The sequence below is a fragment of the Zootoca vivipara genome, chromosome 7, assembly GCF_963506605.1.
Source record: "Zootoca vivipara chromosome 7, rZooViv1.1, whole genome shotgun sequence".
Lineage (NCBI taxonomy): Eukaryota > Metazoa > Chordata > Lepidosauria > Squamata > Lacertidae > Zootoca > Zootoca vivipara.
Window position 1 is genome coordinate 89206377 of NC_083282.1, and position 141101 is coordinate 89347477.

A 141101-nucleotide genomic window follows, 5' to 3' on the forward strand; every position below is an offset into this window, starting at 1 on the left:
GTTTCCTTCCCAATCGTGTGCCTCCGCCTGGAGTTGCGCGTAAACGGCGTTTCTCCTATTGTTCGCTCGGAAAAGGCGAGGAGGGCAGACGCCGCAGCCCAGCCCAGCCCAGCTCGTGTGTTTCACCCCGATTAGCTCATCCGACCCTCCTCTCCGCCCCGTTTTGGGGATGGAGGCGTCACCTGAGCTGACGTAGCCAGGCTGGCTGACCCTATATAAGGCACCGCAGCGGCAGTTCCAGCCTTTAAATCCATATACGCCTCTGTGTTTTTTTGTGGACGTGGAGTGTGCTCCCAATATCTCCTTTTCAAATGGGCTCCGTCGCCTAGCGTTTACCCCCCTGAGCCAGGTCACTTGTGGTCTGAAGCCGCTGGGAGTTTGCTGAGCGCAGCGTTAAGTCTTAAAGGTAAAAACCATTTTCCCTCTCTCTTCCTTTCTTTCTCTGGCCGCCATGTAGCAATGCTCTTCTCGCTGGAAGATCTGTGAGCTTCCGCTGTTTTAATTTTTTTTAAAGCATATTCATCTTGGGGCATGAACGTTGCGCGTGATTGCGTGGATTTAAATTGCTTGCATGCTGTTTTTATTTATCCCCACCCCCGACAATTCAGTCTGCTGAAGCTTGGGGGGGTGGGCGGGAGACTTCAGAGGGAAGCTTCGCTGGCTTACCTTTGGGGTTTTTATAAATTTATTTTTATTTGAAAGCTAGTAACGCTCCTGCTTAAGGGCCATCTGATTTTAAATCCTCTGACAAGTGAAAGTTGGGGTAGGAGGGGGAAGCTAAGGTTTGTAATTTGGGTAAGCACGCTTGCTAGAGAGGCTCGCTTCGAAATACACAGCGACTCAGAAAATCCCAGTGAGGTCAATGCGACTTGCTCGCGTGCAAGCGGCGCTTAATTAGGTTTGCAACAGAAGCTCTTATTGGAGGCGGCGGCGAGACGTAGTTCCGAGCAGGACACAGCTGTAAAAGTGCTGGAGAAGTTGTGAAATTCGAAAACGCCGATCTGTGTTGGCTAAAGCCAGCGCCTCGGGTTATGGCGGCTTGCTCGCCTGCTGCGGGGGGGGGGGGGCGGAGGGGGAGACCTTTGCTCTATAGCTCCTGCCAACTTTTAAAATGTGTTGATGTACTGAAAAGTGGGAGGAATGTGCATATTTCGATCGTTCAAATCGCAGGATTGTTTTGGTAAACCGTAAGGGCGTGATTGTTTACTTCGTTGTTTACAAAAAGAGTGAACGTTCTACCCTCCTTTTGATGAACGTTCTCTCTTGATAAACGTTCCATTCCCGGGTCTCAACGTTCCATTCGGGTCTCCGCCCTTTCTCGCGGCCTGCCGACCACCGCCTTATCCAGAGGTGAGGGGGGGGGGCAGCGTTGACTGGAAACCTTTTCATTTTATTACCTGTAACCCACTTGCCACCACTCGGGCGGTAGTTTTCTTTTCTTTGCGTTTTCTCTTCCGCTGGTGGAACTTAATATTTATTCCTCCGCTCCTTTCCAATCCGCTGCCTTTCGCTGGCTGACCATATTGGCTGAGAGCAAACACTCGGGGCACCCACGCCAAAGTTCGGCTCATTGTTCGAGCTTTTGCATAATTTCTTTCTACATCTGCCCCGTTCCCCCAGCTTCCCCCTCCAACCCCCGAAGTGCTGTTTCAGCACGCAAAAGCGGCACGCGACCTGCTTGTGTCTTTCCGACTGCAAAGGCTGGGGGTTGAGGAAGGAGGTTTCTGTATGTGTAGGTTGCAGAGGCAGCAGCAAGCCAGTTTAGTCCGGATTTTGGCTGCATGGCTGTGGAAGACTTCCCCCACCCGCTAAACGCGCGCGCACACACGATATGAGAACATTCTGTAGAAAGGCACAAAGGGAGGGGGGGATCTGTCCACCCACACTCCTGAGACAATTGAATTTGGTGTTCAGGTCCCTCTCCCCCGCAACAAAAACTCAGTTACAGTGAGATGGGGGAAAGAGTTTAGCGTGTGATTGTGTCTCAGGTTCATTTTGTAGCCCAGAATCTATCTTTCCACTTGAAAGGAACTGGGAATGCGCGAGTCTATTTCGACAAAAGAGAAGGGGGGGGGGGAGAGAGAGAGAGTCTCTGTGTGTGTGTGTGTGTGTGTGAGAGAGAGAGAGAGAGAGAGAGAGAGAGAGAGAGAGAACTGGTATAAACCAGATCTCTGATTTCCTGTTGGTGGTTTTGACTCATTTAATGCCATGTGTCCTCTGCTCTTTACCAAAACAAAAGACTAATAATGTTCCATGTTAGTCTCTTGCTTTGAAGTCTCTTGGCTGGTTGATGGTGTGGTAACATGCAAAAAAAAACCTTTAAAAGTGGGGTGTGTGTGTGTGTGTTTTTTCAAAGTAAAGGAGATTTCTACTCTTGCAGAGAATGGCTTTTGTTGGTGCATGTAAGGGCTCGAGAAGTTTTGCTTATTCAAATCAAAGTTTGGGACCACAGAACTCAGTGGGGCTTCTTAATGGCGAAGGTCAAAGGGACAGACTTGACCCCTTGCCCAAACGGTGCACCCCCTTTTTAACTTTTTCAGTTTGTTGGTGTGTTCTACATATTTTTTTTTACTCTGCTTTCAAGTTTGACTGTTTACAAAACAATAGAAACCTCATATCTATTTAATTGATAAAATCCGCAATGCAGAGAAACATTGCTCTCTACAAGTGAGGGAATAATGCTGTTTTAGTCATAGGGAAAAAGTAAAGCCCTGCATTTGGAAGGGGGGGACTAAACGGGTACCAAAGCAACCCAAAATAAAAATTTTAATCTTACTATCTGCCTGTCCACAGGGAACATCTTAGTCTGTTTTGTGTGAGTCCTCCATGTAGAAAAAAACTTTGGCTAGGGCTGTTGAAAATTGTAGTCCAGGCTAACTGGACCAGTGGTCAGGGATGATGGGAGTTGTAGTCCCAAAACATCTGGAGGGCTGAGTTTGCCTATGCCTGTTGTAGTCCAACAAGGTTGGGAAAGGGGTTCTAATGAGTGAAATTATATAGAAACTAGTTGACCCTCCCACACGTTGCTGTGCTTGACTCAGGGTCCTTGTTTCCCAGGAAAGGGGGAGGATGTGTCCATTTTCCCTGGACTATGTGTTTTTTCCTCCCCCCCCCACCCGTGGTTGTGTCTCATCCCTGTGATTACTCCCATCCTGTAGTGACCCATGAGGTATCCCGTCCCCCCCACCCAGGGCTCCACTCGGGATAGTATTTAAAGGGCTGTAGAGTTGAGGCCTACTCTGTAAAGTGGAGCCAAGGCCTAGTCTGTGGGCTGTAAAGTAGAGCCAAGGCCTAGTGTGTAGGCTGTAAATTAGAGCTGAGGCCTAGTCTGTGGGCTGTAAAGTAGATGCGAGGCCTAGTCTGTCGGCCTTGGCTTGGGCTAGTATTTAAATGTGAGCCGAAGCCTCCGCCCTGTATCTCCATTATTTGGCCCCGGCCTGACTCTGGGTTGTCTGGTAATGGCCGCCTTGGTGGTTTCAGTTACTCAGTTGATGACATCATTATTTGGCGCTGCCCTCCAGAGCTTTTGCTGGTGACAGTGTGCGATCTGCCTTTCTATTGGATGCTGCTGGAGTCTTAAGAGTTTCTGCTGGTGATGTCTAATTTGCGTGCCACTTTTTTGTATTTAATCATTATTTTAGGTATGAAAGGTGTGCTTTTCTGGAAAAAAATTTATGCCAGATCCCTCCCTGATGGGCAAGGTACACTTTGTCCTAATTTGTTGCATTTCGGTTCAGCAGTTATGGAGGAAGGGTGTTACATCTGCACGCGCAGTGGGAACATTTATATATAGAGAGATATATTACATTCTAGCACTAGCACATTTTCTTTTGTCATATTTACATTATAGGCTTCCAGAAGAATAATGTCACATCAACACTAGAAAGCACATGGCTTCTCCCCAAAGATTGCTGGGAACTGTAGTTCTCCCCACAGAGCTACTGTACAATTTTCCGCACTCCCAGGATTCTTTGGGGGGAGCCATGTGGTTTAAATGTGTAGTGTGGCTGAGCCCCCACTTTCTTCACTAAATGCAAACTGGTACATCAAGAGGCGGCATGGGGTATTACTACAAAAACCCTACCATGACCACATCCTTGAGTTAGGTTCAGGGCCTGAGCTTGAACCCAAGCTTGAAATGTTGAAATGTTTTTTATTTGTACCAGATTTCACTTCAACGTCTCAATGTTTGAGAGAGAACTACGATGCAAGCCAGCCAAGATTACCAAACTGGAGTGCCGTTTTCTCTTTTGTTCACAGCAAGCTAATTTTTCTCCTGAGTTGCCCAATGCGTTTTGACCATTCCTGTTAGATAGTCCAGACCTGATGAAATACTGGTAGCTCCTGCCTCTTGTATTTAGCCAAATACTAAATAAAGACAAAAGTGTCAGATTAATTCTAAACCCAAAATATTGGTTGGCAGATTCAAATTGTCATGTAAAATTCATCCCTACTGCTTCTTGGTCTTGTTCCATCTTCCGCCATGTTATTTGCACTTTGTGGCTGATCTTTCCTTCTGCTTGCTTCTCGACGCAGGCAAGAAACGTGGACAAATTATTATTATTTATTGAATATGTATACTGCCATGTACCCGGGGGTCTCGGGGTGGTTCACAGAATAGAATCAAGATAGAAAACCACAAGATACCGAATAGCAATAAAACAACAGACCCAATAGAGGAGGGTTTGGTAACAGGCACAGATGCAGAACCAGGCCGAACTGACAACTGTTTCTTCCCTCACAGAAGCTGCATTACAGGCAACTTGCTTCTTCCCCCAGCAGTTGGCTGTTGTGAGCCTGCCTGCTTTGGGAGGCTTGGCTGTGCCAAGTGTTCTGGAGTTTTGCTTAGGTCTCTCCCACGTGCCATCTCCAACAATGCTTGCAGATTTGTGGTGGAATGTGCTGCCGCAGCATGAAACCTCTGGCAAGCACTCCTGAAAAGGCTGCTCAAAGAGGTTCTTGTGTAACAAACCAACTTCGAGAAAACTGCCACGCAGAACTGGAGGCAGGGACTTTCTCATGCACTATCTCTTCTCTCTCTCTCTCTCTCTCTCTGGTGGTTGCTCATAGTAGAGTAAGATTGTCTTCCATAAACACGGTTTTAACAATGAGTCCGTAAGTGACTGTGGAGGCCAATTCTGGATCCACACATCCTTCCACAGTGGGGACATTGGTTTCTGGGAGGGAGTTGACCACGGTGTGGGTTTGCCAAGCGTGCCTTCCTTTTAGCATGTTTCTTCCTTGCGTCCTGAGATCAAGTTTCTTCAAAGCCCATGACACCTTTGGTAAAGACTGTCCTCCAACTGGAGCGCTCGCAGGCCAGTGTTTCCCAGTTGTCAGTGTTTCTACTACATTTTTTTAGATTTGCCTTGAGACAGTCTTTAAGCCTCTTTTGTTGACCACCAGCATTACGCTTTCCATTTTTAAGTTCAGAATAGAGCAGTAGCTTTGGAAGACGATAATCAGGCATCCGCACAACATGACCAGTCCAACAAAGTTGATGTTGAAGAATCATTGCTTCAATACTGGTGATCTTTACTTCTTCCAGTACACTGGAATTAGTTCGCCTGTCTTCCCAAGTGATGTGTAAATTTTTTTGGAGACACCGTTGATGGAATCTTTCGAGGAGTTGGAGATGCCGTTTATAAGTGGTCCATGTTTCACAAGCATATAGTAAGCTTGGTAGTACAATACGTTTGTAAACAAGCATTTTGGTTTCCCTGCAAATGTCCCAGTCCTCAAACACTCTGCACTTCAATCGGGAGAAAGCCACACTCGCAGAGCTCGGGCGATGCTGGATTTCGGCAGCAGTGTTGACCCTTGTGGAAAGGTAACTGCCTATGTAGGAGAAGTGATCAATCACTCCCTGAGCAGCCTGAAACGAATATTGTCATGCCCTCCTCTGTGCCGTGTTTCTGATTCAGGTGCAAACTTAACCCACACTCCTCCAGCCACTTAGCAATGCTGGGATGTGAAATCTGTGAACGCTCCAGATTTTGTTGAGCGCCCACTCTCCCATCAGTCCAAGCCAGCGTGGTTAGGGATGATGGGAGTTGTAGTCTAGCTGCAAGCAGACAACCACAGGTGCTTGGTCCCCACCTGGCTCACATGGTTTGGGCAGACATCTTCTTTCATCTTGAGGAGAACTCACACAGGTGGTCTTTGCATGGTGTGTGTTTGTGTGGCTATAGCCACGGATGCCTTTTGAAAAGCATGGAAGTGAACCTTGCCCTTTAAAGCGGCCTGTACTGGCCTGGGACTGAGGGGACTTGTAACCCCAAAAACGCAGAGGGCACCAGGTTGGGTGGCATCTGTCTGTCTCGGGAGGCAACAGAGGAGTATGCCTTTGGGGTTGAGCGCAAGCTGTTGGACGGTTGCAGTGCCTGCTGTTGCTGTAGAGACTGATAGGGGAGAGACATGTTTTGTTGCAGCTGGGGCAGAGGAAGGCGTCCGGTTGTGCTGCTGCAGATGCACCGTGGCCTTTTTCTTCCCTGCGCTCTTCTTTCTGCACTAGGTTAGGGTCTTGCTTTATTATGGCTGCTTCCCGCACCCTGACAACAGGCTCTTGTTTTGTCTCCCAGGGTTTACAACTTGCACAAGAACGAAGACAAAGAAACATGGCAGCAATCCCGTCAAGCGGCTCGCTTGTGGCAACCCATGACTACTACCGAAGTAAGAACGGGGAAGGGGTGCGAGTTGCGCAAAGAAGGGTCCAGAGTGAATCTCCAGGACCTTTGGTTGTGGGGCTGGGAAATACTTGTGCTTCATGCCTCGTAAGAGTCAGTGCTGTAGGTCTAGATCAGGGTTTCCCAAACTCGAGTCTCCAGCTGTTATTTTTTTTGCTACAACTCACATCCCTAGCTAGCAGGACCAGTGGTCAGGGATGATGGGAATTGTAGTCCAAAAGCAGCCGGACTACTCAAATGCAAGGTTCAGCAAACCTTTTCAGCAGGGGGCCGCTCCACTGTCCCTCAGACCTTGTAGGGGGCCGGACTATATTTTTTTGTGTGGGGTGAATGAATTTCTGTGCCCCACAAATAGCTCAGAGATGCATTTTAAATAAAAGGACACATTCTACTCATGTAAAAACACAACACGCTGATTCCCGGACCGTCTGTGGGCTGGATTTAGAAGGTGATTGGGCCAGATCTGGCCCCCGGGCTTTAGTTTGCCCACCAATGCTGTAATGGTTGGAGTGTTGAACTATGACCAGGGAGACCAGAGTTCGAATCCCCACTCAGCCATGAAGCTCCCTAGCAGACCTTGGACTAGTCACTGCTACTTAGCCTAACCTACCTCACAGGGTCGTTGTGAGGATGAAATGAGGAGGAGAACCATGTATGCCAGCCACTTTGAGCTCCTTAGGTGAAAAAAGTGATATATAAATGTAATTGGTGGTGGTGGTGGTGGTAATAATAATAATAATAATAAAGGTGGGGAATGAAGTAAAATTAAAGAAGACTAAAAAGAGGGGGAAATAATATGCACAAATAACACTTAATGATAACAGTAAATCACCATCAGTTCTTGCTTTTTGTAAATGACCTTTTTATCATGTTGGAATAATAATAATAATAATAATAATAATAATAATAATAATAATAATAATAGACCCCTGTTGGTAGGCTATTTCATTGCAAGACCATGATGCTGGCTCCTGGGTCTTTCTTAATAGCCCCACAGCATGTTCGGAGCCCAGCACCCAGAAATGTATAGGGGGTAGCTAGAAAATACTTTTCTTGCATTCACTACAATCATGCACAGATTGTAGGAGGGGGCAGACGTTCCTATGGCTGGAGCAGGGAAAAATCAGTGGTGGCCAAACTTGGCCCTCCAGCTGTTTGGGGACTACAATTCCCATCATCCCTGACCATTGGTCCTGTTAGCTAGGGATGATGGGAGTTGTAGTCCCAAAACAGCTGGAGGGCCAAGTTTGGCCATCACTGGAATAAATGGAGGGAGAAGAAGACATCTGCTTGCTGGCTTCTCCAAACCTCTCTGGCTGTCTTTTATTATGCTCGGCATCCACCTAGCCAGGGGCCTCGAGCTCACGGGTGCCGCTTCTCAATCCCAATACCCTCCTGGCATTTTATTACCTTCAAGGGAACCTTCCTAAACGTTAGTGCAGAGGAAAGGCGCTGCATTGAAGCCGAGCCCCCATCAAAGGTCAGCTCCAACGGTTCTGCTAAACAAAGCCTGTGTTTGTTGGGGCAGAAGGCTGAATGTCTTCCTTTGTCTCTCTCTGGGCTCCGAGCCCAGCGTGCTCATCTAAAAGTGTAGCAGGGCTGGTGCTGCAGGAGAAACCAGTAAGGGAAAGTGGGCTCCTTGGAGAGGTGGGGTCCCGTCTCTGCTCCACTTCTGAGAACCGCAGTTCTTTAGCCAGCTAGCGTTTTGAGAGCAGCCGCTGTTTGGTTGTGCAAGCCAAATGCTCCGCAAGGCTCTGGACTTGCTATTTGTCGGCAGGAAGTGCTCCAAAAAGAGTTTCCCGTTGCTTTGACCATTGCTTCCAGTGGAAGTCCGCTCCATATTTTCAATGCAGATTAAAAGCTCACAGCTCCTCTCAAAGAATCCTGGGAGCTGCAGTTTAAACCTCGCAGAACTACAATTCCCAGCACCCTCATGAAGCAGCTGTGACGTGGATATTCACGCCGTGCAGGTTAGGAGGAGGACTGGGCAATATACCATCCCAAAACAAGTCCATATTGTGATATCTGTTTCGTAATTTTTGACCTGGCGATATATTGCAATGCGTGTGTCTGTGCTACGCAAAAATCGCAAGTGTGGGAAAAGCTGTGAAGCCAGACAATCCTTCTACAGTATGTAGCTCCGTCCTTATTTCGGACACCGTGGTATATTGGTATGTCACGAAGTTCAGTTGGCAATATATCACGATGTTGGAAACCCAGATATGGCCCGGCCCTAGTTGGAAGCATGGGGAGAGCTCCCCTGCGGTTTGCGTTATTCCTGCACTGCAGCAGGAACTGTGGTGCATGGTGATCTAATGGGGCAAAACATGTCTTGTCTTGCAGGGCGTCTGGGTTCCACTTCCAGCAACAGCTCCTGTGGAAGTGCAGAGTATGGGGAAGTCATCCCTCACCATCCAGGTCAGTATCTTTGCTTCTAACGGTGACACCTTTGCTGGGGACAGATTCGTTTTAGGATCCATATTTCGTTTCTCTGGAGTGCTGGCTCGGACCGCAATGCCTTGCTCTTTGGCCTCTGCTCTTGACAGGTGTGGGAGCAAAGGCAGTTTTAGGGCAGTGCCCTCAATTCCCCCGGGTGCCCAGGTACCACTTGCCCAGCTTTGGGGAAAGGGGGTGGCAAGGTCCTAGAGTCCTTCCCCCCTCCTTCCTAAAGCCGGGCAAGCACTTGCTGGGCTTTGGGGGGACGAAGGTGGGCTCTAGGACCTTGCCAGAGCCCCGTACCTCCTTCCCAGCTTTGGGAAGGACTGGAGAGGGCAGCAATTTTTGGTCTCGCGCAGCAGGGCATCGTATCATCAGGGTCTGCCTTTGGTGGGAGTCCTGTGGCCAGGGGTGATGGAAGTTTTAATTCAGCAACATCTGAATGCATGGCTTCCTCATCCTTGCAGTAAGTTCAGGGCTCTTGTTAAGAGGATACCTTAAGGACCGCCTGAGCTCTTGTATCTCAGATCAGTCTCTGAGATCATCCGAAGCCCAGCTGGCTTCCACTACAAGCCAGGCATTTTGTGTCTCTATTCCCATTCCTGTGGAACACTCTTCCAGCAGAGATTCATAAGGCATCCTTGCTTTTGCTCCTGCTGAAGACTTTTTCATGCCCGTGGGCAAATGCTGCCATTTAAAACCTTTTGAGTAGCCAGCAATTTTAACGATTGCTTTCTTTCTGGTTTTATATTTATGCTTTTATAAAATATTATTTTAACTTTTATTAAATTTGTATGCTGCCCTTTATCCAAAGATTACGGGGTGGTTCACAACATAAAAATACAAAATGAAAACACAAAATGCATAATAAAACAATCCAATAGCCACCCTCCTACAGACACATTTAAAAGACCATAGAATATTAACTGTGCCTAATGCCTGGTTGAAGAGAAACAGTTTTTGCCCGTTGCCTAAAGATATGTAACAAAGGCACCAGGCAAGCCTCCCTGGGGAGAGCGTTCCACAAAAGTGGAGCCACCACTGAAAAGGCCCTGTTCTCGTGTCGCCACCCTCTGGGCTTTTTGCGGAGGAGGCACACAGAGAAGGGCCTCAGGTGATGATCACGGGGTCCAGGTTTGTTCATATGGAGAGAGGCGGTCCTTGAGGTATTACAGTCCTGAGCTGTTTAAGACTTATCGGTCATAACCAGTACTTTGAGTTGGGCCCAGAAATTAATTGGCAGCCAGTGCAGTCAGGCCAGGATTGATGAAATGTGCTCAAACCGTCTTGTTTCGGTGAGCAATCTGCCTGCCAAATTCTCCACCAGCTGGAGTTTCTGAACATCAAAGAGGAGCCGCCCCCATTTTCTGACTGCAACACTTGTATCCATTCTCATAGGTCTCCCCAAGTCTGACCCTGGGCACTGGTGGGCCAGCTTCTTCTTTGGAAAGACGACCCACCCAGTCATGACAACTGTGTCGGAATCCCCAGAGAAGTAAGTGAACTGAAATTGGAAATGGAATGCCGTGTGTGTTTGGATCTGAAGTGGGAATCCTGGAAAATCTCGAGGCAGTTGTGTAACCGGGATAGGAGATCTGGGAAGTGATGTTTTCTCTGCCCCACCGCTCTTCACTGATTCTGTAACTACGGTAGCTCAATCCTTGGTCTTCCTGACTATATACTTCCTAAATGGGTAGATTAATGTTTGAGTTGACTTTGGAAAATATTTAAGTGTTGCATTGTATTTCCAACATTGGCATATGCTTCCATATGGGGATGGGTGGAGAGTGCAATGTAAAAGATTTGCATCTGTGTTAGAATCATAGAGTTGGCAGGGACCCCAGGGGTCATCTAGTCCAACCCCCTGCAATGCAGGAACCTCAACAAAAGCACTCATGAGAGATGACCATCCAAACTCTGCTTTTAATCCACACCTGCTTTTCTGCATCCAAATAGCTGGGCAAGAGGGAAGAATTGCGTGCAGCACAAGCTTCTAGTCCCCTGTGCAAGCCCATTTATTTATTTGTCTTATAAAAACTAATCCCCAAGCATAGTACTACAACAACAACAAAATGTGTAATACATACTAAAATTAAGCAAATGATAACAGTAATAAATCAAGCATAACAAAAGGCATACGCTCTTTGCACATTAAACTGACAGTAGCTAGTGGGGAGAGTTTATCCCTGGTCAGGCCAGCATAGGAATTTCTGGAGAGAGAGGATATTGGGTAAATTCAGATTTAGTGGGTTTGGGCTTCTGAGTAAGCACTGCTTAATTGGTAGAGAGTGAGACTCTTAATCTCAGGGTCGTGGGTTCGAGCCCCGCCTTGGACAAAGGATTCCTGCATTGTGGTCCCCTTCTGACTCTACAATTCTGTGATTCTCGAGTGACAGTGCTGCCGTTCTGACCCTTCAATCTCTCTCCCCTCCCTCCCCTTTGACCTTCCAGCTCAGGCACTTTCCAGGTGGCAAATGGCATGATCACATGTGGCCTGGCTCAGGACGTGATGAGGAAGCGCCACGCCAGCGAGCCCAGCAAACCGAACGCAGGCCCCACCGCATGAGGAGGCTGGATTCCCCCCTGGCCAGACGCTTCTGACTTGAACGCTAGGAGGCAGAGCCCATTTTCCATTCCCCTTCCCCGTAGAGTAGGGCAGGCTGCTTCGAGTACTCCTTAGACGTAGGTTTTTATAAAAGCAAGAAATGGCAACTAAAAAGGAAAAAAAAAGAGAAATCTTCTGTACCATCCTTTTCTACAACTTCCTTTCCTTTCTTTTTTTGGTGCTTCTTCTAACCCCTCCCTCCCCACCCAAGGAAGCCTTGTTAACACTTCATTCTTGTTTTGTACTCGTCTGATGGAAACTAATAAATCCTGAGCAGCCTTTTAAACCGCTTGCGTGTGGCTTTGTACTCTTATGAACAGGAGGCACAAGTTACTTGTTGCCCGAAGAGCTTTAATAATAATAAATAATTTATCTACTGTCCATCTTGACTGGGTTGCCCCAGTTGGGGGAATCTCCGTGCCACAGCCAGAAGCAGAGAAATGCTGCTGGCCGCTAGCTCCTTTCCCCAAGGGCGTATCCTCAGAGGTCCTGCGGGAGGAAAGAGCATCTCAGTTGCAGCCAACACAGCAGGGCAGGCTCAAGGGCTGCAGCCCTGAGCAAGTTGGGGGGAGCGCACAAGGGCCATCGGGACACTTGCACTGAGCAGCAGGAGCTGGAAGTGCCGCTTCAGTGCCTGCGGGTGGCCGTAGCTGCGCACTGCCAGCCATCGGGGGGGGGGGGGGACACTCTCCCATGCCGCTGCGGGAGAGCGATCCCCAGAGAGGCTTGGGAGGGAAGCTGCACGCTCGCCAGCCTTATGGTTGGCGGGTGTGCAGGGAAAAGGGAGGACGCCGGCAAAGCCGTGCAGCTCCTCCACTTGGTGGGGCACCCCTGAGAGGCCGGCACCCTGGCGCAACGTACCACTAAGCCCTATGGGAGAGATGGCTCCGGTGCTGATTCTGCATGTGTGTGTGAAGAAGAAAGCCGTGCAAAGGGAAGTCCCGACAAAGGACATACCTCTCTGTCCTCCTGCACCCTTAACTACTCTAGTTAACAGTCCTCCTCCTTTTGTGGGCCCCCCAAGGACAGCCTCCAGGGTCCTGTGAAGGATGGCCTTGAGCATATCGCCACTGAACTTTGGCCTCATGATGCTGCAGAGATGAAGGGGAGCGGGTTAGAGGCTGCCTCCTCCCAGTCTCCCTTGCCCCCTTTTCCCTCCTGCCTCCTCTTCCCCATCACCCGGAGCTCCCACTGGAGTTCTGCCCCCCACCCAACCCCCACAACCCTGTCCATCCCAAGGACCCCACTCACCTTAGCTGGAGGAGGGCCTCCAGGGTCGGGGGGCGATCCAAGGGCCCCAAGATGTCCTGGAAGAGAACAGGGGAGGGAAGTCAGCTCTTTCCGGGGCTTCCGGAGGACGGCTCCGACCCCCAAGGCCAGGCTTGGCTTTCCTGGGGAATGGCAACCCCATGCCCTAAGCCGGCAGGGTCCTCCTCTCCGGGGGATGCACAAGCCCTTCGCCAAAGCCCCTCCCTCCCTGTGGGGGTCCCTCACACCCCTCCTCACTCACCAGAATGGCAAGTCCTAGTAGACGGGTGGGACACTCCAGGCCTTGGGGGCCAATCCTGGCCTCCTTCCCCCAGAACGTGGCTCCCCAGGGAAGGTGCGGCTCCAGCTGACAACTGCCCTCCTGCCCAGGCCCCTGCCCTGCTTCCTCTATCGGACTCCACAAAACGGGTTGGCTGCTGGGGGAGGTGGGGTTTCCAGCCACTGGCCCAGATGGACCTTTGGGTCGGATCCAGCCATCTGGAAGGGCTGCAGTAGGAAAGGGGGCAGGGAAAGCCTCTGGCCTCGTCCTGGCCCCCAGGGACACACAGCGCATCATGTGCGTTAAAAGTCGCTGGGGGGATGGAAGCAACCAGAGAAATGAAGAGAAGAAGGCAAGGTACTTACTCTTGAGTTGGGGGAATCTCCGTGCCACAGCCAGCAGCAGAGAAATGCTGCTGACCGCTAGCTCCTGAGCTTTCCCACTTTCCCTAAGGGCGTGTCCTCGGAGGTCCTGCGGGAGGAAAGAGCATCTCAGTTGCGGCCAACGCAGCAGGGCAGGGCAGGCTCAAGTGCAAATATCCGCCCAGCACCCGCAAATTACCATGGATAGTGCTGGGGTGGCCGTAGCTACGAACTGCCAGCCATTGGGGGGGGGGAACTCTCTCCCATGCCGCTGCGGGAGAGCGATCCCCAGAGAGGCTTGGGAGGGAAGCTGCATGCTCGCCAGCCTTATGGTTGGCGGGGAGCAGCTGGTGGATGTGCAGGGAAAGGGGAGGATGCCGGCAAAGCCATGCAGTTCCTCCACTTGGTGGGGCGCCCCTGAGAGGCCCCTGAGACATCCCCAATATGTCCTGGATCCTTTTCCTTCCTACTGCAGCCCTTGCCCATCTGTCTCTTTGCATGTCAGAGCTCTGGTCAGACCTCACCTGGAGTATTGTGTCCAGTTCTGGGCACCACAGTTCAAGAAGGATACTGACAAGCTGGAACGTGTCCAGAAGAGGGCAACCAAAATGGTCAAAGGCCTGGAAACGATGCCTTATGAGGAACGGCTTGGGGAGCTGGGTATGTTTAGCCTGGAGAAGAGAAGGTTAAGGGGTGAGATGATAGCCATGTTCAAATATATAAAATGATGTCATATAGAGGAGGGAGAAAGGTTGTTTTCTGCTGCTCCAGAGAAGCGGACACGGAGCAATGGATTCAAACTACAAGAAAGAATATTCCACCTAAACATTAGGAAGAACTTCCTGACAGTAAGAGCTGTTCGACAGTGGAATTTGCTGCCAAGGAGTGTGGTGGAGTCTCCTTCTTTGGAGGTCTTTAAGCAGAGGCTTGACAGGCATATGTCAGGAATGCTTTGATGGTGTTTCCTGCTTGGCAGGGGGTTGGACTGGATGGCCCTTGTGGTCTCTTCCAACTCTATGATTCTATGTTTTGACTGGCTGCCCCCCATGCCCATTCCTGCCCTCCTCTGTCCCCAAAAGGAGGGCCACTGGTTCACCTGGCTCCACGGGCTGCTCCGGGTCTTGCTGGGGGGCTACCCTGTTGCAGCGTCTGAACAGGTGCCTTAAGCACCTGATCCTGGAAGAGATGAGCGGAGAGAGCGACTCAGAAGCCGGCTGGCCCCATTCGGGGGGGGGGGCGTTTATGTGTGAGGAGGGGCGTCTGGAGAAGACAGGGAACCACCGCCAAATCAGGGAACCACCGCCAAATCGGCAGGACGGAAATACGTAGGTTGAGCCTAATTGATCCTTGCCGGCCCATCGTGACCAATTCCTTCCGTCTCTCTGCAGTTCTGTGATCTGAAGGGGCAGCATCAGAGCCTGAAAAAGGCAGCCCAGAGCAGGAAGGGTTGGCAGAGAGAGAGTAAGGAGGCCCCAAGTGCTCTGGGTTCAAGAGCTACAGCCATGCCAGTACATGCTGTGGTGGGAAAGAACTCTGTGTTTTGGAATTAAACTCTATAGAGCAGGGGGTGGCCAACTCCGAAGAGACTGTGATCTACTCACAGAGTTAAAAACTGGCAGTGATCTAGTCAACTTTCAGGTCAAAGTTGTTGAGATTTTTTTAGGAAGAAGGAAGGCCCATTTTGGGGGGTTCAGGTCAGAATTGTTGAGCTTTTCTGAGACGGGAGGAAAGCCCTGTTTTTTTGGGGGGTGGGGTTGAAGAGCTAAAATGTTGAGCATTTTTTTAGGGGAGCCAAAGTTGTTGAGCTTCTTTGAGGGGAGCCAGTGATCTCCCAGTGATCTACTACAGACGTCCAGTGATCTACCGGTAGATCATGATCTACCTGTTGGACATGCCGGCTATAGAGGAAGCTGGGACAAGGGGAGAGAATTGCCCCCCCCCCCAACTGGAAATGGCAAAAGGAAAAAGTTCAATGCTAAAACTAACTAGCAAAGTGTGCATGCGCACGAAAGCTCATACCAAGAACCAACTTAGTTGGTCTCTAAGGTGCTACTGGGCAATTTTTTTATTTTAATATATTTCTATCTTCTTTTTTTTAACTCAATGGGCGTAAGGTGGAGGTCAAGGGAGGGACAGGGGCAAACCTGAGAGTCAGGTTTCCGCCAGAAAAAGCCTCCCAGTTTGTGACACACATGTGATGCATGTAGGACATTTTATGAAAAGGTGTTGTGGGTAAAATGGGCTTCTTCCATGTGGCAGTTGGAAGTCCTGTTGCAACAGTTCATTGAGTAGACACCAGGCCTCACCAGAGAGCCAAGACTCTGCAGGGGACCCCAGGACTCAAACCTCCCCCCCAGAAGATGAAGAGAAAGGAAGGAATGATACTTACAGCCGGCCCATTTCCTCCACGAAAAGTTCCCACCCTCCTCTCTAAACTAGTTAACTATCTAAAATGCCCACCCAAGCCTCAACTCTCACCCCAACCCCCAGCCCTAACCCTAACTACTCCTCTATAAACAAAATAAATATATACAAAATATATATTAAAAAATAGGCACAAATGTGCACTAAATAAAAACATAAAATAAATAATAAATAATATTAAAATAAAGAAGTAAAAAAAAGGAAATTGTTAAAATAAAAAAGTAAAACAATAAATCAAATCAACTGAATCAAATGAAAGTAATAAATCAAAATAAGAAACCGGAAAAATAACAACAAACCAAACTCCTCTCCTAATTGCCACCAACTGCCACCAACTGCCACTAACTCCTCTCTCTCTACTCGCCTCACTACTAACCCACAATGGCTACCTTGCAAGTGGGTGGCTTATAAAACAGAAGCAAGAGAGGTCACAAAGGAGGGTGGGTTCTGGTCACCGTGGCAACCCCCCTGGACCTGGGCCCACCTGCCCCCCCCCCGAGAGGGGAGGCTTCTCTCTCAGAACTCGGAGGCACCTGCTGTTCCGCCTGCAGCTAGACTGAGCCTGCATCTTCCTTTCACTACCTTCTTCCCAAAGGGAGACCATCCCTACATCCTTTCAGGCATGCTTGGACCATCTGCTTGGCATGCAGGTCTTCCGCCCTGCTGGGCCGCCTCTCCAGGGGGAGCTGGCAATGTCCCCCCCCCCCATCCGAACCCCTGGAGAGCTGCTGCCGGCGGTCAGTGCAGGTGATGCTGAGGTTGATGGGTCACAGGACTGACTCTGTCCACAGCAGCTTCCTAGAAATACTGGTACAGTGGAACCTCGGTTTATGAACACCTCGGTTTATGAATTTTCGGTTTATGAACGCCGCGGACCCATCTGGAACGGATTAATTCATTTTCCATTACTTTCAATGGGAAAGTTCGCTTCAGTTTATGAACGCTTCAGTTTATGAACAGACTTCCGGAACCAATTACACCCATGCTTCAGTTTATGAACGCTTCAGTTTAAGTACTCCGCGGACCCATCTGGAACGGATTAATCCACTTTCCATTACTTTCAATGGGAAAATTCGCTTCAGTTTATGAACGCTTCAGTTTAAGTACCCCGCGGACTGTCTGGAACAGATTAATCCACTTTCCATTACTTTCAGTGGGAAAGTTCGCTTCAGTTTATGAACGCTTCAGTTTATGAACAGACTTCCGGAACCAATTGTGTTCATAAACCGAGGTACCACTGTATTCCTCTGAAGTTCTTTAGCTGAAGAGGAGCAAGCTGATTTCTGCACCAGGCGGACCATCTATTCCTTTCGCTAAGAGACAATCTGGAAAAGTCCCTGTTTTATATACAACAATGCCAGTGCTGAATGTGAAAGGAAGCAGAATTCTTCCCTCTGCAAGAGAGAAAGCCATAGGCCAAGGGACCACCACCCCCTGTGGACTAGAACTAGATGACCCTCGGGGTCCCTTCCAGCTCTACCATTCTATGGTGTCAACTGCAGCAGACCCTCCAGATTTCCAAGGGGGCCGTTGGAGTATCTGAAGGCAGCAGAACCTTCTTCTGAGTTCCTGCAAAAGCCTTGGCTTGCCCATTCAGGCTGCAGCCCCTCTCCCGCCCCCGCCCCCCGGTATTCAGAGGTACAAACCCCCTGAATATGGAAGCTCTCCATTCATTTTGGTTTTTAAATTTATTTATATAAAAGGTGCTATAAGAATTCTAAGGTCTCAAATCTATAAAATACATGTTCATAAATGTACAGACTTTCAGAAGACATCTGAAGGGAGCCCTGTTTAGGGAAGCTTTTAATGTTTAATAGATTATTGTATTTTGATATTCTGTTGGAAGCCGCCCAGAGTGGCTGGGAAAACCCAGCCAGATGGGCGGGGTATATATAAATAAATAAGTAAATAAATAAACTACTATATTATTATTATTATTATTATTATTATTATTATTATTATTATTATTATTATTATTACAAGGCAAGCACACACAGTGGACCCTCGGGTTACGTTACCTTCGGAAATGTAATATTCGGGTTGTGAATACGGCAAACCCGGAAGTGAGCTCGCTGGTCGCGCATGCGCAGAAGCAGTCCTCCGGTTACGAAATTTTCAGGATACGGCGGGGCCTCCGGAATGGATCCTGTTCATCACCGGAGGTACAACTGTACAGGAGTCCATATAAACCACATGTCTGAAATAGTACAGGAGAACAATCCTGAAGCCATTCTGATTCTCCCAATGACCTCAAATATTCCTCTGCAGTAAGGGAGGCAATGTGTCCCATTTTAGATTGTTGTCAAATTATTTTCTGTTGTTTTTGTAATTGCCTTTTTTCAGTATGTTGTGCGCATTTGTTTTATTCATATTTGTTAATTTTATATACCTCCATTTGAATATCACAGGGCTGTTTGCAATATAAAAACACAAAAATATGTAACATTGCCTTGGTGCCAGGGCCGGCACACCCATGAGGCAAGGTGAGGTGACTGCCTCAGGTGGCAGAATCCACAAGGGCAGCAAATCTTGAAGTTGATCTTTTCCCCCGCCCTGTTCCTGATGTAGCCCTCAACCACCCCTTCTTCCCTGACCCGGGGGTATTTTGTGGTTCACCTCAGGTACCAAAATGTCTTGGGCCAGGCCTGTTTGGGGCACACGTAGAAGGCAATTCATACATTATTGTTATCGAATTGATCATAACGACATTGAAGACTGCACTTGTAGAATAATAATATTTCTCTGCGGTTTGATTTGGGGCTTGGATGTTTGTACTGGTAACTAGAAATGCTCCTTCAATGTGCCCCGTCCTGTGTGCATGAGCTTTTTACCCTTCACATGGTTAACTCTCGGTACGGATGGGCCGTGGGGAGATTTCACATCTTGGAAGTTGCATCAGAACAGGAAGTGACTCTCCATTGTCACTGGAGGACGACCAAAAATAACATCCATTCACTGGGCTGTAATAAGCTTCAGATGTCACTGCAACTGGGTTGTTTTTAAAAATATATATATTCCAAGCAGAAGTTTAAAAATGGCATCCTTAGTCATTTCTGAGCCAAGCAAAACTCTTGGCAGTCAAAGCAGCAACGAGTCCAGGCAGGTGGCTCGAATCATAAATAGTGATTTAGAGCGGAGAGTGTGAGTCGGGTTTTTCCTACAATCCCACATACCGGTTTTTCCTACAATCCCACATACCGGTAGGAATCGCTTCCCATTATATTTTTCAGTGTACAGTACACCGAAGATGTTTAAAAGCACGCTGTAAGTGAGTGTTGAAGGATACTTGGGGTGACTCCAGTTCCAGCTAAGGACTCCAGTTCCGATGGAGATTTGCTTACTTTACGCCTGGCTCCATTCATCTGTTAACTGGAGAGTAGTTAAGGGTGCTGGAAATTATAGCACCGGGGACGACAACGACTGCAGTTCCCTGGTTTTTCTGCGGGAAGCCATGTGTTTTAAATGTATGGAATGGGTGTGACCTAGCTTGGTGTCAAGACTAAAACAAGGGTTGTAAATATAAACTGCATACAGTTGAAATTTTATATTTCAGAAATCTTTTTTGTTTGTTTTGTTTATAGAAAAGTTTGAATAGTTTTTAAATGTCCCTTTATTGTCACTAAAATCAAACCAGAATTTGAATGTATTTCTTCTCCAAAGTAAAGTCGTCTTCTTCTTCTTTTTCTTTGGCGTTCACTCATAGCCAAGTAAGATTGTCTTCCATAAACATGGTTTTAACAATGAGTCCGTAAGTGACTGTAGAGGCCAATTCTGGATCCACATGTCTTTCCACAGTGGAGATGTACGTTTCTGGGCAGGAGTTGATCATGATGAGGGTTTGCCAAGCGTGCCTTCCTCTTAGCACCTTTCGTCCTGAGTTTGAGTGCCTTCAAAGCCCATGACACCTTTGGTAAAGGCTGTTCTCCAACTGGAGCGCTTGCAGGCCAGTGTTTCCCAGTTGTCGGTGTTTATACTACTTTTTTTTTTAAGATTTGCCTTGAGTCAGTCTTTAAACCTCTTTTGTTGACCACCAGCATTACACTTTCCAAGTTCGGAATAGAGTAGTAGCGGAACTAGGATCAGCCAGAAGACCTCTGGAAAGAAGCCACAATCAGGGCCGTCTTACACATAGAGACTAGTAGCGTGGGGCGCCGGGGCACCAAGTTCTGGAGGGTGCCAGGGAAGAGGAAGAGGCCGGACGCGGCACCTCCTGGCATCAGCTTGCTGCCCTCGTCCACCTCTGCCATGCCGCGCCGAAGCAGTGCCGTGCATTATGATACCCGCAGGATGTTTGTATCCTGCAACCTTGGTTTAAACCCTTAACACATTTTTGTAACCTCGCTCACTGATCTTCAGGACAACAGCAGTTCTGATAGGGATGGGCAGGTAAACAGCGCTTGATAAGCCCCAAGGGAATGTTCCACAAGCCCACGAGCACATAGGCAGGTCCACCTTGAAAAGCAAGGGAGATGAGCATCAATAAATGAGCCACGACTGGGCCAAGGAAGATAGTAAGACCTATCCGTAGAGTTTAGGGCTATGTTCCATGGACAAAATTGTGTGTGTGGCGGCAGATTTCTCCATGCTCAGATCCCAGGCTGAATTCCATCATCACATAATAGTTAAAACACATGGCTTTCCCCCAAAGAACCCTGGGAACTGTAGTTTGTTGCAGGAGCTTGGAATTGGAGCTTAGTTGGGTGCGCAAACTACAGTTCTCAAGATTCTTTGGGGGAGGCTATGACTGGCAAATTGATGGGGTTTTCTACCTTGCAAGGAACATAGAATTGCAGAGTTGGAAGGGGTACCAGTGGTCATCTAGCCCAACCCCCTGCAATGCAGGAATCATAGCTAAGGAGCTTGTTTTGTGTGAGGGACGTTGGATCAGGTCAGCCTGCAGGCTAATGTGGTACAGTCCAGACCTCAGTGAATACTAGTTTGCAACTCTGACAGAGATATGCCCTGGTACATTTCTTAACTACTGTGAAGGAACATCTCCACCCCCATCGTTCAGCTCGGACACTGAGGCCTTGCTCGAGGGCCTTCTGGCAGTTCCCTTGCTGCAAGAAGTGAGGTTACAGGGAACCAGGCAGAGGGCCTTCTCGGTGGTGGCATCCTCCCTGTGGAACGCCCTCCCATCAGATGTCAAGGAAATAAACAACTGTCTGATTTTTAGAAGACATCTGAAGGCAGCCCTGTTTTGGGAAGTTTTTAATGTTTGATGTTTATCCTGTGTTTGGTGTTTCAATTCGTTGGAAACTGCTCAGCATGGTTGGGGAAACCCAGGACTCAACTACATTAGTAAAGGAAAAGCGTTTTAAATGCGTTATAACACCAGGGACTCAACAATACAGCTGCAAATAAAATATTTTAAGAGTGTTTTTAAGTGCAATATACAATGGGGCACTAGATGGCGATGGTGAGAGTAATGAAAAATTAAATGTATTTTTTAAAATGCTTTTTAAAAAAAAGCATTTTCAGAATGTTTTTATATGTGTGTAGATTCCACACTGATGGCTTTGTGGAGTTCCGACTTTTGGCAACGTGATTTCTTATAATGAGGTTTACAACATGTTTTCCTGAAACTTTTTTAAAAATGTGTTTAGATCCAGCCACAGTCAAATGGGTGGAGTACAAATTATAATACTGTATTTTTATTTTTATTAATCTTAGGCAGCCACCACTTGGCAATGGAGGGTGTCTCCAGTTCTAGGAATGAGTAGAACTACAATCTGAAATGTCTTTACCTAATCATAGTGGGTTAAGCATAAAATGGAGCTGATACATCAACAGCTTCGGTGTTTGTTTTTAAAGAACAAAGCACTCCAAACTATTATTTACCAAAGCTGTAACTCCCATCAGCAGTTTCCAAGGTGGTATGTTTGATGTGTTGCATAATTGAATTTTACCCAAGCTGACATGGCTCCACACACACACACCCCGTCTACTTAGACATCTCCGAACTGTTTTAGCAAACAGGTTGCTCAAAGGGGGAACCATCTCCTGGTAGCTGCATAGCATTGGTCTTGTTTTAGCTGCAGGCCATTGGTGTGTCGCTATTTTGTGCGAGGAATTCAAGCGGGTACCAGGAAATTTTGGTTGCCATAGCTGACGTGGGTTAAAGCACTCTGTCGCCCTGCAGAACAAATCCACTTTTTTAAAAAATGACAACATTCTTCCTGGGCCAACAGGAACCATTGAATCCCTTCTGAAGTGGTACCAGCCCAGACACAATGACAGTGAGACCTGGGTGCGAGTGTGCTACCTTTAACCAGTTGCATGCTGGTTAAGATGTACTGAACGTTCTTTATTGTCTGTTTTCCCAACAACGAGCAGGGAACTCTGTGGTTCTTCTCTCTCCTGGCCTGAACCTAAACTGAAGCTATTTTTAGTACTAATGTTTTCGCAAGCAGCGTCAGGAGCCAAGAACAAGGAAACGCAGAGTTCATAAAAACAAGTGGGAGGGAAGAGGAATCTGGTTTTCGTCGCTGTCTGCCCAGACCAAGAAGTTGCTCCTGCCAAATCCATACTTTCCACCACATCTGAGGTTATGAATATGCCACAGTGGGGGGAAGCTGCACCGGATGAATATCTGCCCGGCTACCATGCCACTGTTAAAAGGCACAGGGAAGGAAAGGAGGAGTTAACTGACATGGCAGACCACAAAATAAGGGCAATAACAGGAATTTTTAGGGGGAAAGCTTTCAAGAACATCAATCTCCTTTAACAACAACAACAACATTAAAAAGCTAGTTACTGGTAGGTAGCTGTGTTGGTCTGAGTCGAAACAAAATAAAAAAATTCCTTCAGTAGCACCTTAAAGACCAACTAAGTTTTTATTTTGGTATGAGCTTTGTGCATGCCCACGAAAGCTCATACCAAAATAAAAACTTAGTTGGTCTTTAAGGTGCTACTGAAGGAATTTTTTTATTAAAAAGCTAGATTTGTGATGCAGTTTGAAAAACCGGAAAAAACCGGAAACTTTCCAAAATATGGTTGCCAACTGTCCAGTAAGTAGGCCTGGTGTGTGCCTGTGCCTCTAACTCCTTGAACTATTGTTCTGGCTGACAGTGATGGAGACTGTAGCCCAAAACATCTGGAGGGCATCAAGCTGGCGTTTAAAACCTGTTGGCAGGCACCCAGCGTGCCACTTCAGTCATTTTCAGAGACTTCCATGCCATCGATGCAAAACATTATCAGTAACTAAGATCTAGGACCAGAGCAACCCTGCCCATTGCTGCCCAAATCCCCGAGGAAACTTGAGCGAATCATCAACCTTTTAAGGTTACAGGTAGGTAGCCGTGTTGGTCTGGATCGAAGTAAAATAAAAAAATTCCTTCAGTAGCACCTTAAAGACCAACTAAGTTTTTATTTTGGTATGAGCTTTCGTGTGCATGCACACTTCTTCAGATACAGTGAAATGGAAGTTTCCAGGCACTTATGTAGAGAAGGGGTGGGGAGGGGTGGGGATGGGGAGGGGGGATCACTCAGAAGGGTGGTGGAAATGGGTGATTGACTGACTGATAGCTGTTGATGACCGCAAACGACTGCAAATGGTTTTGCATGAAAAAGCAAGGATTGAGATGGCTGAAGATCGCTTATCATGTATAATGAGATAAGAACCCGATATCTCTGTTCAAACCAGGTCCCTCCATGGTTTTGAGCTTGGTGATAAGTTGCAATTCAGCAACTTCTCTTTCCAGTCTATTTCTGAAATTCTTTTGTAGTAAGACAGCTACTTTGAGATCTTGTATAGAATGTCCTGGGAGATTGAAGTGTTCTCCTACTGGTTTTTCTGTCTTCTGGTTCCTGATGTCAGATTTATGTCCATTTATCCTTTGGCGTAGGGTTTGGCCTGTTTGTCCAATATAGAGAGCTGAAGGGCACTGTTGGCATTTGATGGCATACACAATGTTAGAGGATGAGCAATTAAATTAAATCTAACATATGAACTGTATACGTTCCACATACTGGACTAGATCTTTACGATAGGAAATAACCAGTAACATTTTCAGAGTTATTATCATTCAGCCTGTTGCGCTTTGTGTATTGTGACAACTGTATTTGCATAGCAAGGTATTGAACTTGTTTTGATTTTGATTTAGCTGAGATTCCTGCATCGCAGGGGGTTGGACTAGAGGACCCTTGGGGGTCCCTTCCAATTCTTACGATTCTTCGAACAAGTTTTGGGCACTGATAAGTGATAGAGTTTCAGGCTGTGGCTCATTCACCTTGGTTGCTAAGGCAGCAGGCGAGGCTGCCATAGCGATTGTTATGAAAACTGTCCCTCCGCATGAGCCTCCGAGGAAAGCGTTGCCTGAAATGAACTTTTGGCTTGGCTGAGAGACAATGCAATTACGCAAGCTGAAAAATGCCCTTAAAACGCCTCTTAAAAATGGATCTCCCGTTCCCCCCCCTTTTTTGCCCCTCAGCACTTAATTGCAAAGCAAAGCAGATCCCAAAAAGATTGTTGCTTCTGGATAAGCTTGTGCCACATTAAATTATTGTTGCTATTATTATTATTATTATTATTATTATTATTAAAACTCCTGTTCATTCTTTTGTAAAGCGCTTTGAGGGTGTGGTTTTTTTTTTAACACAATCAAGTGGTGCATACAAATTTTAGGAAATAAATAAATTTACAGTATTACTGCATTTTAAAATAAACATTATTGAAAACAAAATTCTCTAACTCAGGGGTCCCCAGACTTACCGGCGCGGCGGGCCGGAGGGTAGGGGAGTGCGCGCGCAGCGGGCCAGAGGGCGGGGGAGTGCGCGCCCGTGCGCATGCGCACACGCACACGGGCGGGAAAAAAATCACCGAAAATTGCTTGTGCGCATGCGTATGGGCCTCCCCCGACCCGGAAGTGCACCAGAAATGACCTCTTCCGGGTCGGGAGAGGCCCATACGCATGCGCACAAAGGATTTTCGGCAATTTTTTGCCGATTTTTTAGATTGTCGCTGCGCCGCGCGCCGTGAGAGTGGGCGGCGGCAGCGGGCGGCGGGGGGCGTCGCGGGCCGGATTGGAAGGCCGATTGGGCCGCATCCGGCCCGGGGGACGTAGTTTGGGGACCCCTGCTCTAACTGATCACCCATCCCAACACTGGATTTAGACTATTGTCTTACACCTGGCCGGACCCCCTCCCCACTTTAGATTATGACAATGAGGGTTTATTTTATTTCCTACCTGCTCTTCTTCACCCTAAGGTACCTGAAGAAGTGTGCATGCACATGAAAGCTCATACCTATGACAAACTTACTAGGTCTCTAATGTGCTACTGGAAGGAATTTTTTTAATTTTTTGTTTCGCCTACGTCAGACCAACATGGCTACCTACGGTAGTACTAAGGTTGCAACAATTTGAACACCAGTATTGAAAGCAGTGTGAAAGAAGCTACTATCACAGGAATAGGGAGAGCCCTGGAAACGTACCTCTCTTGCATTGCAAGGGAGTTGGACTAGATGACCCTGGGTATCGCTTCCAGCTCTACAATTCTATGATTCTATGTGTCATTCCAGAGGGCTGGAGTTGCGGCAACACTAAAAGCCTGGTTTTCTAAAAGCTAAGCTAAGCGCAGTCCTCTTAGCAGTGCCCCATTTGAGGAATGGAATTGTGTGGCGCTGTGGTCTAAACCACTGAGCCTAGGGCTTGCCGATTGGAAGGTGAGCAGTTCGAATCCCTGCGATGGGGTGAGCTCCCGTTGCTCGGTCTCTGCTCCTGCCAACCTACCGTAGCAGTTCAAAAGCATGTCAAAGTGCAAGTAGATAAATAGGTACTGCTCCGGAGGGAAGGTAAACGGCGTTTCCGTGGGCTGCTCTGGTTTCGCCAGAAGCGTCTTAGTCATGCTAGCCACATGACCTGGAAAAACTGTCTGCAGACAAACGCCGACTCCCTCGGCCAGTAAAGCGAGATGAGCCCCGCAACCCCAGAGTTGTTCACGACTGGACGTAACTGTCAGGGGTCCTTTACCTTTACCTTTTTATGGGGACAGTGCAGGCCCCCTCACCCATGATGAGATGTTCATTGTGGTTGCTTTCTGCTACTCCTTTCATAAAGTATGCCTTTATTTCACCATTTATGCTGTTTGGGTTTTGTTGATCTGGATTTTTAATGTTCTACCGTTTTAACAGTGATGTTGTTGGCTGCCTCACAGTATATATACACAGTATATATACGGTATACTGTATTATTTTAGGAAAGGGAGGGTATAAAACAGGCATCCCCAAACTGCGGCCCTCCAGATGTTTTGGCCTACAACTCCCATGATCCCTAGCTAACAGGACCAGTGGTCGGGGAAGATGGGAACTGTAGTCCAAAACATCTGGAGGGCCAAAGTTTGGGGATGCCTGGTATAAAATCTTTGAAACAAAATCACTGTAAATGGGTCAAAACATTAGCCGGATTTTAAATACATTTGTAATGTAACAGAACGTATAGGTAACTTAAAGGTAAAGGGACCCCTGACCATTAGGTCCAGTCGTGACCGACTCTGGGGTTGCGCGCTCATCTCGCATTATTGGCCGAGGGAGCCGGCGTACAGCTTCCAGGTCATGTGGCCAGCATGACAAAGCCGCTGCTGGCAAACCAGAGCAGCACATGGAAACGCTGTCTACCTTCCCGCTATAGCGGTTCCTATTTATCTACTTGCATTTTGATGTGCTTTCGAACTGCTAGGTTGGCAGGAGCTGGGACCAAGCAACGGGAGCTCAACCTGTCACAGGGATTCGAACCGCCGACCTTCTGATCAGCAAGCCCTAGGCTCAGTGGTTTAGCCCACAGCGCCACCTGGGTCCCACATAGATAACTTAGGAAATGAAAAATTGGAGACGTATTGATACGCAGTTGAAAATAGAAACAAAAGACCCATGGAAGGGATGGGGGGGAAGGAGATTCAGAGCAATCTCGATACTTTTAATTTGTACTGTTTTTTCATGTATGTTTATTTTCTTATGTTCTTTCTTTTTGAAAATCAAATAAATAAATAAAATCACTATCATCTATCTATCTATCTATCTATCTATCTATCTATCTATCTATCTATCTATCTATCTATCTAGGAAACTACAGCAGACCAGAATGACTTCTTTGTAAAATCCAAAACGTATATGCATCTGCTTAGGCTTAATTGCAGGATGGGAGAACTCATCCAAGTCCCTCCCCTTCTCCTCCTCCTTCCAGGGATGAAAGTGTCTTTCAGCCACTCTGTTTACCTGATGCCAGGCAGGAGAGAGGAGACATAAAACTCACAAAGCCTGCCTGGCAAGCTGCTTAAGTTTGCATTAAGAAGGGAGGGGTTCAAATCTGCCCGGCAACTGGGCCAAAGCTGCTTCAGAACACCTGGGCTTCTCTTTTTACACCTGGGCTTCTCTTTTTTGCCCTTCTCCCAGTGCCACATGAATTATGCTGGCCTGTTTACCTGCTGCTGAACTAGAGGCAGCAAAAGACGACGTCAAGCTTACAGTGCTATAAAATTTGCTAGCCTCTCTAAGGTGACGTCTTGTTGCTTTTATTGGCCAAACGGGCGGGTTTTTTGTTTTTGCTTTTGCAAGAGGGATTTAAGCACATATTGGGGAATAATAATAATAATAATAATAATAATAATAATAATAATAATACTTTTCCAGATATATACATTTCACTTTTACCATCATTTTGACATTTTAAAACTTGACTTCCTTCCCCCTCCTTCTGTGGTTCCTTAAATTTATTTTTTAATATCTTCTGCAAAGCCAAATTCACTTAACTTACTCCTTTGCTTGTCTGCTTTAAATCTATACAGTATGCTAATGTAACTGCAGGTTATTACAATAATCCTGCCAGTGTTTTTATCTGCTTACAATTTATCTGTAAATATTCAACAATCAATTTCCGCTCTTTTGTCAAAAGTTTGTGACCTTAAAGTGGATCAAAGCTCTCGGCCGCCCTAGTACAAGAAACCCCCTATTAAAAAAACAAATAAATCAACATTTTGCGGTGAGTCGGGGAAGTGCATTGGAAAGGGCAGAACGAACGAACAATGAATGAGAGAACGTGTAAATAACCTGCAAGCAAATCAGAATGATTGTTCACTGTTGTATAACCTCTCTCTGCGCCACACCTGCAAACAAAACAGAATGTATTCTCAATTAAAAGCAGGTGCAATCTAGCCTACTGGGTTTGCTGTGTGCGTGATCTGAGCTGCCACCCTTTTAGCGCCCTCTGGTGAGGAAAAGGTCTTACAACTTGGAGTCAAATTTGAGAAGCTGGTGGAGAAGCCTGACCCGAGGCACTTACAATCTGAGGAGCAGCTATTGAGGGGAGGATGCAAAACAAGGCAAAAACTCTTGCTTTTTAAAACAACAGTATTATAGTGCTCTCACTTGTCCTCCTTGCAGCAAGTCGTTCCAGGAGTGTGGCAATTGCCCAGGTTAGGTTTTAGTTGGAAGATATCCTTGGAGGCTTTCCATTCTGAAGGAAATCAGCCCTGAGTGCTCACTGGAAGGACATATCGTGAAGCTGAGGCTCCAATACTCTGGCCACCTCATGAGAAGAGAAGACTCCCTGGAAAAGACCCTGATGTTGGGAAAGATGGAGGGCACTAGGAGAAGGGGACGACAGAGGACAAGATGGTTGGTCAGTGTTCTTGAAGCTACGAACATGAGTCTGACCAAACTGCGGGAGGCAATGGAAGACAGGAGTGCCTGCTGTGCTATGGTCCATGGGGTCACGAAGTGTCGGACACAACTAAACGACTACACAACAACAATCCCTGGAGGCTTAGGGAGTTCATAATATTTTGGTCTATTTGCACTTAGACATGTTGAGCATAGATGGTGATATTGCATTAAACACCTCAAGCAGACTTCAAAAGTTCCCAGTTTCAAATCAGATCTCCAGGGAGAGGGATTGAGTCAACCTAATGGCACTGAAATGCTAGTTTCACATCTGAAATGCTAGTTTCACATGTGGAGCTCTGGTGTATAGTCCAGAGGAAGAAAAAACCCCACAACTCCAGGTGTACTCAGCAGGAATTGTAGGTGCTCATTAACTGTCTGGCTCCTTCACATTATCCCCCATTATCCAGCAATGTTTGCTCAGAGGAGAGAGGCAGGTACTCAAGCCTGAGAAGGGTTACAGCCCCACTCCTCAGTGCAAACATTTTGGATGGAGCTAGCTAGTGTCCGTATGGGGTTTATAATGTTTGCTTTAACGGTGGAATAGAGATCAACAATTCTTCCAGCTGTCTGCTAGGCTAGCATTGACAGAATCATTAACCAAATTTTCTGCAGCAGATTGCATTTATCCCCCCAGTGGGGCTTCCTGAATTTGATGGGGGGGAAGGCACCGCCATCCAGTTTACCAAGGACACTCTACTTTTAAAAAATGCACGATGATGACAATTACAGTATCTTTTTAATATCTATATGAAGCTCTTGGGCTGGGTGTTCATCAGTATGCAGATGGCACCCAGCTCTACCTCTCTTATAAAAATCAGAACCAGTGAAGGCGGTGAATGTCCTGTGTGAGTGTCTGGAGGCGGTTGGAGGATGGATGGTGGCCAACAGACTGAGGTTGAATCCTGACAAGACAGAAGTACTGTTTTGGTGGGACAGGGGGCGGGTGGGTGTGGGGGACTCCCTGGTCCTGAATGGGGTAACTGTGCCCCTGAAGGACCAGGTGCGCAGCCTGGGAGTCATTTTGGACTCACAGCTGTCCATGGAGGTACAGGTTAATTCTGTGTCTAGGGCGGCTGTCTATCAGCTCCATCTGGTATGCAGGCTGAGCGCGGACTGTCTTGCCAGAGTGGTGCATGCTCTAGTTATCTCTCACTTGGACGACTGTAATGCGCTCCACGTGGGGCTACCTTTGAAGGTGACCCGGAAACTGCAATTAATCCAGAGTGCAGCAGCTAGACTGGTGACTGGGAGTGGCTGCCGAGACCATATAACACTGTTCCTGAGAGATCTGCATTGGCTCCAAGTATGTTTCTGAGCACAATTCAAAGTGTTGGTGCTGACCTTTAAAGCCCTAAACGGCCTCGGTCCAGTATACCTGAAGGAGCGTCTCCACCCCCATCGTTCTGCCTGGACACTGAGGTCCAGCACCGAGGGCCTTCTGGCAGTTCCCTTAGGCAGAGAGCCTTCTTGGTAGTGGCGTCCACCCTGTGGAATGAGATGTCAAGGAAATAAGCAGCTATCCTATTTTTAAAAGACATCTGAAGGCAGCCCTGTTTAGGGAAGTTTTAAATATTGTTTTTAACACTCGATTAGGAGCAGCCCAGAGTGGCTGGGGAAACTCGGCCAGATGGGCGGGGTATAAATAATATATTATTATTATTATTATTATTATTATTATTATTATTATTATTATTATTATTACCAGCAGCAGCTAATGCAAAACATCTCCAGGTGACTTACCATATGCAGTTAAAAAATAAAATAAAATCCACCAAGCTTAGCAAAAACAAAACTCCCCCAACGAAAAACGATTTACACAAAAGCAGCAATAAACAGGCAGGGGCCATATCAAACAAAGTCATTGCTCTTCCTGGCCAACTCAGTAGACCCAGGACGGAACCCAGCGGCAGATGCTACAAGTGCAGGAAGAATCATAGCTCAGTGCTGCTCTGCTTCAAAAGGCACCAGGTTTAATCCCTGACATTTCCAGGCAGGGTGGGGAAAACCTCTAAAGTCCTGTAGACAGGGCTGGATTGAGGTTTGATGAGCCCCTAAGCTACTGAAGGTAATGGTGCCCTTTATATGTCCAGCTGTCCTTTGTCAACAACAAATTGTCACTGTTTTCTTTGGTGTTGAATATACAGTATGCTATATGGTAATTTATGGCCCTAAAAGGTAAAGGGGCCCCTGACCATCAGGTCCAGTCGTGTCCGACTCTGGGGTTGCGGCGCTCATCTCGCTCTATAGGCCGAGGGAGCCAGCGTTTGTCCGCAGACAGCTTCTGGGTCTTGTGGCCAGCATGACAAAGCTGCTTCTGGCGAACCGGAGCAGCGCACGGAAACACTGTTTACCTTCCCGCCGGAGCAGTCCCTATTTATCTACTTGCACTTTGATGTGCTTTCGAACTGCTAGGTAGGCAGGAGCTGGGACCAAGCAACGGGAGCTCACCCCGTTGCAGGGATTTGAACCGCCGACCTTCTGATCAGCAAGCCCTAGACCAGGGGTCCCCAAACTACGGCCCCTGGGCCGGATGCGGCCCAATCGGCCTCCCAATCCGGCCCGCGACGACCCCTGCCGCCCGCTGCCGCCGCCCGCTCTTACGGCGCGCGGCGCGGCGGCGATCTTAAAAATCGGCAAAAAATTGCCGAAAATCCTTTGTGCGCATGCGTATGGGCCTCTCCCGACCCAGAAGAGGTCATTTCCGATGCACTTCCGGGTCGGGGGAGGCCCATACGCATGCGCACAAGCGATTTTCGGCGATTTTTTCCCAACCGTGTGCGTGTGCGCATGCGCACGGGCGCGCACTCCCCCGCCCTCCGGCCCGCAGCGCGGTCGGCACGGCGGGCACCGGCCCGCTGCGCAGTAAGTCTGGGGACCCCTGCCCTAGACTCTGTGGTTTAACCCACAGCGCCACCTGGGTCCCTAATTTATGGCCCTAATAGGTATCTAAAGCCATTTGCCCATGTTGCCATGCAACCAGTCCATACAGAATGTAGGCACCCTATATATAGAAATGAGCAAACCAGGGATATTTTAGGGAGCAGGCTAGCAGGCGGGGCCCATTACTTATATCATAGGAGCCTACACAACACAAAACACTGTTGCTGTATGTAGGTTTTATTTTATTTGTTTTTTACCCTATATTTTGGAAATGTACACCCAGGTGCCTTTTCCCCTTTAATTTTCTTTGGGGGGTCCAAGAGAGTGGCGCCCTAAGCTATAGCTTGTTTAGCTTATATGTACATCCGGCACTGCCTGCAGAGCTGCTGACAGTCAGTGTAGACAGCATGAGCTAGATTGGCGAAGGTTCCTAACTCAGTAAAGGACAGTTTCCTGTGTTCCAGTTGCTAACTGCCATGGCAGGCTACATGTCAAGGAACCCAAAGCAGGCCTGTATCCAGATTTTCACTGGCACTGTATCAGATCTGCTGTACCCTATTAAAATAGAACTCTGCTGTTTATTCCCGCTGCTTCTTACAGGGGAATTTGCTCGGTGAGCCATTTCCTGGTTGCTTCTGATAAAGAGCGGCGCAAATATTTACGTAGGCATCACTCATCCCCTTCAAGTCCTCTCCCTCTTGTACAGGAATGGCGTTTACAGTAAAGTTCAAATTCCAGAAGGGCAGCAGTTTCTTGTGGCACTTTATAAAAAACAAACAACGACGTGGGCTTTGGAAGGTGAAAGTCCACATCGTCAGGCGCAGGGCATGTTACCTTCTGTGAACCCATTGTACACTTGGAAACGCAAGTTGGCGTGTGCATCATAGCTGCCAAGTTTTCCCTTTTCTCGCAAGGAAGCCTATTCAGCATAAGGGAAAATCCCTTTAAAAAAGGGATAACTTGGCAGCTATGGTGTGCATAGGGGGAGAGGAATGGGGGAATTGTCAACAATGAGACGAAGAGACTGTGAAATGGCATAGGAAGCCTGTGATAGACTGTGCAAAATGTCTGATCCTTAACGGAGCTATTTTACGTGTGCCCAAATTGCTGGACGTGCCCAGCGGGGATTTTTAGGTGGAATTTTTTTAAAAAAAACTTCAGACCCTCCTGGCAAAGGATGGTCAAATCTGTCAGTTTCTCATTCTTTCACTCTTAGCCTCAGTTTTCCACATTTCTGCAGTTCAGGGCACATTTTGGCAAAGCAATTTTCCCTATTATAATGCATCTTCGTATGCTGTTTTCACGAACGTATGCATTCTTATGCACATGTTACCCTGATATACACATTTCTGTACGCATTGGTTGGCTGGAAAAACCGCCCTGCAAAATACAGAGCAGTGCAAGTCCCCAATCGGCGGCTGTGTTTCGGTTCACCTTTTGTTTCTGAAGGTGTGAATTAGGTACGCTTGCCTTTAAGTGCATACAGTGGTGCCTTGGTTCTCGAACACCTTGATACTCAAACAAAATAGAACCCAAAAACTGCAAACCTGGACGTAAGTGTTCCGGTTTGCGAACTTTTTTCGGAAGCTGAACGTGCTCAGTTTTTTGAGTGTTACGCCTCCAATTTGAGTGCCACACTTCCCTTTTGATTGTTACACTGAGGTCTGTCTGTTTTTGCTTTTTATTTTGCGTTTTTGTTTTTGCGGCTCTTTCGTTTTGTTTTTGTGACTGTGTGGAACCCAGTTCAGCTACTGATTTGAGTGGTTGTGTGACTGCAGTACATTGCTTATTGCTTTCATTTCATGGATCAATGGTCTCTTTAGATAGTAAAATTCATGTTAAATTGCTGTTTTAGGGGTTGTTTTTAAAAGTCTGGATCGGATTAATCCGTTTTGCATTACTTTCTATGGGAAAGCGTGCCTTGGTTTTGGAACGCTTTGGTTTTGGAATGGACTTCCGGAATGGATTAAGTTTGAGAACCAAGTTACCATTGTATTGCGTGAGCAGAGGCTCTAGGATTGAGACACAAAGCAGTGAAGTTCTACTGGGATTCTAGAGAGGGAAGCCCACAAAATTGAAGTAAGGGGAGGGGATAAAAGGATTTGTAATTGCGTTTTTTTGTGTGTGTATGTGTTGTTGGTTTATTTGGAAAATTGAATAAAAATTATTTGAAAAAAAAGTAAGTTTGAGAACCAAGGTACCACTGTACTGATTGTATCGGCCGCTATCCTTACTCGGCTTATCAAAACCTGCTTTTGAAAGCCCTCTCGATTTCAAAAGCAGCTTGATAATATGAAGCGCTGTGTGTGTTTGCAAGAGACAGAAGTACAGTACTAAGACCCAGTGGGTTGAGTAGAACTAGGTGTGTTGTCCTTTAACTCCCGGACACTGTTTATTCCCTCTTATCTCACCTGGGCTCTATACACAAATATCACAGCCTACTGCTGTTAACCCATTTGACAGGCCTTTTGACTCCAGTGATTGCAATACTCCCCACTCCCCCACCCATAGGGAAACAGGAAGCATTCAGCTCAAATGCTGAGCCTTTATTTCCTTGAATTTCCCTGCAGAAATTCATAGCTGTGGCTATGGGGGAAAAACAAGACCCTTTGGGGTGTTAATGCTGTGAACCCCTCCATGACAGATTGTATATATGCGTTAAATAAACCATATATCATAAAGACACCGCAGTCTCCACTGGGGGTGGATCTTCACACGGGGATCAGGGGGATGGACGGACACTATAAATAAATCATAAATTAAATCATTTTAACAAACGAAAAATACTGTAATTAAAATCACATAGGAAAGTTTTGTGCCCTACAGCACCACCTGGTACTGCATGTTTATAACGCATTTAAAATGCTGTTTTTTGACTAATGTAGCTGAGTCCCATGTCTCATTTCCAAAAGGAAACACGACCCCTGGGTAGGACACCTGGAACCTCCTGGAATCTTGCACCACTCAGAGATTTTTGTGTGTTTTTTTTTGGGGGGGGGAGCATGCAGCAATACAATAAGTTGATGCAATGATAAATTAGGCCGTCGCTGTATTCATTTTCTTTGGCCACTTTCAGATGTGATATTTAGAGAGAGAGAGAAACTTCTTTTGTCATTAACACACTTTTAATATACAACTGATTAATGCAGCAATCAGGTGGCAATGAGTTAATAATACCAATGACAGTCCCCTGAGGTTTGGTCACTTGATCTGAATTCTGAATTCTAAACAGCTGCACTCCCAAACAAGCACATCAGCATCAATTGAAGACCATCATGTTTGCTGCCACAGAGCAGGGGTCGCCAGCGCAGCACCCGTATGTGCCAGTTTGCCCACCGCTGCAAAAGGTCTCAGTATGCTCCCTTAAAAATCCACAGTGGCTGATGTAGATGTGTGTGGTCCCCCCCCCCATAGGTTGGGGGGTCTGGTGGGGAAACACGCTGGTACAGTGGCACCTCGGGTTGCGGACCCGATCCGTTCTAGGGTGCCGTTCGCACCCCAAAAAGTCCGCAACCCGAGTGCCACTTTTGTGCATGTGCGAAAGTGCGATAGAGCGCTTCTGCGCATGCGGCAAAACCCGGAAGCCGCCGTGTTCGTAACCGGGAAAAACGCAACCCACAGCGGACGCAACATGAGGTATGACTGTACCATTTTTCGGCCCTGTCTGCTTCCCATTCCTTCAGATGTGGACACAATTTTGTGCTGTCACATTCCACATTTTGTGCCTGGCGCCCACTGCACATTTTTGAAATTCCAAATACACCCACTGCCCCCCCCCCAAATTGGCAAGCCCTTCAGATTTGAACTCGAATACTGCCGATCTGAGCCGCATCCTCAGAAAACATAAGAGTCCGCCGAGGTTTGTCCTGCGAATGAAGGCTTCATCTTCAAGAGGTTATCTGATCTTTTGCCTTCCCGACTCCTTCCAAACGGGACACCCAGAAGCATCACAAGCTGATTCTCCTTTCTTGTGCATGATAGCTTTTATAGCCTGATTAACATCCCTGGAGGTGCTTCATGGTAAAAAAGAAGAAGGGGGGGTAGAGGACCCCTGGACGGTTGAGTCCAGTCAAAGGCGACTATGTGGTTGCAGCGCTCATCTCGCTTCCAGGACGAGGGAGCCAGCGTTTGTCCACAGACAGTTTTCTGGGTCATGCGGCCAGCATGACTAAACCGCTCCTGGTGCAATGGAACACCGTGATGGAAACCAGAACACATGGAAACGCCGTTTACCTTCCCGCCGCACCGGTTCCTATTTATCTACTTGCACTGACGTGCTTTCGAACTGCTAGGTTGGCAGGAGCTGGGACCGAGCAACGGGAGCTCACCCCGTTGCAGAGATTCGACCCGTCGACCTTCCGATCGGCAAGCCCAAGAGGCTCAGTGGTTTAGACCACAGCGCCACCTGTGGTGGCCATGAGCGACAGTTAAATGGGCATGTCCCCAGATCTCACCCTTCCTCTGTTCCCATGAGATGTAGTGATGGGCACCAGCTTGAACAGCTATCGCACTCAGGTCCTGATTGCAGGCTTTCGTTGGGCATCTGGTTGGCCACTGTGAGAACAAGATGCCGGTCTCCCTCGAGAGGAGTTTGGCCTGATCCAGCTCTTCAGTCTCTTATCCTGCAATGCCAATTGAACAAGTATGGCACAGATATCACATGCCCGCAGTCGGAGTCTGTTTTTATCACAAGAAGCCCAAAGCCTGCTCCTCTGCCCTCCCAAGGTGTGCACACTTTTCGGTTCACTAGAGGTCGCTTTTTCCATACGAAATTTGCGAGGTTTAAAGGGGGGAGGAGGAGGAGGAGGAGGAGGAGGAGGAGGAGGAGGAGGAGGAGGAGGAGGAGGAGGAGGAGGAAAGAGGAAGCTGCACCTTTCATTCGGGATTCTCGTAGTTGGTGAAACTCTGGAGCTGCCCTCGGAGCTGCTTGAAGTCTGGCCTCTCTTTTGGGTTAATGTCCCAGCATGTGCACATGATGTTGTACATTGTAGCAGGGCACTTGGGAGGGCAATGCATCCGGAAACCGGTCTGGACGTGCTTGAAAACTTCACTGTTGGTCATACCTGCAAATAGTGAGGAAAACGACAATAATAATAATAATAATAATAATAATAATAATAATAATAATAACAACAACAATAATAAGGTATTAAGTGTAGCTGCACTTAAAATAAAGCAGGTGCTGCTGAATTAACATTATATATATATTAAATTATCATTAACTTATTATTATTATTGTTCAAGAATGAAAAATTACAGTTGCAAAATCAAACAGTTACAGATTAACAAATTTAAATCCTGTGCTTATCAAATAAATAGAAACTATACAGTGGTACGGGACGCGGGTGGCGCTGTGGGTTAAACCACTGAGCCTAGGGCTTGCCGATCAGAAGGCCGGTGGTTCGAATCCCCACGACGGGGTGAGCTCCTGTTGCTCGGTCCCAGCTCTTGCCAACCTAGCTGTTCGAAACCACGTCAAAGTGCAAGTAGATAAATAGGTCCTGCTCCGCTGGGAAGGTAAACGCCGTTTCCGTGTGCTGCTCTGGTTCGCCAGAAGCGGCTTTGTCATGCTGGCCACATGACCTGGAAGCTGTACGCGGGCTCCCTTGGCCAATAGAGCGAGATGAGTGCCACAACCCCAGAGTTGGTCACGACTGGACCTAATGGTCAGGGGTCCCTTTAGCTTATACAGTGGTACCTCCTCCGGTTGTGGACGGGATCTGTTCCAGAGGTCCGTTTCCGAGGTTTTCACAACCGGAGGACCACTTCTGCGCATGCACATGCGGTGGTAGAGTGCTTCTGTGCATGCGTGAGCGGCAAAAACCCAGAAAAATACTTCCGGGTTTGCCGCTTACAAATCCCAAAGTTTATCTAACCGGAGAGATACATAAGCGGAGGAACGACTGTACTATATACCCATGTGGCTTCCTCCCTCCTCAGCTCAACATCCTTTAATCTCTATTATACACTGTGTCTTTATACTAAAATTATCATTAATTTTTATTAGTTTCCCAAATTTTAACAAATTGACCCAAATTATTTAAATTTAATACAATTTTAAAAAATAATAATTAGGTTCCCTGCTTCTGTTACAAACATATGCCTGTTGCTTCCTGTTGTTTACCACATCATTCTTCTTCTTTAATCACCTTCTCATCCTTCTATTTTAACATTGTATTAATCTGCATTTTAATTGAATTGTTTTTTTATACTTGCGTTGATATTTTTGCTGTTAGCCGCCCTGAGCCCGGTCTTGACTTGGAAGGGCGGGGTATAAATATTATTATTATTATTATTATTATTATTATTATTATTATTATTAATCCATTTTCATAGCTGGCCTTCCTTACAACCAGCACCTTTGTTGTTTCCCAAGCATATAAATTCCCATTTATTTCATGTGTGCAACCCAGCTGGGAGGGCTGAATTAACACTATAAATCTTGTAGCCTAAGACTAGCACAGCTATGCATTCATCATAGAATCATAGAAGAGTTGGATGGGACCCCGAGGGTCATCTAGTCCAACCCCTTGCAACACAGGAATCTCAATTAAAGCATCCATGACAGATGGCCACCCAAAGCCTCCAGCTGGGGCAGGTCCTGTGCTGTCTCCGCTGCCAAAATGACTTGCAGAAGGGCCATAGCTCAGGGATAGAGAAGCTATCCTGGTTCAGCCTCTATAAGGCTGGGAATGTCCCGATAGCTTCCAGTCCATCGCGCTGGCGAGAAGGCGCAGAGACCTCGAGCTCAGTGCTGAGCTGGGAGGACCAGTGGTCTAACTCAGTATAAAACAGTTTCCTAGGTTCCTACGATGCCCCGAACCTCAAACGCACCTGGATATGGGTTCTGGCCAAGGGTCATGATTTCATACAGGAGGATTCCAAAGGACCAAACGTCGGATTTAACAGAGTAGCGGCCGTGGGAAAGCGCTTCTGGTGCCGTCCATTTGTAGGGAATGTTGTGGGAGTAAGATTCGTAAACATTGTCCTGCGAGAACAGAAGAAAAACATGTATGTATAACAACAACCCATTGAACACTTGATTATTAACTGCATGAGCCACAGAATTCAGCAAATCTTGGTGTCATATTGGTGCAGAATCCCCCCCCCTTTTTTTAAATGCACAGCAAACACCAGCCAGGGCACAACCTATTTTTATTTACTGTCAACACTCCCCAAGCCTCAAGAAAATACCTTTTTGTTTTTGTATATAATTTTTATTAAATTTCCTGTTTTACAATTTGAAGTACTCATTTTTACATCCTTAAGATATCAATGACTTCCCTTCTTCTCTTTCTGTGGTTCATTTTCCATATCATAAATCCCTGCATATTTTACAAAAACTATACCATTCAGCATTCCATTATGGCATCCATCAAAACTTATTTACACTGTTGAATTTATCTTAATGTTGCCAACGTTTTCAGGTATACACAGTTATTTCCCATATACTGTATTCAATAAACGTTTCCCAATCTTCTCTAAACGTATGTTTTTCTTGTTCTCTTATTCTATATATTAAGTCTGCAAGCTGCGCATATTCTGTCAATTTAAGTTGCCATTCTTTTTTAGTTGGGACCTCGCTCATTTTCCATTTTGGAGCTAACAAAACATGGGCCACAGCAGTGCATACATAAATAACCTTTTTTGACACCTGGGAATTTCAGTCTGAATTATCCCCAACAGAAAGGACTCTGGTTTGGGGGGAAAGTACTTTGAAACATTCCCCCCCCCAATTCATTATGGATCATTTCCCAGTACAGTGGTACCTCAACTTACGAAGGCGATCCGTTCCGCGGTGCTCTTCGTAAGTTGAAACCTTCGGATGTCGAGGCATCCATTTTGTGCATGCGCGAAGCACAATTTTGCGCTTTGCGCATGCGCAGACTGCACGTGCGGCGAAAATACTTCTGGGTTAGCGGACTTCGTAAGTTGAAACCTTCGTAAGTCGAGGCCTTCATAAGTCAAGGTACCACTTGTTGGATTTTTTGAATAGTCAAGTTACTTTAGAGCCGGTCTAATGTAAATACTGTCTGTTTAAGAGAAACAGGTGCCGGTGTTTCTGTTAATTGCTCACAGGCGTGGGCTCTGCTTCTTGTATATAAGGCTCTGCCAGAAAGCCTTCTGTATCTCTTAGTTAGATCTTTCAGTTTGATTAATCTCTTAGTAGATCACTCTCTCAGTTGTTCTCAGTTTAAGAGATTCCTTAGTTGAATCTTAGTATGATTGTTTAGTTATAATGTTAGTTTGCTGTTAATTCTTGGGTAGTTTAATGGGAGTTATGTGGGAGGTTTGGAAAGTGGGTAGATGACATTGCTAAGAGAGAAAGCATTTATCTTTAGTTTAAAGTCTCTTTAGAGTGAGTTTGTTTTTCAGTTAAAGAAACCCAACCGTTTGTATTTTCATCTGCATACTTTTACAAGTGTGCAGCTAGCATAGCTGCCAAGTTATCCCTTTTTTTAAGGGATTTTCCCTTATGCTGAATAGGCTTCCTCGTGAGAAAAGGGAAAACTTGGCAGCTATATGGCAGCTAGTAAGGGGTTTAATATAAGGGAGATAATACCCTACGCTCTTGGTGGTGTTTTGTTAGCCAGGTCAACTTCTGACTGCGTATACTCTGTGTGAAGTGTACTTTAAAGGGCCGCTGTAAAACTGGGATATATGATTTAGGTTAAGCAGGTTTCAATATCCAGTTTTCTCCAATATTATTCTCATCCTATATAATAATTTCCAAGTTGTCCCTGCGTCCAAGCTGTCCCGTGTGTCCCTGGGTCACTGCGCAGGGACACAGGGATTGGACAGCAGAGACTGGACACACACGCGCGCGCGCTCTCCCCCCCCCCACCTACCGTTTCCCTGCGGCCGCCAACCGCTGATCCCAGCCGGACTGAGCGTTGGCGGGGGGGGGGGAGAGAGCGCGCGTGTGTGTGTCCAGCAATGTCTCCTTCCTGTCACTTCCCGTTTCCCGGCGGCGGCGGACCAAGGGGACCCCGTTTCCCGTAGGCGACGGGGAAAGCCTGGCCGCCCTTGAGGAGCCCGGCGCCTCGCGGACAACCCTCCCTGTCTCCTTGCTGTCGGCGGCTGCGGGAGAGGTACGGAGGAGTAGAAAGCAGCGCTTTCTCCTCCTCCGTTCCTGTCCCCCTGCCGCCAACAGCAAGGACAGGTCCCAGGGTTCGGAGAAGCGCTTGCGCAAGCGCTTCTCCGAACCCTGGGATGTCTCCTTGCTGTCAGTGGCTGCGGGAGAGGTACGGAGGAGGAGAAAGCAGTGCTTTCTCCTCCTCCGTTCCTGTCCCCCTGCCGCCAACAGCAAGGACAGGTCCCAGGGTTCGGAGAAGCGCTTGCGCAAGCGCTTCTCCGAATCCTGGGATGTCTCCTTGCTGTCGGTGGCTGCGGGAGAGGTACGGAGGAGGAGAAAGCAGTGCTTTCTCCTCCTCCGTTCCTGTCCCCCTGCCGCCAACAGCAAGGACAGGTCCCAGGGTTCGGAGAAGCGCTTGCGCAAGCGCTTCTCCGAACCCTGGGATGTCTCCTTGCTGTCGGTGGCTGCGGGAGAGGTACGGAGGAGGAGAAAGCAGCGCTTTCTCCTCCTCCGTTCCTGTCCCCCTGCCGCCGACAGCAAGGACAGGTCCCAGGGTTCGGAGAAGCGCTGCGCAAGCGCTTCTCCGAACCCCAGGATGTTCTAGCGCCCGTTATTGAACGGGCTGAAATACACTAGTTATATATATTATTATCCATTACCACTGTACTCTTTTACAAGTCCACCGCCTCAAGAGAATACCTTGATCAGCCTGGCCATCCCAAAATCTCCCACTTTGCAGATGTTGTTCTCTCCGACCAGGATGTTCCTGGCAGCGAGGTCTCGGTGGATGAATTTCTGCGCCTCCAGGTAGCACATGCCATCTGCCACCTGTGACGCCATGTCCACCAGCTCAGCTACCTGCAGCTGCTCCCCTTCGGAACCTGGAAGTAAGCATAGAGGGACCTGTCTCTTGCCAAGCGCGTCTTCTGAAAGTTCTGCTCATTGTTTCCATAAGAAGAGCCTGTTGGATTGTGGAAATGGCCCCTTGCAGTCAGTGGCAGATCAAGCCGATCGGGTCCCTGGGGCTACGGTGTCCGCCCTGTGCCCAGGGGCGGGGCCAGCCGGGGCAGGACGCTCTGCGGGGCCTCCGAGGAGTCTGCCTGCCTCCTCCCACTCAGCTGCCCTACAGCTGAGGGGGAGGTGGTGGGCAGACTGTTTGGGTCAGCGCGGAGCCTGCGGGCGCCCAAGCCACCGTGTCACTCCCAGGAGAGATGCGTGGCTCAGGCGCACTGCAGGCCCTGTGGTGAGTGCCGCCTGGCATTTTGTCACCCCCCTCAGTGGTGACACCCGGGGGGCCGCCCCCACCGCCCCCCCCTTTCTCCACCCCTGCTTCCAATCTATGGCTAGTACAACCCATAGACAGAGAGAGCAGGAAGGAAGACTTTTTAAAAGAAGGATTTTTTTGGTGTGTGGGGGGGTGTTGACTTGTGGAATATTTGGAAAAATTACTGCAAGCATCTTAAAACATTAGCAGGGTTAGAATAAATGAAGCAGGAAAATGATAAGCGAAGGGAAAATTGGAAGAGACAAAATAAGGAGTATTTAGAATAAGCAGCGGCAAAGGTAAACAGAAAGGAAACGTGGAAGACACGGAAGGGAAGTCTGCATTTAATGTTGAGTGTATGATTCATTTTATGTGTGCAGATTTGTAAAATTGAAAATGATATTTAAAAAAATCTACATAGTTATTTCCCCCTTCTTCTCTGATAGGGACTCAAGACATCTTACAGATAAAATAGAGGCTTGACTGGCATTGACATTGCAATATTTTCAGTACCAGGCAAGGGCGTTTTTCTTTGTCCAGGAACTTTTATGCAGCTACTTTTGGGGTAAAGGCTTCAGCTCAGTCGAAAAGCATCGGCTTTGAGTCCCAGGTTCAATCTGCAGGTAGGGAAGGGGATACCCACTGTCTGAAACCCAGAGATCTGCCATCAGTCAGAAAGAGTACGGCGCTAAATGGACCAATGGCCTGAGTCACTACAAGGTAGCGTCCTGTGATCCTCATTGTTATTGTTTCTCGATGGTTTATATTTTGCTTTTATTAAATTGTTCTGAAGGACTGCTTAGATATTTTAAAATTAAATGCATACATGAAACAACATAATCATAATACGCATGCAATCCCGAAAATTTGCATGCTAACTTTCTCAACTTCCTTTCATCCATTAGGATCACAGGGTGGTTTACAACATATCATCTTAAGTCAACGACCAAATGATAACAGCTATAATGCAATCATAACTGGACCGGTTACTGTTGTCAAAGCAACCACTGCGACAACTGTATTTCTGCAGCAGAGAGGGAATCTCATCTGTTTGCAAACAACTCAATATTCCTCCCACCCCGCCAAGGCCAGGATGAATATTGGCCTGCTTAGGTCTGGCTTATTCAGGTAATCTCCAGTTCAACCACTGTTTACCACACCAGTGTGCTTTTTACAATCAGTGACAGCAGCCCATTGGGACTGGTCTGGAGGAAGGGAGCCGAACAGCAGGTGGCGCCAGAGAGCCAAGGACAGGAAGAGCCAACTACAGTACTGTAATTGTGGATTTGCCTCCTCCGTCATCCTCTCTGCTGAGTTCTACAAGGGCAAAATTGAGACCTAAGGAGGAGGAAGCTGATAGACAACACCACGCTTTGGATGGGTTGCAAGTAGGAAGGTGAGTGGGTAACGGGAAAACTGAAGTGGGTGTGGCAGTGCCCCATTTGTCCCTTTGGACCAGTATCAGCTGCACAGCTGGAAAAGACCACAATAGATCATCTAGCTCAAACACCAACATTCACATGTGACTCTTGTGGTCAGCACTCGTGATTTCAGGCAGAAGCAGGGCTGTGCTTCCTGTTTGTCCTCTGTGGCTGCTCTAGCTCTGCCCTCCAATGACAAAGCATTGGGCTTCTCGTGAGTAGGGTCTTCACGCAAGCAGGGCCCTCAGTTGTACTGGATTCCCAGCCCTGTGGATCCCCTGTGTGGAAACATCTGTGGGGAGTTTCGCCAGCAGACAGGTACCCTTGACACGTGAGCATCAGAAGGTGGCAACACGGTGTCAGAAGTGGAGAGAGAAGTGCTTTCAAAACTGTGAGAGCCCTACCTGCGAGCAATGCAGGAAGCGGGCTACGGTTGCGCTATCAGTGAAGGAAGCACCTTGTGTAAAGGTCTCACCTCGGAGGAATTCTAGGAGGTTCCCTTTGCTCATGATCTCCGTGATGATGTACACAGGGTCCCCACGAGTCGAGATGGCATAGAGGGAGAGGATGTGCTTGTGCCTCAGCTTCTTCATCGCCTCAACTTCATTTTTGAACATGTCCTGGTACGTCAGATCAGCTGCAGGGGGAGAGAGGGAAGCAAGCACATAGAATCATACGGTAGAGTTGGAAGGGATCTAGTCCAGCTCCCTGCAATGCAGGAATCCTGCCCACAGACATCCCTGAGTAGGCGCGAACCATCGACTTATTACACTGACCATTGTCGCACTTGTAAAGGAAAGCATAGCAAGCCTTTTCAAGGTCTGAAAAATTTGCACTGCCAAGAGGCAATTTAGGAATATTTTTCTTTCTTACTTCCCTGGCTGAAGAAGGGTGAATAGGAATTTTTCAATGTTTGTTTATTGTGTTTTTAATATTTTGTTGGGAGCCACCCAGATTGGCTGGGTGCAACACAGTTAGATGGGCGGCATATTAACAACAGCAAAGAACCCAAATCACTAATCTGGCTGCTTCTCTTTGATATTTCCAAGGCCTCTTCAACATTGACCTGGCATGATAAAGGCAGCTTCCTTGGCTCTTGTGCGAAGCCAAACTCTCACCTCTGGGAAGCACTTTGATCGCAACTCTGACTCTGTCCTTCCAGTATCCTTCATAGACTTCTCCAAAGTAACCTGCGCCCAGTTTCCGGGTAAGGCAGAACTCCTCCTTTGGCCTCTCCCAGTCGTCCCAGTGTGGCATCGCCGTGGGCTCTTGCTGGAGCCAAAAGAAAAGAAACAGCAAGCCTCCGTTACCTAAGGTTCACCCAGAGGACCAACATAACCCTAAAGACTTCCAAAACTTTTCTGCTCAAGTTCTTAGAACGATCGAATTGGAAGGTACTCCAAGAATCATCTCATCCTGCCGCCTGCCTGCAGGACTTTCAGTTAAAGCATCCATGACTGCTGGTCATCTTTCTCTGAATGTCAGTTTCGTTGTACGGTTACAGAATCGGGGTGACAGAGCTTTGGGGTGCAAGGGCGCCCACAGTCGCTAGAGCTAGTGAATGTTAGAAATTGATAAATTGTAGAATTTAGATAATATTTTGAGTATTAAAAGGTAAAGGGACCCCTGACCATTAGGTCCAGTCGTGACCGACTCTGGGGTTGCGCGCTCATCTCGCATTATTGGACGAGGGAGCCGGCGTACAGCTTCCAGGTCATGTGGCCAGCATGACTAAGCCACTTCTGGCGAACCAGAGCAACACATGGAAACACCGTTTACCTTCCCTCTGTAGTGATACCTATTTATCTACTTGCATTTTGACGTGCTTTCGAACTGCTAGGTTGGCAGGAGCTGGGACCAAGCAACGGGAGCTCACCCCGTCACAGGGATTCGAACCGCCGACCTTCTGATCAGCAAGCCCTAGGCTCAGTGGTTTAACCCACAGTTGTAGATTCCCTAATTTTAAAATTGAATTTTAACATTGTATTTAATCTGCATTTTAATTGATTTTTTTTAATGCTTGCTTTGATATTCTTGTTGTTAGCCGCCCTGAGCCCGTTCTTGACTGGGAAGGGCAGGGTATGAATAAAATTGTTATTGTTGTTGTTGTTGTTATTATTATTATTATTATTATTATTATTATTATTATTATTATTATTTCAACTTATACACTGCCCTATACCGGGAGGTCTCAGGGCGATTCACAACAAGACCACAGTATATCAAATCAAACCAAAAGCAATAACTCAATAATGCTTCCCCCCACCCCCAAAAGCCACATTCTAAAAGAGTGTTGGGTGTCAATAAGATCAGCCAAAGGCCTGGTTAAAAAGGAACGTTTTTGCCTGGTGCCTAAAGGTGTATAATGAAGGCGCCAGGCAAACTTCCCTGGGGAGAGCATTTCACAGATGGGGAGCCACTGCAGAGGAGGCCCCGTTCTTGTGTTGCTACACTCTGGGCATCTCAAGGAGGAGGCACATGAAGAAGAGCCTCAGAAGATGATCTCAGGGACCGGGTAGGTAGGAAGATGCCAGACGGCTTTAAAATACAGGTTGAATTTCTTTTCGGGAGGTGCCATTCAGAAGACATGGAGAACAAAGTGCCATGTCATTAAAGGACATTTGCTTCCCTTCCTCCCAGGCAGGCTCTTCTGATGCTCTTATGCTCACTTCCGTTTGCTAACCGGGGCCGGCCAAATGCGGCTACAGCTGCAAATTTGGACTTACCTTGTAGCACGGGGTCAAGAGCCTCAGCCCGTGGGTGAGCGCTTTCCCTTTGTAATACTCGACGAGGGAGAGCAGATCTTGGAAGGAGCGGGTGGCGTTCATGTAGTAAGCTCCCTGGCCGTTGCGCAAGATCTTGTAGTGCCTCACCACTGACTCATCTCGGACTGTGAAATTGTGGGAAGGAGAGCCAGAGAAAGAGGGAACAATGCAGAAAGGGGAGGGGGAAGCAGAGGGAACACCCAAATCATTACAGGTTGTTATCTTCCTGTTCCCGTAAGGGCCCTGGTGAAAACCGGGCAGGCTGCCATCTCCCACACGGTTCTGCTCAGCACAGGATCTGCTGTGCTTCATACCCGAGTGTGGGAGAGGCTTTGGACAAATGTTCCTCCGCAGCTGACATTTTAACGCAGCGACTCGAAGGAGGTTCCTGTGCCTTTGGAAGTCACGTCGGGATTTTGTCAAGAGCGGCACGTCAGGGAAGATCCGGGCTCTCAGAGCAGCCACGTGAAAGTCCTGTTTTCAGCACAGTTTTCCTGGCACAACTGAAAGGGTTGCTTCTAACTTATAAAACCATTCTATACAAGATCTCAAAGCAGCTGTTTTATTACAGAAAAATTTCAGAAACAGACTGGAAAGGGAAGTTGCTGAATTGGAACTCATTACCAAGCTTAAAACCATGGAGCCGCCTGGGATGAACAAAGACATAGGGTTCTTATCTCATTATGCATGATCAAGCTTTCTTTAGCGCCTCAGCCCTTGCTTCCCCCCCCCCCGCAGGACCTATTGCAGTCATCAGCAGTCGTTAACAGCCATCAACAGGTTTACCACTCCTATCAGCCCATCACCCATTCCCACCCACCCCCACCACCCTCTGAATATACATAAGGGTCTGGTTACTTCTGTTTCAGTGTATCTGAATAAGTGTGCATGCACACGAAAGCTCATACCAAAATAAAAACTTGGTTGGTCTTTAAGGTGCTACTGAAGGAATTTTTTTATTATAAAACCCTGTATTGCATGGGGTTGGACTAAATGACCCTCGGGGTCCTTTCCAACTCTACAATTCTAGGATTAAACAACCTGGGAACAAGTTGCTTAGAGGACCTTCTGCTCCAGGATAAACCTTCTAGATGTTGAGATTGCCCTCAGAGGACCCACTAGGCGTTCTGTTGGAAGTCAGGTGGGTGGTCGTAGGAAACAGGGTCTATTCCACCATGGAATCCTTGATCCTTGGAACTCCTCGCACAAGGAATCTCCCCCCCCCCGGCACCATTGTTAGTTTCTTTTGGGCAACTTTTGGATGACAACTTTTCTTTTAAAAATGACCGGGTCTTTTGTTTCATTTTTTCATTTTGCCTTTGCTTTATGCTGGATTTTCGACAGCCTACTCTGGCCTGTTTATTCTATTCCATTCTATATTAAAAACTTGTAAGCTGTCGTGGCAGAAGAATCACCCAAGAAATGGTAGTAATGAATGGTTAGCAGAAATCTTATTGCCGATGTCTCTGGTGTAAATTGGGACCCAGGTGGCGCTGTGGGTTAAACCACTGAGCCTAGGGCTTGCTGATCAGAAGGTCGGCGGTTCGAATCCCTGTGACAGGGTGAGCTCCCGTTGCTTGGTCCCAGCTCCTGCCAACCTAGCAGTTCGAAAGCACATCAAAGTGCAAGTAGATAAATAGGAACCACTACAGCGGGAAGGTAAACGGGTTTCCATGTGCTGCTCTGGTTTGCCAGAAGCGGCTTTGTCATGCTGGCCACATGACCTGGAAGCTATACGCTGGCTCCTTCGGCCAATAATGCGAGATGAGCGCGCAACCCCAGAGTCGGTCACGACTGGACCTAATGGTCAGGGGTCCCTTTACCTTTACTGGCGTAAATCACTGCAGGGCTTCTTGCAAAGGCGAGGGATATATACATTTAACAAAACGAAAACCCAGCTCTATAAGAAAACTACTAGGAGCGTCTTCTCCTTTGCAACTGGTCACTCAAGTCGGAAAGGTAGGAAGTGAAATACACTTACCTGACAAAACATACTCAGCCCCCCTTTTCTCGCTGATGCGGATTAGGAAGGCTCCGACCTTATTCTCTTCTGACATCAGCCGATGGACTGTTTCAGAACGGGAGATCTGCCCAAAAAACCACCTACAGAAGGAACAATTTTTTAAAATTTTTTTCCTTTCAGGTAAGAAGGGCTGTAGCTCAGCAGTAGAGCAACTCCCAACGAGGTCATAGAAACGAGAAACAGCAATTTTATGGCAATGCATAGAAAGGTAACTGCTTGTTAGGCTATGGCATGGCTCTGTATTTGCTCTGCGTGCACAAGGTTGCCGGTTCAATCCCTGGTGTCTCCAGGAAGGGCAGGGAGGTAATGCTGGCGAGGCGCAGTGTACTAAATTGGTTGGATCAGATTAAAAAGAGAGAGAGAGAACAGTATGATTGAGGGGCACAGACATTTTAAAAATGAGAAACCTGAACCACAGGCAGTTGCATTGGAGAGCTTTTTCCTCCTTCCCAGCTCTGTGGTTCAATGTGCAGGTGTGGTCCAAAAGGGCAAATCCAGAACTGGGGACATGCAGAAACATGAGAAGAGTCTGCTGGACAGTCTAATGGTCCCATTGAGTCCACCATCCTGTTCTCACAGCAGCTACCCGGATCGATGTCAGGTGCAGGATCCGAGCACAAATGCCCTCCTCTCTCCTCCTGAGGTTTCCAGCAACCGGTATTCAGAAATCTTACTTCCTCCAATTACGGAGAGTCATTGTGGCTAGCGGCCTTCAATAGCCCTCTCTTCTTAAGAAAGTGCGCTCCATAGTTTTCCTATCCACAGCATGCAGCAAATTCTGCAACTTCCAGCACAAAAGCAGGTGCAGCAGAATCCACATCCCTGGGAGGGGCCGCAGCTTTATTGCCATCCTGTGTTTAGAGCACACTCCCCCCCTTGCCTGAAAAGGCAGGCTTTAAAGCAGGGGTCAGCAAACCTTTTCAGCAGGGGGCCAGTCCACTGTCCCTCAGACCTTGGGAGGGTGGGGGGGCGGACTATATTTTTTTGGGGGAAATATGAACGAATTCCTATGCCCCACAAATAACCCAGAGATGCATTTTAAATAAAAGGACACATTCTACTCATGCAAAAACATGCTGATTCCTGGACCGTCCGCGGGGAGGATTTAGAAGACGATTGGGCCGCATCCGGCCCCCGGGCCTTAGTTTGGGAACCCCTGCTTTAAAGTATAGTAAGCAATCCTGCAAAGCTGGAATGAAGGCAGGAGATAATGTATGGGTGAAATTGCAGTCTCCTCCTGTGCTTCACCGTCTCCTCACAAGGCTTTGCCAAAGTAGAAGAGGGAATGCACCTGTTTTTGTTTTGCATGTGAAATCAAATGAATCCATCAAATTTGCATATCAAATCAATCCGGTTTTTGCGGGCCCAGAATCTCGGGATGTGGGTTAAGTGCCTGTCCACATCTCGGTTTAACGCAGGTTGTAAACCTCTTGTGTGTGTGTCTTTTTAATTTCTCCTCATCCATGTAGCTTTCTCCCCCAACTACACCTGCCCAACACTCTTTCCAAATGCCCTGGACCACTGATGGATCTCTCCCCAAATCAGATTTTAAGGCATGGGGAACCTCCGGGTTTAGGGAGCAGAAAGTGTTGTGCAGCACTTGCTGGAGGAGAAAGCAAGGGGGGAATTGTGGAGGAGAAAGCAAGGGGGGAATTGTAGGAGGAGAAAAAGGTTCACAATCCACATTAAGCCAAGGTATTGGGTGGGACCCTAAATACAAAGCACTCAATGCCCAGATCTCATCTCCACGCCACATTTCCCTTCCTTTTAAAACTGGCTGGGGATCTTTGCAGACATGGACTTACGGCTCTGCCTCCATGGTCTCCTGCTTGGCCAAGTAGTTGTAAGGCACGTAGCCTTCCTCGAAACCCGTCAGGGAGGGATCCAGCTTCTTGGCCCACCACCACTCTCCTTTCTTCTCGATCACTTGGAAGAGATCTCCGGCCCGGAAGCTGAGTTCTGTCTCCGTCATGGCTTTGAAGTCCCACAGGCTGGTGTAAAGGCAGCTCCTGGCTCTCCATGGTGGTGAAGGCTTGGAACTCATAGCGTCAAGGCAGGCAGTTGAAGGTTAGAGCAGATTAATGGCTTGTGTGGGTGAAAATCTTATCCCTCTGTAAAAAAAATTACCCCCACCACAAACTGCACAAATCCAGATTCGTCCTGGCCACAAATCCTTTTCAAAGGCCCATCGCCTGCTGCTACTACAAACCTCTGCGGGTGAACCTTGGGAAAGCCTTTGCAAATCTTGCGGAGTTGCCTTTTATCTGCACCAGATCAGGTGGAGGCTGCCAAGAGGAGGCTTTGCGAGAAAAACCTTCCCCACTTCCTCTTTATGAGGGAGAGAGAGAGCAATAACCTGTCCCTGCCCTGCCCTGTTGTTGTTCCTTCAACAGAAGAGGAAGGAGGCGGTGAAAGAGAAAGAGAACGCGCGGATTCCCTTCTCCGGGACTGGGGCTCTGGATGCAAATCCTGACGCCTCGTGGCTTCTCAGCATCTGAGTCAGCCTTTGGGAGATGGGACAAGCGGGGAGGCCCGTCCCGTTTCGCTGCCCGAGGCAACGCAAGACCGTTCCACCCCTGCCAAAGCCTTGCTTAGGAGGTTGTGCGAAATCTAGCAAAATCTCTGGGAATTCTTGCGAGGTCTTGCCAGAAGCCGCTGCTATACGGCCCTGATAGCGATGGCAGGGGAGAGTGGGCACCTACGAGACACACAGAGAGTTAACAGCCAAAGGCCTGGTGAAAGAGGAATGTTTTTGCCTGGTGCCTGAAGATCTACTACAACAATGGTGCCAGGGCTGGCCCACCCATGAGGCAAAGTGAGGTGACTGCCTCAGTTGGCGGGATCCACAGGGGCAGTGGATCTCGATGCAGATCTTCATTCCTGTCCCCCTTGTTTCTGATTGTAGATCTTCACTTACCCTTTCTTCCCTGGTGGGAGGAAGGACCCCGTTTTGTGGTTAGCCTCAGGTGCCAAAATGTCTCTTGAAATGTTTTCATACCATGCATCCAAATAGGCCTTTTCTGCGGTGGCTCCGCGCCAGGAAAAAAACCCAAGCATTGGTCTGATTAACATTTTGTGGTTTTCAAAAATGTGTTTGTGGTAAGGCAGGGGTTGGTTGGTTTTTGTTTGTATACTAATTTTGAATCTTTCTGTTGCGATCTGCCCTGGAATCGAAGGGTATGTATGCAAATCCTAATACTGTAGGCAATAATAATAACTTCATAAGTCTCCCTCATCACTTCTGTTGTTTTGATTTGAATCCTTTAGTCCCTAAAGTAACCCAACACGAGGTTCTCCCCGAGGCTAAAGGAAGATGCATGGGATATTCCTCTTCAAGGGCAGAGAGAGGATCTCATGTAGGCTTTCCCCTCCACGTGCTGTGGAAACTCCCATGGCCTGGTGACGTCAGAGCTCCAAGACTGAAAAGGGGGCGTGTGCCAAGGACGAGGCTGGGGAAGACCAGGAGAAAGTTGGGATCCACTGATTTTCCAATCCAACACGCCCCCGCACCGACCCAAATTTCAGCTAACCCTGGGTGCTGTGGCCGTTTATTTCCCTTCTATTACCCACTTATTTTCAGCTCTGGTTTCTGATCCCTTTGAGCTTCGGCGCAGCTGAGTGCTTCTGAGCGCGTGCAGAGAGCCTTCCTGTGGCTACTGAGCCACACAGAGGGAGGAGCAGCAAATCCTGAATAAATTGCCTGGGACGGCAGGGTGCGTGCCAGGAAGAAAGGCAGAGCACCGCCAGCCAGGGAAATGGGGGCGATGCTTTCATTCTGCCCCCCTCGTTTCCCCCGCTAAAGGGCAGAGTGCTTCTGAGCGCGTGCAGAGCGCCTTGCCGTCGATACTGAGCCACGGACGGAGGCAGCAGGAGCAGCGAATCACGAGAGAGCTGGCCGACATGAGCGGGTTCAGGCAAAGAAGGGAGGGCGGGAGGGGAAACACGAGCGACGCTCTCCGACTCGCTCCACTTTTCTTCGCAAAACACCCGAGACTAGAAGGGGACTACGGGGACGTAATACCACACTTCGTCGCCAGAGGGCGCAGCACGGGCGACGCTCCCGCCTGCGCTTGCCGGCTGCACACTCGTCACTGTCGGCCTCGCGAGGGAGGGGCTGAGACCTGGGACGAGCCGGAGATTGCTCATTTGCATTCCGCCGCGACCAGCATGCCTTGCGCCCACCACGATACGGTTCTCGCTGCTCCGCCGGTTCGGTGCCGGCTCCGGCTATGGTGGCGACGGCGCTTGCAGGGAGGGCGAAAGGCGTGTCCCGGGGCGCCGGGGCATCTCGATCTTGGACCGCAGGCGAGGGCACCGTAATCTGAGGAGCAGGCGCGCGTGCAGTGGCTGTTGCCGTGCGGGTGCAGAAAGTATACTCTGGTTTCTCTTCAGATCGTATAAATCTTTCGCCTTTTACTAAAGATTTCCGTGGAGAGGAACATTTATGAGTTTTCAACTAATTTTTTGAGGCCTTGCTTCGGCGGGGCTGTCCTTTCACGGTGCAAAAACAGAATTCGTTCTTACTCAGTGAGCTGTACATTCAAACAGCAACGAGCCAGGTTCCACTTCACTAAATACCAATTCTGAGTTAGTACCGTAGATCCGTACTATACGCAAACAATGCTCCCCCCACCAAAAAATAGAACCATATTTGAAGCTTAATAAAAAAAATTCCTTCAGTAGCACCTTAAAGACCAACTAAGTTTTTATTTTGGTATGAGCTTTCGTGTGCATGCACACTTCTTCAGATACAGTGAAATGGATACAGTGAAGCTTGTTTGCTTATATTGTTCAGCTTTGTTTTGCATCCTTCCATCAGAAAGCAACCACAGCATAAAGGTAAAAAAAACGCACTGAGCTCTTCCGATAAATACAAATTTAATAGCTAATTATAGCAATGATGGAGAAGTAGAGCTCTGTATCATCCACATATTGCCAACATCTACCGTCTCCCAGTCCTACCTGGGTATTTATTGTATTTTATTTATTAAATTGGTATACCGCCCTATAGCTGTACTTCTCAGAGGATGTTGATTGAAGGATTGAAGCTGGGACTTTGGGCATTTGAAGCAACCACTCCTTCACGGAGGTACGTCCCTTGCCTTTGCCTTGTTCAATGGAGAACTGCAAAATCAGAAGCAAGAGTATATAGTATATGCTGCAGAAGATAAGTGAAAGAGAAACAGGAGATCCCAGCAGACTCTCCGCCTCGCTCCACTTTTCTTCGCGAAAGTCCCGAGACTACCGGTAGAAGGGGGGCTACGGGGACGCAATACCGCACTTTGTCACCAGAGGGCGCAGGACGGACGGCGCTCCCGACTGCACACTAGTCACTGACGGCCTCGCGAGGGAGGGGCTGAGACCTGGGACGAGCCGGAGATTGCTCATTTGCATTCCGCTGCCACCAGCATGCATTGCGCCCACCACGATGCGCTTCTCGCGGCTCCGCCGGTTCGGTGCCGGCTCCGGCTGTGGCGGGGACGCCGCTTCCAGTGAAGGCGAAAGGCGAGTCTCCGGGCGCCCGGGCATCAAGATCTTGGACCACAGGCGAGAGCACCGTAACCTCAGGAGCAGGCGCGCGTGCAGTGGCTGGTGCCGTGCTGGTGTAGAAAGCATACTCTGGTTTCACCTCAGATCGTATAAATCTTTCGCCTTTTACTAAAGATTTCCGTGGGGAGGAACATTTATGAGTTTTCAACTAATTTTTTGAGGCCCTGCTTCGGCGGGGCTGTCCTTTCATGGTGCAAAAATAGAACTTGTTTTTATTCAATAGTTGTAATGTCTTAATATTACTCCTATTTCCTTGTTCTTTGGCAATAATTCTTAACCCAGTAAGCCCAGATCAGTTCTGGATCCACACGTCATTCCGCAAAGGGGAACCAATGCTGTGGTTGCTGTCTGATGGAAAGATGCAAAATAAAGCTGATGGAAACCCCTTTAATAATACAAGCAGCCTTGAAAGCAAAGAGTAAGGTTACAGTAACTTTGGTCATAGAGCTTCAGCATGCTGATGACAAGGTAGTGTGTGCATGCTCAGAGGATGACCTCCAAACCATCCTAAATATCTTGGTAGAAGCTTACAAAAAGCTTGGCCTGTCACTCAACATCCAAAAAAACCAAAGTGCTGCACCAACAAGTACAAAATAACCCCTCTGCAGCGCCACAAATCCAACTCAATGGTGTAACGTTGGAAAATGTCGATCACTTCTCCGTGGGCAGCTATCTTTCTACAAGGGCTGACATTGATGCCAAAATCCAGCATTGCCTGAGCTCTGCTAGTGCAGCTTTCTCCATATTGAAGTGCAGAGTGTTTGAGGACCGGGACATTCGCAGGGAAACCAAAATGCTTGTTTACAAAGCTATTGTACTACCAACCTTACTATATGCTTGTGAAACATGGACCACTTATAAACGCCATCTCCAACTCCTCGAAAGATTCCATCAACGGTGGACTAATATCAGTGTACTGGAGGAAGCAAAGATCACCGATGTCGAAGCAACGATTCTTCAACATCAACTTCATTGGACTGGTCATGTTGTGCGGATGCCTGATGATTGTCTTCTAAAGCAACTTAAAAAATGCTCCGAACTTTAAAAACTTCCGAACTTAAAAATGGAAAGCGTAATGCTGGTGGGGTCAACAAAAGAGGTTTAAAGACTGTCTCAAGGCAAATCTAAAAAAATGTAGTAGAAACACTGACAACTGGGAAACACTGGAGCGCTCCAGTTGGAGAACAGCCTTTACCAAAGGTGTCATGGGCTTTGAAGAAACTCGATCTCAGGAAGCAAGGGAGAAGCGTGCTCCCGCCAATATCCCCACTGTGGAAGGACATGTGGATCCAGAATTGCGGATCCAGAATTGGCCTCCACAGTCACTTACGGACCCATTATTAAAATCGTGTTTATGGAAGACAATCTTACTCGACTATCCGGCCCGCAGCCCGGTAAGTCTGGGGACCCCTGGCATATAGGATCTTCCAGCTCCTAAATGGTATATGGTTATGTGGAGCCTGGCTCTTTGCTGTTGAAATGAACAGCTCACTGAGTAAGAATGAATTCTGTTTTTGCACCATGAAAGGACAGCCCCGCCGAAGCAAGGCCTCAAAAAATTAGTTTAAAACTCATAAATGTTCCTCTCCACGGAAATCTTTAGTAAAAGGCGAAAGATTTATACGATCTGAAGAGAAACCAGAGTATGCTTTCTGCTCCCGCACGGCAACAGCCACTGCACGCGCGCCTGCCCCTGAGATTACGGTGCCCTCGCCTGCAGTCCAAGATCGAGATGCCCCGGCGCCTCGGGACTCGCCTTTCGCCCTCCCTGCAAGCGGCGTCGCCACCATAGCCGGAACCGGCACGAGAACCGGCGGAGCCGCGAGAACCGCATCGTGGTGGGCGCAAGGCATGCTGGTCGCGGCGGAATGCAAATGAGCAATCTCCGGCTCGTCCCAGGTCTCAGCCCCTCCCTCGCGAGGCCGACAGTGACGAGTGTGCAGCCGGCAAGCGCAGGCGGGAGCGTCGCCCGTACTGCGCCCTCTGGTGACTAAGTGCGGTATTGCGTCCCCGTAGCCCCCCTTCTAGTCTCGGGTGTTTTGCGAAGAAAAGTGGAGCGAGTCGGAGAGCGTCGCTCGTGTTTCCCCTCCCGCCCTCCCTTCTTTGCCTGAACCCGCTTATGTCGGCCAGCTCTCTCGTGATTCGCTGCTCCTGCTGCCTCCGTCGGTGGCTCAGTATCGACGGCAAGGCGCTCTGCACGCGCTCAGAAGTACTCTGCCCTTTAGCGGGGGAAGCGAGGGGGGCAGAATGAAAGCACCGCCCCCATTTTCCTGGCTGGCGGTGCTCTGCCTTTCTCCCTGGCACGCACCCTGCCGTCCCAGGCAATTTATGCAGGATTTGCTGCTCCTCCCTCTTTGTGGCTCAGTAGCCACAGGAAGGCTCTCTGCACGCGCTCAGAAGCACTCAGCTGCGCCGAAGCTCAAAGGGATCAGAATCCAGAGCTGAAAATAAGTGGGAAATAGAAGGGAAATAAAGGGCACCAGCACCCAGGGTTAGCTGAAATTCTCTTTTTTCCAGCATTCACTGACATGGTGTTCTCCAACACATTCAAACTTATGGGAACTGTAGTACAAAATTTTTGGATCCAAAACTTCACCAGATCTGTGAAGGCTCAGTTCCTTACACACTTGCATTTCACTGCTTTTTGCCTTCTTAAATCACATTTTTATTATCACTGTTCTTTTAGATACAGCAACAAACACAAGTGACAAGTACCTGTCTCATATAATCGTTACTAAAACAAGCTTTTCCGTAAAGTGTTGTAAATCTAAAGCGCTTGACTGAGAAGTCAGTCCTTATCAGTTCAGTGGGACTTGCAAGTTATGTGTGCATGGGGTTTGCAGCCTAAAGTGCTGTAAAAACACTCGTACTATGATAATCTCAAAAGGGCAGCAGTAAAGTGAAATTCCATCTGCATATCTTTCTCTTGACCTCTGTGCCTGCCTTTTTGCATTGTAATAAAAAGTCGATTTTTCCATTGCCCCACCTGTTGTAAATTGCTTTTATAGGACCTGGGAGGGTGCCGTAAAATACCATAGTAATGAAATGGACATATTGCGTTCAGGCCTAAGAGAGCTTGACAAGAAAAGCATGTTCATTGCAGGTTGATTGATCTTGTCATTACATAGGAACGAGCTCCAGGATAATATTTGACAATATGTTTCATTTAACACAGTATTAATATTTTTGCATCAGCGTAAGATGAGCCTGCTGGATCAGGCCAATGGTCTATCCCGTCCAGCACCCTGTTCTCATTGTAGCTAAACATAGTTGAGATCCCTGCATTGCAGGGGGTTGAGCTAGATGACCTTTGGGTACCTTGCAGCTCTATTATTCTATGATTCTATAGACTGTGGGAAGCCTGCAAGCAGGACCTGAGCGCAAGAGCACTCTCTCCTGCACAATTCCCAGGAAATGGTCACTGATAGCTTTGCCCATTTATTTGCTGCATGGTTTGTATATCTCCCTGATTTTCTACACACACACATAATTTCAGCAAAAGGAGTATGTAAAAGTAAAGGGACCCCTGACTGTTAGGTCCAGTCGCGGACGACTCTGGGGTTGCAGCGCTCATCTCGCTTTACTGGCCGAGGGAGCCGGCGTACAGTTTCCGGGTCATGTCGCCTTAAAACTCACCATAACTGGGAGAAGTGTATAACATGAAGTGGTTTGGTTTTTTTTAAAAAACAACAACCATGAAGTGCTTTCAACTTTCTTATTATTAGATGGAAAAGAAACATACAATGTTTCATCAAAGTTGGAACCAGTCAACCCGATTTATATGGACTGATCTGGCAGTGAAAGTGAATTCTCCAAGTGCATGGAAACTCATGTTCTTAATCCAGGAGTGGGGAGTATGCAGGCCATGGGCTGAACTTGGCCTGCCAAGCCCCCCCATTTGTCCTCCTGGGCTCTTATGGAGGAAGCCATGGCTACTTCCATTACACCTGATGTCTTGCGTGGTGTGAGGCTTCAAAGGAAGAATTGGGAGCCTAAAGTGAGCTCTCCATTGTTCCTTTGCTGGAGCAGCTGATGGGAGCTTCATGTGACCCCAAAATGATGCCAATAGCACAAAACGCAGGGATTGCAGCACAAAATGGTTCAAAACTAGCACAAAACTTTGGCCTCTTGTTTGGAGGGGATACAAAATTTCGGGGTCACACGTTAACGAAGCTTCTCGATGGGTGGTTGACGCATTCCTTGCTCAAGGAGGGAAAAGTGGCTTCCATGCAATAGAAACGTCTTCTTCCTCCCAGCGCTTAAATCCTTAATCAACAGGTTGACCTTATTTTGTAGGAGGTGGTTAGCTAATGTGTTGTGCACTGACTCCAGTTAGGCCTTACTCATTTGTAAGTTTGCCAGGCGGACTTGAGTAAGGCTCTGACCCAAATCCAAATATAATCACACCTTAGCCGTGAATGCACACATCTTACTCAAAAGACGAGGCAGTTTAAACAGCGCTCAGCTGAACGGCAGTGAATCGACAGCAGCGGTGACATTTTTGGATGGCTACGTACAGACACAATGGTGTTTTTTTGTTTACTTCGACAGGGCAACTATTTACCTACCATCATCTGTAAAATGGGTGCAACAGTGATCTGTCTCACGGCACTGCTAACAAAACAAAGGCCATTCACAGTGCATTTAACAGGCTGCGCCATGGGCGTACCCAGCGCGGGGCAGGAGGGGGCAGCTGCCCCCTAGAAGCAGGGCCGGCGCATGAGAGCGGCGCTGCCGGCAGGGCCGGTGGGCAGAGGCGGAGCACAGCCCGGCGGAGCCCGAGTTCGGCGTTCCCGCCCACCGCGCTGCGCCCTCCCTCCAGCTCCCCGTCGCGCCCTCTGGCAAGGCCAAGCACGGCGGGGAACCAGAGAACTCCTTTTTTCTTGCTCCTTTTTTCTTTTCCCCTCCTCTGAATGCAGGATCCCGCTGCCGCCGATCCTGCTGCTGAACTGCGTTCAGAGGAGGGGAAAAGAAAAAAGGAGAGTGCTTCTGGGCATGCGGGGCACCTTAAAAGACCACCACATTAGTGCCGCTTGACGGAGCGGGCACTAAGAAGCTTGCCCTCTTGTGCGCTGTTCCCTGGGAGCAAGTCCCATTGAACTCAGCAGCTCCTGCTGCTGCTGCCGGTGGCCCCCTTGCCCGGCAGCCATGGCGCTCTGGCTCCTCTCCTGCCCCGCCGTGCGCGCTTCCTCCCTTCCCTCCCATACATTGGCCCCGCCCCTGGGCCCCGCCCCTTGCCCCCCTAGTTTTGATCCTGGGTACGCCCCTGGGCTGCACCCAAAGGATGACATCACCTCCGGTTTCTTGGCACACATTTATTGAGTAATGAAAGTTAACTGGTGCACGCGGCAAGGAATCCAATCTTAGTCTGTGGTTTGGCATGGGAAGGGCGCTGAAATGACTTTGCAATGGCATCTTGGCTGTGCGGTATCTATAGTGAATTATCTTCTGGCAGGCACAGGCAGCAAATCCAAAAGGGGCTGCCACCCCTAGCCATAATCAGGGTATCTCGCGCTGTAGCTCCACGAAAATAAGGCCTTCACATAAGCCCAACCTTCTTTCTGCCCAAGGCTGACTTGAACTGGCTTCTTCTAGCAGTTCTGCCAATCCTATTGGGGGATATAGGATCTACTCTCCACTTCTAAATGCCGCCGGTGGCAATTTCCCCCCTCCTTCAAGAGAATGGGTAGTGGCCCCATTTGTAGATGCAGAAAAGCATCTCCTTCAGGCTGTGGAAAGGCGGCCTGTCCTCTGGGTGAGTCTTCCAACACTCCAACATGACGCCGTAAACCTCAGCAGGGCAGCTGTTGGGACGGGGAAGGCGGTAGCCCCGGGTGATCTGCTGGATAGTTTCTTGGTTGGTCATCCCTGGAAGCAATAGCATATATCCAGGTATTAGATAGGTATTATTTATTACATTAATATATACATAAAAAAGGGGGACGCAGGTGGCGCTGTGGGTTAAAACACAGAGCCTAGAGCTTGCTGATCAGAAGGTCGGCGGCTCGAATCCCTGCGACGGAGTGAGCTCCCGTTGCTCGGTCCCAGCTCCTGCCAACCTAGCAGTTCGAAAGCACGTCAAAGTTCAAGTAGATAAATAGGTACTGCTCCGGTGGGAAGGTAAATGGCATTTCCATGTGCTGCTCTGGTTCGCCAGAAGTGGCTTCATCATGTTGGCCACATGACCTGGAAGCTGAGCGCCACAACCCCAGAGTCGGTCACGACTGGACCTAATGGTCAGGGGTCCCTTTACCTATATATACATAAAAAGGTAAAGGTAAAGGACCCCTGGATGGTTAAGTCCAGTCAAAGGCAATAATGGAGTTGCGGTGCTCATCTCGCTTTCAGGCCGAGGGACCCGGTGTGTTTGTCCACAGACAGCTTTCTGGGTTATGTGGCCAGCATGACTAAGCCGCTTCTGGTGCAACGGGACACCATGACAGAAACCAGAGCGCATGGAAACGCCGTTTACCTTCCCGCCGCATGGTACCTATTTATCTACTTGCACTGGCATGCTTTTGAACTGCTAGGTTGGCAGGAGCTGGGACAGAGCAACGGGAGCTCACTCCGTTGCGGGAATTCAAACCACCGACCTTCTGATCGGCAAGCCCAAGAGGCTCAGTGGTTTAGACCACAGTGGCAACCGCAATATATACATTAAACACAGGCTTTGCCACAAGTAAGACTGCCGTGTTCCTCTTCATTTCTTCTCTACACCTGCCCAGAAACCTGGGGTGTTTTGTTTAAGGCAATAGTCAGGCACGGATAGCTCAGTTGGTTAGAGCGTGGTGCTGATAATGCGAAGGTTGCAGGTTCAGGCCCTGTATGGGATAGCTGCAGATTCCTGCATTACAGGGGTTGGATTGGATGATCTTCAGGGTCCCTTCCAAACTCTACGAGTCTTTGATATTCGTCTATGATAGTCTTGCATCCTCAGCAACTCTGCTTCTCACCTTCACTGGGTGCTTATCTCTGGCTGCAATGTGTTCTTGAACCCTGATAACCCCTCTTGCTGGATGGAGGACAGGTGCTGTGTGTGTGTGTGTGTGTGTACACCCTTTTGGCTTACTGTGCAAATGTAAAAATTCACCCCGCCCTCTTGTTGCTGCCCCACCCACTTTTGACTCTGGCCCCGCCTCCAAGGGTGAAGTTGCCCAGAAGCAAATCCAAGCCTTTAGGCTGAAAGTGTTTGCCGACTCTAGTTTAAGATGTGGGGCAGAACTGGGTTGTCAGCCAGGTTTTGTTTTCTCCTAGCTAGTGGGGCTAAGGAGACATTTTCCAATTCTTTGTCTTAGGGTGCTTCCAGACTCTCCCTATCACATACTGCCAAACGCAGGTTGCTCTGTTAAGATCCCTTGGCAACAAATGCCGTTTCCTTCCAAAATATTGGGCTTTCTGTGATCGGGAAAGTGATGTGAAAATGCACTAGAAACTGCGGGGTGACATTTGCTTGATGCAATCCTATATAATAAAGTCCCTGTGTCTCTGCGTCCAGATTCCCTGTGTCCCTGTGTCTGTGCTAATGCGCATGTGCCCCACGGACACAGGGACTGGATGAAGAGGCGGGACGTACACACATGCACGTTCTCTCCCCCCCTCAACCCTCTGCCTCCCGTTCCCCTGCAGCGGCGGAGCAAGATGGCGGCATTGGGCTCCGGGGCCGCGGCGGCGGGAGCCCGATCCGGTTCCCGCTGCCGCCGCCACGGAACCCGCTGCCGCCATCTTGGTCCGCCACCTCCGCCTCATGACAACCCTACCTGGCCCGTGGGAGGAGCGGCGGGGCTCTCTGCGCTCGGCCGCGGGACACGACGGGAGAGCGCTTTGTTTAATTGCGTTCCCGGTGCGCCCCGCGGCCAAGCGCAGAAAGGGAGGGAAGGCCGCGACCCCGTCGCACCTCTAGCGCCCGTTTTCTTAACGGGCTGAATGAGACTAGTGCTATATAATCCCCCCAGAAAACAATTCAGAATGAATGCTCCTTAAACAGGTTGTCTGCAAGGGAGCCCAGGATCCCGTTTTCTGATTATCTTAGCACCTGGAAGGTACGGTAATTAGTCTGCAATCTCCAGCTTAAGTAGATCCCATGGCTGTAAAATCCAGCGTAATTTCCCCCACTCCAAGCGCCTTCCTAATTTGTGTAACGTCTTGCCTGATGAAAAGTTTTGGAGAACTTGAAAGTGGGTCACATTTTCCTGAGTTATTGATTGATCCTGATAAAGGTATTGCCCAGTGGTGGACTTTGGGTTAATTGGATTTCACATACGGTAGTTTATGTCCTTTGAGTTCTGAGATAACGTGAAGCAATTTAGATATCGTTGCCCACGCCTGAAATTTCTTTTAAAGTTTCTGTTATAAGAATTAAAGGTCTCAAATATAAATTAAATGTTCATAAATGTTCAAGGCAAACACATACATAAGTATGTAAACCACCTGCCTGAAACAGTACAGGAAAGCAATCCTGAAGCCATCTTGACTCTCCCAATGACCTCAAATATTCCTCTGTAGTAAGAGAGGCAAATGGGGAAAGCCTTCCCATTGTCCTTTTGCTTGCAAATCCTCTCTTAAGTGCGTATTTGTGTATGAATAGGGTGAGCCTGTGACCTGGATTCAGGAACTAAAGTATTAACCATCACAAAAGAATGGCCAGACTGCCCAGGTAATGCAATCAGTGACCGTTATAAGGTATCCTGGCAGACAGGATTTCTGCTGTAGACCTCCTTCTGAGATGTATGTATGATGTTAAGGTGGGTGGTCTTGGGCTACAGGGTGGGCAATTTCAAAAGTCTGTATAAGGGCTTGTGTACCATTGTTCAGGGTTCTCCTCTCTCCTGCATGGGGGGAATGGGGGACCCTGTTGCAACAGTTTAATAAAGATCAGGCTTACTAGCTGCTTTGCTTCTCAATATACTCTGGTTGGCCTCTGTTATTTTCTCCTACCGATAGGGGACTTATCCGATAAGGGGACATATAGAGTCCACTTAAGGACTATATATGGGCTCTTGGATACCCCATAAGGGAGAAGGAGCAGTTTTTTTTTCTTATAACATTTCCAAGGCCTGCACAGCTCTGATTTCTAATCACTCAAAACCGAGTTCCCACCTTAGTGTGGAATGCCATTTTACACACGTTCAGGATGCAAAGCTGCTTATTACCCACTATATTTGCTGCTGAACGTGGTGGAGCTGGACCTCTGAGCAAACTTGTGTACGATTGTGAGCTGTTCCAACTGTATTATTTGGGTATGTTCACCTTCCTGCTTCCTCTGCTTCCAGGTCACTCACATGACTATAGTTTTTAGAGTCACATTCATTCAACATTAGCCACAATCCATATCACTCTGGTTAGTCTCTTGGCAAATCCTGCCATTGGATGCGTTCCATTCCTTTTTGAACCAGCTTCAATCTGACCAGAAAGCTCAATGCAGAGTAAGCAGTAATGTTAAAGTTTGAGACAGCCATCGCACATGCGCAGATGAGCATGCATGCACAGCTGGCAGCTTCATGAATAGGAGTTTCTGGAGGGTGGGGCTGCGGGGGGCCGGAAACCAAAAAGGTCACATGTGTTGGGTGAAGACATCCTTGCTCCTTCTCCAGTGTGAACAACATGGTGCAAATGTGGTTTGAAATCCAACTGGGGGAGGTCCTGACCTTTAAAGTCCTAAACGGCCTTGGCCCAGTACACCTGAAGGAGCGTCTCCACCCCCATTGTTCTGCCCAGACACCGAGGTCCAGCGCCAAGGGCCTTCTGGCGGTTCTCTCACTGTGAGAAGCGAGGTTACAGGGAACCAGGCAGAGGGCCTTCTCGGTAGTGGCGCCCGCCCTGTGGAACACCCTTCCATCGGATGTCAAGGAAATAAACAACTATCTGACTTTTAGAAGATATCTGACGGCAGCCCTGTTTAGGGACGTTTTTCATGTTGGATGTTTTATCGTCTTTTTAATATTCTGCCTGGAGCCACCCTGAATGGCTGTGGAAACCCAGCCAGATGGGCGGGGTATAAATTATTATTATTATTATTATTATTATTACTACTACTACTACTTCATTTTAAGCAACTAATCTGAACATACCTGAGACAGGCTTCCTCAAACTCGGCCCTCCATATGTTTTTGGCCCACAGCTCCCATGATCCCTAGCTAGCAGGACCAGTGGTCAGGGATGATGGGAATTGTAGTCTCAAACCATCTGGAGGGCCGAGGTTGAGGAAGCCTGCCCTAGGATTACAGCAGGGAAATGACTGTTTCTTGAATACTTTACCTTCATATGGGCATTGTCCATACGTAAACACCTCATAGAGAAAAATCCCATAGGACCAAACGTCCGATTTTGGAGAGTAGGTCTGGTAGATAGCTGCTTCTGGCGCTGTCCATTTCACAGGGATCATGGCATTGCCCGTGGTGGAATAAACATCATCCTGGAAGGAAGCCAAGATTGGGTTTTTAACAAGAGCCATCAAAATTATTCACCTGAAAGGTGCTTCTACACCTAAGGGTGTTTCCAGACTTCTGCTATTTTTGGGTGGGATTCAGTCATATAGCAGTGAATTCACAGTCGCACAGTTTTAGTCGTTTGAGAGGTCTTGCGCAACAAAGTCACTTTCCCCCAAACAACGGACTTTTTTTGCAATAAGAAAAGAGAAAGAGAAATTTGCTGGAAAGTGTGCGATAACACTTGCCAGCCGCCATATAGTCTAACCTCCCTGTAAACAAATCTGAATAAATAAACTGATGTTGTCTATCCTGCCTGCAAACTTTGCGCCGAGAAATCAGGGCAAATAAGAAGCTGGTTCTCTGGAAGTGACCTCAGAAGCTAAAGCTGTCGAATGATTAAAGGTCTGTTCTAGCAACTACTGTACATCTTATGTCCTTGGCCAAACATTTGATACCCAGGGACAGCTGTAAGCAGAATTTGAGCACGCATTTAAAGGAGCCGCTTCCACCTTCTTCCTTTCATGTTATGCCACCACAAATTTGCAAGTGTCAAAATGATTCCAGTTCCATGGCTAGAGTAGCTTCTGGGGTGAGGAAAATTGGATTGAGGCTGTGAGTTGGTGTTGGGGAATTAGGACCCCTTGCCTGTAGAAAGCAGGTTCAATCTAATTCCCCTTCCCATAGCTGATTTAGCAAAAAAGAAAAGAAAACTTAAGGCAATTCCATAATTCATCTCACACATCATAGAATCATAGAATCATAGAGTTGGAAGAGACCACAAGGGCCATCCAGTCCAACCCCCTGCCTCTCCAGAATGAGTGTGTGTGTATGCATGCAGATTCTGCAACATGCCATTGATGCAATAAAAGTTGTGGGTTTATACTGGCCCTACACTGCTGTTACAAGAATTAAAGGTCTCAAATATATAAATTAAATGTTCATAAATTTACAAGGCAAACACATACATAAGTATATAAACCACGTGTCTGAAATAGTACAGGAGAGCAATCCTGAAGCCATTTTGACTCTCCCAAATTGACCTCAAATGTTTCTCTGTAAGGAGGAAGGAAATGGGAAAGCCATTCCATTGTCTTTTGCTTACTCGTCTTAAGGGCGTATTTGTGTATGACTAGGGTGAGCCGGTGACCTGGATTCAGGAATTAAAGTATTTACCATCACACTGTTCTCGAGTGTTCTCGAGGCTCAGTGTTCTCGAGGCTACCAACATGAGTCTGACCAAACTGTGGGAGGCAGTGGAAGACAGGAGTGCCTGGCGTGCTCTGGTCCATGGGATCATGAAGAGTTGGACACAACTAAACGACTAAACAACCACAACAACAACCATCACAAAAGAATGGTCAGGCTGCCCAGGTAAAGCAATCACTGGCCATTGTCAGTGTAGACCGCCACCTTTCTGTTGTAGACCGCCTCCTTCTGTGATGTATGTATGATTTTTTTGGGGTGGTCTTGCGCTACAGGGCGGGCAATTTCAGAAGTCTATATAAGGGTTTGCGCGCCATTGTTCTGGGTTCCTTCTCTCCCCTGCCTGTGGTGAGTGAGGGTCCTGTTGTAACAGTTTAATAAAGATCAGGCTTACTAGCTGTTTTGCTTTTCAATGTTCTCTGGCCTCTGTTATTTTCTCCTACTGATAGGGAACCCACTTAAGGACTCTATACGGGCAATAAAAGTGGGACAATACCTCTTCCTGCCCCCGCCCCTGACCATTTGCGGTATGAAAAGTTGCAAAAAGCATATTGTGGGTTCTTTCATGTGTGCATGTGAAGCCCTTCAGTGAAAGGAGTTAGATAGGCGAGAGTAAGCCCAGGGCCGTCTTAAGCATATCTGGCGCCCTGGCGCCGTGGTGCGACGATCCCTCCGGCGCCCCCCCGCCCCGTTTCTCAGTGCGGCTGTCTGGCAGGAGGAGCAGCGCGGCGCCCCCCCCTGGTGGCCTGGCGCCCTGGCACCCTACGCCAGCCACCCAGACTGGCCGTAGGGCCGGCCCTGAGTAAGCCATGTCTCCAAGGCTTCCTTGAACAAACCTTGAGGAGCCTGGCAAGACCAAAGTCAGCAATTTTGCAAGCAAGATCCTCTCCCACCAGAATGTTTCTGGCTGCTAAGTCTCTATGGACAACGTGCTGTTCTTCCAAGTAGGTCATGCCATCGGCCACTTGGCAAGAGATGCTGAGAAAGTGGTGTGTGGTCAGTTCCTTCCCTGCTGCACCTACAAACAAACAAACAAACAAACAAACAAACAAACAAACAAACAAACAAACGGAGTGAGTTAACCTCCACTAATTGCCAAAACTGGTTCAAACCTCACTTGCTCTTTTATACTTCCTAGTGCAAACAGGAAACAGGTGACATCCTCTTTGTTGTCCTGTAGACCTTGTCTTCAACTCATGCATATGAGCATAAAAAGAGTTGTGCTGGATGAGGGCAAAATCTCATCTAGTTCTGCACCTTTTTTTTTGTTCTTTTAAATAAATTTATTCATATTATATTATTGCAATCTGTTGCCAAAAGGAATGTGGAGAGGGGAGAAGGGATAATAAAATAATTCTATAGTGCCCATGCAGTGTTTTTTCCTAAAAAAAATGTTTAGGGCTACTCTCACTTTGACTCAAGAAAGTCACCATTTTATAGTTCAAATCAGGGAAAATAAATACAGTTAAAGGACAAAAGGACAAAGATTCACAAAATGTTTAGGGCATAGCTGCCAAGTTTTCCCTTTTCTCGTGAGGAAGCCTATTCAGCATAAGGGAAAATCCCTTTAAAAAAGGGATAACTTGGCAGCTATGGTTTAGGGGTATGCATACTCCTCCCGCCCCAAAAGCACTGGTGCCATGAATAATAAATTTAAAGGAAAAATATATTTACATTGTCATTCCAGAAATGTAAGAATAAGGCTCACTCCTCAATAAATTTGTTTTCTTGATTTTTATGTACTCTCCTGATATGCCCCCGCGGAGGACCTTAAGGTACACAAACAACAATATTCTGGAGATCCCGAGCCATAAGGTGGCTAAATTGGCCTCAACTAGGGCCAGGGCCTTTTCAGTATTGGCCCCAACTTGGTGGAACGCTCTTTCACAGGAGACCAGGGCCCTGAGGGATTTGTCATCTTTCCGCAGGGCCTGCAAGACAGAGCTGTTCCGCCTGGCCTTTGGGCTGGACTTAGTCTGACCCCTGTGTTTTCCTCCCTCATGGCTTGGATCTATGGACTACTTAAAATCAGGCTGCATTTTAAATTTTAATACTGTATTTTAATCTGTATTTTAATTAATTGTTTTCTTTTTATGTCTTACTGTAATTTTATTGGTGTTAGCCGCCCTGAGCCTGGTTTTGACTGGGGAGGGCGGGGTATAAATAAAATATTATTATTATTATTATTATTGTTATTATTATTATTATATGTAAGTTTTATCATTAAGATAGTTTGCCAGGTTTTCTGTAACCAATGAGTTATGGGTTATTGATTTCCATTTTTCTGCAATTCACTGTTTTGCGGATGTTAGCCCCATAGCAATGAGTTGTAAATCACTGTTAATGACTTCAGAATGATGAAAAAGAGAGTTATTTTAGGGTTTCTTGGGAGATCATAACCTGTACTTGTGTGCATAATGTTCAGTTCCTCTGTCCATGAAGGCATTATTTTTCATCATGTTTTCAGTGGCCCATGAGATGCCTATGGGAAAGCCTGCAAACAGGATCTGAGCGTAAGAACCCTCCCTCTGCTAATGATCCCATGCAAATAGCAGTCAGAGACATCTTGCCTCTGGCAGTGGGGGGAGAACCATGGTTGGCGACCGCTGGGAGCCCCTTCTTCCAAAAATTCATCTAATCTGCTTGGAAGCCTCTCTAGACTTCGGGGAAGCTCAAGCTCCAATGCTTTGGAGAATCAAATCCATTCTAGATAGAGTAAACTTTCTTAAAAGAATATTCCCAGGTTTCAGCAGGTGCACAATTAAATTAGGAGTTCACATCCTGATTTGTGGCTTAGTCAGTGCTCTGCCTCAGGCCTTTGTCTTACCATGTTGTCATATTTCAGGACACCCTGAAAGCTTTTTTTTTTTATTAAAAAAACACAAAAACACCAAGAAACTGTGATTTTTCGATTGTCTATTCTGCCTTTGAAATCCTGTTAATGTCTGGGAAAGTGTCCAGACGTATGGCAGCCAGGGGCATAGCAAGGGAGGGGCGATGGGGGCGGGGCGCCACGGGCTCCACTCTGGAGGGGGCAGCACCCCTCCCCACCTCCACCAACGACGGCCGCCGCTGCCGTGGCGCAATCGCCATCGCAGAGAGGCCCTGCTACGCAGCGGAGTGGAGCCAGCGGCAAACATCCCCAGTGCCTTAGGGGGATGCATCCCCCTACGGCACTGAGGTTTGCCGCCGGCTCTGCTGCATAGCATGCATGTGCAGAGCCGCTGCATACGGCGCATGCACCACGCGCTTCCTGCGCATGCGTCATGCATGGTGATGCCGTGCATGCATGCTGCGTGGGGCGGATGCCCCGCCCCCCGAGTGGATGCCCCTGGTGCCGCCCCGGGCCACGGAAAGTCTTCATCCGCCCCTGATGGCAGCAACCCTGCAGGGTATTAGGCATAGGTGAAATTTGCATTCCATGTTGTGTAAAACCTGCGGTTTCTCAGGGTATTGGCTTCTTTGCTACGTATTGAGACGAGTGGAGAAGGCCTTGATGCTGCAACCCTCAGAGGTCTGGTGTGCAGTGGTTTGTGATGGAGACTTCTCTGCGGTGGCCCCCAAACTGTGGAACTCCCTCCCCATTAAACTCCATCTGGTGCTGAGGCTTTGTAGCTTATTTATTGATTTAGTTCAACCAAATATAGTCTGGCCCACCACATGTTCTGAGGGATGGTGGACCGGCCCAAGGCTGAAAAAGGTTGCTGACCCCTGATTTAATCTGTCAGTTGCTTTATCTTGCCCAGGGCAACCCAATGCGACTTACAAGCAACCAACCAGACAGACAGACAGACAAAAGCCCATGTGGATACATTGAAGTCAAGAGAAAAAAAAAAGAAATACATTAAAAACATCCCGCCCGCTTCTAAAAGGCCCCAGATTAAAGTGCGAATTTGCAGTTCTCCTCCCCGTGAATGGTGCTATCAAAATGCATTGGTTTTATGTTTCCATTGTGGTTGTTTTGTGGTTTGTTGATTACTCATTATTTTGCAATTTCTATTTCAGTTTACATAACCTGACTTTAGGGCGAAGGGCGGGTTAGAAAGAGCCAGGAATAAAATAAATAAAAAAGACAATTGCGTGGACTCTGCACAGCCTTGAATTCTCCTGTCCCATTTGCTTGCCATAAAACAGTTTTCTGCCCCACGTGACTTTTTTTGCAGTTGCAAGCCGATGATCAGACTGTCAGCAGTCTGGCACTATGTGGAACCCAACTAAGCTTTTATTGGGAGTAGACACATTGAAATTAATGGACCTAATTATTAATTATTAATTAATTAATTAATTATTAATTAATGGACCCACTTATTAATTTCAGTGGGTTTACTCTGAGTGGGACTAACATTGGCTAAAACCCCGCTGCGTGTAAAGCAGGGGTCAACAAACTTTTTCAGCAGGGGGCTAGTCCACTGTCCCTCAGACTTTGTGGGGGGCCGGACTAGATTTTTTGGGGGGAAATGAACGAATTCCTATGGCCCACAAATAACCCAGAGATGCATTTTGAATAAAATGACACATTCTACTCATGTAAAAACATGTTGATTCCTGGACCACTCCACGGGCCGGATTTAGAAGGTGATTGGGCCGGATCCAGCCCCCAAGCCTTAGCTTGCCTATCCATGGTGTAAAGGTTCATCCCCACTTCCACTTGCTCGACCGCTCCCCTGCTCCCCGGAGAAACCCACTCTTTACCGCTGAGTCGGATTTTCTGCGGATCGGGTGCTTCATTAAAAAACAACAGTGAAATAAGAAACGAATGCAATTTTAATTCCCAACCTCTGGATGACATCACGGTGCAATAAGGAAGTTCGTTATTAGACAAAGGTAGTGTTGGGGAGTCATTAGCAAAGAAGGGCAACTGCTCTCCCACACCAGTGGGGCTCCTAGACCTGTTCTCCTTGGGAGTTGTCCCTCCTTGGGTAACAAAGAAGAACTGAGAAGGAGGGCAAGTCGTTCACCGCAGATTGTCTTTTGTGAACGAACGCCCTGCTTGCAAGCTGTTCGACCGGCTTCCTGGGCCAAACATTTCTCAGCTGGGAGGGAAAGGTGAGAGAGAATATTTTGCACCACAGGGGTGTTCTTTTTGTTGTGGTTGCCACCTGGGTGCTGAAAGGGGAGGTACCCTTTCATAAGATCTGTACAGACAAATTGAAACATCCCGGTTGCCCAGGAGGGAGGAGATTTTGGGGGTGTTGTGCTCGTCCTAAGCATCAAGTTTCTCTAGTGAACCCGTGAGTTATAAACGTTGTGCAACAAAGCGCAGGGAGCCAGCACTGGCTGCTTTTGAAAGGTGATGCATCGTGGGCCAGGAGAGAAAATAAAGGCCTGTGAATGTAATGCTTATACACACATGCGCATGGACATTCCAGAGAGCCAAACAGGCTTCCTCATTGCTGGGACATTTTATGCCGTGTGCAATCCTTCTGCTTAGATGTAGGTGGCAGCTACAATAAGGTCTCAAAGTGTGCTCACTTCATAATGCACCCATTGATTGATGTGGAACGTGGCGTGGGTTGTTGAAGTGCTGTGACCCACAATGGTGTGCATATGTGTTTCGCACCCACAAAACTCTCTTTAAAACTTCTTTTATTTTATGCATAGACTTCAGGGTCCTGATGCACACATCTTTTAAGGTATCTATTAGACAGGCTTCACTTTGTCAGGTTTCAGAAATCCCACAGCGTGACTAAAATGTGAATGATTCTAACAGAAAAGACAATGGAAATGGAAATAATAAAGTTTTATATGTGCATATATACTGGTACATAGGCAAGAATGCAACATAAAACCAAGGGCCAGATTTAACTAACCTGCCTCCAGCAGAAGTCAATATAAGGACTCCTGCTATTGCAAAATCAAAAAGACAGAGAGAGAGAGAGAGAGAGTTTTTGAGCAATTTTAAATGAAATTCGCCAAAATCTACACTTCCAGCGATTTCTGCCTGGACACTTTTCGAGGCCCAAATACCAGTTATGTCTGGGGAATTTTAGGTGTTTGGCAACTCTAACCCTCTCCCATATTCCCCTGTACCTATCTCACGCACCTCTGTCTCCGTTCTGCTGCAGTTTGCCTTTTGCCAAACTACTGTTTGTCTTGCTGTTCGCTGCAGCAAAACTTGTGTAATTTATGCAACAAATTATGTAACTTCTGCAGGCTATGTAAGCTATGTTGTCATGCTATTGTGTCCCGTTTGTTTCAGTGCAAAAGAAACGCGTTGCAAATGGGGAAAGATGTACAGTGGAACCTCGGTTTATGAACACCTCGGTTTATGAATTTTCGGTTTATGAACGCCGCGGACCCATCTGGAACGGATTAATTCGTTTTCCATTACTTTCAATGGGAAAGTTCGCTTCAGTTTATGAACGCTTCAGTTTATGAACAGACTTCCGGAACCAATTACACCCATGCTTCAGTTTATGAACATTTCAGTTTAAGTACTCCGCGGACCCGTCTGGAACGGATTAATCCACTTTCCATTACTTTCAATGGGAAAGTTTGCTTCAGTTTATGAACGCTTCAGTTTAAGTACTCCGCGGACTGTCTGGAACGGATTAATCCACTTTCCATTACTTTCAATGGGAAAGTTCGCTTCAGTTTATGAACGCTTCAGTTTATGAACAGACTTCCGGAACCAATTGTGTTCATAAACCGAGGTACCACTGTAATTGGTTATGTACCGTTTGTGGCAACAATTGCGATATAGTTGTATTTCATAGCTGCCAAGTACCCCGTTTTTTCCGGGAAAACCCCAATTTTACTTACCTTTCCCCCCGTATCACTTCGTCTCCCGTTTTTCTCCGTTATTTTCTCCTGCCGGTGGCCATTTTCCCCCCTTCCGATTTGCCCTTCTATGGGCACCAAAAATGGCCGCCGCCGGCTTCAAAAGTCGCATCTACGCATGTCCGGAAGTGCATAGACGCGACTTCCTGACATGCGTACAAGCGACTTTCGAAGCCGGCGGCGGCCATTTTTGGTGCCCATAGAAGGGCAAAGTGACACCGGAAGTTACGTCGATGCAACCTCCGGCGTCACACGGCTGCCGGTCCCGGATTCTGCAGTCCGGGACTTGGAAGGTAAGTTGTATTTGCTGGATTAATTTTCATTCTGGACATGGGGCGAGTAAGTGAGTACCAGGAATTTCAGCTCTCGTTTCCATTTTTTTGCTGGGATTCTCTGACAACCCAACACTGTGATGGGGCACCAAGTTCAGGGCAACTGCCGGAATGATACTCACTGTTGAGGTAGTTATGTAGGTTCCCCTTCCTCATCAGCTCGGTGACGATGTAGACAGGTTCTCCAACAGAACAGATGGCCAGGAGCTTGATGAGCCTCGTGTGCTTCAGAAATTTCAAGTTCTGGATCTCTTTGGCAAAGTCATCCCTCATGTCAGCTGTGGAAGAAAGACCCAAACGCTGCAGGGATGAAAGGTTTCTCCAGGAAAGTAGCTTCAGGGCCGGTGCTAGGGTTTTTTGCGCCCTAGGTGAGATCACCTTCTGGCGCCCCCCCCGGCCAATCATATTTCAAACACAGGGCGCCGGCCCCCCAGGGGCACCCCAGCGAGCTGGGGAGCCGCACAGCCCCGACGGCAGCCTCCCCCCCTGCACACCACCAGATGGCCGGTGAGGCGCAACCAGCCACCAAGCCCCACGGCTGTGCCGCCACCCCCACCCTGCCCCGATTGGCGCACGCCCCCCTCCCCAACCCTCCTTGACGTGCCCCTACTGTGGGTGGCCGGGCACGGCAACGCTGCTGCTGCCGCCTCTGCCGCTCCCGGACGGGCCACGAGCCACCCACCTCTCCTCCCATCCCGCGCGGGGAGTCCCGAGGGGCGGCCAGCGCGGGAGATAGGCAGCCTCAGAGGCGGAGAGGTGCGAAGGCGGCTTTGCCTGACAGGTCCCTTCCCCAGCCCCGGGTGGTGTGGTGCGGGTGGTGTGGCGTGACGCTCCCGGCCTCCGCGAGCGTCTGTTGCAGCCCAGAGCTTCCGGGCGCCACGGCAGGCGCTCTCCTGCCTGCCAGGCAGCCCCGGTGGCACATTGCCGCGCTCTTGCTCGCCGTGCTGGCAGAGAGGGAAGGCGCTGCCGGAGCCCTCGCTCTCCCTTCTGGGCACGGCGGGCGGGGGGTGGGGGGCAGGCTGGCCAGTGCCCCCTCCATTTCTGCACCCTAGGCAACTGCCTAGTTCGCCTTAATGGACGTGCCGGCCCTGAGTAGCTTACCCCTCACAGAGCTACAATTCCCAGCATGCTTCACAAACTTCCGTTCTTGGGAATCTTTGGGGGGTTGTGTGCTTTACATATGGTGTGTCACAGGGCAAGATTTAGGTTTGATGAGGCCCTAAGCTACTGAAGGTAATGGGGTCCTTTATATGTCTACCTGTCCTTTGTCAACAACAAATTGTCACTGTTTTTGTGTTGAATTTATGCTATATGGTAATTTATGGACCTAATAGGTATCTAAAGCCATTTGCCCATGTTGCCACGCAACTGGTCCATGCAGAATGCAGGCACCCTATATATAGAAATGAGCAAACCAGGGATATTTTAGGGAGCAGGCTAGCAGGCGGAGCCCATGACTTATACAGTGGAACCTCGGTTTATGAACACCTCGGTTTATGAATTTTCGGTTTATGAACGCCGCGGACCCATCTGGAACGGATTAATTCACTTTCCATTACTTTTAATGGGAAAGTTCGCTTCAGTTTATGAACGCTTCAGTTTATGAACAGACTTCCGGAACCAATTACACCCATGTTTCAGTTTATGAACGCTTCAGTTTAAGTACTTCACGGACCGGTCTGGAACGGATTAATCCACTTTCCATTACTTTCAATGGAAAAGTTCGCTTCAGTTTATGAACGGTTACTCTGCGGACCGTCTGGAACGGATTAATCCACTTTCCATTACTTTCAATGGAAAAGTTCGCTTCAGTTTATGAACGCTTCAGTTTATGAACAGACTTCCGGAACCAATTGTGTTCATAAACCGAGGTACCACTGTATCATAGGAGCCTACACAACACAAAACACTGTTGCTGTATGGAGGTTTTATTTTATTTGTTTTTTTATCTTATATTTTGGAAATGTACACCCACTTTATTTCCCTTAAAAAATTTTTTGGGGCCCCCAAGAGAGTGGGGCCCTAAGCTATAGTTTATCTAGCTTATTATACGTAAATCCGGCACTGGTGTGTCCACAGCCTATGTTGGACTCCCATTCCCATGAGTCTCAGCCATCGTGAGCAATGGCCAGAGATGATGGGATGTCCCCAGCTGTACCTGACGATGCTGTGGGTTGAGCCAGGGACCTTCTGCTGTACCCCTGAGCTACAGCCCTTTCCCCGAAAGAAGGATTCCACAACCAACGGCATGTTCTGCACCCCACAAACCTTGCTTCATGATTTTGATGGCCACCGGCACTGTGTTCTTCCACGTTCCTTCCCACACCTCTCCGAAGCATCCTTCGCCCATCTTCCTCCAGAGCTGGAACTCCGACCGGGGACGTTCCCATTGGTCCGTCTCAGTAGGCCTCTGAAAAACGGCAGGAACATGGGGAAAGGGGGGGGGGATACTGACACTGTAAACCTGGTGAGCTCTCCATCAGAGTTTTTTAAAACAAAGGTAGGATGGCCATCTGTTAGGGATTCATTAGCTGTGAAGCCTCCCTACATTGAATGGGACGTGGGTGGTGCTGTGGGTTAAACCACAGAGCCTAGGGCTTGCCGATCTGAAGGTCGGTGGTTCGAATCTCCGCGACGGTGTGAGCTCCCGTTGCTCGGTCCCAGCTCCTGCTAGCCTAGCAGTTTGAAAGCACGTCAAAGTGCAAGTAGATAAATAGGTACCGCTCCGGTGGGAAGGTAAATGGCGTTTCCGTGCGCTGCTCTGGTTCGCTAGAAGTGGCTTAGTCATGCTGGCGACATGGCCCGGAAGCTGTACGCCGGCTCCCTCGGCCAGTAAAGCGAGATGAGCACCGCAACCCCAGAGTCGTCCACAACTGGACCTAATGGTCAGGGTTCCTGTTACCCTTTACCTCCCTACATTGAAGGAATGGCCTGTGGGTCCCAACTCTATGATTCTGTGGATAAGGTGATTGACCGGTCACACTCCACAGGAAATGGTTACTTCTTGAGCCACATAATAAAGAATGCAGATTTGGAACTTGGAATTGTACGTGGGGAATTGCATCCTCACTTTCTACCACGAAAATCCAAAATGCAGTCCATTCAGTAGCCATTTTGCATGCGTCCAGTTGATGCATGACCCCTGACACATGGGTCGTTTTGGATCTGGAAGAGGGCAGAATGGGGACGGAATGGGGGGGTTGGGACAGGGCGTAACTGGACGGAGCAGGCTTATGTGTGCTCCACCGATGCATGCAGGGTCAAGAATAAAAACCCCATGGAAAATGGTCTCCGCCAGTACAAGAAGGCGGACTCTGATATAGGCAGAGTTAGATTATCTCAGGTCCACTGATTTCAATAGACTTGGGTCAGGGGTCAACAATGGTTTTAGGTCCAAGGGCACCAAGAGTGCCACCCCCTCACTTCTCTCTCCCTCCAGTGGATCAGTCCCGCTGAGAGGCGGGCAGAAAGGAAGCGTGCCAACACACTCCGTGTTCTTCCAGAGGATATGAGTAAATGTCTGATCCATTACAATTAATATGAGCCTTGAAAAGAACATACAGCTGAAGGAGGAAGTGGGGGAAGAGTATCATTCTTGCAATTTCCTCCTTCAGCTCTATGTACTTTTCAAGGGAGAAGAAGGTAACCAGCCTCAGGATCAGGGTGGACGGGGGCATTGAAAGGAGGGCTCAGGTGTTTCACAAGCACCACGGGAATAACTTAAGGGTGCCATTGTGCCCACGGGCACCATGTTGGAGACCCTGGATTAAGTATTTCTAACTCTGCACAAGATCAGGCTGTTGTTTGGTTTGAAGGGCTCGGTTCTGGTTAGCATCACAACTCCTGGGAAAGAAATGGAACTGCAAACAGGGAACTGATAGAACGAAATTTTGAAAAGAAAATCTGGATGACAAGAACTAAATACAAAAAAACAAAAACAAAAAAACAGACGGACAGACAAACCCAACCCTGTTATTTTGTGTTGCTTGATCAGAGGTAGGGAAGGATGGTGGGAGGTATGAATTAAGGAGGCAGACTGAGGTTTCTAGGTGGGGCCTGGCTTGGGGCCAGGAAAATTTGGCAAGTGTGTGCAGGTGACTAGGAGGTGTGGAATCTATAGCAAGGAAACTGGGTAGGTAAATGGGAAGGCAGGCAGGGTGCCAATCCTCTTTTTTAGCCTGATCTTTCAGCCCCTCCCAGGAAACTTCAGAAGTTTCTAACTGGGTGATGTTTCTAAGGCGGCAAAATCTGGATCTCATCTTATACAGGGGGAAAGGTACTACAAGGGTGACATTTTCATTGATGAATTGTAATTTTGCGTCAATTAGAAATCCCTCCTCCTGCAATGTACAGTGGTACCTCTGGTTGCGAACAGGATCCGTTCCGGAGGCCCGTTCGCAACATGAAAAGGTCACATCCTGAAGTGCTGCGTGTGCTGCGTGTGATGTAATTCGGTGCTTCTGTGCTTGCGCAAAGCGCGATTTAGCGCTTCTGCACATGCGCACACACCGAACCTGGAAGTAACCCATTCTGGGACTTCCGGGTTCAGCACGTCCGTATCCTGAAAAGACGCATCCTGAAGTGGACGTAACATGAGGTATGACTGTAATCTGAACTTAATAAGAACAATAATAAATATTGAAACTATGTGTGTATGCATGAAACCCACAAGCGTCAAAATTCAGACTTCCACTTCCATTATGGCTATGGAGCCTCGACGTTTGGCTACAGATGTCAGTCACAGAAAAATATGCATTTGGTTATGGGTGTCAGCATTCCTATCCCCAAATCAGAAGTTCCCCAAATTTCAAAGATGTGGCATGTGAATTTGTAATTGTGTAGTCTGAACCACGAATAAAAATGAATAGGTGGAGGGAGGGACAATCAGATGAAATGGAGAGAGTCGTGTTTGGTTTCCAAAGTGTGCAGACATAGAGCAGCCCCATTCTAACCAGCTGCCAGAGCTGATGGGAGTTCCAGTCAAAAACATCTGGAGAGCACCAGCTCAGGGAAGACTTAGGTGGAGATACTGAATAGATAGAGGAGGACAAAAGTAATACAGTACAGAAGACAAGTGGAAGACAGAAGTAATGCATAAGATCAGAAGGAAATGAGTGATGATACAGGAAAACATACCCCTATACTAACCTTTTGGATGCAGGGATGAAGCAAGGGACTATGTATGACCTTCCAGTTGGCTGTGTAGTAGGCAAGGAGCTGCTCCAGATTTGGAAACATGTGTCCCTTTTCCAAGTAAAAACTTCCTCCAGGCTCTCTGTAGATTCTGAAATGTCGCACTTTGGTATGGTTCCGAACTGAAAGTTGAAGGGAAGGAGAAGACAACACAACGCGTGATTGCTCTGCTCCCAGAAATATGTCTTGAGCTAGCCCTAGTTTCCAAGCATGGGTTCCCCCTCTTGGAGAGACCCCAAAATCCAGATTTTGGCCTCCTGTGTGATGATTCGAAAATGGGGTTGGACAAGTGGGAAGAAAAGGGATGGGAACTGTCCTTGCCATCCACAACATTTCTGGAAGGAAACCCAAAGACCGTCGTTGGCATGCTTCCAAGGTGGGCTCCAAATCTGATGGTGGAAATGGACTAGCCAAGCTTCTAGAGTTGGTCTGAAGACTTTTGCTAGTGCGCCGTCACCGCTTAGCCTGCGGCCGTCTCATCCTTTGCACCAAATGACTTGTGTGGGAAGGACACCATTGTTTGTTTCACAATTTAGTATAATTACATGTGAGAGAGGGAATGTTTGTATGTGTGGTGTTGTAATTAGCATTTGTAGATCCTAGAAGATACTCTGTGCAAGAAACTTTCGGGAGTGAGCTCATCCTCATCTGTATGAGGACAGCTTTGCGAATGGCTCAATATTAAAAAGCCACTTGTGGGGTTTTTTTGGGGGGGGAGGGAGGCCTGTAAGCTGGTTACATACCATAATACTGTCATAGAGGGCTTTTTTTTGGTCGGAACGCAATGGAACCCAGTTCCCCGCACCTCTCAGGTGAGTACCATTGCCGTTATAAGAGAACAAGGGAGGTGTTCATGGTGAGTTCCGACACCCCCCCCCAAAAAAATAGCACAGCGGATACAAGCTTGTGGGGTGCCTGAACTCCCTGTCTAATTCCTGAGGAATTTGGATGCAGGGGTTTTATTTCCCTTTTCCCTTTCCTGTATCTGCAAGGCCAAATTTTATTATTTTTATTTTTAATACAAGTGCAAGAACAGTTTTGCACAAAGCAGCTTTTTTTAAATAAACGTTTTTCTTATTTATTAAATTTCTATACCACCTCAGGGAGATTCACAACACAAAAATACAGTTTAAAAACACAAAATACATAATAAAAATAAGAAGAAACCGATAATCCCCTCTCCCACAGCACATTGAAAAGGGCTTCGGCACACTGCATCCATCCCTTTGGGACAATGGAAACGAAAAGGCTTGGCTGTGCTTTGGTGTGATAGATGGCACCCAGCAAAATGCATTCACACATGCCATTTTATGTTGGAGCATCAAAAAGGCATCACCCAAGACGCTGGGCATGCTCAGTGGCTGCGGAATGTTGGAGCCTGATTAGTTCTTGGAGGGTTGCTATTTCCAGAAAAAGGTGGCAACTTTAACACACCTCTAATTAACCAAGCTGGATACATGCACTGAAAACAGTGTTGATAAACATCCAAACAGCAAGCTGGTTGCCTATATCTTTGAATGCTGAGGTCAGCACTGGAGGTCCAATGGCAACTCCCCCCCCCCCAATTTATGTAGAATTTTAAAGTTATTGTTTCTTATTTTACAGGTGCAGACTCTTTCGCTTCTGCAGATCGATTTCCTTCCCTTGAAAGAGAAGCTTAAAGCGCTTGAGACTCACCTCCACCCTCTTCCCCCACCCCCACCGACTGTGAGAATAGGTACTCAAAACACACCAGTTTCCTGACCCTTCCCTACCACTCCCTGGTACAGTAAGCCTGAGAGTTTCTCTTGCCTCTGCAAAGCGGTGGCCCAATCTGCCGCCCCACATTTGCTGGGAACAACCTCAAGAGCAATTGCGAAAGGCTTCTTTTCTGTCCTTTCACACACACATACGAAAGGGCAGCGGTGATCTTGCATCAAGGATATTGTTCCCCGGGGCCTCCGCTCACCAAGGCGAGTGCCTACATTCAAGCACAACTCCCTTATGTGCTGGGCGATACCTGCTTTTCAATATTGTGATACAGGTAAAGGTAAAAGGTAAAGGACCCCTGGACGGTTGAGTCCAGACAAGGGCGACTATGGAGTTGCTCACACCGTCATGGGGATTTGAACCACCGACCTTCCGATTGGCAAGCCCAAGAGGCTCAGTGGTTTAGACCGCAGTGCCACCCGCGTCTCCATTTGTGATATATCACCAGCTAAACATCACAATATACCACAATGTCTGAAGTAAGGATGGAACGATGCAGTCATTGGCTGGCTTCCATACCTGCCAAGTTGCTGTTGGAGAAATAAGGGACCGGACCGGAAGTAGCAGACCGGAAGTAGCGCTGGCGCCATTTTGGAACTGGGCGTAGCATGCTCAGAAGTGACTTTTGATGCTGCTTTGCCCAGTTCCAAAATGGCCGCCGTGCCAGAAGTCGCACTGCAGCCATTTTGGAACTGGGCAGAGCAGCATCAAAAGTCGCTTCTGAGCATGCTCCGCCCAGTTCCAAAATGGCCGCCGCGCCAGAATAAACCGGGGAAAAACAAAAAAATACGTTTTTTCAGCTAGGAACAGCTGGAAAAACAGGGATTTCCCGGGGAATACGGGAGACTTGGCAGCTATGCTGGCTTCATGGTTTCCCCCACATCGTGATTTTTGCACAGCGCACACGCATATCATGAGCCACCATATATTGCCAGGTCAAAAATTATGGAACCGATGTCACCATATTGTTATGAGATTTTTAAGGTCTCATATATAGTAGAATCAATATTCATAAACGCACAGATATCTAAACATATGAACCATGTGTCTGAAATAGTATGGGAGAGCAACCCTGGAGCCATTTTGACTCTCCCAATGACCTCAGATATTCCTCTGCAGTAAGGGAGGCAAGTGGGGAAAGCCTTCCAATTGTCCCTTTGCTTGCGAATCGTGTCTTAAGGGCATATTTGTGTATGAATAGGGTGAGCCTGTAACCTGGATTCAAGGATTCAAGTATTAACCATCACAAAAGAATAGCCAGACTGCCCAGGTAACCAGTGACCATTATCAGGTATCCTGGCAGACAGGATTTCTGCTGTAGACCGCATCCTTCTGTGATGTATGCATGATGTTTCGGGGGAGTGGTCTTGGGCTACAGGGTGGGCAATTTCAAAAGTGTATACTGTATACGGACTTGCGCACCATTGTTCAGAGTTCTCGCCTCCCTCCTGTGTGCGGGGAGTGGGGACCCTATTACAACAGTTTATTTCCTTTAATAAAGATCAGGCTTACTAGCCGCTTTGCTTCTCAATATACTCTGACTGGCCTCTGTTATTTTCTCCTACCGATAGGGAACCTTAGAAGGACTCTATATGTGCTTCGGAATACCCCATAAGGGAAAAGGAGCAGTCCCCCCCCCCTTATAACAATATGGACTTCAAACCGGTTTGCAACAATATATTGAGATGTTGCCCAGTCCAGAGGGATGCCACATTGATGTGCAAACAGGAACAATGCTGTGTGAGAAAGTACTGGCACATGGGCCCCTTAAAACAGTGAGTCATGTGGAGCTCTGCAGGAATAAAGTCTGTGTAGAAGCACTTGCTCACCTGCCTTCCCATTGCTAAGCATACCTAAGAGGCACTAGAAGAAAAGTACAGCAACAAGAGCATTGGACAGGCTCCACTGCCTTGCCCACCTCATGCCTATCATGCTAACGCAGGGGTCAGCAAACTTTTTCAGCAGGGGGCCGGTCCACTGTTGCTCAGACCTTTTGGGGGGCCGGACTATATTTCGAAAAAAAATATTAACGAATTCCTATGCCCCACATATAACCCAGAGACGCATTTTAAATAAAGGACACATTCTACTCATGTAAAAACACCAGACAGGCCCCACAAATAACCCAGAGATGCTTTTAAATAAAAGGACACATTCTACTCATGTAAAAACATGCTGATTCCCGGGCCTTCCGAGGGCCGGATTTCAAAGGCGATTGGGCCGCATCCGGCCCCCGTGCTAACGCTTGGTGCCGGGAAGGCAGGAGAGCAATGCCTGCCCCCGTGTTTGGTTCCACCAATAGCCGCTGGTTGTATCCTGAAACCTGATGGGCAGGTATGCTGAAGACTCACCTCTTTCTCCTGCCCGTTGGCACCTGAGATATACGGTATTTATATACACTTCAGGACACACCCCATTTGTCTGATTGTAAATTGTTTTAACTGATAGCGGTCAAGTAGGAGGTTTCCGCACGTGCTGTAGAGGGAAGAGACGGGCAGATGGGGCTCGTCAACCTGGGAAGGTGGCCCATCTAGGAGAAAGAAAACTCTGGTCCTAAACCTCCACTGGCTTGCAGCGGTACTCATTTGTGTGTAAGGTTTCGGGAGAAAACCCCGTGGAAAATCTGTCCCTGTTTCCTTGCGGGACATCTTGGGTAGAAGAAAACCCTACACAAATCAGGAGTGGAGTCCCTAAGATGGTTGGATAGCATCTTGTGTATCCAGCAACTCCTGCAGCCAAGCTAGTGCCAAACGTATTGCTCTGCTTTCCTTTGGACCACATCAGTGAGCCCAAGAGGGGAGTCTTGTTGTCTGGGCAGCCCAGGATCTCCACACACATTGCCCAGGCAGTGCGCCCCTTAGAGAATGCATACTCCATTGTCTCTTGAGACAGATGGGTGCCAAAAGCAACAACCCTGAGATCTTACGGTGAAGAATGCATAAATAATCCAATAAATAAAAATTATAATTAATAATTGCTTTGCAGCCTGTGAATTTTTATTATTTTTTAAACCCACCAGCCTTGAGCTTCAACTGTGGCAAAGGAGGACAATATGGATAGGAAAAAATAGTGAGGTCAATCTATGCCATACAGATTCTGACCCAGTTTTTCGTATCCGCCAAGGCTGACTTCCTTTCCCCAAGGAACCATGGGATATGCAGTTTGAGGAAGGCATGGAGAATTCTTCCATCGCAGAACCGCATCGAACACACTCCCTTGGGGCAGGTGTGGGCAGTTCAGCTGGCTCAAAGCACCCATGAAGGCATAAGGAGAGATGTGGTTACCTGATAGAGAGTATTCCCCTCTGTTACTCTCACTATCCCGGATGAGGAAGGAGCCATGGCGATTCGGAGGCGAGAGGAGGAGATGGTTGGCATTGGTTCTGCTTATACCACTTATGTACCAGCTGGAAAAGAAAGGGACATATATATCTTTTTCTTGCTTCCTTCCTCCCTCCCTCCCTCCCTCGATACACTTTTAGCCTGGCGCTCATCGTAATCAATGATTATCACCGCCAATTTATACATTGCAGGGGGGTTGGACTAAATGATCCTCGGGGCCCTTCCAACTCTGTGGTTCTATGAATTGATTTCCATGGAATCATTTCAAGGCAATGAATGTACAACAAAACACCAAAGAACGGTTGAAAACAATTAAGAACAGCACCCCACCCTAAACAAAACTAAAGTCTTCCAAAGCAGACACACATCATGGCAAAGACCCCATTTATCCAGCTTTGAGAGCCATTTTGACCCCATAGTGGTGTGGGACATTATACAATCAAATCAACAATTGTTGTTGTTGTTGGTTGTACCCCGCCCATCTGACTGGGTTGCTCAGCTATGGTAGGCACACGAAGGGACTGAGGCTCACAGAGCCTTCTTGTAAAATTTTCTAGAGGAAACTCTGTGAGATCACTTCTTTTGTCCCTTGGCAGGAAGCTATAACTCTAAATAACAACAACAACAACAACAACAACAACAACAACAACAACAACAACAACAACATTATTATATTTATACCCCGTCCATCTGGCTGGGTTTCCCCAGCCACTCTGGTCAACTTCCAACAGAACATTAAAATACAACAATCTATTAAACATTAAAAGCTTCCCTAAACAGGGCTGCCTTCAGATGTCTTCTAAAAGTCTGGTAGTTGTTTTTCTCTTTGACATCTGGTGGGAGGGCGTTCCACAGGGTGGATGCCACTACCAAGAAGGCCCTCTGCCTGGTTCCCTGTAACTTGGCTTCTTGCAGCGAGGGAACCACCAGAAAGCCCTTGGCACTGGAGTTCCGGTTCCGGTCGCAGGAATGGCTGACCCTTTTTCCATCTTTCCGACCTTCATAAGGAATTTGGCGGTTGCTAGGGGAGTAAATGGCAACCTCCCCACCTCTCCGGGGGTTACGGAGAGGGCCGCAGGCCCGCAGATGCCCCTAAACCCACCCCGACTGTTCAAGGGGCGGGGGGGCCAGGGCTGAAAGCACTTATGGAGGAGCGGAGCTCCCCGGACGCCGACCTGCGTAGCGGGATCTCCATGATCAAAGAAGATAATTGGGCTTAAATTCATGGACGTGCTTCAAAAAGGAAGGGCAGAAGCTCTGTTTATTGCCAAGGAATTTTCGCTGCTGAGCGTGAGGAGTGAGGGAGTATATCATCGGCAAGAAAGATTGATTGGGACGCCACGAGAAGGGAAGTGAGTCTTCTTTATTCTTTCATACACTCTACGAGTTATTTTATACCTTCCCGGACGTGATGTCCTGTTTGTTTGGAACAAATGAGAAATGGAACTTAACTGTGTGAGTTAGACTCTATAAAACTATTGATATGATATGGTTAGAAGCTGTAAAACTGTTGAAGAGAGGGCCCCCCCTCCAACTGGACAATCGGAGTGCGGCTGGAAGCGTTTGGATTTATGAGGTGTGACGCACTTGGAATTTGAACAGCGATCTGAAGTTAAGTTCAGCTATGGGGCAAGGAGAGCTATAAATCTGTTAAGAGTTTCTACATAATGTGACAGCTGTGCCTATGCCCGGAAAGCTGTAAATTTTACTATGATCGTCTGCAAAAAAACGTCGAGAAGAAAACGAAAGTGATCTGAGCTTTTCAAGATGGCGCTGTTTTGTGTTGAAAGACCTACGCAAGAAGAAAGCACTCCAGACAAAGAGGATTTATGGGGATTTAGGGGGAGGCCGGACTGATTAAAACTCACATAGGAGAATGAATATATGGGAAATCTCATTTGATGCTTATTTCAGCAGCGGTGGAAAAATCGGATGAATGGATGAAAGAAGAAAATATTTTAGTGACTGCAGGGGAAGATCGAGATTATCATGGATTATGAGTGACTATTTGGACTTTAGAATAAAGACGGCAGTAAGCAGTTGCGAGAAAACCCCAATTTTTTGAAGCATGGGAACTCCAAAATTGTATATGATTTGGTATAATATTCGGTTTAATTGATATGGATTTGTATAATTTGGAATAATGGATGTGACATAGTTGTATTTTAATTGGAAAATTAATAAAAATAGATTGTAAAAAAAAAAAGAAAGCCCTCGGAGCTGGACCTCAGTGTCCGGGCAGAGCGATGGGGGTGGAGACACTCCTTCAGGTATATAGGACCGAGGCCGTTTAGGGCTTTAAAGGTCAGCACCAACCGTTTGAATTGTGCTCGGAAACGTACTGAGAGCCAATGTAGGTCTCGGCGGCTGCTCCCAGTCACCACTCTAGCTGCCGCATTCTGGATTAGTTGTAGTTTCTGGGTAGCCCCACATAGAGCGCATTGCATACTTCCTGCCTGCCTGGGCACCCTCTTCTTTCTTCACTGTGCAGCTCAGAAACCTTAAATGAACTTACGTTTTAGACTTTTGTAGCTTATCTAAACCTGCCTTCATTTTGCTACTGTAATTGCTACTTAGAGGCCTAGAGTATGTAAGTAAATGCTACTTTTATTTCTTCGCAAAACAATGTGTGTGTGATTGTTGTTTTTAAGGGGGAGAAAAGGGGGCAATGCCAGGAAAATCCAGTCTGCCTTAAAGCATCCTACATCGTTGTTTCTGGAAGGTTAAATCAATCTTGTCTTAGCCTCCAAGTTTAAGCTGCAAAGGATAGCACTCTGCTGAGCTCACTAACATGAGCAAGGCAGGATAATAACTAAAGAATATATCCTCTTCTGGTGTCTAAATCCATTCCTACAAGTGGGGCATCATAAGAGCACAAGGACGTAGGAAGAAGAGCCTTGCAGCTGGATCAAGGCAAAGGCCTATCTTAGCCCAGCATCCTGTTCTCACAGTGACCAACCGGATCCCCGTGGGAAGCCTAAAAACAGGACCTGATCGCAACAGCAGTCCCTCCACTTGTGGATCCCAGCATTCAGAGGCACACAGTCTTCAACTCACATGTCAGAACCCTTGAATTACATGAAATTTAGCTAAAAAGAATCAAAATTACCAATCACCCAAACAATAAAAGCAACTAAAGATCCAACATTGGGACCATGAAAACAAGCTCCGCTTCCGGGGCAGACCACTCACTCTCAACCAATTTGCTTGAACTGCCAGCCCCACCATTAGACAGAATGGGGCAATTGTCTCAGGTAGCAGATGCCTGGGGCGCGGGGCAGCAGTGAGCTCCTCAGCTATTCCCCTCTGTTGGGAAACAGAGCTATGTTTGCCGCTGGCTTGCCATATTTCTCCTAAACCAGGCACCCCCAAACTTCAGCCCTCCAGATGTTTCGGACTACAATTCCCAGCATCCCTGACCACTGGTTCTGTTAGCTAGGGATAATGGGAGTTGTAGGCCAAAACATCTGGAGGGCCGCAGTTTGGGGGTGCCTGTCCTAAACTAGCCCCAGGGGCTAGCTCAGTGGCAGAGAATTTTCATTGTATGCCAGGGCCGCCTCTAGGCCTGGGCTGGGTGGCGGAATGCGCCAGGGTGCCTGGCCACCAGGGGCGCCGCCGCACCGCCAGACAGCTGATGTTTGTGCCACTGCGCCAGACAGCTGATGAGAAGGGCGTTCCTCCCTGATGAGAAGGACTTTCTTCCCTTACGGAGGGAAGTGATTGTGTGGGGGGCGTACCTCCACCGAGACCACCGCCGCCACTGCGCAGGTGCCGGGGAAACCTGGTGGACCGGCCGGGGAGCTGCCGCCCCCCAGCAATCGCACCAGGCTGGAGCCGAGGGTGCCCAACACTGGTGCTCCGGAGGGGAAGAGGGAGAGCCCTGGCCTCTCCGCCCTGGACGGGGAGAAGGGGAGAGGGACCCTTTGAGGCAAGGAGCCTCAGTCTTGCCGCCCCTGCCGCTGCCACCGCTATCGCCACCTTATTATTATTATTATTATTATTATTATTATTATTATTATTACTTTTTTACTTTCATTTATTTTTAGAAAATAAATGTTGAGTTCAGGCTGGAGGGAAACGGGGTTGGGGGGGGGGCGTCGGAGGGATTTTTGCACCACGGTGCTGGATACCCTTAAGACGGCCCTGTTGTATGCAGAAGGTTCCAACTTCATTTTTTTCCAGTTAAGGCTGGGAGAGGCCTCTCTTTGAAAACTTAAGAGAGTCGCTGGCAGTCTGTGCAGAGATCAGGGCTGGTGAGCAGAGAGTCCAGTCCTGTTGGGGGCTGCTTCATAGCAGTATAAGTAGACCCCTCCCTCTGTGCCCCCTGCAGGCCAACTTTGACCGGCAAGCAGGGCTGCCTCTCCATCCATCACCTGCAAGATGATTGACAGGGGGGTTGCCTCCACCCACCTATCAATATTAGCGCATGGGGTGGGGAGGCAAAATAAAGATCTGGTCAAAAAGGCTCCTTGCCCAGTTGGTCAACAGTACTGAGCAAAATGAACCAAAGCTCTGAATTAAAGCTTATTGTGACTTTTTTATCCTGCTTTAGTTAACTGCAGCATGAAAGGCTTGGAAGCAGCCATAGAATCGTAGAGTTGGAAGAGACCACAAGGGCCATCCAGTCCAACCCCCTGCTGAGCAGGAAACACCATCAAAGCATTCTTGACATATGCCTGTCAAGCCTCTGCTTAAACACCTCCAAAGAAGGAGACTCCACCACACTCCTTGGTAGCAAATTCCACTGCCGAACAGCTGTTACTGTCAGGAAGTTCTTCCTAATGTTTAGGTGGAATCTTCTTTCTTGTAGTTTGAATCCATTGCTCCGTGTCCGCTTCTCTGGAGCAGCAGAAAACAACCTTTCTCCCTCCTCTATATGACATCCTTTTATATATTTGAACATGGCTATCATATCACCCCTTAACCTTCTCTTCTCCAGGCTAAACATACCCAGCTCCCTAAGCCGTTCCTCATAAGGCATCGTTTCCAGGCCTTTGACCATTTTCGTTGCCCTCCTCTGGACACGTTCCAGCTTGTCAGTATCCTTCTTGTCAGCCCTCACTAGGGAGTAAATAGAAGGGTTTTTCTTTGATCAAGAGACTTCAAAGTGTTTTGGGGATTTAATATAGCTATTTATTTACACGGTGGGCTTTTTTAAAAAACAGCTGTTTGCGATGCTGTAAAGCAGGGGTCAGCAACCTTTTCCAGCCGTGGGCCAGTCCACTGTCCCTCAGACCATGTGGTGGGCCGGACTATGTTTTTTTGGGGGGGAATGAATGAATTCCTATGCCCCACAAATAACCCAGAGATGCATTTTAAATAAAAACACAAATTCTACTCATGTAAAAATATGATTGAGAAGGCGATTGGGCTGCATCCGGCCCACGGGCCTTAGGTTGCCTACCCTTGCTATAAAGCAACCTTCCTCACTCTGAGGTTTCTTATCACTACGTAGAACACAAAACCACCCAGGAAAAAGAGTCAGGGAGTTGAAGGCTAGAGGTCTAGCCAGCCCTGAGAAGATCTGGTTTGGAGAGGCAGGGTGCTCAGTCCTGACCAACTGGCCGCAAACTCAGAGAGCAATTCCTGAAAAACAGTTCAGAAACTCGACAGGAAAAAAAAAGGCTGACACTCATAAAGGGTGTGTGTCAAAATAGGTGTTTTCTTTTGTTTGCGAGTTCACCCTGGCTGGCTCTACCTCAGGCAGAGAGAGGTGTCTGCCTCAGACTGCTGATTTGAGGTTTCAGAAAAGGACAGTATATTGCTAGTTATTTCTCGTTGTCTTTCATCTGCAAGGGAATTGGGTGAGGTGTTTGTGTATTTCTCATACCTCCTCTGCGTCTGTTGGCCAACTTGACTACCCTTGGGTGCTGAGCATCATGAACGGTGGGATAGCTGGGTGGGTACCCTTATGTTGTTTGGCTTCAGGCAGAAAATGTGCGTGCAATGTGCTTTAAAGACATAGCGCGTGAACACTTTGGGGCCAGCTTACTTGAAATTGTCTTTGCTTGTTACTACCGTGTTTCCCCTTTTTTAAGACACCGTCTTATAACTTTTTTTACTCAAAAAAGAACATGGTGTCTTATTTTCAGGGGATGTCTTGTACGGTACCTTAAGGCCTCCTCGGAGGGGCCAGGCCACTGGTTCGGGGTGATGCTGGGCGCTCTGCGCGGCACCGAGGCGGCAGGCTGCTGGCTCGGCGCTCCGCCCAGCACTGCTGGGCGCTCCGGGCGCTCGGCGCTGCAGACCGCCGGTTCCGGCGGCGGGGGGCAGGCCTCGGGCAGCTCTCCCCCCAAAAGAAGAGGCCAGGCGCTGCAGGGCGCTCCGAGCGCTCGGCGCTTCGGAGCGCTCCGCTCTGCAGTCGCCGCTTCCGGTGGCGGGGGGCAGGCCTCGGGCAGCTCTCCCCCCAAAAGAAGGGGCCAGGCGCTGCAGGGCGCTCCGAGCGCTCGGCGCTTCGGAGCGCTCCGCTCTGCAGTCGCCGCTTCCGGTGGCGGGGGGCAGGCCTCGGGCAGCTCTCCCCCCAAAAGAAGAGGCCAGGCGCTGCAGGGCGCTCCGAGCGCTCGGCGCTTCGGAGCGCTCCGCTCTGCAGTCGCCGCTTCCGGTGGCGGGGGGCAGGCCTCGGGCAGCTCTCCCCCCAAAAGAAGGGGCCAGGCGCTGCAGGGCGCTTCGAGCGCTCGGCGCTTCGGAGCGCTCCGCCCTGCAGTCGCCGCTTCCAGCGGCGGGGGGCAGGCCTCGGGCAGCTCTCCCCCCAAAAGAAGGGGCCAGACGCTGCAGGGCGCTCCGAGCGCTCGGCGCTTCGGAGCGCTCCGCCCTGCAGTCGCCGCTTCCGGTGGCGGGGGGCAGGTCTCGGGCAGCTCTCCCCCCCAAAAAAGAAGAGGCCAGGCGCTGCAGGGCGCTCCGAGCGCTCGGCGCTTCGGAGCGCTCCGCTCTGCAGCCACCGGTTACGGCGGCGGGGCGGCAGGCCTCGGGCAGCTCCCACCCCCCCCCCCCCCGCAAAAGAAGAAGCCAGGCGCTGCAGGGCGCTCCGAGCGCTTGCTGCTTCGGAGTGCTCCGCTCTGCAACCGCCGGTTCTGGTGGCGGGGCGGCAGGCCTCGGGCAGCCCAAAAAAAAGAAAAGAAAAGAAGAGGCCAGGCGCTGCAGGGCACTCCATGCGTTCTCTGCAGCAACAGCAGCCGGTTCCAGGCCCCTCTGGCTGGCTGGGGCGCTCGGCGGTCTCGCATGGAGGTATGTCTTATTTTCGGGGGGTGTCTTAGATCTCACTAATGCTAAAAAATGCTGCCATGGCTTACTTTCTGACTACGTCTTAAAAAAGGGGAAACACGGTATGCTGTGTATTTTTGTGTCTTTATATTGCAAACCGTCTCGCGACTGTTGGGTCAAGGGCGCCATAGAAATTTAATAAATAATCATTGTTTTTGGCATCTGTCTGTCTCCAGAAACAATGGAGGGCGCCTCCGGGGGTGAAGTCAAACCGCTGGAGAATCCCGGCGCCTGCTGTGGCTGCAGAAGCCAGTAACCCCTAAGAGCTGCCTCTCATGTTGTTTTTGCTGCATTAGCAGCACTGAAGTGAGCTCACCAGGGTGCAAACCTGGGCAATGTGTATGGAGGTCCTGGGCTCACCGGTGTGCATAAAATGATTAATAAAAAATAAGCCAGTCTCTCGCGCTGACCGACGAACAACGGTCCACCCGCGGACAAACCACTTCCTAATCTTGTGGGTTTGCAAACATGCGCACAATGTCCAAGCACAGGACAGGTCAAACGACACCCTCGCACACCATTAGCAAATGAAGCGGCGTACCTTCCAACATTCCTCAAATGAAAATCGGGGCATTCCTCACTCCTCACCAAGTGACTGACCTTGACCCCCCATTTTTGTGTCTCCTCTGGCAGAACATTTGCTATCAGAAGAAGGGCAGCAAATGCCCAAAGCATTTTTTCTTTAAAAAATCAAGACTCATCGCTCTCCGCTCTGCTCCCCCTTTCTTCCCACCCAGGGGCCGCTGCCCTCTGCCTGCCCCTTGAAACCAGCACGTCATGTGGGGCTGGAGGCGACCTCAGAGGCAGCAGTCTCTCCTCCTCCTTGCCTGCTCTCCAGCAGCTGCTATGAGAGTAGCCCTGGAGAGCCCCTGGAGAGCCGGCGAAATGCTCCTTTGCAGCTGCCAATGCTGCTCAGGACTAGCTCCAGCTCATCCTTCTCCCCGAGCCCCATAGCCTTTGTGCTGGCAGGGGAAATAGGGACATTCCAGGATCAAATCAGAAGCTGGGATGGCTTTTGCAATTCCAGGACTGTCCCTGGAAAACAGGGGCCCTTGGAGGGTATGAAACCGGCCTGCCTGAACCACATCACTCATGACAAGCCACTGTACTGGTGGCTCTGAGTGGGTTTTGTTTTAATATGGAAATGTGATTATTTAGCATATTTTTTGTTTGTTTGTACTGTATACATTTCCTCCTTCCCTGTTGAAACCTATAATTAGCAAGAGGGAAGGGACTCGCATGTAAAGAGAAGTTATTAGCTCTGAAATTACTTTTGGGAGGCCACTTCTCACCCCATAAATTCCCTTGTGTTTGTGGGAACTGCAGCCACCCAGATTCTCATGTTTTGAAGCAGCATAGTGCATTTCTACACCTCTGGTTCCAAATTCTGAATTTTAAAGATTCCAAATGTGGATACCAGATGCTAGCTTCTGAATGCATGCCAAGCTTTCATGCTTGAGTTCAGTGGGGGCGGTTGTTTGTTTTGTTTGTGACAGCAACTTTTGGTGTGTGTGTGTGTGTGTTTGTGCATAGGCTTCACTGGACAGATTTTAGCAATTTAAAAAATTTAAGTTGAGACTCAATAACCACAGGTCTCTACATTCTGATTTTTGTCACGATGCTCTCATCAAACCAGAGCAGAAATTAATGGAGAATGGAGCTGGAGAAATTACAGTTGAATTTCCACATGCGAGTGCTCCTCTCAGAATTTTTTAAAGCTGAGTTTCCTGCATTTCAGGGGGTTGGACTAGATGACCCTTGGGATCCCTTCCAGCTCTACAATCCTATGATTCTATTTCAGACTTTGAAAATTCAGCAGCTTTGCAGTGCAATCCAGGGAACGTTTGCTGCAAGTCCATTAAAACTAATGGAACCAATGAAAATGTTTTGAGTAAGTTGCAGCAGAGGGTTGATTATAAGTAGGCAATTTACTCAATTTCGCAAGTGACATTTATTTTGTCTGGCTTTTAGAGCTGCTGGCCTTTTTCATGTGTGTTTTTGCTTTATTTTACAGCATAATCCTATGCCTGTTTGTTTACTCTCTTCTGGCAGTACTGACCCAGCTGCAGACCTAGGGAGGTCTGCCTGTTAGCGCCAAACATTTTATTATTGTTGTTCATGTAGGCTTTGAAACACACAATCACTATCTGAAACGTTTGAAACTCCCTGGGTGGTATGCAACTAATTTTTACTCAGAGCTGACCCATTTAAAATTGAGGGATAATCATCAACGTTGGGTCTCATACCTTGGAGATTTTTAATCAGAGGTTGGGTGGCCATCTGTCATGGCTGCTTTAGCTGAGATTCCTGAATTACAGGGGGTTGGACTAGATGACCCTTGGGGTCCCTTCCAACTCTACGATTGTGTGATTGCACGATTACTTCTCAATGGGTCTGCTGTGAGTAAAACTTAGCTGAATGCCTCCCTCTGACTTTTGCAGAGCAACCCAAAAGGGAGAGGAAGGGAAGGAGAACCAATCTGCCTTTTCCTATGTTCTGCTAGTGTCAGCAGAACAAAATGTGTGCTGTGTTGTGCTTTTCTTTTCCTCTCCCCGCCCTCTAAAATGGCCCCCCCTCCCCAAATAAACCACACCAGCTGCAAGAATGGTGCAGTTTGATCCTTGTCCCAGGAGCGTGCCTGAGGAAGTGAAGAACATGGGCTGTGTGCCGTTTACTCTGGCTTCAGTGCGCTCTCACTGCATCTGAAGAAGTGTGCATGCACACGAAAGCTCATACCAATGACAAACTTAGTTGGTCTCTAAGGTGCTACTGGAAGGGATTTTTTGTTTGTTTGTTTCGACTACGTCAGACCAACACGGCTACCTACCTGTAACTCTCACTGCTAGTGAGACCTGGGGATATAGGGTGGTGTATTATTATTATTATTAATAATAATAATAATAATAATAATAATAGTGTTGGAAGCCGAGTCCAGAATCCATACACCTCCTGTAGCTTCTCGAGAAATGCTGCTGTTTGATGGGCTTTCCTTCAAACTAGCTTCCATCTAATTTGAAGATGTAAGATGCTGAGGCATGTGTGCTCGAGACAGCTGCTGCGCATGTGCAGATAGAAGCGCATGCACAGATGACAGTGTGTGATGCAGTCCCCAGGAAAACAGACCAGGTAATGCACATCAGGTGAATACATCCCTCCCCCACACCTCTCTGGTGTGTACAGCATCATAAAAATGAGACTTGAAACACAGCCTTGCGGTGTTTGAAATCACAAATGTGTTTTGGTTCTCCCAGAGCACTCTTGGCTCAATGCCCCACTCCACCCAGCTTTCTTTTTGTCCTCTCTGATGTCATGGGGGCACCTGCCACAGACCTTTCTGCAGCTTCACGGAGGAGTCATATGAGGTCAGATCTCTCTCTCAGAAGACAGATCTGTCCTTCCTGCCTCAAAGAGGGAGACCCAAAGAATCCTATGTCCCTTTCCTCAGCGGTGGCATGTTTCCATGGACAGCAAAATTGCAACCTCAAATGGCATTTTTATCTCTGATTTGCTTTGTTTGGATTTATTGCTTTTCTATTTGTTTAAACTGACCCGAAATCATTTCCAGAAGGCAGTATGTAACCATTTTAAAATAAAGAAGTAGCAAAAAGATACTTGGAAGGGAATCGCACCCTGTTCAATGGGACTTACTCCCGTCCCTAGTTTGCTGCCAAAAATTGCAGTCTAAAAGGCATCTTCCTGGAAATAAGCCGCATCGAACTCAGTGCAACTTCCTTCCTTCCAATATGAGATCATAGAATCATACAGTTGGAAGAGACCACGTGGGTCCAATCCCCTGCAATGCAGGAATCTTTTGCCCAACGTGGGGCTCGAACCCACAACCCCGAGATCAGCAGTCTCATGCTCTACTGACTGAGCCACTATAGGATTCCACTGTCAATTTGCTTTTGTTATAATAAGCTACCAATAGCTTTGGGAATGAGATGCACCCCATGATCCTGTACACCTGGCCACCCAGATGTTTTTGGACTCCCGACTCCCATCAGGTTGCAACCAGCATGGCCAATGATCAGGGATGATGGTTCTTGTAGTCTACCAACATCTGGAGAGCCACAGTTCACAAAGCCCTGCCTTACATCCTTACTCAGAAATAACCTCTGTTGAGGTTTGTGAGATTTGCTTCTCATATCTGTGTATAGTACTGCAGCCTAAGAAATCATAGACTCCTAGAATTGAAGGTAAAGGAAAAGGGTAAAGGACCCCTGGACGGTTAAGTCGAGTCAAAGGCGACTATGGGGTTGCGGTGCTCATCTCACTTTCGGGCTGAGGGAGCCGGCATTTGTCCACAGACAGGTTTACAGGTCATGTGGCCAGCAGGACTAAACGGCGCCGCGGAACACCTTGACAGAAACCAGAGCGCACGGAAACACCATTTACCTTCCTGCCACAGCAGTACCTATTTATCTACTTGCACTGGTGTGCTTTCAAACTGCTAGGTTGGCAGGAGCTAGGGCTGAGCGACGGGAGCTCACCCTGTCGCGGGGATTCGAACCGCCAACCTTCCGGTCGGCAAGCCCAAGAGGCTCAGTGGTTTAGACCACAGTGCCACCCGCGCCCACGAGGGTCCATGGGCTGAGGACACGCAGCTCTGTTTCCCCTGCATCATCTGAACCAGGCGTGGCTGTGCAGCTTCTGAACCTGTTTCTGGAAATAGCAACGGGGTGGATGAGAGCCAACAAACTGAGGCAGACACAAGCAAGACACAAGCCCTGTGGGCAAGTTCAGGAGGCAGATCAGTTGCCAGTTCTGGATGGGGTTGAAGGCACAGGTTTGTAGCTTGGGGGTTAGTTTTAAATCCGTCTTCGTCACTAGAGGCCCAGATAATCTCAGTGGCTCCCTTCGACTTACTCTGGCTGCCACACCGGCCATGACAATTCCTGGACAGGGATAATGCAATGGTTCATGTATTACATGTCCCACAAGTGTCCTAGAAAAACAGGACATTCTGCTTTTTTTCCAGTAAGAGCATTTGGGGTGCCATGATTTCAGGCTGAAATCTCACCCCCCCAACACATCTTTTAGGCACAGGTCATGTGACTTGTACAGGAGCAAGGCTCTGCTCTGGTCAGACCTCACCTGGAGTACTGTGTCCTGTACTGGGCACCACAGTTCAAGAAGGATACTGACAAGCTGGAACGTGTCCAGAGGAGGGCAACCAAAATGGTCAAAGGCCTGGAAACGATGCCTTATGAGGAACGGCTTAAGGAGCTGGGTATGTTTAGCCTGGAGAAGAGAAGGTTAAGGGGTGATATGATAGCCATGTTCAAATATATGAAAGGATGTCATATAGAGGAGGGTGAAAGGTTGTTTTCTGCTGCTCCAGAGAAGCGGACACAGAACAATGGATTCAAACTACAAGAAAGAAGATTCCACCTAAACATTAGGAAGAACTTCCTGACAGTAAGAGCTGTTCGGCAGTGGAATTTGCTACCAAGGAGTGTGGTGGAGTCTCCTCCTTTGGAGGTCTTTAAGCCGAGGCTTGACAGGCATATGTCAAGAATGCTTTGATGGCGTTTCCTGCTCGGCAGGGGGTTGGACTGGATGGCCCTTGTGGTCTCTTCCAACTCTATGATTCTAAGGCTGGCAAAACTTGTGCCCCAGTTTTGAGACTCAACATGTTGGAGCATGGGCCTAGCCAGGATGTATGTTATCTCCAATGGTCAGTGAGTTAAGTATTTTTATTTATTTACTTGATATGGGGGCGGGGGGGCAGGGTGGGGGGAGCAGCATCTATGCTGCTATTATATGGAGGAGACCACTGCCGGCATGGAACAATTTTGCTGAGGGAATTGCATTTGGCTCAGGCCATGCTAAGAGCATCTTAAACTGCCTTATGCAGAGGCAGACGACTGACCCATTTTGCTCAGTATGGTTCTTCTTACAGTTGTTGGCATATAAGTCCCTATGCAGCCCAGGACCAGCTTCTCCTCCTGCCCATTTTATCCTCACAACAACCCTGTGAGGTAGGTCAGGTTGAGAGGCAGTGACTGGCCCAAGGTCACCCAGTGAGCTGTATGACCATGTGGGGATTTGAACCCAGGTCTTAGTCCGACACTCTAACCACTGCACCACACTGGCATTGACCTCTGGTCTCCTTCCCTCCACCCCACATGGAGTGCTGCCGGGGGAAGAGAGGCCAGGACTCAGGAACAAGACGGCACTGCCTTTCGCCCCCTGCATCCCCCTCAATGGGCATGTGCCAAAAAATGGATGAACGAGTTGCTCTGACACGCAATTCTCTAGTCAGGCGATCTGTGCATGCTCAGAGCAGTTTCCATGTGCTGTTCGCCCAGAATGTGACACGCTCTGACCTAACACTTTAACGGCAGGTGTGTTTACTGAGCGACGAGAGAAAAGCACACTGCACATGCTCAAGGGCACTGTGTCCTTGGCGATTACTTTCCACGGGCCCTGTCACAACCCAAGGAGCTCAAAGGTTCTAGGGATGGTCTCTCTGGCAAATGCCACTTATGAGCCAGGATGAGTTCTTGCCGCATCCTGTTGGCTTCATCTAGCGACCCACCAGCCCTCCAACCCTGGAACCCAAATTCTGTCCCTCTGTGTAAAAGCCCTAATTTCACCTGCCGGCTGCAAGGAAAGGCAGGACTGGAAACAGGTGTGTCAAATTTAGGAGCCACAACAACACAGCTTTGATCTATGGGATAATTTGCACAGCACTTTCTAGTATGTGTGTGGGATCGACGGCGCGGCTTCCGAATCCCTCTGATGTTAGGCTCAGAGATGGAGTATTATTGACTTCCTGCTACACGTTAAAAGAAAATGATATGCAGGTGGTACTTAACACCAGATAAAATGCCAAGATCTATAAAACCATGTCCGGCGAATGTTGGACATGTAAACATACCAAAGGGACTTTTTCCCCATATGTGGTGGATGTGTGAAAAAATGAAGGGTTTGGGGAAAATGGCACGCAATGAAATGAAGAAAATGTTAAAATGGGTTGCTACCAACAAAACGTGAAGCTTTCCTTCTAGTGATAATAGAGGCGGGTGTCCCACAAAGAGGATGATTAAGCTATTCATGTGTGCAACAACAACAGAAAAGGAAAACCAAGGAAGAATGGTTCTTAAAACTAATAGACTATTCAAAAATTGTGAAATTGACAGCTAGGGTAAGAGATCAAAATGATGAGCTTTTTATTGAAGAGTGGAGACCCCATTTGGATTATTTGAGGACGTATTATAGCCAAATTAAGTCGAAATTTAAGCAGCTGAAGGGAGCTGACAACAATTGTAACAGAGGAAATAAGTATGAGATATAAATATGGTGCACAATGCAGCAGGAAAAAGGGTGTGCATAAAAATATCATGGAGGTGAGGGTGGGAAGTCAAACCGTTAAGAGAAATATATATATGAAAGTTGAAGTTAATTTATTAGAATTTCTGAAATGTAATACAAATGTCAATAAAAAGAGAGAGAGATGGAGCATTATTTGAACCTGGGTTTCACTGCGGCTTACGCTTGCTTTCAGTGTAAATGTCCCAGCCGTGAGGTAACAGAAAGTCATGTCTAAATAGGGTCCCACGAGTCCATCTGCCTTTGCTTCCTGAACTTCCTTCTGCCTAGGAACTGCATCAGAGAATAGCACTGGCATCCTCTGGTTTATGAGGAAATTGGTGGCTTTGTGGCAGCAGCACCGGCCAGTCCCCACTCTCCTCTCAGACCTATTTGCATAAGCAGCAACCAAACCACCTCACGCTAGGGGCAAACATTTTCCTATTTGGCAGATTGCGAAGCAAAGAGACGAGACTGAACGTGGACATACGAAGGGGAGCAACCACCAGTCAGCAAATATTTCCCTAGACATATCCCCATCCTTTGGTGGTCATTTGGCTAGCCATAGTAATTCTTTAGAAATTGGACCAATCATAACCAAGATGCTTTGGGGCTGACCCATCAATCAAGCATAAAAAGAGGTCTCCTCTCTGTCTTCCACATTAGACACACCATGTCCACCGCGATGCGTTTATCAAATTTGGTTGGTATAGATCTTTTCCTTATCTTTTAATTGAAAAATAACAACAAACAGCTTTTTTAAAAAATCAAAGTGATGTGCATAAAACAATTAAGAATAATCAGATGCAAATCAGCAAAACTAGTATACATAGCTACATTATTTATTTTAGTGGAAAAGTGGTAAATCCTTAGAAATGTTGCCTGATCTGTTAACTCTTTTCACACCCAACAGCTCACAAAATCTTAGAATCACACATACAGCTGCAGAGTGGGAAGGCACCCCGAGGGTCATGTAGCCCAACCCCCCGCAACGCAGGGATCCTGCCCACGGCCAACCTTGGGTGGGCTCGAACCACCAAACTTTAACAGTCAGATGCACTGATCTACTGTGCCACTTATGCTAGGGAAGGTTCTCCAGTGCCCTTCTGGAGATGGTTGGGTAAGACACTGTCTCCTGTTCTTGTTGCTTCTTCCTCACCCCCCCCCAAAAGCCCACACTCCCCAAAACCACGTTGCACAGAACCCACATCATTCTGGAAGCTTTCGGAAAAATCTGAACGGTGCTGGCGCGATAGCTGGCACCCCCCAAAAGACTTGGATACTCACGGCTGCTGCGCGGACGGTTCCTGGCTGAGCTTGCTGATGTAGTTGGCTGGGACGTAGCCCATTACTGGGTCCCCCGAGAGCCGCCTTGCTAAGACATACCCTCCCTCTTCTTTGAGGACGCAAAGCTTCTCTCCTCTGTTGACGCTCAGCTCATCTGCACTCCTGGCCGTGAAGTCGTAGAGCACCCCAAAGAGGGAGAAAGCGGGTTCCTCGGGGTCGGGATCCAGTGTGGGGTGTAGGGATCCGGAGACCGGCTCCCAAAACTCCAGAGGGCAGCTGTTGGGGACCCTGTGGGGCAAAAATTTGTTCCAGAAGGTACTGAGGAAAGCAAAGTGTTTCCTGAGGAACTGGTCCATCCCCTTCCTTTTTTTCTTTTTGGAGAATTTCTCAAGGAGGGTTTAGCTTTGCTATTCCAAAGAGCTTCTCAAAGAAGGTGGCACAGCCTTCATCCCTGCCCTCTTCTTCATCTGCTGCCTGTATCCAGGGACGCCGTGAGCTCCCCCGCTCCCCAAACCGGTAAAAACAATATGAGATGCCGGCTTGGCTCTGGCACACCTGAGTGTGCTTCTAGGCTCCTGGGAACGCCCAAAAGTGAGACCTGACAATCTGGTGTAACTTGTTCGCTGCAAGCCGGAGTCATGGGTTCAGGCCTGCCAGCACATCCGCTGAGGGCAGTTGCAGCTGGAACTCACTTAATTACCGGCTCTGCTCATGCTCTGAGCTGCCCTCAAATTAGCACTCATTTCCACGGTGTTGCGCAGTGTGTGTTTAAATTCACTTCTCTTTGGCATGGCGCCAGCTGCGTCATTTTCAAAGCAGAATTCGAGGGCAAACTCGAATTCTGCAAATTCTAAGACGCTTGATCTGGAGAGACATAAACAGTATATTGAGCGTTATCACACATCCCGTCCGCTCTTATTTTTGTCAGTGGGATGGTATTAGACCTGTACTACATGCCCTAAACATAGTCTCCAGGTATGTGTACCTGTGCACAAATGGACAGCATCTCAAAGAACTATGAGCAGGACCATGGATGAAGTGTGCAGAATATTCTGTTATACAAATGCTAGATGTTTTACGCTTGCGTGCTTTGGCTCCTGTCACACTGCATCATGGGCTTTGGAGTCCGTCGGAGACTGGGATTTACTCCCTAATAAGCTGGTAGTGCCATCCTATAGATGCCTACTCAGAAGCAATTGTGCCATAGGGGCTTTCTATGAAGAAAGTTGGCGTGAGCCAGGCTTCCTCAACCTCGGCCCTCCAGATGTTTCGAGACTACAATTCCAATCACCCCGACCACTGGTCCTGCTAGCTAGGGATCATGGGAATTGTAGGGCAAAAACATCTGGAGGGCCGAGGCTGAGGGAGCCTTGCCTATGCCAACAAAAATGAACAATGGTTCTACTGCCAATGGTCCATTTTTGTTGACTATGGCTTCTAACAGGAGGGGTGAGGGTTCTTATGGTCGAATGCTGCTTGCTTGTTGGCCACTGTGAGAACAGGATGCTGGACTAGATGGGCCAAAGGCACAATTCAGTAAGGCACGTCTTATGTTCTGATGTCCACCTATTAGAGAACACGATCTCATGGTGGGAGAGAGCTTTTGCAGACCTTGCCCATGCCTTTTGTGGGACGTCTGTTTATAATCTGAGGATTGGGTGTGTGTGCTTAAACCACCGAGCTAGCTGAGCATGCATTTCACAGCTTTGCTCTGTAAAACTATAACAGGAGAAGGCTGCAAGAAATTTGCTCGAAGTACACACAGAGACACACACAGAAATGTATTTTTTTCTCCACATATAGTTTTATTTCCAATAATGTAGAAATCCAGAATTTTTTTGAAAGATTTTCTTGTCGATCACCTTTGGGTTTCTGGCTGAAGGAAACTGGAGGGCGGAATCAAGAGAGGAGCTGCATGGCTAAGCTAAACAAATTACACCTACGGGTTTCTCTGTTTGAAACTTGGCACAAGCAAAAAAATAGCCGTGCACATGTTGCGTCTAACAAATAATTATGTGCAGAGTAGTGAGATATCTCCACAGCTTGGGCCATCTCTCTCCTGGGAGGAGGGTGCACCTGGTATTTTGCCTGGCACAATCCTAACCTCCCTGCTCCCTAACAGGAAGTGATAGCATACTAGAAGCAGCAGCAGCCAAGGTACAACAGGAAATGGACTGTGGTTCTAAGATCACCCAGTTCCTCTTGACACTATCCAGCCACTCAGAAGAAACTAGAATTTGTGGATAGGATCCGCCTCCATAGCACCCCCTGCTGGCAGTGTCTCCAGAAATGCCAGAAAATGTGCCCATGTGAATCGAGGAATACCTAACACAAGGGCTCTTTTTCTCGGAAAAGGGGTGCCGGAACTCACCACGAACGCCTCCCTTGTTCCTCTCATAAGCCTCGAATTGTAGGGGAATGAACACAGTAGGAACACGTTAAGGTAACCGGGAAAGGACAAATCAGTAATCAATAAGCTCAATGCTTTTTAGCACCATCGCTTGTAATCCCTTTTAGCTGAAGAGTCAAAGGCAACCCGAACCCAAGAATTACATGGAGCATCATAAACTAACACAGTGGATGGAGAATAGCACCATTACAAAAAAAAGCACCTCAAAATAGACAGCACCACAAGTCCAGGTCAAAAACCCTGGTTTTGTATTTCCAGGATAAGCGTCAGAGTAACTCGCAATTGCAATAAATACAGAGGAGATGTCGCACTGGTTGGAGCTTCAGCAGCAAAGTAGCACAAGGGGTTAGCGTGTCTTGCTGCTAACCAGAAGGTTGGTGGTTCGAGCCCACCCAGGGACGGCTGCGGGCAGGGTGCAGGGAGATGTGTACCCTCGGGGTCCCTTCCAATTCTATGGTAAAGTAGGCCCACAGACTTGCCTCTGGGCCACCTAGCAGGATGCCTCTTAGCTACAGTAGCTTCCACGGCACGATGTCACAGTTATGGCTTCTCCCCAGCCATTGCGGAGAGTATTTCTGAGATGGTGCTTAGAGAGCGCTAGCTCCCAGGCAGACCTGCAATGCCTAGGGTTATTTCTGGTAAACCATGACAGCTTCAGGGTCAGCAACCATTTTCAGCCATGGGCCGGTCCACTGTCCCTCAGACCATGTGGTGGGCCGGACTATATTTTTGGGGGGCGAAATGAACGAATTCCTATGCCCCACAAATAACCCAGAGATGCATTTTAAATAAAAGCACACATTCTACTCATGTAAAAAAACCAGGCAGACCATATAAATAACCCAGAGATGCATTTTAAAGAAAAGGACACATTCTACTCATGTAAAAACACGGGCCGGATTGAGAAGGCGATTGGGCCGCATCTGGCCCATGGCCCTTAGGTTGCCTACCCCTGGTTTAGGATGTTGACCAGGCATCCCCAAACTGTGGCCCTCCAGATGTTTTGTCCTACAACTCCCATGATCCCTAGCTAACAGGACTAGTGGTCGGGGAAGATGGGAATTGTAGTCCAAAACATCTGGAGGTCCGAAGTTTGGGGGTGCCTGATGTTGACCCAGGGAATTCCTATGTTTGCTCATTGGCTGCTGGTGCTAAGAGAGAAGAAGGCAACTTGCTCATGTTCCTATAGGATGGGAATGATGAAGCAGGTGGGGTAGGGGGAAAATCGGTCCCTGCTTCCAATGTGTTTTTGACTCAGGTTTCCTAATCACCACCTGTTTGCAGCAGGCCAGGGCAGGCTGAGGGCTCTTCCAGGTGACCTGTTTATTGATCATTCATCCTGACTTGTTTGCAGGGAGATTAGACCAAGCCTCTGTACACATTACAGGTAGGTAGCCGTGTTGGTCTGGGTCGAAGTAAAATAAAAAAATTCCTTCAGTAGCACCTTAAAGACCAACTAAGTTTTTATTTTGGTATGAGCTTTCGTGTGCATGCACACTTCTTCAGATAGAAGTGTGCATGCACACGAAAGCTCATACCAAAATAAAAACTTAGTTGGTCTTTAAGGTGCTACTGAAGGAATTTTTTTATTTTACTTCTGTACACATTGTTAGCTTAAATGCTGCTGGGTTGCTTCTTTATCTCAATTTGGATCAAAGGTGGTTTGGGGGGGGAGAAGTGCTAGGGTTGCCATGTGTCCTCTTTTTCCAGGACACACCCTCTTTTTCAGGGGCAAAATTTCTGTCCTGGTAGATTTTTTTTTAATTTGCCAAAATGTCTCTGGCTATAATTTCTGCATGAGACATAACTGGTGGTTGAAGACTTGCTTTCCTCTTCTGTTCTCCTGCCCCCCCCCAGCAATATATCACAGAGCCTACATATAGTAGGGTTATTTAAAATGAGGGTCGTTCTAGCGACCTCTTTTTTGCTCGTCAAAATATGGCAAACCCTAAAGACGGCAAAATGCAGTATTTCATAAGGAATGGCAGAAAGGGATTGCTGCCAATGTCATGTGCATACTGCTTCCCAAACCAGTGGCGGGAGCACACTGCTTGCAGTGTGAACAAGACTGTGTCCACAGCTCAGGTGTTGTGTGTTGGCAGCTGTCTGTCTGATGTTGGCTATTTAATGCTATTTCACTCCGGGGAAAGTTGGCTGCTTAATGTGCATTTGCTCCAGTTTGCTTGTGGGGAGGTTAGATGGCGTCGATGCAAAGCCAGCGTTATCCCTCACCTTCTTCCGGTGTATAGAATCATAGAATTGTAGAGTTGGAAGGGACATCTCCAGGCAGGGCTGAGAGAGACTCCTACCTGAAAACTGAGAAAACCACTGCCAGTCAGCACAGATCTAGAGGGACCAATGGTCTACGGCAGCTTCCTATGTTGTGCCAGAGCGCCCAATCAACTTTGATTACTCAACATGAACTTGCCAGTATGTGAATGAAACAGCAACCGTCTGGAAGCGCCCTGAGATTGTCTGGGCAGGTTACCGGGCCCCTGAATGGAAACCAGATCTGCATCAAAGAACAGTCTGCGGAGATGCTTTGCTAATGAGAACCCTGCTCACAACACCGTTGGTTGTTGTGCCAGCCGACCAAAAGCCTCCCGGAAGTTTTGGGGCGGGTGGAAGTGCCTTTTGTCAAAAAGGGCAGAAGCAGCTGTTGGAATGTAGCCCAAGGAGAAGCAAGTTCAGCATCTGCTCAAGTATCCAAGCGTGTATCCACCCGGTTGGGGCGTTTCTTTCAAATTTTCACCCGTAGCTTCGAAGCGATTGTTGAGAAGCAGGAGGCCTAAGGGAGAGTTCAGTCCACCTCTTCCCGCCTGTGCTTTTCAACACGGCTGGCTTTGCACCTGGCATGGCAGGGGGCCGTTTCCGACAGACGTGCCCCTTCTTGTTGGATGCTGCAGCCTGCTGTCGAAAGCTCTTCTTGGTTCATCAGTTGCTCAGCGATTCGGATTTTTTCTTCCTCACAGGCCTGTGCGCACAGCAAACGTGGGCTTTGCTCAGGCCCCAGCGTCACGGCGCTTTGTGATGGTGCCTCTGCGAAAGGATGGATGGGGCAGGATGGCTTGCAAAAAATGGGAAGGAGAGCTTCCCTGGGTGATGGGATTTATTCTGAAGCAGCGTTCACCATTCTTAGCCAAGCGCTTTAAAGAGAGGAAGTGTTGCCCTAGGAGATTCCAGAAGGAAATTGCTCTGGACAGTGTAGAAGCCAAGAATACGTCATTCCTTGATGAGGCAAGGGGAAGTATGCGGATCTGGGGAGTCTGTGGCTTATCAGTGCAGAGGGTGAGGGGTTCAGAGAAGCACAGTAGTCCAGAGAGGATGACCAGATTTCGACGGACCCTTGGTCGTAATGATGCTGACAGTGAGGGTCTCAATTGAAGGAAAATGGGCTTTTCTTGGGGGGAACAGCTAGTGCATCTTGACGACAGTTTGCGAAACAGCCTGAGGAGGACAAAACAGGGCAGAGGTGCATTAAAACTGAAGCCAGGGAGTTCTTTTCAGATGGCACAATAAGTCCTGATTGTGGAGCGATGGGCTGGTTCCTTGCAGGATGGGAAAACCTGCATTTGCACAGGTTCCCGCTCTGCTGATGCTGACAACCAGAACCATTTGCACTGGGGCACAGGACACCTAAATATAATTTGGATGAGTTCCAAAATATTAAATTATGTTAATTAAATGTAATTGTATTTCAAGAAATACCAAGCCCATTGGCCAGAATGCTGGCAGGAGTACATCTCATATTTTTAATTTCCCCCACACTCCCCATTTAAGAAAAGCTGAAAATTCAGGGGAAGATGGCTGAGCCCGAGAGGCGTCCTACTGCACCAAACCGAATAGCTCAGTCAGTAGAGCATGAGGCTCTTAATCTCAGGGTTGTGGGTTCCAGCCCCACGTTGGGCAAAAGATTCCTGCTCTGCAGGGGGTTGGACTAGATGACCTTCGCGGTCCCTTCTAACTCTACAGTTCTAGGATTCTATGAAATGCCTGTCTAGGCCACCATTCCTTCTCCAGGGGCCAGTCAGGTGCCTCTGGGAAACCCATAAGCAAGGCAGAAAGGTTGACAAACACACAATAACACAGGTTTGCTACCGCAAAAGGGGCTCTTGAAACTCCAGCTGCCTTCAGCAACTGCCCCATAACACACACACACACACACACACACACACACTTTCAGCATGGATTTTCTTCTCACATTAGCACCGTGCAGAGTGGGTCATCTTTTCCTCAATGCGGCTCCACTCTTCTGCTGCCAGCCATATCTGGCTGTGGTGCTTCTTGGATGCAGTCTCAGCTGACTTTCCAAGCTGTTAACCTGACAGCGGAGGAAACAAGAGGGTTAGCAACTGCATTCAAAGATGGGGATGCAATATGTGGCCCTCCAGAGATTGTTGGTCTACGTTTGGCACCAGCTTGGCTGCAGGAGTTGCTGGAAGGGGGCATGCAAGGCACCATCCAACTGCCTTAGGGAGCCTGGTCTGGATTTGTGAAGGGTTTACTCCTCAGCCTTTTCTCCGCCCAAAGATCTCCCACCAGGCAGTGGAGGTTTAGGATCAGAGTTTTCCTCCTCCTAGATGGGCTCCCTTCCCAGGTGGATGAGCCCCACCCACCCTCCACTTCTCTCTGCAGCACATGCAGATACAACCTTCCTGACTGTTGGACCCAGCGGCAGAGCAAGCCGATTGGGCGCCTGGGGAGGCGTGTGTGCCCAGGGGAGGGGCCAGCTGCCTGCAGGGCGGGGCCAGCCAGGGCAGGACGTTCCACTGGGCCTCCAAGAAGTCTGCCTGCCTCCGCCCGCTCAGCCGCCCTACACCTGAGGGGGAGCCGGCGGACGGGCCGTTTGGGGCAGCGTGGAGCCTGTGGGCGCCCAAGCCACTGTGTCACTCCCAGGAGAGATGTGTGGCTCAGGTGTGCTGCAGGCCCTGCGGTGAGTGCTGCCCAGCATTTTGTCACCCCCCCCAGTGGTGATCCCCTCCACACTCCCCTCCTCTGCCCCTAATTGGACCCGCTCTTGGTCTTGTCAGCTGAATCCGCCGGAGCCTGTATTTGCATGCAGATACTCACTGACGGTTTGAGACCCAAAGGCTACCCTTACCTGGTTTAGCCAACCAGTCAAAGCCGTTTCCCGTGGTGTGGCTGCTGCCTCATGCTGACAGCTTCCAGGAGCCAAAGGTGAGAGCTGAGAGCAGGCCTGCACCAGAAAGAGCATGGCATGCCCCCACCAGGGGCACCATCCCTCCCCCTAACACCCCATACGCTCCAAGAAAAGAATGCATTTTAAATGTTTGGTGGGTACGCAGGCAAAGTCTACCTTTCTCTGAAGAGAGGAGATGGTTTTTCCCAGTTCATTGACTAATGCCTCGAGGTCCTCCTCTGAGGGGGGGTTCTGAGAAGGTTCCTCCACCCTGCAAGAAAAGGTAGAAAAAAGAGGCGGGGCTTCATTTGAGGGGCGTGTCCAGGTGACTGCTCTCTCCTGCTATGAGCAAGGCAAAGGGATGCTGAGGTTGGGTAGGATGCGCAATCGGCCTTCTTCAAATTTTGAACCTCCACTGGAGGGTAATCGTGCCTTCTCCTTCCTTGCCCTGTCCCCCCACCGGCCGCCCATTGCCCCAGGAAGCACAATCAGGTGTTGGTTGCAGGCCCGGCTCTAGGGGTAGTCTCGGTGGCGCGGGGCGCCAGGGCGCTGGGCCGGCAGGAGGGCGCTGCGCGGCGAAGCCGTGTGGAAGCCGTGCTGCGTGCTGCGCCCTCCGCGCCAGGGCGCCTGACCGGCTTGAGACGGCCCTGGTTGATTGGGTCCAACATACAAGATCCAAAAGTTCAAAACCTTGAACACCTGCCTGCTTTGCAAATGCTATCCAAGCAACCTGGCACAGAATTATCAGAGCGGGCGCAACTTTGGCATTTTATGCAGCAGCAAGAAAAAGGGATTTGGGGCATAATATTCAGATTTCAGATTGGGAAAGGTTATGGAAAATGGATTTGAAATTCATGGCATGTTGTACACTGAAAGAAAAGTTGTACTGCTGGTATTTAACTAGCAAAAATATATCAAACAGGTGCAAATACCTGCTGGAAATGTAAAGAAAAAGAAGGTACCTTTTATCATATGCGGTGGTCATGTATGGTAATAAAGGCTTTCTGGGAAATGATATAGAATCATAGAATCATAGAGTTGGAAGAGACCACAAGGGCCATCCAGTCCAACCCCCTGCCAAGCAGGAAACACCATCAAAGCATTCTTGACAGATGGCTGTCAAGCCTCTGCTTAAAGACCTCCAAAGAAGGAGACTCCACCACACTCCTTGGTAGCAAATTCCACTGCCGAACAGCTCTTACTGTCAGGAAGTTCTTCCTAATGTTTAGGTGGAATCTTCTTTCTTGTAGTTTGAATCCATTGCTCCATGTCCGCTTCTCTGGAGCAGCAGAAAACAACCTTTCACCCTCCTCTATATGACATCCTTTTATATATTTGAACATGGCTATCATATCACCCCTTAACCTTCTCTTCTCCAGGCTAAACATACCCAGCTCCCTAAGCCGTTCCTCATAAGGCATTGTTTCCAGGCCTTCTATTCATATAATGAATAGAAAAAGTTTAAAATAACTTTTGTAAAAAACAACAACCAGAAGCCTTTCTATTCGAAATTATAGGTACCGACATTCCAAAGGAACAGAAAAGACTCTTCATGTATGCGACAATAGCAGCACGGATGCTATTAGCCCAGAGATGGAAAGAAAAAAGAATCCCTACCAGAGAAGAATGGCAAACTAAGCTGTTAGACTACACTGAAATGGCAAAACTGACCAGAAAACTCAGAGACCAGGAAGACAAGAAATTCAAGAAAGAATGGGAAACGTTTATCATTTATTTAGGAGACCACTGTAAGCAGATGAAAACATGAGCAGGATTTTAATCTCACTTGTAATGTAACAAATTCTATGGACAATATGGATAGACATGGAATATAGATTACGAAATAATATGCAGTTGAAAAGGTTGACAACAGAAACCATGGAGAGAATGGGGGCGGGGGGGGGGAGTGTAATCTCAGAGTAATCTCTCTACATGGATGTGTATTTGGTATGGCTCTAAATTCATATTTGTGAAATCAAATAAAATGATTTGTGAAGAAAAAGTGACGACTCTGCAGCTCACCTTTGATCTTCAGGCTTGGCCTTGGAAGGGTTTTCTTCTGGGTAGCTGAAGCCAGAAGATCTTTTGTTTCGGAACTGTTGGGAGAGGGCCCTAAACTGGCCCCGTGTCCTGCAGTCTGGGGGGAAGAGGAAGGTGTGAGTTCGAGGCAGCAGGGTTTGAAAGGCTCAGAAACACTGGAAGAATGCTTATATAACTCTGATTCAAAAACAAGACAGGGAGCCCGAGCAGCTAAAAAATTAACGACCTATATCTCTGTTGAATGAAGATTATAAACTTTTTGCAAATATATTAGCAAATAGGTTGAAATTGGTATTAAAAGAGGTAATTCATTATGACCAGGCTGGATTTTTTTTGCCCAAAACTCATGGAATATGCAGAAATGGTGAAACTTACCGGAAGAGTAAGAAATCAAGATTAACAAACTTCTTATAAAAGAATGGAAATGGTTTGTTGAATATTTACAGGTAAATAGTAAACAGATAAAAACACTAGCAGGATTATTGTAATAATCTGCAGTTTCACAGGACTATATAAGCACAGTAGATAATTAAATGAGCAAGTGAAAGGAATTTGGATATGCGGAAGATTTCCGCCCCCCCCCCTTTAAATTAAGGAACCATAGAAAGAAGGGAAGTCAAATTTTGAAATGTTAAATTGATTGTAAAACTAATGAAATGTATAAACTTGGAAAAGTAAATAAAAACTTTTGAAAATATATATAAAAATGAAAAGCTCAGAAACACATGCCCACCCCCCAAAATATCTATCATATTAGTGTTCCAAGTTTAGCAGCTTCTGAGCAGGGGGAGGTGGAGGGTGACTTTTTCAGGCTTCACTTCATCTTGAAAAGGAAGCCTTATTATTATTATTAATTATTATTAAATTTGTATACCACCATCGGTAGATCCCAGGGTGGTTCACAGCATAAAATGCAAGATAACACAAAATACATAATAAAAACAAGAACAAAGCACACCAATGACCCCGCTCACCCCACCTCCTCCCACAAACACACTTAAAAGAAGGCCAAAGGCTGGGTTGAAGAGGACTGTTTTCACCTGGCGCCTAAATGATTGCGCCTGAGAAGAGCATTCCACAAATGGGAGCCACTACAGAAAAGGCCCTGTTTTTGTGTTGCCACGCCCCCCCCCCAGACCTCTTGTGGAGGAGGCACATGAAGAAGAGCGTCAGATGATGATGGCAGGGTCTGAGTCGGTTCATATGGGGAGAGGCGCACCTCTCTAATAATTTGCTTACAAACATCCAGGTTGAACAGGTATGGTGGATGTGAATGTTTACCTAGCAGTTCAAAAGCACACCAGTGCAAGTAGATAAATAGATACTGCTGTGGCAGGAAGGTAAATGGCGTTTCCATCACAGTGGCTTCCATCACAGTGTTCCGTTGTGAGAAGCGGTTTAGTCCTGCTTGCCACATGACCCGGAAAGCTGTCTGTGGACAAATGCCAGCTCTCTCGGCCTGAAAGCGAGATGAGCGCCACAACCCCAGAGTCGCCTTTGACTGGACTTAACAGTCCAGGGGTCCTTTACCTTTTTTACCTTACAGAAATAAGCCTTTAGGCAGGTGGCACTTGCCACAACTAGGAATGCAAGAAGAAATTTGATTCATTTCACATTTGGAAGCAAATCTCTGAAATTTCAATTTTTCAAAACAGTACGAGAACCGAAAAACAGCGACCTTTCAAAACCCACAATTTCCCCTCCCGTCCCCATCACGTTACCTTCACAGCAGTCCTGCCAGAGGCGCAGATCCACTTCTGGGATCTCATCGCAGCTGACCATGCCCTGTGGGTAGGCTGCAACCTGGAAAACATCCTTCTGCAGCTGCCTGATGTGGTCGCTGTTGTCGCAGATGATGCGGGCGAGAGACACCTGCCTTATCTGCGTGAGCTGGGCAGGGCTGAGCACACCTGGGTTCTCGTACCAAAACCTGATGGGGGAAATTGCACGCAAGAGCATCAGCGATGGGACCTGTAAACAGCAAGCAAGGGATGCGAGGACAAGCTGGGGAGCCTTTGGTCCTCAGGGTGCTGTTTCAATGGCAGCCTCCCATCATCCTTTACCCCTGGCCATGCTATGGGCTGATAGGAGTCTAAGATTGGATGGCTAGCCTGCATTGCAGGGGGTTGGACTAGATGACCCCCAAGGGTCCCTACCAACTCTCCGATTCTATGACACCCAGAGGCCTTCAGAGTCTTAATCTGTAGGTTTACCAATCATTTAATGTGTCAGTACGAATGGAAGTCGTTAAAGGATTGCTATTTTGACTGGAGTGTAATTGGAATTACTGTAATAAGCTTTTGGAACGCAGAAATAAAGTAAATCATCAAACCATCAATTCTAGCATGCAGGGGGCCACCTAAATTGTATAATTTGGCATCTGAATGATTGGTATTAATGATTGTATTATAATTTGGCATTGTTATAATGAGGCTATTATTGGATTATTGTAGTTGAAAACTAATAAAAATTGTTATCAGAAGAATCTTAATCTCTGGTGTACAGGCTGGTAATGTCGGAATGCACTCCTGGGGGGGACGGGGGACGGCAGACCCCCAGTACCTCTGAGCGTATCCGGGAAGACACGTCTCTGGAATTGCATTCCCTTTATTTCAGAGTGCCTCTCTGCAAAACTCCTCCTTGGAAAAGTGCACACAGGTCTTCTGGCATTTCACAGCAAGAAGAAGAAGACATCCGTAGGTCTAAACTACGTTTTATTCACACTAGGTACAGAGGATCCATAATCACGTCTGTGTTCTCCGGCTCAGGCAGAACAAGACTGTTGCATACAGCAAAAGTGAAAGTAAAGTAACAATAACACGCTCAGACGGAAGAGATAAGACAGTCTTCCGTTCCCACACTCTTCTCAGACATCTCGTGTGATTTATACTAATCACACTACCCAGCATCGGGTACGCAAAATCCTAACAGGTAAATGTGGAATGTTTATGCATGCAGGTTTATTGCAGCACAAGCACAGCAGCAAGTGTTTATATAGGTGAATGAGATATCACCATAGACAAACATGTCTATAGCATACCTGCCAAGTTCCGGTCTGAGAAATAAGGGACTGGACCGGAAGTAGCAGACCGGAAGTAGCGCTGTCGCCATTTTGGAACTGGGCGGAGCATGCTCAGAAGCGACTTTTGATGCTGCTCTGCCCTGTTCCAAAATGGCTGCCGCACCAGAAGTCGCGCTGCAGCCATTTTGGAACTGGGCAAAGCAGCATCAAAAGTCACTTCTGAGCATGCTCCGCCCAGTTCTAAAATGGCCACCGTGCCAGAATAAACCGGGGGGAAACAAAAAAATCCGTTTTTCGGCTGGGAGCAGCTGGAAAAACGGGGGTTTCCCATGGAATACGGAAGACTTGGCAGCTATGGTCTTTACACTAGGGCTGCCAGACGTGGCTTACCTGTCTCCATCTCTGAGTCTTCGAAACTGAGTCGCTAATAAGCACATGAGGGTCGGCCCCACTCTGGTGCCTGGGATGAGGTCCTCCACCATCAGTGCCGGAAACAAGTCAATGTTCTTCGTAATTCCATATAAACTGCAAAGGGAGAGGGGAAAGAGATCAGCTGGTGGAGCAAAAGTTTGCCTGGTCCCACCTGTCCAAAACAGATGTGTGTTTGTATGTTTTGTGGGAAGGTTGTGGCCCTGCAGATGTTGCTGAACTCTAACTCCCATCAGCCCCCAACTAGCACGGCCCATGGTCTGGAATGATGGGAGCTGTAGTTCAATAGCATTTGGAGGGCCACAGTCTCTTCCCCATACTGACCTAGGAGGGTAACTGCAGTATGGCTTAAAAAGACCTGAGGGGAAATCGTAATTTTGTGAAGGGTGCAGGGTGCCTCTAGTGGACAATCTGAAGTACACACACCAAACTGCAGTTCCCAGGATTCTTTGGGGGAAGCCATGACAGGTCAGGGCCAAAAGAGGCATTACAGACATGGCAGATCCGTGTTAAGATCTTTCGGCACTATTGTTGTGGTTGCTGCTGCTTTGAAGCCAGTGTGTGGGGATCCATGTTTGATCAGAGGGGCAATGCCGGGGTAGGAGGTATTCAGCCCTCCCCCATGTTCTTTCCGTAATGCAAATTGGGAACATCTGTGGCTCAGTGACAGGGCATCTGCTTTGCAAGGATAGGGTCCCAGAAGCACAGTCTGAAACTCTGGAGTGTCCATATGGATACTTATATCTTGCTTACTATGGGGAAATGGTTGTGTTGTGGGGATTAAATAGTCCGCAATACCACCATAGCTGCTCTGATAAAAATAGTCTCCCTCCTAGAAAAAAAAGTTTTAAAAAGTTAGGATATCTAATCACCAGTCTCTCCTGTCACATCTGATTTGATTCTTAAAAAGGTAAAGGACCCCTGATAGTTAAGTCCAGTTGCGAACGACTCCAGGGTTGTGGCGCTCATATTGCTTTACTGGCCGAGGGAGTTGACGTTTGTCCGCAGAGAGTTTTTCCGGGTCATGTGGCCAGCATGACTAAGCTGCTTCTGGCGAAACCAGAGCAGCACACGGAAACGCCGTTTACCGTACCTGCCCACCAGAGCAGTACCTATTTACCTACTTGCACTTTGACATGCTTCCGAACTGCTAGGTTGGCAGGAGCTGGGACCGAGCAACGGGAGCTCACCCTGTCGCGGGGATTCGAACCGCCAACCTTCTGATCGGAAAGCCCTAGGCTCAGTGGTTCAGCTCAAGCGCCACCCGCGTCCCTTGATTTGACTCTTAAAGCAGCATAAAACCAGGATAGGTTTGCAGTGCAGATATACGTTGGGCAATCTTCAAGATACTTGTAGCAACTGAGTCAACGCTTGCTATGGACTGCAGCCTGACAAGGAATGGAGGCATGTAAACACTACAATCTCTTTGTGTGTTGAGTTATTCACTTCTGTTGCTAAAGGCAATGTAATTTGTGAGCCTCAAGAGGCTATAGGAGTTTGACTCCCACCAGCCTCTCCTAGTGGTGCCTACGATCAGGGAGGGTGGGAGTTGTTAGCGAGCAACATTTGGAGCCACAGGTTATCTGCCCCCGACCTAGAGCAACAGAAGTAAATGGTCTCATGTGCTGTTGGGGGGGGGAGCAGGAAGGCTGGAGTTTGGTTGTTGCACAAAGGAGATACCTAAAGGAGAGTCGGTTACAATTATCGCTGACCTCTCGGGTGCCCTTTGCCCTACCTCCTGAGCTTCTCCCTGATCTCGAGGTTCCTAATCTCGTTCTTGAGGTCGTCGAACTCCTGCGCGGACGTGAGGTTGCAGAAGACCCGGAAATCGTTGTAAGGGGGGATGCCGTGGTCGCGCCCCCTCTGGATGTTGATGGCTGCCAGGTCCAGAGAGACGGAATGGGCCATGGAAAAGAGCTTCTCGGTCAGCTCCATGTTCAAGAGTTCGGAAGGCACTCGCATTTTCCCGGGGATCCCGAAGAGTCCGCGGAGAAGCGGGTCGATGCCGCCTTCCTGGGTGATCCTGAACGGCGAGAAGAAGGCCTTGTGAAGAGGGATGTGGCCCTGCTGGATGGGCTGGAAAGTTTCATTGAGCCGGTAGAGGAGAGGGTTGATGAGGGTGTGGCCAAAGCGGAAGGCAGCTGTGGCGAAGGCGTTCAGGATGCCTGCGTTTGTGTTGGGCTCGTAGCCTTTGTACTCCCCTAAGACCTTCATCCCGGCTTCCCCGAAGATCTTGGGCAACCAGTGCGTGTAAGTGATGTGCTGCATCTCGGCCCCCACAATCTTCCGAGCCTCGTGGTAGATGGTGTCCCCGTCCCAGTGAGGGTTCAGGGCCAGGAGCTTGGCAGCCACACGGTTATGCTCCCGGAACCACAGGGTGTGCATGGAAGTCAAGGCCAGCTGCTCGTTGGCTCGGTGGTCGCCGGCCAAGAAACATGGGACGGGACTCTCACTCTCGTCCCGCATGCATTCGGTGGGAGGCCCCACGGCGAAGGGGAGGAGGTGCTTCCCGGAGCTGGGGACCACCTGGCCTTCCTTCAGGAGCCCCCTCTGGTTGCTGAGGTCCCTCAGCTCCAGAGACTCGTGCTCCGTGCTCCCGTAGACGTTGGATGCGTCGATGAAAGATGTGAGGTGGTTGATTTGCTCCCGGGCATACACGGAGTTCATCAGCAGAGAGGTCATCCCGCTGCCGCACACGGGGCTGGAGCGGACAAAGAACATGCAGTGTCCGTTCCTCACCCGCGGGTCGTTTTCTGGGATCATGACGGAGAAGCAGGGGGGGTCGTTGGTGCACACCTGGCTGCACGACGCTCCGTCTGAGAAGCGGGCCATGCTGATGGCCGCCACGGTCTGGTCCATGTCGTGGTCCAGGAACTGGCCCCACTGCATCAGCATGTGCGTGAACTGGTCGTCGGGCGTGATGGTCTCAGTGCCAATCATGGCGGTCGAGACCAAGCGAGGGAGCGGCAGGGGGAGCTCCCGGGAGTCATCGGCCAGAGAGAAGCCTCTGGGCAAGTTGAACCCGTTCTGGTAGGCCGGCTTGAGCAGGCGCTCGAAGGCGGTGAGGGAGGCTCCCCACATGGGGTGCTGGAGGTTGTTGCACGAGCCGTCGTGGGTCCGGTACTTCCTGTGGAAGCAGATGTCGGAGCAGTTGGGGGTGCGGCGGTGGGCAGAGCACCCAGACAGGTTGGCGATCATGTTCAGGTAGTGCGGGGAGACCAGGTCGTTGTAGCGGTACCCTGAAAGACCACTCCCAGAGCGTTACCCAATGGATTAGAATCTGAACAAGCATTCACTACAAAACAAATTCCTTTTTCTAATATTGCAAATCTCACAACCAGATTGTGAGGCTAATAATTCCAGGATATCTGGAACGTTCCCTAAATCCTCGCAGGTTTATATTCATTTTTAAAGTTTCTAGCAAATGCCTAGTCCTGCAGAAGGAAATTCTAATTACATATGAGCTACCGTATTGGCCTGAATATAAGCTGTATCCGCAAATAAGCCACACCTTTCAAATTCGGTGGCTTGGGAGCTGCGGATGGGACAGACGCCGTTGCCCCGTGCTCCCAGGCTGCTCTATGGGGGGGGGGAGCCGCACTGCTTTGCCGGGGGCCTCCCCTCCCCCCATTTGTTCCAACAGCTTGGGGGAGGCTTGGGAGTGGTGGGCGGGCTGGGCACTGTTGCCCTGCACTCCTGGGCTGCTTCCTGGGGTGGGGGGGAGCCACGCCGCTTTGCCGATGGCGTACGTTCGCAATTATAAGCCACACTTTAACTTTTCATGATTGGAATTTGGGGGGAAAGTGAGGCTTATATTCAGGCCAATACGGTATGACTTCTTAAGGCAAAGGAGTGACCACAGAGAGGTCCTTCTAGCCTTCTTCTCAGCCCAAAGGTTTCTAGGCCCATGAATATTTCGTTAAAATGCAGTATAGGTAAAGGTAAAGGGACCCCTGACCATTAGGTCTAGTTGTGACCGACTCTGGGGTTGCGGTGCTCATCTCGCTTTATTGGCTGAGGGAGCTGGCGTACAGTTTCCAGGTCATGTGGCCAGCATGACTAAGTCGCTTCTGACGAACCAGAGCAGAGCACGGAAACACCGTTTACCTTCTTGCCAGAGCAGTACCTATTTATCTAATTGCACTTTGAAGTGCTTTCAAACTGCTAGGTGGGCAGGAGCTGGGACCGAGCAACGGGTATTTGAACTGCTGACCTTCTGATCGGCAAGCCTTAGGCTCTGTGGTTTAACCCACAGTGCCACCCGCATCCAAAAATGCGGTATACGTCCAAATAAAAACCAGAAAAGCAATTCTAGGATGGAATCTCAGCAGCAGACACACCAGTTCCTTAACTCAGTCCCCTGTACACCCAAAGGGGGGGGGGGGACAACGTCTTGAATTGACACTGATAAGCTGCTAATGTGTGTGGCCTCTAGTGGGAGTGATTTCCATATCTAGGGTGCCATAACAGAGACATAACAGGCTTTTATGGTTTGTTGCTGCTGCTCAGTGGTGCCTTTATTACCTGTTCCGTTCATGTCCACAACCAAGCCTTGCTGCACATGCTCCTGGATGAGCTGCAGGGTCCGTTCGAAGATCTCTCCGGCCCGAGCTGTCTCAATGGTGTATGGATCCCGCGGGTAACGGAAAAGAGCCAGCAGTTCATTAGGAGTTTTGGGTCGCCTGTCCGGAGAGGACAGAAAGACATTTTTAAGTGCCATCACATTTCCCAAAAGCCTCTGCATTATCAGCTGAGATATGAATAGCAATCCAAGTTCTCAAATGTGCTGGTCCTAAATGCAGCCAAAATGGCTGTGTTCCTCCCGTCCACAAGAGGGCGATATCAGCAGGCTTGGGGGAACCCCAAGCTATGCAGGGGGGAAGCAACCTTTCCACTCCAAGGAAAGTCCCGTTCAGTTCAACGGGGCTTCCTTCCAATTGAGTGGGTATAGGATTATTGCCTTGGAGGTGGGAGGGAGGGACCCCCAAAGCTCTCCAGGGATGACTGAGCATTCTCAGTGGTCACACAATGCTGGCTGACTATTGGGGCAGGAAATAGAAAACTAGGGGAGGAGAGTGGAATGGAGTAGCCTGAAAAAGAGCAGGCCACACTGGAACAATTTGTCGCAGCTCCCACTTGTTATTTTTACTTTCAGTTAGGGAAGCGAGAAAATGGCAGTTTCCGTTCCCACTTGCATGCATCGCAATCAGCGCCGCTTCTGCTGCAGTTTGGTTTCTGAAAAATACTGCATTATTTGTCTTCCTGTCTGCTATTCAGTGTGGGTTACACAACTCTTTATGTTCATTTCCATGCCGAGGAAACATGAAAACTACTGTACTTTTCCATGTATTAGGATGAGGTTCCCCCCAAAAAAAGAATGCTAAAAAACGGGAAAGTGTGCTTTACACATGGTCAGTTCATATTGGTGATATAGGATTGTTTGGTTCCGCTAGCTGGAGATTGCCAGCGGTGTTCTTGGTGGCTGCAAAAAGGGCTGGTGTTTATTTGCTGTCGCTGCGGCAATAGTGCGGGTGATTTGCGGCTTATGCCGGCAGCGGGTGAGTAATTTTTGGGAATATCGCCCCTAAAAAAACTCAACAACTCTGGTCCACCCCCCCAAAAAAACCCCTCAACATCTCTGGGCAATCTCCCCCCATTTTCTTAAGTTTGAACCCCCCCCCCCCAAAATAGGCAGCGTCTTATACATGGGGCCGTGTTATACACGAAAAATACGGTATGTGTTGTTTGCAGACTTAAGAAAACAGTGATGTTAAGGATTGAATTTGCTTGGCTCATTTCCATTTCCTGATCACAGACAGGCAGAATGCAGCCCATTCCTGCTCTATTTTCCATTTGCATGGGAATTCCTACTTCCTGTGAAGTCCCTGGCTGAGTGACAATTGGGAATTCTGCTACATTTTTAAAGATAGTGCTTTATATGCATTATAACACTATGACACCAGATGGCGCTGTGGAGTCCCGTTTTTCGCTAACGGGATTTCTCTGTATGAAATTTGCAACGCGTTTAACTGAATTGCTTCTTTGATGTGTCTAGAGTGGGAAATGACCGCAAAACTGCCCTCCCCCCCACAAAATGGCTTCTGCATGTGTGTGGCCTTCCCACCTGCTCCCGTGTGAGTTCATTCTCCAAACGGTCTTACTTGCTAAACAGCTCGGCGCGCGTAGAATTGATGGCGTGGTCCACACTGCTGATGGCTTCTTGGATCGAGGTAGCTACAAAGGTGTCCCCACTTCTGCCAATGTTCGTAGCTTTTTTAAAACCACAAAGGTGGTGGTGGCGGTGGCCGGGGGGGGGGGGGGGTGGAGTGCAGAGAGAGAGATTTAAAATTTAAACCACTTCCATTTTAGAACCATTTGCCTTTAAAACAGTAACCTTACAACCCAAAACACCAGTTCCTGGCACATATTTTGAGTTTGTTCTGAACATGAAAATGTCAGAACACATTGGGAGGCCTATATTTAGCAATCAGTGGGACAAATTATGGAGGGAGGGGATGAGATTTACAGCGTGTGCAGGGATAAAGGAGAATATGCTAAAGTTAGTCTACAGGTGGCATCTGACTCCAGAAAAAAATTGCCAAATTATATAAAAATAATTCAAACAAATGCTGGAAATGCCAGGAAAAAAATGGCAGCTATGATCACTGCTGGTGGCAATGCGTGAAAATTGATAAATTTTGGAATACAATTTATGATGAATTAAAAAAGATGCTAAAAATAACGTTTGAAAAGAAACCAGAACTATTTTTGTTAATATTCCAGAAGATAGAAAGAATATACTCTTGTATGCCTGCGAAGCAGCTAGGCTCCTCATTGCTCAGAATTGGAAGGGAGAAAAGATTCTGACGGTTCTTGAATGGCAGGGAAAACTGGTGGAATTTATGAACCTAGCCAAAATGACTGCAGCAATTAGGAATATCCCTAAGGAGAAAGCTAAAATTGAATGGAAATATGTTGAGGACTATTTAATCAAAGAAAACATTAATACCGAACTGGTGATCTGTTTGACTTGAAAGATATGCAAGAGATTTAAAGAATGTATGTATATAACAACTCAGATAATGCAAGATAAGCGAAAGCTAATCAAAAGGGAGGCGGTGTATAAACAGTAGGGAGTCAATTTCTATTTTATTTGTCTGTTCTCTTTTTTCTTCTTCTTTTTCTTTCTTGATAAGATTTTATATGTCCTGTTACTGTTTTTTAAGAATTGAAATAAAGACTTTAATTTTTTTTAAAAAAATGTCAGAACAATAAGAATAAAGAGTTTTGCTTTTTCTTGCACCCATAAATGCCTTCCCCTTGCTCTTTGGCATAATCTTCTGCGCTACACACATTGGTGGCAGAGATCTGCCTTTCACGTAGAAGATTTCCCCAGGTTGGGCTGGAAAAGACTCCCACCTGAAAACCCAGTGAGCTGCTGCCTGTCCGTGTAGACAATATAGAGCTATAGAGCCATGGTGTGACTCATTACAAGAAAGCTTCCTATGTGTTGTGTCACCCAGAGAAGGGGCTACAGGCAGGGAGCTGCAAAGAATAACTTTTTGTTTTAGGGGGGGGGGGATTTTACAATGTATGCAGATTTAATCAACCATCTAATCAATCATCTAGAAAATGTACATGTTAAATCAACTAGGGTTTCTGTAACTGGGTGACAGCCCTGCTTAGAAAATGTAGATCTAGAGGATTTTAATCTCACCTTACAACAAAAACGATGGATAACTCAAATTGATAAAAAAGTGGATAACAGATTGATATGCAGATGTAAATGTTGATATTAGGACCCATGGAAGGGATGCGAGAAAATCTCGAGATTCAGAACAATCTCTTTATATGGATTTGCAGTTGAATTTGTTGTACATATATTTCTTTTTAAATAAAATAAAAACTATTTTTTTAAAAAGAAAACGTAGATCTAGGACTGTATGTTGGTACAGATTGTATGCGGGTACAGGGGTGCAGAAAAGCCAGCCATGCAAACTGGCTCCAACTAGACCAGCCTCTGCCAATCTGGCGCCCTCCAGCTACAACTCCCATCAGCGCCAGCCAGTGGAAGTTGTTGTCCGAAACAGCTGGAGGGCGCCAGCTTGGGGAAGGTTGCACGACCAGGCTAACACTGCAGGTGCAAAGGAAGATGGCTCTCACCTGTGATTGTCAGTTGCATGGTGCTGGAAGTAAACCCAAAAGTGTTCCTGGCTACGCACTCGTACCTCCCTTGGTCAGCCATCCCCAGGTCTCGGATGGAGAGAGTCCCTTCTCTGTTGATGTGGAACTTGCCACTCTCCGTGATCTGAATTCCTTCCTGGTATGAAAGGGGAAGAGTTTTTGGAGCTTGGATAGACTAGGTTCAGCTTTGGCCCAGGCTATGAACACAGAGCCTAGGGCTTGCCGATCACAAGGTCAGCGGTTCGAATCCCTGCAACGGAGTGAGCTCCCGTTGCTCGGTCCCAGAGTCCTGCCAACCTAGCAGTTCGAAAGCACGTCAAAGTGCAAGTAGATAAATAGGTACCCCTCCGTCAGAAAGGTAAACGGCGTTTCCGTGTGCTGCTCTGGTTTGCCAGAAGCGGCTTAGTCATGCTGGCCACATGACCTGGAAGCTGTACGCCGGCTCCCTCGGCCAGTAGAGCGAAATGAGCGCCGCAACCCCAGAGTCGTCTGCGACTGGACCTAATGATCAGGGGTCCCTTTACCTTTACCTATGCACACAGGAGAATGGGGTGGGATGGACTGTACCAGCTCAGAATGCATGGGGGGTGGATCACATGTGTGAATGTTCAACTGCGCTAAGACAAGTAAACCATAATGCAAATAGAAAATCAGTAGGTGTGCTATTTTTCTATTTCAAAGGTTGATTTTTTAATTTTATTTTTAAAAAGACTTTTACTAATGTGGAAGGGCATTCAAAACTAGAACTTACTCTTCCAGTCTTCTTTTATGTGTCGACTGAGTCAGAAAGCCAAAACAGAGTGATTATTATTATTATTATTGTTGCCTGGGTTGATATTAGCGGGCAGGCACTTGCTTTCCTCCAATGGATATCTGGATGTGCAAAACTTGTGTGCGACGGATTTGTTTTGGAACAAATTGTAAAGGTAAAGGTAAAGGACCCCTGATAGTTAAGTCCAGTCACAGACAACTCTGGAGTTGTGGCGCTCATCTTGCTTTACAGGCCGAGGGAACCGGTGTTTGTCCGCAGACAGTTTTTCTGGGCCATGTGGCCAGCATGACTAAGCTGCTTGTGGCGAACCAGAGCAGCACATGGAAACGCCGTTTACCTTCCCACCAGAGCAGTACCTATTTATCTACTTGCACTTTTTGGCATGCTTTCGAACTGCCGCCGACCTTCTGATCGGCACGCCCAAGAGGCTCAGTCTCAGTGGTTTAGACCTAGTAGTTCGAAAGCACATCAAAGTGCAAGTAGATAAATAGGTACCGCTACAGCGGGAAGGTAAACGCTGTTTCCGTGTGCTGCTCTGGTTCACCAGAAGCGGCTTTGTCATGCTGGCCACATGACCTGGAAGCTGTACGCCAGCTCCCTCAGCCAGTAGAGCGAAATGAGCGCCCCAACCCCAGAGTCGGTCACGACTGGACCTAATGGTCAAGGGTCCCTTTACCTTTAGAATAGTTTGGATTTAATACCAATGAGACGGAAACATGGAAGGTGCCTAAAGAAGCCAGGCTGGCTATCTAAAGAACTTTTGACTGAGTTAAGATTTAAAAGGGATATGTACAAAAAATGGAAAAGGGGGGAAATCTCCAGAGAGGAATTCAAACATATAGCCAGCACGTGTAGAGACAAAGTCAGAAAAGCTAAAGCACAGAATGAACTCAGGCTCGCCAGAGAGGTTAAAAGCAACAAAAAGGGCTTTTATGGGTATGTCCGTAGCAAAAGGAAAAACAAGGAAACAGTGGGGTCACTCAGAGGAGAAGATGGTGAAATGCAAACAGGGGACAGAGAAAGGGCAGAACTCCTCAATGCCTTCTTTGCCTCTGTCTTCTCCAAGAAAGAAAACAACGCCCGACCTGAAGAATATGGAGCAGATGATTCAGCAGGGGAAACACAGCCCAGAATAAGTAAGGAGGTAGTACAAGAATACTTGGCTAGTTTAGATGTATTCAAGTCTCCAGGGCCAGATGAACTACATCCAAGAGTATTAAAAGAACTGGCAGAGGTGATTTCAGAACCACTGGCAATAATCTTTGAAAATTCCTGGAGAACAGGCGAAGTTCCAGCAGACTGGAGGAGGGCAAATGTTGTCCCTATTTTCAAAAAGGGGAAAAGAGAGGACCCAAACAATTACCGCCCAGTCAGCCTGACATCAATACCAGGAAAGATTCTAGAGCAGATCATTAAGCAAACAGTCTGTGAGCACCTAGAAAGAAACTCTGTGATCACTAAAAGTCAGCATGGGTTCCTGAAAAATAAGTCATGTCAGACTAATCTGATCTCATTTTTTGACAGAATTACAAGCCTGGTAGATGAAGGGAACGCTGTGGATGTAGCCTATCTTGATTTCAGCAAGGCCTTTGACAAGGTGCCCCATGATATTCTTGTAAAGAAGCTGGTAAAATGTGGGCTAGACAATGCTACCATTCAGTGGATTTGTAGCTGGATTACTGACCGAACCCAAAGGGTGCTCATCAATGGCTCCTCCTCATCCTGGAGAGTAGTGACTAGTGGGGTGCCACAGGGTTCTGTCTTGGGCCCAGTCTTGTTCAACATCTTTATCAATGACTTGGATGATGGGCTTGAGGGAATCCTGAGCAAGTTTGCAGATGACACCAAGTTGGGAGGGGTGGCTAACACCCCAGAGGACAGGATCACACTTCAGAATGACCTTAACAGATTAGACAACTGGGCCGAAGCAAACAAGATGAATTTTAACAAGGAGAAATGTAAAGTACTACATTTGGGCAAAAAAAATGAAAGGCACAAATACAGGATGGGAGACACCTGGCTTGAGAGCAGTACATGTGAAAAGGATCTAGGAGTTTTGGTTGACCACAAACTTGACATGAGTCAGCAGTGTGATGCAGCAGCTAAAAAAGCCAATGCAATTCTGGGCTGCATCAATAGGAGTATAGCATCTAGATCAAGGGAAGTAATAGTACCACTGTATTCTGCTCTGGTCAGACCTCACCTGGAGTATTGTGTCCAGTTCTGGGCACCACAGTTCAAGAAGGATACTGATAAGCTGGAACGTGTCCAGAAGAGGGCAACCAAAATGGTCAAAGGCCTGGAAACGATGCCTTATGAGGAACGGCTTAGGGAGCTGGGTATGTTTAGCCTGGAGAAGAGAAGGTTAAGGGGTGATATGATAACCATGTTCAAATATATAAAAGGATGTCATATAAAGGAGGGAGAAAGGTTGTTTTCTGCTGCTCCAGAGAAGCGGACACGGAGCAACGGATTCAAACTACAAGAAAGAAGATTCCACCTAAACATTAGGAAGAACTTCCTGACAGTAAGAGCTGTTCGGCAGTGGAATTTGCTGCCAAGGAGTGTGGTGGAGTCTCCTTCTTTGGAGGTCTTTAAGCAGAAGCTTGACAGCCATCTGTCAGGAATGCTTTGATGGTGTTTCCTGCTTGGCAGGGGGTTGGACTGGATGGCCCTTGTGGTCTCTTCCAACTCTATGATTCTATGATTCTATGATTCTATGATTCTAATATCCCGCTTTATCACTACCCGAAGGAGTCTCAAAGCGGCTAACAATCTCCTTTCCCCTCCTCCCCAACAGACACCCTGTGAGGTGGGTGGGGCTGAGAGACTTCAGAGAAGTGTGACTAGCCCAAGGTCACCCAGCAGCTGCATGTGGAGGAGCGGAGACACGAACCCGGTTCCCCAGATTACGAGTCTCTACCGCTCTTAACCACTACACCACACTGGCTCTCCTTTACCTTTACCTTTACCACCTGCATCCTGGAACAAATTATACCTCCCCGGGGGGAAATGAGATGATATTGGACACATTGGTCCCCAAACTGGGCGTGGGTTGCTTGTTCGGCATGTACAAGTCTCCTGAAAAAACCCAATTCAGACTGACTTGTATCCAGGAAAAAAACGGTTGTGTGAACCAATACACTTCGACAGCCACCAGAATACATGCAAGCGCAAACTAGGGCTTGTAGGCTACTGCGTCTCACCCAGCCGGCCACCAGATGTCAGCAAAGGCATTGCAAAAATTCGATTGGCAGCAAAAGACAAGTCATCCCAGGCTACGGCCGCATGGCACACTGGGGCTGGGCTGTGTTTCTTCACATGCACTCTTTAAAGTTTTCTTTGAGATTTGAGACAGAGGGCCGGGCTTCGGATTAGGGATGTCTGCGCTGCCTGAACTCTTCTTGGAGACCCAAAATAACCGCTGCTTCCCTCCCCCCCCCCCGGATACTGAAGGTGGTGGTATGGAAAAGGCTTTGCACACTCAGTCCACCATTCTCTCTGTCCACAGGCTTTTGGTAGCCCAACTGGGAGCTGTAATTTACCCCTTAGAGGCCTAAAATTCTCAGCACCCTCAACAAACTACAGTTCCCGGGATCCTCCGGGTGTGTGTGCTTGAAATGTGTTTAGAATATATATATTCCCCATCCCAGATCCAAGGCAGGCAGGCTTCAAGGCAACAGGCGTTCAAAGTGCATTGATCAACACTCAGGTACAGTACCTTGGCCCATGTGATGGTGGGCTGTGGGTCGCCTTGGGCAGCGCAGGTGATCTCGATGTCTTGTCCAGTCTCCGCCACCATATCTTGCGGGGGGTGAAGGAAGACCGGAATCACTGTTTAGGACGAAGAACAGTGAGTCGGACAGACACCACAAACATCTCGGTGAGCAATGTTATAAGAATTCAAAGGTCTCAAATATAAAAGAAATGTTCATAAATGTACAAGGCAAAGACATACATAATTATATAAACCACGTGTCTGAAATAGTACAGGAGAGCAATCCTGAAGCCATCTTGACTCTCCCAAACTCTCAAATATTTCTCCGCAAGGAGGAAGGAAATGGGAAAGTCTCTCCATTGTCCTTTGTAAAATAAAAAAAATTCCTTCAGTAGCACCTTAAAGACCAACTAAGTTTTTATTTTGGTATGAGCTTTCGTGTGCATGCACACTTCTTCAGATACAGTGAAATAGAAGTCCCCAGGCACTTATGTAGACATTATAATTAAAGAGGCAGACAAGGGTGGAGCTGTCGTCATCATGAACAAAACTGATTACATCCAAGAGGCCCACAGACAACTTTCCAATACTGCCTTTTACATGAAATTGGACTCAGACCCCACACAAGCATACAAAAAAGAACTGAACAAGATTATTAAGGAGCTACCCCTACACATCCAAGAACAGATCCTCACAAACACACCAACGGAACCTCGGCCAGGAACTTTCTATCTTCTACCCAAAATACACAAACCAGGAAACCCAGGACGCCCCATCATCTCAGGTATTGGCACCATTACAGTGGGTGTTTCCGGCTATATGGACTCTGTTCTGAAACCATATGCTATCAGTGCTCCCAGCTACGTACGTGACACCACAGATTTTCTGAGGAAAATACAATATTTGAACAATCTTCCTAACAATACTATACTAGCCACTATGGATGTGGAATCTCTATATACCAACATCCCACACAATGATGGTTTACAAGCCATAAGGAACACCATTTCAGATAAAACCACAGCGGACTTTGCTACCAAACTCTGCCACTTTGTCCTTACCCACAACCACTTCAAATTTGGTGATGACCTGTTCCTCCAGATCAGCGGCACAGCCATGGGCACCCGCATGGCCCCACAGTATGCCAACATCTTCATGGCAGATTTAGAACAACGTTTCCTTAACTCCTACCCACTCAAACCTCTCCTGTACCTGCGATACATTGACGATATTTTTATTATCTGGACACATGGACAACAGACCCTGGAAACCTTCCACCAGACATTCAATGACTTTCACCCCACCATCAACCTAACAATGAACCAATCTATGCAAGAAATACATTTTTTGGACACTACTATAAAAATACAGGATGGACGTATAGACACCACCTTATACAGAAAACCAACTGACCGACAAACATATCTACATGCTTCTAGCTACCATCCCAAACATACCAAACAATCCATCGTATACAGCCAGGCCTTACGTTACAACCGCATCTGTTCCAACTCTACAGACAGAGAATCTCACCTAAGAGATCTACAGCAAACCTTTTTAGAACTAAAATATCCACCTGATGAAGTTAAACAACAGATCAACAGAGCCAGACAGATACCTAGAGAGAACCTGCTGCAAGACAGACCCAAAAAAGAAAATAACAGAACACCACTAGTCATCACATACAGCTCCCAAGCTAAAACAGTACAACGCATCATCAGAGATCTACAGCCTCTCCTGGACAATGACCGCTCCCTTTCTCAAGCTCTGGGAGGAAGACCTTTCATTGCCTACAGACAGCCACCCAATCTTAAACAACTCCTCACCCACAATAATACAACCACCAGACTTAACATGGACACTGGTACCAGAGCCTGCAATAAACCCAGATGCCAACTTTGCTGCCACATACACCCAGACAACACCATTACTGGCCCCAACAACATCCAACATACCATCTCAGGACTATTTAATTGCTCATCCTCTAACATTGTGTATGCCATCAAATGCCAACAGTGCCCTTCAGCTCTCTATATTGGACAAACAGGCCAAACCCTACGCCAAAGGATAAATGGACATAAATCTGACATCAGGAACCAGAAGACAGAAAAACCAGTAGGAGAACACTTCAATCTCCCAGGACATTCTATACAAGATCTCAAAGTAGCTGTCTTACTACAAAAGAATTTCAGAAATAGACTGGAAAGAGAAGTTGCTGAATTGCAACTTATCACCAAGCTCAAAACCATGGAGGGACCTGGTTTGAACAGAGATATCGGGTTCTTATCTCATTATACATGATAAGCGATCTTCAGCCATCTCCACCCTTGCTTTTTCATGCAAAACCATTTGCAGTCGTTTGCGGTCATCAACAGCTATCAGTCAGTCAATCACCCACTTCCACCACCCTTCTGAGTGATCCCCCCTCCCCTCCCCATCCCCACCCCTCCCCACCCCTTCTCTACATAAGTGCCTGGGGACTTCTATTTCACTGTATCTGAAGAAGTGTGCATGCACACGAAAGCTCATACCAAAATAAAAACTTAGTTGGTCTTTAAGGTGCTACTGAAGGAATTTTTTTTATTTTACTTCGATCCAGACCAACACGGCTACCTACCTGTAACCATTGTCCTTTGCTTACCTTTCTTAAGGGCGTATTTGTGTATGAATAGGGTGAGCCTGTGACCTGGATTCAGGAATTAAAGTATTTACCATCACAATAGAATGGCCAGGTTGCCAAGGTAAAGCAACCAGTGACCATTATCAGGTGTCCTGGCAGGCAGGATTTCTGCTGTAGACTGCCTCCTTCTGTGATTTATGTATGATGTTTCAGGGGGGTGGTCTTGGGCTACAGGGTGGGCAATTTCAAAAGTCTATATAAGGGCTTGCACACCATTGTTCAGGGTTCTCCTCCCTCCTGTGTGTGGGCAGTGAGGACCCTGTTGCAAATGTTTAATAAAGATCAGGCTTACTAGCCGTTTTGCTTCTCAATATACCCTGGTTGGCCTCTGTTATTTTCTCCTACCGATAGGGAACCCACTTTAAGGACTCAATACGGGCTCTTGGATACCGGATAAGGGAAAAGGAGCAGTTTTTTTCTTATAACAGGAACGACTGGGGAGGAAGCTCAAAGGGCCACAGGAGGCAAAAGCGATTTGAGGAACAGAAGGTGTACAACCAAACATACCTCGCGGAGTCACCCAGAGCTGCACAGGGGAGCTTCGGACCCCAATGGCGCTGATGGCGTGGCATTCGTACTGGCCTTGGTCATGGAGGGCCACTCGGACAACCCTCAGGGTGCCAGTGGAGAGGATGCTGTGTCTCCGGTCACTCGGCAACGGCCCACCTAACAACAACGACATGCTGTAAGGTGGCCATGTTTGGACTGAGTTCTTTGGGGAAGGCCGGCTCCAGCTGGGCGCTCTTGATGAGGTGTGGTGGCAGCCCTGGGAAGATGGGCCAAGCCACATTTTTAATTTCCCACCATGCATCAGCATAGCTCTAGGTGAGGAGCTGGCAGCTGCCAAAGGCTTGGTGCTGGTTCTGAGGAACACGGGGACTGTTTTAAGGCTGGGGTTCCCTGGGAACTGTAGTTCGTTACAGGGGTTGGGAATTGTAGCTCTGCAAGTGAGTTTGCAGGATTGCTTGGGGGACGTCACGTGCTTTAAATGTGCACTGGATGTGCTTTGAATGGATGGTGTGGATCTGGTTATTTATGACCCCTTGAGATGCCAATAATAATAATAATAATAATAATAATAATGTATTTATTTATTTATACCCCACCCATCTGGTTGGGTTTCCCCAGCCACTCTGGACAGCTCCCAATAGAATATTAGAAATGTGATAAAACATCAAACATTAAAAACTTCCCTAAATCTTCAGATGTCTTCTAAAAGTCAGGTAGTTGTTTATTTCCCTGGCATCTGATGGGAGGGCGTTCCACAGGGTGGGTGCCACTACCGAGAAGGCCCTCTGCCTGGTTCCCTGTACCTCACTTCTTGCAGGAAGGGAACCGCCAGAAGGCCCTTGGAGCTGGACCTCAGTGTCTGGGCTAAGCAATGGGGGGGGGAAGATGCTCCTTCAGATATACCGGGCAGAGGACGTTTAGGGCTTTAAAGGTCAGCACCAACACTTTGAATTGTGCTCGGAAACGTACTGGGAGCCAATGTAGGTCTTTCAGGACCGGTGTTATGTGGTCTCGGCGGCGGCTGCCAGTCACTCAGAAACGTACCAAGTCAAAGCACACTGGCCTAAGCAGAACTTTGGAAAGGCTGAGTGGGGCACTGCCTTGGGAGGTGAGCATTATGGGGGGCACATTGTCCCCTGGGATATCTTGGCAGAATTACCTATGCGGTGAGGTTACTCCACACTGTGCTGATAGAACCTACTTCCTGTTGATCCACAGGAGAGCAGCTGCCCAGTGATAGCCGCTGTTAGGTCATCTATGTGAACACGCCATTGGCCCTGATTGCTAAAAGCTAAAAGCAGGATAGCAAAGAGCCTCTGTGGCCTCTTGGTCTTTCAACCTCTGGAGGGAGAGACCCAATCGACCCAACCTGGTCCTTCAGAGGTTTTGGATAGAGACTCCACATCAGCTCTGTGCTGTCCGGGGCTGATGGAAGTTGTAATCCTAAACATCCTGAGGGCAGAAAACCGGGGAAGGCTGGGTAGTGCATGCTTACAGCTTCTGGAGTTTGCAAATCATTATAGAAGAACAGAGAGAACAAAGAATACCCGCTCTTGTCCAGGCGATGACTGGCAGCGGGCGACCCTCCGCAGAGCAGGGAAAGTCAACGCTTTGACCCTCTGTTACGGTCTGGTCAGTGGGGATGATCAGAAACTTAGGAGTATCTGAGGGAGAGGGGAAAAGAACAGAAATCAGGCCTTTCGAGAATGGCAAAAAAAATCCCTTTCCACCCAGAACCGGACATTGTCTAACTCAGGGGTTCTCAACCTGGTCCCTACCGCCCACTAGTGGGCGTTTCAGGATTCTAGGTGGGCAGGAGGGGGTTCTACGGCACAAGCTGAATCCTCTTTCCATTGAGCACTGGTGGGTAAGAGAAATTTTACTATCAAGAAAGATGCATTAGTTGGCGGTAGGTATAAAAAGGTTGAATACCCCCTGGTCTAACCTCCGCAAAAGCATTGTGCAGGCAAATCAGGATGAAACTGCTATACAGGCATCTAGCTGAAGAGAGAATTGTGTGGAGAAAGAGCAGGAGAGATTGCTGAAGAGCAGAAAAAGCGGGCATTTAGAGGCTTTTTAGGCTCCCCAGTTACACAAGTTTTTCTTATGCACGCAGAGGCCCCGAGCATAACCCCCGCCCAGGTCAGGGCCGCCTGTCTATTTTGGAAACTTATTTGTCTGTTTGCATTTGGACACTTCTTAAGACATCATAACCAAATTTTGCATGGCGGTCCCTGTTGAAGAGGCCCAGGTTTTCGTTTACGTTTGGAAGCAACTCAATGCCATTTTGAATCAAGACAGCGGGGTGAAAGTTTCAGAACCGCATGGATTTCAACCAGGAGGCCCTTCTCATGTTTGATATGTTTTGTTCCGAGGTAGATCTCCCCGACTTTGGCACAACTTCCTGCCCACCTGTGCCCAGGGGTTACTGTGTGTGTTTTGGTCACCTTGCACGATGACGTTTGCCGTCGCTTGGATGGAGCCCTCGCTGTTACTCGCGTTGCAGCTGTACTGCCCTTGGTCCGAGAAGGTGACGTTTTGGATGTACAGCCCCCCAGAGCTGGTGATGGTGAAGCGCGGATCCTGCGGCAGTGGAGACCCTGAGCTCAGCACCCAGGTGACGCGGGGCAGAGGGTGCCCGGAGACCCCGCATTCCAAAGTGACGCTCTCCCCAACCAGCACTTCTGTGTTCTGGGGCTGGATCACAAAGCTGGGTTTGGCTGAAAGCAAAAGAGAAGCGAGGGCTGGGTGTTGTCAGCTGGTCGCTGGTGCTTAGCATTTATGTAGTGCTCAGAATGCATGTTCTTACAACGGCCCTATAAGGTAGGACAGTCATTATTCTCCCTCTATTAAAGAAGGGAATGAGAGTGCATGAAGGTCAATAGGGGAGTGACTGATTTCTGGACCAGACAGATAGGCTTTGGGTCTGAACCAGCAGGCTAGTCTAGTGGTCTTAGCGACAAAGAGGTACAGTCCCAATGCAGTCTAGAGAATTGTAGAGCTGGAAGGGACCACAAGGGTCATCCAGTCCAACCCCCTGCAATGCAGGAAACTTTCACCCCATATAGGGCTCAAACCCACGGCCCTGAAAGAGTCTCCTTACCAGCACTTCCACTATTAAAACCGACACATTCCCATTCTACTTTCTAATACAAAGTATACGGGGCTTTCAGCACAAAGGAATTAAGCCTTGAGCAGGAGTGGGAAAACTGTGACTCTCCAGATCTTCAGCTCCCATCAACCCTGACCGTTGATCACACTGGCTGCCCACTGATGGTAGTTGGAATCTTTGGTGGAGTCTCCTTCTTTGGAGGTCTTTAAGCAGAGGCTTGACAGCCATCTGTCAGGAATGCTTTGATGGTGTTTCCTGCTTGGCAGGGGGTTGGACTGGATGGCCCTTGTGGTCTCTTCCAACTCTATGATTCTATGATTCTATGATTCTATGATTCCTGCATTGCAGGGGGTTGGACTAGATGACCCTTGGGTCCCTTCCAACTTTACAATTCTATGACACCTGAAGGGCCACAGGTTCCCCACACCTGACTTATTGCTGATCCACTCTGCACCCGTCGAGAATGACAATTTATGAGAGTGCTTGGTTTATACTAGAAGAATACTGAACCAAATTTCTCCACCACCCATCTCTTAAAATGGAAAGGGACTGAGCTCAGCAGTAGATTTCTCTGGATGCAGAAGGTTCTGGAGTTAATCCCTAGGTCTCTCCAGGTGGGGCTGGAAATGTCCCTTGCCTGAAAACCCTTGCGAGCTGCTTGCCAGCCAGTGTAGTCAGTACTGAGCTGGATGGACCAAGGTGTCTGCCTTAGCATAAGGCTGCTTGCGCTTACGCAGTGGCAATTCTTAAATTTCAGAGGATCTTTAAAAGCCATTACATGGGTGGCCGTAGTAGCGCAGCACAACTTCCTGGGTCTTTGCTTCGCCGGCGACATTCTTGGCCATGCACTGGTAGACGCCTTTGTCCGACTCTCTGGTATCTTGGATCATTAATGTTCCATCCTGCAGGAGGTTCAGGCGCCCGTCATCCTGCATGTCGATCTCGTTGCTGAGAAACAGAAAGGAAGATCTAAACGCTCCAAATCTGGGAACTCCTGGGAGCAGGGAACTGTCACGTTAGCTCAGCCTAACCAGGAGTCAGCCAGGGGCATCCCTAGGTACACTAACTCAAGAGATGGATATGCACATAATTGTCTGTAAATCTAGGGACAGGAGTTGCTCAGAAATCAGAACTTTGGACTCTGACGGAGACTTCAAAGTAGTCCTAGAATTTTGCATATTGTGACAGTAGCTGCCTTGCGCTCCTGTCCTGAACATCGCCACCTGCTCTGTTCCTGCATTTGATTTGGAAATGTGGGGGGAGAGAAGAGTTCGAGGGGGGCAAGATATCCAGAACTGCCACTGACATTGACTGTAACTTGAATAACTTGCTTTCCCCTCCTCCCTCTGCAGCCGTTCTTCCTCGTGCGTCAGATCTTTTCAGATGGTGAGCCCAAAGGCACAACCCCCAAGATTCTCTGAGGGGAGGGTCAGATCAGAGCCAGACTGGTTTATCCCTGTGCTCCTCCAAAGAGAGCACCTTTGCGTTCTGGCTCAGCTGGGTGAACATCGTGCGAGACTTACTTGTTGTGGAGCCAGATGATCTTGGGCTTGGGGTTACCTTCTGCTCTGCAGATGAAATAGACGGTGTTGCCCAGGGTGACATCTGCGTCTTGTGGCTCGGTCGTGATGCGAGGCCTCTCTGAAATAGACCATGAAGGATGCGCTGCTTGAGAAGTTGGACTGCCTTGTTCTAGCAGGTAGGTAGCCGTGTTGGTCTGGGTCGAAGTAAAATAAAAAAATTCCTTCAGTAGCACCTTAAAGACCAACTAAGTTTTTATTTTGGTATACCAAAATAAAAACTTAGTTGGTCTTTAAGGTGCTACTGAAGGAATTTTTTTATTTTGTTCTAGCAGGTCAACTTACTCGCGTTTTCTCTGAAACAAAAAGCCCCAGATCTTGCAGTCTTTCAGCGTAAGGTAATCACTCCATCCCCTTGATGGTTTGGGCAGCGGCGGAGGAAGCTGCTCAGGCGCCTGGGGTGGCGCACCCAGGGGTGGGGCGAGCTCCCACTCAACCGCCCTACAGCTGGGGGGGGGGAGGCAGTGGGCGGACCGTTTGGACAGAGCAGAGCCTGCGGAGCCTCCCAGGAGAGACGTGTGGTGAGTGCCGCCCGGCCTTTTGTCACCCCCCTCAGTGGTGACACCCGGGGTGGCCCGCACCCACCGCACCCGCTTCCTCCACCCCTGGGTTTGGGCTCTTCAAGATGGTGGCACCTCTTCTCATCCCTGCAGCTTCCATTTCCTTTCCTATTCCCCCTCTTTAGCCAGGAGCGGACCTAGCGGTTAGGTGATGGTGTGATACCACCTGTTCCATCACTGCTCCTTACCAGGATGGTGCAAAGGCAAGGTGGTTCTGCAGCGGTGCCAGCTCTTGGGGCCCCTGGGCCCCTTATGTCCAAAAAGCACAGAGGCGGAGCGCTGAGCCAACTGAAGCATGGCTCCAGAGGCTGGCTCCTCCTCCTCCTCCTGCCATAGAGGCGAAGGAGGGCTGAAGCAGCCATAGAATCATAGAGTTGGAAGAGACCACAAGGGCCATCCAGTCCAACCTCCTGCCAAGCAGGAAACACCATCAAAGCATTCTTGACATATGGCTGTCAAGCCTCTGCTTAAAGACCTCCAAAGAAGGAGACTCCACCACACTCCTTGGTAGCAAATTCCACTGCCAAATAGCTCTTACTGTCAGGAAGTTCTTCCTAATGTTCAGGTGGAATCTTCTTTCTTGTAGTTTGAATCCATTGCTCCGTGTCCGCTTCTCTGGAGCAGCAGAAAACAACTTTTCTCCCTCCTCCATATGACATCCTTTCATATATTTGAACATGGCTATCATATCACCCCTTAACCTTCTCTTCTCCAGGCTAAACATACCCAGCTCCCTAAGCCGTTCCTCATAAGGCATCGTTTCCAGCCACCCGCTGGTGATGGCGCCAGGAGGAGGCAAAGAAGCTGGCCACATTTGGCTCCCACCCCTGGCTCCTCCCAATGTCCGGATGTCGCAACATCGGGAGGTAAATACATGATGTCACACACGGGACATTGTTCCCTCCAGTCGCCCTTGCAAGATGTGGGGCTGTATGGATAAACTGGCAGCAGTGCTCTCAGGCCATGTTATGTATTAAATCGGATGGTCTGCCAACACCTCTCTCCCTGCCTTGCTTTAGGAAGGACCAGGGGGGTGTCTTTCTTCAGAGCGAGGCATTCTGGGTAGGATGGCCATGAAACAAGGTGGTTTGATGCAGCGGTTAATGATGCTTCAGAGGGGTGGGTGCAGTTTAAAGTTACGGCAAGGTTATTTGAGGCACTGGATGCCCAGGGGATAAACAAAACCGATATTGGGGTGCCTTTGGCAGGGCGCTCACCGCAGTTGAATTCTTGGGTGGTCAGGGTGACGATGGAGCGCCCCTGCAGCTCCCTTGGGTTCTCGCAGGTAGCTGCCGTCTGGGTGTTGCCCTGCACTGTGAATTTCCTCAGCAACTCTGCCAGCCACATCAGGTCACAATCGCACAGCAAGGCGTTGGAGTCCAGTCGCCTGAGGCGAAGAGGTGAAGGAGGAAGAGGTGGGGATCATAATTGCTGTAGACTTCCCGGTAGCCCCACGGGAATGGTGACTTTGCACTCAAGACCCCCAAACTCTCCCCGTATGAACCGACCCAGACCCTGTGCTCAGCAACTGAGGCCCTTCTCCATGGGCAGAAGTTCTCCCACCATCTCAGGCAGCGCTTTTCTAGCTTGGTGGGCCAAGATCTTTTAAACGAGATCTGCTAGGGATTGAAACTTGGACCTTCTGCGATTTGTGACCCCATATTGAAATTAGTTGGGGGCAGGGGGCAGGTGCCCAGGCGGATTAGAGGCCCCCACCAAAGGGCTAGCTGAACAAATTAGCATTTTGCCCACCCACTGACATGGTTTCTTGAGACATTAAGTTTATGTGGGACTGACCATGGGTCTCCCACATTTAGCAAAGCCACACAGCTGTGTCCAGTTGCGACCAGCTTTTTGCCTCCACCCAGAAATGATGAATTGTTCTTTGCTGCAGCGATTATCCACTTACAGGCGTTTAAGCGATTCCGGTTGGCTGACAGCGCCCGGCTGGATTCTGGAAATCCGGTTGTTGTGCAAGAAACTGTATGGGGGGGGCGGTAGTGAAGAGAGTCGGAATGTTAGCTGCAGGGCCGTCTTAAGGTCATTGGGCGCCCTGGTGCAGGGACCCCTGGTGCAGGGACCCCCCACTCTTAAAAAAAAAAGGAAAACTCTTACCTGGCGTGCCGGGCGGCGGGAGCCTCACGGCGGCCCCCCCACCTCACAGCAGGGCCGCGCTGTGCCGGAGGCCGCCTGCCTGTCTGATGCCGCCGGATTGAGTGGGGGAGGGGGTGCCGCTGCTCCCGCAGCCTTCCTCCCTTCTCCCAGCGGAGCGGGGTGCCTGGGCAGGCCGGGCCACACCGGGTTCCTTCCCGCCAACAGGGTGCTGCGTTTCATTGGTAGAGGTTCTGCCATGTGGCATCACCTCTACCAATGAAACGCAGCGCCGGGGTGAGGGATGACCCTGGGGCTGCAGAGTGGAACAGGGTCCTAGTGCCCCTGTTCCACTCGCTTCCCTCACTGCTCTCACGGCGCGGCTGGTGGAGGGAAAAGGGAGGCCTCCGCGAAGCTCCCCCACTTGCTGGGGCGCCCCTCAGCGCCCCCTGATCGCCCAGGTGCCGTGGTGCATTGCGCCACTAGAGTCAATGGGCGAGCCGGGCCTGGTTAGCTGGGTATTCTTTGAGGTCATCTCCCAAGTGACAGGCAGAGACTGTCCCTGGGTGAAGCTTTAACACTCCTAGGCGTGCTCCTTCCAAGCACCCCTCTCACCGGACCAAGCTAGGCATGCTGTTAGTGTTAGGGATACATTATTCACGAAACAGATTCCTTTAAGTTTAAAAAGCATTCCAGAGGTTTTTTCAATGTGTGGGAGTGGCATTCCATGCTTAATTGGTGTCAGCTGGAGATGCAATTAAAAGGAGGAAGAGGACTTTGCAATTTGAGTAGGGGCAGGGCTAGAGGGTGGGCTGCCCCGGGTTCCGCTATGGGGGGGGGGTTTGACTCCCAAGGTAAAAAGCCTGCTCAGCATGGTGTGCTGTGCCAATGGGCTATCTACCTGGAGCCTGGACGCTCCGTCGTTATGTAGAGACGCCCCCCCCCCCCCGGTGCATGGCAATTTGCCACCTCGGGTGTCACGGCAGCTCGCTACGCCGCTGAATTTGAGGCACGAGGACACTGTTGGGATCCACAGAATGCTGTGTGAAATAGTAAGTCTGCAGGCCTGAGTGTACTAGTAAAGTGAAACTGGCTGATGCAATACTTTCTATGGGAGTGCTGGGTCAGAATGACTCAGCATTAATGTGCAGTCAGTTGATTGGCTGTCAGTGGTTTAAAAGGGAAACCTATCCAGCAGTGTTTGTGGTGGTGTTGTAGAAGGGTGTGGTCAGTGAGAGGTTTAGAGAGTGTATGAACTGCTTGTGTATGAACTGCCTGTAGATATTTGTATATAGCTCACAATAAATATACTGCACTAAAGAAACTGGAACTCTTAACATCTCTGCTAAAGCGCCGTGAAGGAATTCGCGACAGACACATGCTTACAGCTACTAGTTTGGATGTATGGTAAAGTGACTTTGCTGTATCAGGACTGTTTATTACTAGACTGAAAGTATACCGTGCTGAAGAGAGAAAGAAGGACTGTACAGTTTGTAGATAGTAGTAACTGAAATGCCAAATGCTTGCATAAAGTAATTATTGACTGTGCATTCGAGTATGACTACAGTTCTTGTCGTCTTCCCTGCCAGGGAAACTCTGCTAGACACTTTGGGAAGCTGTTAGGGTCAGTAAGCTCTAATAGTTAATTGCACAAAGGCATGTGTGCTAGGCACAAGTGTCACACATACAAACCACTTGGTGATTGTCTCATGACTTACAGCCTTTCCAGTTTGGGCAGGTCGCTAAACGTCTCTGGCTCCAAGGTTTCAAGGTTGTTAAAATGCAGGTAACTGGGGTGTAGAAGAAAACAGAACATATGGAACATTAATTCCCAAAGGGCATGTGGGATCATCCTAGCCTGCCACGGGTAAAGCAGGGGTTGCGAGCCAGGATAGAACCGAGGAGTCCCAGATTCACTCAATGTATTTGATGCATTGCAATTCCATGCAATGCGCCAAGTGCATTATGCCTGCATGCAACGTACTGTTTATGCAGCCTGAAAAACTACAAAACCCATTATGCTGTGCAACTGTGGACGAGGAACGCTTTCATGCAAACACCTGGGAAGCTGTGACTTAAATGAGCAGCTATGAACATATTATTATTAATTAAATTTAGTGGTAGCTTTTTAAACAAAGTAACTCAAAGCGACTTAAAATATATAAACAAACACATGAAAAGGAACTGCCATAAAAGGGGGGGGGGCAACAAAGGAAAATATAAAAGACATTCTATTTTTTAAAAAGGCAGGATTAAAACATGCCACTAACTCAAGGACATAGATAATTAAGAGCCAAAGGCCCAGCAGAAAATGAATGTTTGTGCCCGGCGCAAAAAACAATGCAACGATGGTGTAAAAATAATTGTATAAATGACGTTCAATGCTATAGGAAAATGGGTTCTTCTCCAGCAAAAGGGGACCAGGAATGCAAAATATTCCTGCATGATCCCCCCACAGCAGACCTGAACTCAAATGCACTGCCAATCCACCAGTCTGCTCAATGACAGTTTTGAATTTTGACGGAAAGGATGGGGAAAGGGCCAATTTGAACAAAAACCTGTTTCAAAGGCTCAAAGCAGAGGGACTCCTCATTCGTTTGAACTGTTCTATCTATAATGGTCAACTGCTGTGACAAGGGTCGAGCCAGAAGCGTGACTCTCTAAAAATGGTACATTTAGAAAGTTTTATGAAAACATAAAGAGCCGCTCCTTGCGGCAAAGGCTGATTCCACAGACTCTTGAGATTATTCTCGAGAAAACTACAAGCGGCTCGTTGAGGGCGCAGAAGTGCTGGACCATTCCGTCCTAATACATCATCTACAAAGCCGTTGATTATATTTGCTAGCGAGAGATTAGATCTTGGCCACAGTGCTGCACATGAGATCATCTGTGAAGGAGCACATACTTTCCTACATCCCCCCATGACTCTTTATTTTGTCTATCTAGTGTGCCTTGCGAGACATTTCTGGTCAGGGACTACGTCATCTCAACAGGACTGGGTTTTTGTTTTGTTTTGTTTTTTACAAAGCAAATATTTTTGTAGCAGTTGTTGGGGTTTTTAAAAACTCAAAGAATTATTATCCGGAGATCGCTCCACCTGCCCCCAACCTGGTGCCCTCCAGATGTTTTGGACTACAACTCCCAGCAGCCCAGAGGCCAGGGAGGATGGAGGTTATAGTCCCATGAGATGTGGAAGACACTAGGTTGGGGACAGCTAGGGCTCTGACTTCCTGAATACCAGTGAACTTCACCCACATTGCAGGCAAAGGCATCTGTGCTTAAAATAAGTCAGAAAGCCTGAAGCGAAGGATTCATCTCTCCGCTGTTTTGTGCGAGCTCAGCAAAGTGTCAGGGACTGGACTGGAGGCAAAGGAGAGGTGGGAGGCACCAGCTGGGAACCACCCCCTCAAGGGAACCCCCAGAGGAGCCAGGGATCGGTGGTGGGGCATTGGGGCAAGGTCAGAGGGGAAAGATGGGTGGGAGGAGGTGACGGATGCCAAAGGGGCAACAGGGTTTTCTGAGCAGGAAGAGCCTGTGACAGGAAGCAGTTCAGACATGGAGGCTGAAGCAGAGGAAGGAGGTCAAGAGACTGCAGAAGAATCCCAGGAGTCTGCCTCTCCTGTTGCAACAAGCTCCACTTCTCCAGTGGCGAGGGTGGAGAGCACCGAGGGTGGAGAGCAGGTGGGTGTGATGCGCGTCCCGGGGTGTGGCACCCAGCATGCGGAGGGGCAGCCGGGGCAGTGCGCTCCACCCGCCCCCTTCCTCCGCCAGTGCCCTTCTTGCCGTCTCCAAGAATGCACAGAGTAACGAGAATAGCAGAGATGTGCAGGCACAGTTTGCTTGGGAAACATCCAGGAGAGGAGGAGCCTTAGAAAGGGTGGAAGGCAAGGACCTTCAGACCTGGGGTTTGCCCCTTAAGGGCAAAACCACTGAGTTGTATGTTTGTTGTTAACTTCACTGACAACGGAGAGCTGCTTCTTTTATTGTTGACCCGTGTCTGGCTCTAACCCTGACACTAGCTCAATATTGTCTATACTGACTGGCAGCAGCTCTCTCGGACATCAAGCAGAGGCCTCTTTAGTTGAGATTCTTGCATTGCAGGGGGTTGGATAGATGGCCCTCGGGGTCCCTTCGAACTCTACAATTATATGATTTTAGATCTTCCCCAGAAGAACCTCACGGATAGGTAGCAACTGGGTTGTCAATCAGCCAGAATGTTAAAACAAATGGCCCAGACCTCTCTTGCAGTTGTGCTCTGAATGGCTATTTGCAAAGCAGAAATTAGCAAGCGATGCTTTTCGTGAGAAGGAGATCATCTTTAGGAGTTGCCCAACCAGTGCTCTGCAGCAATCTACTTCTGAAATCATCACCTTCAAGTTTCATGAATTAACATGAGCGACGGAAATCTCAACACCAAAGCTTAAAAAGCAGATGTTTAAACCTAGCTCTATCACCATGATAACTAGAAACGTTTGCAAGCTGCCTTGGCTCGAAGCTGCCCAGAAAAGCAGCCTAGGAATACCTAAGAGTAAATAAATAAAAACATATTACTTATATTTCATTTTTCAATCAAAGCTCAGTTTCTCCAGGACTCTAAGGAGTGCCTGCAGATGGTGTCTCAGGGGGCTGGCAGGAACCCAGAGGCGAAATTCCACCCCTCGTCTCCATTCAATTTCCAACACAAACCTCGGCCAACTTACAGCTGTTCCAGGGAATAAAGGCCTTTGAATGCATGCTGCTGGATGCTCTGTATTTCATTCTTGTAAAGGTAGCTTGCAAAGAGAGGGAGAATAAAATTACATCGGTTGAGAAATGCTTTCCGGTTGGCTAACAGGAGGACTGCATTGGAAGCAACATCCTAAAATCGTATTACCGGTATTACAATGCACTCTATGTCGGGTGGCCCTTGGAGATGACTCAAAAACTCCAGTTGGTCCAGAATGCAGCAGTCAGACTGCTGGCTGGCATCCCATTTGAGACCACACATAACCCATGTTTTTAAACAGCTGCTCTGGTTGCCAGTTTGTTTCAGGGTCCAATTCAACCTGCTCACACTGGTGTTTAAAGCCCTAAATGACTCAGGCCCCAAATACCTGAGATACCCTATTGAGTCATGAGATCAACAGAGGATGCCCTCTTGGTAGTTCTTCTGCTCTCAAAGGTTCGGGGAATCAGTTGGCCTGGATAGCTCAGTCGGTGAGAGCTGATGATGCCAAGGTTGCAGGTTCAATCCTCGCATGGGACAGCTGCATATTCCTGCAGTGCAGGGGGTTGGACTAAGTCTAAGATGATCCTCGTCTTCCCTTCCAACTCTATGATCCTACGATTCCATCCTTAGAAATTCATCTGCCACTGTAGTGTCTAAACCTCCCCGAGGCACTAGGCAGCCTTCCTCAAACCTGTTCCGGGGCGTCTTAGCCATAGAGGCTAGTGGCGCGGGGAACCACGGCGCCAAGTTCTAGAGGGCGCCAGGATAGAGGAGGAGGCTGGATGCAGCGCCTCCTGGAATCAGCTCACTGCCCTTGCCCGCCTCCGCCATGCTGTGCCACGGCTGGAGTCTCCTCTCTGCCAGAGGAGCTGCCCTTCAGCCCCGCTGGCAGCGCCGCCCTCGCCCGCCATGCCGCGCCGTGGCTGGAGTCTCCTTTCTGCCAGAGGAGCTGCCCTCCAGCCCCACCAGCCCTGAACCCGGTTCTCTCCAGATGTTTTTTGAACTTCAGTAGTGCTGGCTTGGGGCTCAAGGCAGCAGTAGTCCACAACAATCTGGCGGGCATCAGATGGGTGAAGGCGGCACTAGAATGTCCAGGTCTTTGCAGGCCGTGTTTGCAGCACTTGGCAACAAGAAACACCCCACAACCCGGCACACGTGAATATTTCACTGGAAGAGGAAGATGAGCAAAAGGGCAGTTGCCGTTGCAATTTCCCATCATGCCCTGCTGTGCCGTGATGTCACTCCAGGGTGCAATTGCCATGGAGACCACCTGGTGCTCATTTAAAGAAGGAGCCCTGGGGGGGGGGGAGGCCCAGGGCAATGGTGCCAAAAGCGCTGGGCAGGACCCCTTGGCAGCTGCATGAGGATGTCGGCTGCTGACGCCAGTCCTGCTGAGAAGGGGAGTGGAGGTTATGTGTATATTTAATCCTTTTAAAAAAATAAAAATCAGACACACGTCAAGCTGCTTTTCCGTCCCCTTGAGGGGGAAAAGATACGGGTATGAAGTTTGGCAGAGCAAGTGCAAAAACACGGGGCAGCTCTCAGAGCAACTAGTCTATCTTAATCGGCTATTGAACTGTG

General features: G+C 48.3%; 4 protein-coding genes and 4 non-coding genes across 10 annotated transcripts in view; 3 read left to right on the plus strand and 5 right to left on the minus strand.

The window, feature by feature from the left end:
- The first annotated feature begins 232 nt into the window (after positions 1 to 232).
- Positions 233 to 12013, plus strand: PPDPF (pancreatic progenitor cell differentiation and proliferation factor). Its single transcript, XM_035123388.2, has 5 exons — positions 233 to 406; positions 6582 to 6672; positions 9030 to 9104; positions 10521 to 10617; positions 11574 to 12013. The coding sequence occupies exons 2-5, from the start codon at positions 6618 to 6620 to the stop codon at positions 11686 to 11688; spliced, it is 342 nt and encodes a 113-aa protein (XP_034979279.1). The 5' UTR covers positions 233 to 406; positions 6582 to 6617; the 3' UTR covers positions 11689 to 12013.
- Positions 12014 to 12995: 982 nt separating this feature from the next.
- On the minus strand, positions 12996 to 50512 carry PTK6 (protein tyrosine kinase 6). Of its 2 annotated transcripts, XR_009557963.1 has the most exons (11): positions 49934 to 50512; positions 48087 to 48208; positions 46067 to 46230; positions 44459 to 44612; positions 43816 to 43977; positions 41355 to 41536; positions 38414 to 38567; positions 36452 to 36642; positions 18060 to 18238; positions 13621 to 13726; positions 12996 to 13034 (listed from the first exon to the last, which is right to left on the minus strand). XR_009557963.1 is itself a non-coding variant. In XM_035123932.2 (9 exons), exons 1-8 carry the CDS (start codon positions 50170 to 50172, stop codon positions 36455 to 36457), a joined length of 1365 nt encoding a protein of 454 aa, XP_034979823.1. In that variant the 5' UTR covers positions 50173 to 50510; the 3' UTR covers positions 31479 to 36201; positions 36452 to 36454. The 2 variants fall into 2 exon arrangements, 1 of the variants encoding a protein (XP_034979823.1); XM_035123932.2 differs by lacking the exons at positions 12996 to 13034; positions 13621 to 13726; positions 18060 to 18238 and adding an exon at positions 31479 to 36201 and having other exon boundaries at positions 49934 to 50510.
- Positions 50513 to 52500: 1988 nt separating this feature from the next.
- Positions 52501 to 52616, plus strand: LOC118089578 (U5 spliceosomal RNA). Its single transcript, XR_004693137.1, has one exon. It is a non-coding gene; the product is annotated as a U5 spliceosomal RNA (small nuclear RNA).
- Positions 52617 to 53742: 1126 nt separating this feature from the next.
- On the plus strand, positions 53743 to 53858 carry LOC118089580 (U5 spliceosomal RNA). Its single transcript, XR_004693138.1, has one exon. It is a non-coding gene; the product is annotated as a U5 spliceosomal RNA (small nuclear RNA).
- Positions 53859 to 55209: 1351 nt separating this feature from the next.
- LOC118089576 (U5 spliceosomal RNA) lies at positions 55210 to 55325 on the minus strand. Its single transcript, XR_004693135.1, has one exon. It is a non-coding gene; the product is annotated as a U5 spliceosomal RNA (small nuclear RNA).
- A 3653-nt stretch (positions 55326 to 58978) lies between these two features.
- On the minus strand, positions 58979 to 99111 carry SRMS (src-related kinase lacking C-terminal regulatory tyrosine and N-terminal myristylation sites). The gene is made up of 8 exons (XM_035123695.2): positions 98565 to 99111; positions 82647 to 82768; positions 77569 to 77735; positions 74689 to 74830; positions 72543 to 72698; positions 66145 to 66326; positions 63933 to 64089; positions 58979 to 59546 (listed from the first exon to the last, which is right to left on the minus strand). The coding sequence occupies exons 1-8, from the start codon at positions 98918 to 98920 to the stop codon at positions 59353 to 59355; spliced, it is 1476 nt and encodes a 491-aa protein (XP_034979586.1). The 5' UTR covers positions 98921 to 99111; the 3' UTR covers positions 58979 to 59352.
- Positions 93776 to 93849, minus strand: TRNAS-GCU (transfer RNA serine (anticodon GCU)). Its single transcript has one exon. It is a non-coding gene; the product is annotated as a tRNA-Ser (tRNA).
- A 3432-nt stretch (positions 99112 to 102543) lies between the features above and the next one.
- LOC118089440 (peroxidasin homolog) overlaps positions 102544 to 141101 on the minus strand; it is a 56968-nt gene continuing 18410 nt past the window's right edge. For both annotated transcript variants that reach the window (XM_035124116.2, XM_060277348.1), the window contains exons 4-23: positions 139513 to 139584; positions 136531 to 136602; positions 134631 to 134702; positions 133939 to 134108; positions 132105 to 132222; positions 131360 to 131529; positions 129917 to 130189; positions 129017 to 129133; positions 127467 to 127625; positions 124283 to 124395; positions 119769 to 119925; positions 117767 to 117875; positions 116130 to 116287; positions 113341 to 114844; positions 111567 to 111701; positions 109876 to 110084; positions 108137 to 108251; positions 106292 to 106385; positions 105176 to 105295; positions 102544 to 104421 (exon numbers count right to left, since the gene is read on the minus strand). In XM_035124116.2, coding sequence (XP_034980007.2) covers positions 105197 to 105295; positions 106292 to 106385; positions 108137 to 108251; positions 109876 to 110084; positions 111567 to 111701; positions 113341 to 114844; positions 116130 to 116287; positions 117767 to 117875; positions 119769 to 119925; positions 124283 to 124395; positions 127467 to 127625; positions 129017 to 129133; positions 129917 to 130189; positions 131360 to 131529; positions 132105 to 132222; positions 133939 to 134108; positions 134631 to 134702; positions 136531 to 136602; positions 139513 to 139584 — 3916 coding nt within the window. In that variant the 3' untranslated portion in view covers positions 102544 to 104421; positions 105176 to 105196. The remainder of the gene's footprint in view (positions 104422 to 105175; positions 105296 to 106291; positions 106386 to 108136; positions 108252 to 109875; positions 110085 to 111566; positions 111702 to 113340; positions 114845 to 116129; positions 116288 to 117766; positions 117876 to 119768; positions 119926 to 124282; positions 124396 to 127466; positions 127626 to 129016; positions 129134 to 129916; positions 130190 to 131359; positions 131530 to 132104; positions 132223 to 133938; positions 134109 to 134630; positions 134703 to 136530; positions 136603 to 139512; positions 139585 to 141101) is intronic.

Coding starts and splice junctions, on each gene's coding strand:
- SRMS (XM_035123695.2), bottom strand. CDS start 98,920: ATGGACCAGTTCCTCAGGAAACACTTTGCTTTCCTCAGTACCTTCTGG. Junction 74,831..77,568: donor TTCATCCCTGCATCCAAAAG/GTTAGTATAGGG, acceptor GCCGTTTTTCAG/AGGCCTACTGAGACGGACCA. Junction 66,327..72,542: donor CCTACATAACTACCTCAACA/GTGAGTATCATT, acceptor GTTTGTTTGTAG/GTGCAGCAGGGAAGGAACTG.
- PPDPF (XM_035123388.2), top strand. CDS start 6,618: ATGGCAGCAATCCCGTCAAGCGGCTCGCTTGTGGCAACCCATGACTAC. Junction 6,673..9,029: donor AACCCATGACTACTACCGAA/GTAAGAACGGGG, acceptor CTTGTCTTGCAG/GGCGTCTGGGTTCCACTTCC. Junction 10,618..11,573: donor GTGTCGGAATCCCCAGAGAA/GTAAGTGAACTG, acceptor TTGACCTTCCAG/CTCAGGCACTTTCCAGGTGG.
- PTK6 (XM_035123932.2), bottom strand. CDS start 50,172: ATGAGTTCCAAGCCTTCACCACCATGGAGAGCCAGGAGCTGCCTTTAC. Junction 46,231..48,086: donor GGCTGAGTATGTTTTGTCAG/GTAAGTGTATTT, acceptor ACAATTTCACAG/TCCGAGATGAGTCAGTGGTG. Junction 44,613..46,066: donor TCTTGACCCCGTGCTACAAG/GTAAGTCCAAAT, acceptor TTTTGGCTCCAG/CAAGAGCCCACGGCGATGCC.